The following is a 144,179-nucleotide window of genomic DNA, read 5'->3' on the forward strand; positions in this document are numbered from 1 at the left end:
ACAGAAAACCAATAATTAAAATCCACAAATATGGATTTTATTGTAATTCTTAATTTACAATGCAAGGGAATGGCAGGCTGAAGACAACATGGCTACCGAGTAGAGGTTGCTAAGGGGGAAAGCTCAGTCTAACAGATGTAAGCAAGCATTAGTAGGCAATCCTATGTCAATGAGGGTAAGGATAGTGAATCCCAAGTTTACATAGCAAATGAGCACAGTCAGTGGAGTGTAGGAGTAGGATAAGGGGAGTATCAGAGTAGAAGATAGGTGACATCATGAGGGGGGTATGTATGAAAGAAGTGAAGCTCATTGGAGCAGAGTGGCATGTGTTTGCTGTCAGTTACTCATCACTGGAAGAGGTGTGTCAACAGGTACCCTAGCTAAAGGCAAGAAATTGAAGGTGTATGCCGTGGATAACACTAAAGTTTCTTGTTGAAGTGCTTGCAACGTGTTTGCGTGCGGGTATGCATCTGTATATCAGAGTAAGACTGTGTGCGCGCGTGTGCGCCTGTGTGCGCGCATTTAAGCTGGAGTAAGCATGTCTAAGGTTGTTGAAATGTGAAGCGTGTATGCACTTGTGTTCGCGCGTTTTAGCAAGAATAAGCAAGTTTTAGTCCGTGTAAGCATGTGTGTGCGCGTGTGAGCTGGTGTGAGCGTATTTGCGCTTGTGTGCGTGGTGCTGCCCCCCCTGAGGAAACAGAAAGGGAAAAGGAAGCACAACAAATAGTAGGAAGTTAACCAGGGAGTACTAGCAGAGCTAGCAGGTGAAAACAATCAGAATCAGGCAATTACACAGGCAGTACACTAGCCCAGCCCAGCCCAGCACTTAAAACTCTGCAAACAACTTTCCACCATGTTTTCTTCAGAGACACTGCAACACTGCAGTAAAGTAAGAGAATTGAAATCTTAAAAAGCTTTACTGAGACAAAAATGTTAGGGGCTGCCATTGCTGTTATAAGGCGACATATGCAACATGCTGAGGATGGTGACAGTGCAAATGCTGCTGGACAACCCACAGTGAGGAGACGGAGAAGAGTGTACAGGCCCAGGGTAACCTATCAGGGGCTACATGAGCTGGAGATAGTGGAGCGCTACAGAGTGGAGAAAGACCTCATGCAGCAAATTGTTGAACTGTGCAGGCCACGCCTCACACACAGAACCAACAGAGGGGAACCCATCCCAGTGGAAACCAAGGTATGTGTTGGCCTAAGAATATTAGCAACAGGTACCTTCCAGAGACCAACTGGTGATATGATGGGGATATCACAGGCATCAGCATCCAGGGTACTGCACCAGTTCCTGGATGCCATGTCAACACATGTCGGTGATCATGTATATTTCCCCAATTCCCATGAGGTATTGGCCAGCAATATGTGTCTCTTCCAGCAAATAGCGGAATACCCTGAGGTAGTGGGTGCAATAGACTGCATGCACATATGCATCAAAGCACCAGCCGGTGAGTGGGGTAGGGTCTACATTAACTGCAAGGGCTTTCCCTCCATCAACTGCCAGGTCATGTGTGATGCCCAGGGCATAATACTGAATGTGTGTGCTGGCTGCCCTGGAAGCTACCCTGACTCCCATATCTGTCATCTGACACAGCTGTACCAGACATTTGCCAATGGGGACATCCCTCATGGTCACCTAGTGGGGGATGCTGGCTATGCACTGGAGCCGTCGCTGATGACACCCATCAGAAACGCACACACACCTGAGCAGGAACGCCATAATGAGGCACACGCACAAACATGAAATGTAATCGAGCATGTGTTTGGGCTGCTCAAGTCACGGTTCCGGTGCCTAGACACATCTGGTGGAGCCTTGCAGTACTCACCAACTACATGTACCCAAATTGTCATGGTATATGCTATGCTACATAATATGATCCTGCGAAAATAGCTGCGGCAGGAGCAGTATAGGCCCGGGCCAAACAGCCCTCCACCATTGCCAAGGCCATCACAGGCAGAGCATGACTCGGAGGAGGAACAACCTGAGCCTGCCCCAGTAGGCAGAAGGAGGCATGCCCAGTATGCTTTGGCCTTGGCAAAGAGGCAATGCATAACACATACACTGGCTCAGTAGGAACCCTGGAAATGATACCTCTCTCTCTGACTCGCACATATAGTAAAAGGGATGCCTAACTTGACACTACCTGTTTTCAAACATGTATAGGGAGTGTAGTATGTGCATCCGACATAGGCAGCCCTGCAGCACCACCTGAGGCTTGATTGACATATGTTAAGCAATATAAAGCAGTGCTGAATAGCTTTTACCACAATTTAGTATATGTAAACAAAATTGCACACACTAACTAGCACAACTTTGGTCAATGTTGAGCAATATTGGGCAACGTTCAGCAATGTTGGTTAATGTTGAGCAATGTTGGACAAGCTTGGTCAAAGTTGGGCAAAAGCAGGTAAACATGCTCATATTTGCTCTACTGGCCGTTAAGCAGTCTGGTCTGCTCAGTATGAAAATATAAAGCAGTGCCAGGCCTCGAACCAAGAACACTGTGCATTATGGTCATAGTACTGAACCACTAAACCATGACAGCATTTCACTGGTCAGCCTGTATGAAGAAATATTGATACGTCTATGCAAAGTATCTCATGGAAACCCTGCAGGCACAGCATAATCCCTGTCGAGTTATGACACAAAGGTGAGCCCTGCAGTAAAAATAGAACCTGATTTTCAACACACATATAGTATAAATGTTAATATTGGTCACATATCAGTAAAACAACAGTATGTGCATTGTACACTTCAGCTATCTGTGTGGCAAATACATATATGTACATGTGACCTCAGTTCATAGGTGTGAAGCCTGCTTTCTACATGAATACCTCTGTTACCATTGACAGTTTGTGCTGCTGCTTCTCAGACCTTAGGTCACATATGTATGTTTGTGATAAGGCCAGCTACTGTAATCTGTGGCCTAGGTCATCTGTGTCACACACACCCATGACAGTTTCTATAGAATAGTGTGAGTGCGGGTTCATGCCTGGGGTATATTTCAGACATGTTCAAACACAACAAAGTCTGTCAATAATGGGCATCATTATAGGTGTACAACAACTTTTTGGATATGCATACAGACCCCTTATTGCTTATATGATACACCGAGGGACATCAGAATACCTTTGGAAATGTGAATACCAAAGGACAGATGACATAACGTGGCTGTATGTACACATCGGTACCCCTGCTACATGATGTGGGCTACTACCTATGTGGTACTGTCAGGAAACTATGTTTTGTAAATGTGGATGACTATGCTATAGTTGGCTTATAGCTTTACAGCATGGGCTGGTCAACAGGTATCTGTCTGTATGATACCCTTGTGGAGGATAGGTGTCTCATCCGGAGAATGCATTGTAGGCCACTGTATGCATTACCAGATGTGGACGGACATATCCCTAGTGTGTTTGCTTGTATCTAGGACGGCTACATGCCAAACAGGAGCGGTCTCAGGAACGGGTGTCGGTCAATACCACTGGTTACTGGTATAGTATAGTACTGGAAGGATCCAAATGCTACTGTGTATCCTACATCTGTGTGTCAGTTGTCAAGACATCATCTAACGATTGGTTAAAGTCAGGCTGTTGAGGTTATGTATACTACCAGAATGCAGACCAATAACCGATATTAACAGTATCACCCACAGCATAGTGTCAAACCATGTCATACACACAAGTGTACCCAAGTTATAATATATGTGTAGTAAAATGCATACTGGCCTCCAATAGGAAATATGAAGTGGTAACATTGTGTAATACAGGGCATGTTACCCTTCCCATGTGTCCACTATGCACGTACATGCAGACAGTGCACCTCCACCATGTTCACATATGTACACCTGCAAATCTGTACTGCACACATCACACATGTACCGTCCACTCACCAACACATGCTGCCAGTACCACACACATCAGCCAAGTGGCACATGGGCGGACAATACATTTGTGGAATTAACACCGGTGTAAAGAATACTACATTGATAATCATAGCTTTAATGCATCATGCCTGCTCAGATATACCTACGAGGATATCATTACACTTTACTGTTGACAAAATGCTAACATTGCTACACTGCTATTAGGTAACCCTGTGCATCAGCACCATGTTAGCCTGTTCCTGCATCAATGTCACAGATGACAGGAGGTGGCACAGTTTCATCATATGCACAGGGTGTGTTGTTGGTTTGCCAGAGCCCGACAATGACCCATCCAAACGACATGTATGTGTGTGTGTGTGTGTGTGTGTGTGTGTGTGTGTGTGTGTGTGTGTGTGTGAGGGACAACAGTACAGCATGGGTCAATGTTGATGTAATGTGTGTGTGTATGTGTTAGCCTTAGGTGTTTGGTTTATGTGTGTGTGTCTGCATGCACAGAGTTCCACCATGAAGCTGCCAAATATGGGAGGTTGTGGGACAGCCACAGACTGTACATGCACACATGCCCACATGAACACATGAGCACATGCACACATGCACACATGCACACATGAACACGAACACATGCACACATGAACACATGAGTACATGAACACATGATCACATGCACACATGCACACATGCACACATGCACACATGCACACATGCACACATGCACACACGCACACATGCACACAAATATACTACTCAGTCAAGTTGACACACACACACACATACACACACACACACACACACACACACACACACACACACACACACACACACACACACACACACACACACACACACACACACACACACACACACACACACACTCACCAACAGCAATACAGAACATACTCATTAGTGGTTGATGGTGGAGTACAGTATCACAAGCCAAAGAGTCCTATCACACGTGTCAGCATGCAGGATGTGTGTTGCACAACAGCATGCAGTGCGAGTGTAGAGAGTCCTTTTTGATAACAGTATGCATGTCTTTGATGCATGTGTGTTGTTCAATGATTGGCCTCACCCTGGAACACAATGTGTACATGGACACAACATTGCTGTGCAAGTATAAAATGCTTTCCAATGTCCTGTGCACCATCACTCATAGGTATACATACCATGGCCGGATGCACACAACTGTCAGGTGTATAGCAATGAATGCTATGTGTAGTACTGTAGTTACTGTAACTGGATGTAGTGTAGTACCATGAGCCATCATCAGGCAGCATCATGTGGTCACTCAAGGCCACTAATGTATGCCACACTGGCAACTATCTTGCTGTACCTGACCTGCACCACTTTGGCTACATTAACCATTTCACAGGCAGTTGTTACATGGGTTTGTAAGGTGTTCAATAGGGAGCATTGCCTAACATGAATGTGTTGTGTGTTGAAGCATGTCGCACCACCCCATGATAGGCCTCTACCCCTCAGGTATAGTATGTGTGCTGTGTTGATGACATTTGGGATACTGGAGTCTGACCTTACAGCAGGTGTCTACATACGCCATGTGTATCATATTAACACTTACTGCGTATGACAAAGTGGTGTATGTTGTGTGCATGTGTATTGACTCTGCCTATACAATGTCCACTACAGTGTACCACAATTGGTTGGAATGCTCTGTGTATTGCATGTGTTTGAGGCAGTTACTCATGTTACTGGGATGTGCATAGTCCCACAGAGAACATGCAGAGCATGCATTATGTGTAGGTGTTTTACATGTGTATATGGCCTACAACTCTCCTATGACATGCACATGTTATATGCTATATTAAATGTAGAACACTCACCAGCATGGGTCTGCTGTCTTGCTATCACACCAGAGGGACCTACAAGGATATGAGACAGTTTGTCAGTGTCAACAACTATGGCATTGCTGCTGTGAGTTTGCAATTTTACAGTAGTACAACAGGTGACAGTCACAGGCAAACAGATTATGTACCAAATTATCAGTATTGCATGATACCAGGCTCCACATCTTCTAAATACACAGTACACATCTGATAAATGCATGTTCTAACAATCGAGCTAACAGTAGTCTACAGATATGCCATGTTACCTGCACGCTCTGAGTCGACGTGTTGGGTGACTCCGGCCTCCATGATGACACATGTCTGTTGTATTGGTTGGCCAGGAGCCACCACGCTGAGGAGCAGCTCTTCCACTCTGGTGAGGGGTGGATGTGTTGCTGCACCACCACCTGTGGCAAGCTGTTGTGTGTGGACATCGGAGACATGCTTCTGGACATGTCTGATTAAATCACTGCAGTGATGGCGTACCTGCTCATAAGTCTGGTTATGCATGCCTACATCATTCACCTGATGGACAACATCCTGCCACAGTGCAGTGCGCCCATGCTGGTCCTGGCTGGTTCTGGAGAACAGCAGGTTGTGATGTTGTATTAGGGCATCTAGGATGACTTCCTCCTCTTCAGGGGAGTATGCGGGTTTTCGATTGTGAGACATGTCCCTGGAAGACAATAAAACAATAATTGTGAGCAAGTCATGTGGCACACTTAACATTCTAAAGTACAGACATCAATGAAATGCCACATATAGCAACCTATTGGCTGTCAGTAGATACACACTTTTAATACCACATATCACTGCTCAGCCCACAACTGCCTGGCAGTGCCTGGCACATACTATATACTAAACCATGTTCTGCACAGTAACATAGTGAAACCAGTATGTCAGACTATACAACAGTACATGGCACACTGTATGTGACATAATGCACCACCTAGCCACAGGAGGTATATATCAAGCTAATGGATGGAGAATTATGTCATCCATTGCAATGAATGTAAAGTACAGTTACAGTATTACCAGTATACCACAGTAGTCATTGATGCCAAACCCCTGCCTAACATATGTGCATAGTTGTTGATATAGGTAGCATACTGCTGTAGTAGACTATACATGTTCCTAGATACACACATATACCCTGTAACACAAATATTATTGAGGGCATGGTACAGGTATAATCGCACACATCAGACATACATACAACACACAAATGTATGCCAACCCAGATGAGCTTTACCTGTGTACCATACAGTACTGTGTGTCACTACTTACAAAACCTTATGCCTGAGGTATGTAATCTGTGAGCACTACAGGGATGACACAAAACAGTGTTTCCAAACAATGTGAACATACACCATACTGTTCTGTTTAGGCCTACAGCTTCAGGTAGTACTACAGTTCATATGGGAGTTGGATTCACCAGCAGTACCACTCACTAAGCATACATGTATTGCTTTAGCCTACAATGGGACACCACAGTCGACAACAAGGGACTATGTCACACCGTATGCCATACTACTTTTTCTGCCTAGCAATAGCATACACATCTTTTCTGTGATCACAGCTAGGACACAAACTACCATGACAGAAACAATGTCACACTAAGCTATCACACCTTTACAGACCTTGCACACATTCACCAACACATTCACCATCACACTCAGTCAACCTCACATGGCAATTATTGCACTGTACATGTGTGTGTGTGTGCTTCGTGTCATGGGTAGATAATACGCTATTGGTCCTAGGGCCTACAGCAGCCTAGCCATATGCTACCCTGGTTTTTGACACACATGTAATTTCATTTCAGGTGATTCCCGGGGTGTATTTCCTATCTCCCAAACAATAATCAGGAGTATTTATGACAACTGCTAATGAGGAGCTTTGTTTGCTATTGATAGGTGGTTTGTTCCAGAGTATGGCATGTCTCTGAGTTAGGACTCTATCCCTCCAGCATGTGCTGTTTAGTGTGCTGACAAGGTGTAGGGCCCTGGAGCATGCATCTGGGAGGGATTGTAATATGTTTACGTAGAGGATGTCCAACAGCTAGGGGTGTGACATAGCTCAGTATGCTAGGCAGAGGTTACATCTGGGTAGGCGGTATGCAACACGGAGTAGCTGTGGTCTTGTGAGTCGGTCTGCATAGGGCATCTGTTTGAGGCCAGTATTACTCTTTGTGAGGTATGTCTGCGGCCTTTCCAGTTGCTGTAGTTGGCATTGTACTCTCTAATGGGTTTTAAGTATGATACGTAGAGGGGAACACTGACCTCTATTTCCCTAGATGACACACCTTTTGTGATGACGTGTACCACGTAGACAGAGTACATGACCAGTGTGACAATGTGATTATCAAAGGGGAGGCTACTGTCCACTTGTGTCCCATGTTCCCTTATTACACCTTCGGTGTTAGGTAGACTACCAGCTATGTGGTAGTTAATGGGTACAGTGTTCTGGCAAGAAGGGATGGCATTGCAGTGTCAACACTGAGCTTCAGTCCATACCTTGGTCACCAGGCACCTGTCGCTGTATGTATGCCCAATGTCTCTCTCCCTCTATCTATATATATATCTGCATATCTATATATATATGTCTATATATCTATATATATCTATATATATCTGTATATATCTGTATATATCTGTATTATATCTATATATATCTACATATATATATATATATATATATATATATATATACATATATATATCTGTATATATCTGTATATATCTATATATATCTATATTATATCTATATATATTTACATATATATATATATATATATATATATATATATATATATATATATATATATATATATATATATATACACACACATACATACACACATACATATAAACATCCATTGCTGCACATATATAGTCCACTATTCATGGTGGGAATAGCACTTATGTGACAGTTGTGAGATATACAGTTATGTAATAATATTGCAAAGTATTGTGCAGACTGCATTGAAGGTGTCCTCTATCCATGTAGCTTTAGCAGGCCTCACTGGCTACAACACTGCATAAATGACAGAGCATACCCACAGCATGTCATATACCAGCACTGCATGCTATTGTCTTTTCCACACACTACAACCTACATAGACATATGCACATAACAACCTTCTACAACGTATATATGTACATCCTTCAGAAACAGTTGCAGTATGTCCCTTGCCCTATGCACATGTACAGATACATAGAGATACATACTGCTGCCACATATGGATGATTCACAGTATGATGAGTACTCTTCATAAACATCTACTACATGCCAGCAAATACATATGTGTTACATACCTTTTGTTTGTATTGCTGTCTTCAGATTGTTTTTAAAGGTTATGTTTTTTTTCCTTTTGCTTTTCTCAGTCTGTTACTCTTTATATATGTCTCTGTCTCTATCTCTATCTATCTATCTCTGTCTCTATCTCTCTCTCTCTCTCTCTTGCTGCAATGAGATTATTGCATGTGTAGACAGCAGGTACAGTCTGCTTTTCTAGGTATCTGCACATGTGCATGTGATGGCCTCTGCACCAATTGGTGCCCACCATTCAGTAATTGCATGCAGCCTGCTGTGTGGTAATTGCACTACTCACTGTCTTAGCAGCCCACTGCTATAAAATGCTAGGTTAGGTAGGCGTAGCCCTTTCAGCTTTCCAAAGTGGGGCCCATGCTTGTTTTCTGTGGACACCGTTGTGTCAGTCAGGTGGTTGGTATACTTCTTATCTCTGAAGCTAGTGTTGTAGCCAGTGATTTGCATGTTGTACTCAAACCTGAATGTTGCTGCTTGTAGTACACACTTGTCAGTGTAGACTTTTACTCACCCGTCCACATGCTTACACAAGATACATGAGAGTGTATGTACTTTCTTTTCTAATTAGACAATTAACTGCCATACAAAAGTAGTTATTGCAATGTGTTCCTCTGGCACATGAACTATTTGTGAACTACTGTACTGTAAATATTAATTACCTCACCTCTGAACAGTTTGTTTTTATTTGTGTTGACATTAGCATGGGCTGCTAAAGACAACTGGACACATTTCAGTACTGAGTATGCCTACCTACATCCTTGGTAGAGCCTGAATACACAGGTATATTGTTCTTTTGGGTAGGGGTGCAGAAGTACAGAGAGCATTATATATTATTGTGTGATGTTTATCTTGCTGAACATACAGGGTTGCTGTGTACCTGTTAGTCTAACAAGGCAAGTAGTCTGTCTGCATAGCTCCCACTTGTGGACATATCCAGATGGTAGCCAGAGGTTGGCCTATTATTCTTTGTCTGTGCAGCACACCAGTCTTTTCTGCACTGGAACAGTGGCATTGTCACAGTTGGTTGCTAACAGTACATGGCTACATCCTTTGATATTTCTGTGTTGTACTCCTACATAAGTGTATGCTTGTGGGACTCGTTCCACAGCTATTTGCAGAGTGTGTAACAGCAGACAAGCTGTAATGCCTGTGTGTTTCTGCCACTGCCAGGCCTCTGATACACTCAGGTATATATTTAAACAGCCTCAGGGAAAGGTACATTTAAGCGGGGTACACCTGTAATATATTACAGATATTAAATTTAGACTGTGAGGGAATCAGGGCATATGTTTTAATACACCTTTTCTGACGTGCATGCAGTGTGTACTATTACTTATTGACATTATTCATTAAGTGTAATTCCCCACTGTTCGGCCTACCGTCAGTACTTTTCAGAGGGATTCTGAGGGACAAAGCTAACATTTGTTTAGGAATCAGGGACATCCCTGAAAAGCAGTCACAGATGGGAAGTATTGCCTCTGCCCTATTCAAATATGCCAGTGTTTATCCTGCTCTGATACTGTGTGGGGTTTGTAAAGTGCTACTGTAACATTATTTCCTGCTAGAATGGCTGGTTCTCTTTTCACAGTCATGTCATGCAATTCCACAACAACTGCTGGTAAAGATCCACAGAACAAGATTTGTGTTATGACATTCCTATTTTCCCTTTACATTCACTCATTGTAATGCATGATACATTTATTACAGCACCACCTTGTTGTAAATCTACTGTGGCCTAGGGGTACTTTGTGCAGTCTAGTGTGTCTGGGGTTCGAGACTGACAGAGGTGTTTTACTTTGCTGCTCAGCAGAACAAGGGCCCTGCCATGCAGAGTGACTAAGGCACTTTTAAGAAGTTGTAAGCGGGTTTGTGTGGGTTTGCTCGATGCTTATCTCAGCTCAGCGCACACATGCGCACACTCGCTCAAACCCACAAACTATTGCTTAAAAGTGCTTACTCCCACTAACCCCCATGCTAATTTCTTTGAAAGAAAAGAAAACGAGGCGATAGGAAAGTGGTGAAAAAGGGGGCACAAAGAGGGAAAGACAGTAGGAAAACAAGCTCAGGATATGCAGGACGAGTGTAGGGAAGGTCCATAGCTGCTCATTTCTTTACCAGCAACAGCTGTGCATATGCAATAAATTTGGAGTGACATTTGAAACCTTCCACTCCTGGGAGAGGGGTGAGGACAATAAAGTACGTTGTAATGCCAATTATAATTATCAGTTTACATGTCCAGCGGACATGTGTGCGAAATGGTCAGCTATGTATGGGGCGTAATTTTTTTGTGGGTACAGATTGCCCTTTTTTTTTTTTTTTTTTCAGGTGAGAGTGGAAAGTGAGGTAGAGGAAGTAGATATATTTGAGGAGGTAGGTTGGGGAGGTAAACAGACAAGACAAGCAAGACACATACAGGGGTGGAATTTGACACATGGGGTGGGTGAGCACAATTGACAGGGAAGGTTGTTTGGAAATCGCAAGCCCATGAGCCCACAGATGGTAACAGTGGAACTGAGATCCCCACCCATGGGCAGTCACCACTGCACCATCACAGCCCCGAGGGTGGCTGTGCTGGGGGCTGCGTAGGATGTGCAGGCTCAACCGTGAGACACGCCACTGTCACCTTGAGCTGGTGTAGGGGATCAGCGACGAACGCTGGATCTCTCTACACACCACAACCCAGACCCTTCGAAGGGTGACAGGTGGCCCTTCTCCGCCCATGCTTGCACGGGTGGGATGAGCCCCATCCTCTGCAGCGCTTTCACCCGAAGGTGGCACAGGACCAACGGACCCGGGCTGGGCACCGGACCTGCTGGTGCCAGGTGCACTCGCCAGCTGAGGAGGGACAGGTGGGTCCACTGGGACCAGCCTTCCCATATGTTCTGTGATTAGGTGTGTTTAATTACAACATAAACAACAGCATTCCAAATTAGTTGTAACAGCATGCAGTAATATCCCCATTAACCCAACACACCAAGGTTCCAACAGTTGAACAGCAAGCATAACACATGCATATATTGAACGACAGTGGACATTCCAACAGCATGCAGGGATGATTGGTGGCAACAGGCCACCATGATTGTGGTGTTTGAACAGGGCACATGCATCAAAGTGAATGCAGATATTTATAGAATAGGACATATGTCCCAACAAATGTTTTGAGATTACACATACCCATTGAGGTGTGGAATTGCATTGTTTATGCACATACAGTAGGGTGTAGAAAGAAACCTCAATTAATATCTTATAAGTACTTTTAGTCTAAACTACATTCCTACTGACAGCAGGTGTATACCCCCTACATGTATTATTACACTTGCCAACATACATTAGGTTGTGTAATGGGTTTGGCAAGTTCATTATATACCTGACCTATATCTGACATACTAACTGTCCAAGATGCAGATGTTACTGCTACATAGTTATTGATTTTATTTATATTTCTTTATCTACATATCTGGATGTGTTCACATGACATTTTCAGTTAAATTTGTACAGAACCCTACATTTCGTGTAGCACACTCACATTTCTGGGGAACAAATTGACAAGCTACTCATGTGCCAGATTTACTTATGCATGCCAGCCATTAACTGACTTTTGAGGACTGTATATATGCTTCACAGTTACTGGCACTTCCATCAACCACTTTAGATGGGACTGCCCAACTGTGGGTTGCCAGCACTTATTAAAACAGTACTATTTGTATAATGCAAGGGTACAACAACATTTCAAAGTAAGTGACACAGACACACTCCAGGTTTTATACCTTTATTAATTACATTACACACTTTTCCACAGGCTCTCTCCTTTATTTGATATTACAGTGCATATGGAAGACATATTCAAGACATATTATACCTTTATTAATAGGTTAGAACACTCTTTTTCAGGCTCACTCACTTATTTTATATGACAGTACATGCAGAGATATTATTCCGGACATATTTTACCTTTCTTAATGGGTTACCACACTCTTTTTCTGGCTCTCTGACTTATTTTATATAACAGCACATGCAGATGAATTATTCAGGGCATTTTATGGCTGTATTATTGGGCTACAACACTTTCTTTCAGGCTCTCTCACCTATTTTATATAACAATACATGCAGAATAATTACTAACCTGCCTGGTGGTGCAGCCTTAGCAGCCTATCTGCATAGACTTGCTGATTCGCAGCATGGACACCTGCAGCTGTGAAGTAAATGAAGGGATATTGAGACATACCTATCCATTATATAGAATAAATTAGCATGTCTTACATACTGCATTCCATGGCTACCTACTCAGTAGTGGGGCATCTTCATCCCACGGGCCTCCTGTATCCATTGGTTCAGTAGGTCCTGCTTCTGTCTCTTCAGGTCTGCATGGTGGTGATGGACCTGCTCACCAGTCCGAGGAACACCTGTGACACTGGTGAGGTCATGAGCTAACCGGTTTCAAGCCTCTACTTTGTACTCCTTACCTTGGAACTGGCCCTGCAGGAGTCTTGACTCATGATGGTGGACAATGAGCCAAACCATGTATTTTGACTCCTCGATGCCCCAGCGTTGCGCTCGAAAGTGTGTACCCTCTCCAGCACCAGCCATTCTAACTGCAGATGGGAGCTACAATCAGTTGTGGTGAGTATTCCCGCCTATGGGGCTTAAATATGCCGCATTTCCTGCACTTTTTTGTGATTGGCCATTTTTGAAAATTCTCGGCTGTCTGCAGACATGCTTAGCAATGGTTAATCTACCATTTATAAGTATATGTATGTTAACAGTGGCGGTTTATCCTAAGCTGTCATGGCTTAGGGTTCAGTACTTTGATTATGGTGCACAGTGTCCCGGGTTTGAACCTTGTCATTGCTTTTTATTTTACTACTGTCCAGACAGGCTAGGGGGTGTGGCTGTGTTTAGGCAACTTTGCTCTACATTGCTCCATGTTGCCCTACGGTGCGCTGATTGGCACGGCGCGCACCTCCACGCAAACCGATTACACTGGGTAAAGCGCTATTTAGCTATGGGCAACTCTATTGCACTGGGTGAAGCACTGCTTAACTATGGGCAACTATATTGTGCTGGCTAAAGTGCTACTTAACTACGGGCAACTATATTGCGCTGGGTAAAGCGTTGCTTAACTGCGAGCAATTATATGTTAGGATCCTTTATAAAAATACATTTTGTTCACTGATACATAGGCCATTTCAATGCTTTTTAGTAAAATTTTAATCATATATGTCAGGAATTATTTCATATACTAATTTAAAACATAAAATAGGAAGGGGAGTGCTGGCACTCGAACCGTGAATGCCTCCTCTTTGTGCATAGGCTCTATCACTATGCTATTGCTATTTGGCATAATTTGCATAAACATTCCTTATTATGCTCTTCCATGTCGAGATTGCTAACTGCAGCTAAGCAATGGGCACACCCGCGCACACACGCGCAAATATGGGCATGTATATCGGGAATTAGAAAAAAAATTTACAGTTTTACTTTTTATAACTGTGCTGGGGGTTTACAATGTCAGGGAGTGTGGTGTTGGGTACATGGACATTTGAGCGGACTCGCTCTTGTGTGTTGACATTTTACAGTTCAGACACTTGCAGGGGTGTGGACCTTTGGACTGCTCAGCAGTCGGACATGCCCCTTGCTTTCCTGCATGGTCCATGTTAGACTTGGAGTGGAGTCAGCATGCCCTCATGAATATTCATGGCACACTGACGTCATACCGTTCAATTGCAGTCTCCGAGTAAGACTTATTTAGTCTTACACGGAGGATTCATGAATCCGGGGGATGGTCATAACACTGAAATAGTACATAGCTGCACAGCAAAAAAGGCAAGAAGGAGGAACAAAGTATTTTGAGTAAGTAAGGATAGATGAGAGGTAGAAACAAAAGGAGAAGAAATAGGGGGGGGCAGAGTATTATGAGAAAGTAGGATAGAAGAGAGGCAGGAAAGAATAGGGAGTAGAAATTAGGTGGTATGGTGCCAAGGGCAGGATTTTGAATTCAAGAAGTAATTTTTAACTTCAGCCTTGAAAGAGTCAGTGCAGTTAATACTGCGGATGTCTGGAGGAAGCCTATTCCTGGCTAGGGACACTGAGTTTTTGTAGTGGAGTTTGCCAATAGTTTTGTTTGGTTTATAAATAGCAAGTAAGTTCTGGTCAGAGCTACGAAGTGAACGAGAAGGGATGTAAGAGGATACTAAAGAAGAAAGAGATGGACAGACAGAGGGCTTGTCTAGCAAGGAATGTGTAAGCTGCAGCTGGGAAAGAAGCAGGAGCTGTGGGAATTCAAGCCATTGAAGTTTTTCCCAGGGCAAGGCAATGATGAGTTCTATCAGGTTGGCTACAGGCAAATCTGTCTATATTATTATAGGTCTGTTGAAGCTTGGAAAATAGGGATGACTGGAGATGGATCAGAATTGGAGAGGCATAAAGAGGGCATGGAAGGAGGAAGGCCTGAGCTAGAGTGGGTTTGGAATTGGGAGCTAGGAATGTTTTATTTTTATAAAGAATACACAATTTCTGGTTGTTTTTTTTTTTTTTTTTGATACAGTGTTTCACATGTAAGTCGAATTTTAGCTGGTTGTCAATTAAAGCACCAAGTAATTTGGTGTGTGGTTCTGCTTTGATTAAGGTGTTGTCACCATGATGGGATGGTAAAATTGGATTTGTGGTGGAAGAGAGATCTGGGAAGGAATAATAGGAGTTTAGTCTTTTTGGGGTTGAGAATAAGTTGTGGTCAGTAAGCCATTTTTCCACAGATGAGAAAGTGTTTTAGGTGATAGAAAAAAGGCTGAAGATGTTGGAGCAAGAGGTAAGTGTTGAGTCATTGGAGTATTGAATGAGGGAAGAGATGGTACAGGCGGAGTATAGTTGATTAGTAAAAATGTTGAAGAGGAGAGGACAAGGATAGAGCCTTGAGGGACACCAGTTTGGATAAGTAGGAAAGGGGAACAGGTGCATTGCCATTGCACAGACTGGAGCCTGCTTTAGATATAGCTAGTGAACCACTGGATAGAGGAAGGGGATAGGTTAAGAGCAGTTAGTTTAGCAGTTAGCTTGGGATAAGAGACAGTTTCAAGAGCCTTGGAGAGGTCGAGAAAGAGGGAAGATACAAGAAGATTTTTGTCTATGGCTTCAGCTACATTGTGGGAGAAGGATAGAATGGCAGTGGTGGTGCTATGATTGGGTCTGAAGCCATGCTGGTGTAGGGATGAGAAGATTTTTGTCAATTAGATGTTTCAGAACCTGTTTGTGAATACATTTTTCAAGGATTTTAGACAGTGGGCAGAGAATGGCGATGGGTCTGTAATTAGATGGGTCTGTGAAGTTACCTCCTTTGTGTAGTGGTATGGTGAAGAAGGATTTCCAAATGTTGAAGACAGTGGCTTCTTTGATTAATCTATTGATGAGGATTGAGCCACAATAGGCTATAGAGTGGGCTGCAATTTTAAGGAAGTGGGAAGGAAGGTTGTCAGAGGAGGGAGAGCATGGTTTGAGTTTTAGTAAAAGGGGCTTTATGTAAGCAGTGGGGACAGGGTTGAGAATTAAAGGGGTAGTGTTGGTACTGGTGTACTGGTGTAGTGCGTGAAGTGTGAGGAGTGTTTTGACTTTGGCAGGTTTGGGTTAATTTTTGAGTTGATTCAATAAAGTGGGTATTAAGTGAGGTGGCAGTTTCTTGGGGAGATTTATTGGGGAAGGGATTGGGGGTGGTAGGTTGACCAGGGTGTAGACTTTTATTCATGGTGTGCCAGAATTGTTTTGGTTTAGACCTATGTGTAAACTGTGCATCATAATATAATTTTTTCTTATCATTATTGATTAGTTTTTTTGAAAGGTTTCAAGGTTCTTCATATTTTTGGAGAATAGTTGCAGATTTGGATTTTAGCCATTGTTTCCAGTAACTGTCTCTCTGTTTCATGAGAGTTAGGGTGTCTCTAGAGAGCCAAGAAGAGAGAGTAGGATAATTTGATCCTAACTTTTTGTAGGGGAGCTAAGGAGTCAAGTATATCCAGAAAAGTGTGATTAAATTGTAGAACTGCATCATTAAGGGGAAGGTATTTCAGGTAGGACAAGTTAATGGCAGAAAGCATGTCATTGAAGTCTTCAGTATTAAATGAAGAAAGATTGGGCTTTTCTCTAATATGGTGGGAGCTGGGTAGTTGAGGGGAGTGCCCTATGATTTGAGTAGGGAGGTGATCACTTAGGGAGTTGGGTAGGGTTCTGGGGCATTGATATAGGGTAGGCTCAGAGGTAAGAATCCAGTCTAAAGTGGAGTAGGTTTTGTTTTTATTGTTAAAATGGGTAGAAGTTCATATAAGTTGATGGAAACCGTGAAGGTTAATATGGTGGAAGGGGGAGGTGGTAGATAGTTTTTGCCAGTCAATATTTACATTGCCAAGTAGTAAGGTCTCATAGGAGATATGTAGAGAAATCCAAGATAGGATAGATTCAAGGATAGGAATGTTGTTTCCAGGTGGTATGTATATAGCTACGATGGCAAATTTCTTGTGGGGGTTCAGGTGATAGTTGAAAAAGCAGCTCAGCAAGGTGAAAGTTAGGGTGTGATAAAGGTAGGGGGGATAGGTTGAGGAGGTCAGAGTACATAATTGCAATTCCTTCACCTTTTTTGGAGTTCTGTCTAGGCGGTAAATATTGTAGTGGGGGGGGGGGTAAGATTTCAGTATCAGAGGTGTGTGGTTTTAACCAGATTTCAGACAGGGCTATGATATATGGGGAATACTGAGTGATCCAGGAGTGTAGCTCTGTGATTTTGTTAGAAAGATTATGTATGTTTATTGCACAAATATTGAGATGTTTAGCCAGTTAATGTTAGTGGTGGGTGGGATCATAGGGCCAGGATTTGGGTGGATGTTTCTGTCAGGTAGTAGGTTGTTAGACAGAGGGTTTGGTTTAGTATAGTATGGATAGAGATAATTGGGTTTATATTTAGGTTTGTGGGAAGATGATTAGTTAGGGAATATTCTGAGTCTGTAAAACTGAGAAAAGGATGTGTTGAAAAGAGAAGGGTAAATTGGGAAAGATAAGGAGGGTTCCTTGGAGAGTAGAGGATAAGATAGGGTAGGAGCTGGATGAGGTTGATTAAGGTTAGTATGAAAGGATGTGAGGAATGTAAGGTATATTAGTAGGATAGCAGAGATGAAGGGGGGTGAAGTGTGAGTGTGAGCCATGAGTACTGGAAGGTTAAAGATGTGTGGTGGTAGGAGTGTGAAATGAGGAGTGGGTTGGACCAGCACCTAGCATCAGCACTTGCAGAAAACAATCAGTAAAAGATAGGAGAAAGAAGAGAAAAGCACTGTGGGAAAGTTATCTTTTACTGAATAAGCTGAGAATACTCAGGAGTGGAGCGTTCTGTGAAAAGCACAAACAATGCCCACAGATAGGGTCCACAGAATTAATGAAGAGAGGAGAGATAACTTCCTTGGAGAGCAGAGGATAAGACAGGGCAGGGGATGGATGAAATTGATTAAGGTTAGTATGAAAGGATGTGAGGAATGTAAGCTTCTATAGCTGAACACACTGTCCCCTCTCTCTGGAAAATGTCTTACATTGTCCCCCTACACAAAGGTGGATCCTCAACACAACTTAGCAATTATTGCCCCATAGCTATACTATCTCCCCTATCAAAAATCTTAGAAAAATGTGTACACACCCAACTACTGAATCATCTTCTTCAATATAACTTGCTAGCAAATTCCCAACATGGATTTTGGCCAAATCAGAGTACCACCTCTGCCCTTATATCCTTCACTGACCATGTCAACCAACAAAGAAATCTCGGTAACTTAGCATATGTTGCCTTCCTAGACCTGTCAATGGCATTTGACATGGTATCCCACTGCAAATTCTCTCTCTGAGCTCAGTCTGGATTACTCCTCTCTACAGGGGTTTAAAATTATCTCTCCATCTGGCAACAAGCTGTTAAATGGCATGACTCTCTCTCCCCTCTCCTCCTAGTGAGACAAGGTGTTCCGAAGGATCCATTCTTGGTCCCTTACTATTTTCCATCTTTACCAATAACATCCCCTTGGCTACCCAACAAACTAATATAGTATAGTATGCTGATGACACCACCCTTATTTGCTCAGCCCCCTCTCTACAATTACTCCAAGACAGAACCGAGGAAGCCTTCACTACTATAGAAAATGGCTAAATTCCTCCCAACCCATACTAAATCCATCTAAGACCCAACTCATGATCTTCCACCCATCCAAAACTTTCACTCATACCTCACCATTCTCAATAACATCCTCCAACAATACCCTTATCACACCAGCAGCTCAAGCCAAGCTACTAGGTGTAAATATTGACCAAAACCTAAAATTCGACAAACATATAGCACTAACAATTACCAAAGTTCATAAAAAACTAGGTTCAGTCTACCGCTGCAAGAGCTTCCTCACACAGGAATCCTGAATCACCATCTCTCATACCCATCTACTCTCAGTCTTACTATACGTTTCTAACTAACCTAAACAAATCTGACCTTCTGAAACTATCTACCTGCTACAATAAAATCTCAAAATTTGCAACCAATGCTAAGTTTCTTTCTCATCACTGCCTCTCCCTAAGACAACTAGGATGGTTAGAACTCCCAAACCTACTAAAATACAACTCAACCAAATAAAATACCTGCACTCTCTGGTCTGCTCACCTTCCATAATACTGCATGTCAACTAAGATCTTCCAATACCGCCCTAATGACTGTTAACAATTGCTTACATAGCTCAGGCCAATCTCTTTATTCATATGTAGTTGCTAAGGCCTAGAACTCTCTACACACGACATTAGATGTCTAAATAGTAAACATACTTTCAAATCCCTACTAAAAGATCTCCTATTCAAAACTTGGATATGTTCCTGTACAGAACCAGACTAATTTCACCTGTTCCTGACTTTCAACATCCCTAGATCACATGTGTACTGTGTGGTTTCACTCAGTGCATAGTACTGTGAACCAGGTGTTTAGGCCACCTTTATAGTTATTGTTTCTATTTTATGACCCTGTTTGTTTATGGAAACTTCTTTTTGAATTTATGTTCAAGCAATTATATATTTGTTGTATAATATCTTGTTTAATTGTTTCTCAATATTCTAACCACTGTATGCTGCATCAATTGTAAAACTCAGATTTTTACTCCTTTTATATGTTTTATGCTCTTTTGTACCAAATAGCTATGTTTATACATTTTTTATTATTTTTTATAATTTTTTATTATGTATTAGGAGCTTTACTCCCTGGGCCTCTCTGAAAATGGTCACCTTGTGTCTAGTCGGATTAACCCGATAAACAAATGGAAAATAAAAATAAATAAAATAACTTGTTTCCTGGCTCTCAGTGTTTTAAAAACAGCTATTGTCTCTGAGTAGCCTTATCTGTAGGAAAGTTAAGAATAATAAGAGGCTGACATTTATAGTTGGCTAAGTTAAGTGGGGGGGGGTGGGCAAGTTCCTAGCTGCCATACCACACAGGGTGACCCAAAAACACATTGCCATAGTAGTGTATTTAGCCAGAGTAAATTTTTAAGTTGTTTAATGGACAAATATAGGCCGAGAAAGCCAAACCTCATTAGTTGTGGACATGCATGTTTCGGCCTTGTTATGGCCTGATCAGCACAGCACAAGTGGACTGTTTGCAAGAGGTTTGAGGGGTCACTCGGTGGAAATTCTAGTTTGTATAGAATTTTCTCTTAGTTTTTACTGACTGTTTTTTCTGTGTGACCTTTTCACTCATTGTTTTATTCCATGATAATTTGGAAAGAGTCATCATTATGGTAAGAAGTCATTATTCTCACCTATTATGTATGTCAGCTTTTTTAAATATCTAATTCCAGCTTTTGTGATACATGCACCCATTGATGTTTGACAGGTTAATCTTTTGTACAGATTTTTCTTATCATCAACATTGGAACCTATGCCATGTTTTACAACTTTTTGTTTTTAATGAAAACTGTCAAACAGGAAACCAAAAAAAAAACCCCTGAACACCCCCAAAACTTAATACAAACACACATAACTATGCAAATCTTTAAGTACTAACATTTAACCCTCCTAATAGGAACATTTGTATCAAACAGATAGCTGCTGACACAGGCTCTGATTAACCTGAAACTGAGATTATCCATCCTAAAATGAATGTTATTTCCTGTGCTTCTTCTTATACTAACTGATGTCTGTTCTTTTGCTATCTTCATTCCCCCTTCCCCAGATGTGAAAACTGCTTGCATGCCTTTAGAAATCATTAACTTTTAGGCATTAAGAAAATGGTGTTCTGCCTTTTCTTGCCCTATAATAATAATTTTGCCTCCATGGAAAAGTAAGAGAAGAAAGATAAAGGAAGTCCTCTGTTGCAGCCTGAAAGACAGGCTGAAATATTTATTGCTAAAGAAAAACTTAATTTTATTTAGTGTTTTCATATTTACTTGTTTCCACTTAAACTTTGTTATGAGACTAAGCAGAGGGTATTAATGTAGACATTCACCTATAAAGAAGTAAGAGAAAACATATCAGCTCTACATATATTATGATCTCTGTACTTTTACACCAACCTCAATAAATCAAGATTATAGCATATTGACTTAAATATGCTTTTGCCTAGCTTTTCTTCTCTTTTTGCACTGTAATGCCTACATTTCTTAATTCCAGAAAAGATGAAAGAAAGAAAGAAAGAAGGAAAGAGAAGAGAAGGGGAGAACAGACACCTGTTTACTTTAGTAAATTTATCACAAGCAAAAACAACTAAAATACTTTATTATAATCTATCTAGTTTATATTGTGAAAAATTTCAATGAAAAAGTAGTTTTACTTACAGTTACCTTTTTCCTTCCTTCTCCCCTTCCCTCCCCTCAGAGTTATTCCCGACATTAATGATATGAAGTGAGGCAAAAGTCTTTCATTTCACTAGTAACCACACAAGCCACATTAAAACACAAACAACCAACCGAAATGCAGAATACACTTCTGTGTTCCACAAGCATACTGTGCTGAGACGTTAAATTTCAATCCACATAAAAAACTTAAAATATACTTTACAAATTAAAAAACTAAAAGTAATACAAAATAAAATTTATTGAACTTAGTGCTTTTATCTGTAGCATAACATGGACTTCATCAGAGATAGTAAACCACAATACATTCATTAAAATAGTTAATACAAACCACAAAACATCTAATGAGTAATTTGTATAAATTAAAGAGCTGTTTAAGCTGACCCTCTTAAAAATAAATGAATAATGTATTTAAAATCCTTAATAACCATTGTTGTAAATAAAGACCCCAGTAATTCTACTCAGCCAATATAATAAATAACATTCTTAAGGGAAATTTAAAAATATATCAATTAAACTTGCAGTATCTGCCCTATGTTTCCACACACTATGCAGTGATATAGCATTGTTTAATCCTGGCCACTTTGTAGCATTTGAACGCAACTGCCACATTAATTCTTTTTGTTCCAGGATTGTTTCACAATCCCCACCTCTATCTGACATGTTCACCCTATCAATTACAAAACATATAGATTTTTTAAAATGTGAACAGATGCATGAGTATTTATACAATGCATTATTCTCTTTACCTTTTTAATATCATAAATATAGATTCTTCTTTTCAAAGTTTGAATTGTCTTCCCTGTATAGAAGGCAGGCCAAGACATGCAGTTGGCAAGATAAACTATCATCTTGCAATTACAGCTGCATCTACCTGGATAATTTAAAGTTTTTGCAAATCCATCTGTTATAACATATAGTCCATTAATATATATATACAAAATTTATAACAGCCTCATTTCATCATTTTGGAGTGTATACCATTTACTGGCCTACTATGATTGTACTCTGATATAGTCTTAATGTTTTTTTCCTTTTTATAAGTAATTTTGGGATTCATTCCTAAGCTTTCCTTAGAATCTAAGGGGAATATAACTTCCCATGTGTCCTTTAAAATAGCTGTCACTTAAGAAGCTTCCCTACTCCGTGACCATTGCCTCCATTTGTTTAATTTACATTATCTTTTTTATCTCTATTCAGTCGAAGTTGTAACTTAACATTGTTGTTAATGTGTTCACTAAGAATAGGGTCAAGTTTTTTAGCCCTTCCTCTTATAATTTCTTCCTTAATTTTTAATAATAAAGACATTAGGTAGTCTTTATCTTGGAACATCTGTAGTAGTTTCTCTAGTTCTGCAAAATGTTTCATCCTCTGGAAAAACGCGGACCATCTGACCTTTTACTATATTTTTCTTTTGATATTGGGGGTGGCAGCTGTTGCAATGTAACAAGGAATTTGAATATGTTTCCTTACGATAAATGTTAGAAGGATATTTTCTTTTTTGAATGTGCTTCTAAATGGTAGTATCTAAATAATGAATCTTTTCAATGTCATATGTATAAATAAAATTCAAAACAGAACTTGAACTGTTTAAATAATCAGCAAACTCAATAAAAGATGTACTATCATTATTCCAAAACATTAAATTATAATCCGGGAATCTAAAATAATGTAACACATTGTGAAATAGAGGGGAATTAAATCATTTTTCATGTTCCCATTTAGCTAATACTAGGTTACCATATGTTGGAGCACACCTAACTCCATCACAACACCAGTTGATGGATGGAAATACTCTCCTTCAAAATATATATAGTTCCATAAGACCAATTCTAAGAATTCTTGGATGATTAACGTATCTCTATGGAAACATGTTACTGTCTTTTAATAACTCATTTTGAAAATGTTATAAACCTTCCTCATAGGGTATAACAAAGTATAAATTAACTATATCTATTGCGGCAAATAAAATGTTTTCTCTGAATGGAATCCCATTCAATATTTCTAACAAATGCCAGGAATCTCTTAAGATTTGACTTTCTTTTTCTTCTAACCTTTTACCATAAAAGTCAACATACAATGCCAAGGGTTCTGTTTTTTATCTACTAGCTGCCAGAGTGGGTCTCAGAGGTGGATCATGGATATTTTTATGGCTTTTTTGTATGCCAAAATTGCTGGAATTACCAGTTTTGTGACTTTAATAATCTCAAATGTCTCACCGGTAATAATATCTTGACACAATAGATCAAATAAATTTAGATCTAAGTTTGTATATGACATATTTATCTCAATTTTAGAGACACGGGCATGTGTTAATGTGTCATTCCATATTTCCAGTGTTTTTACTAGAATAAATCCAATAGTCCATGATCACTACTATACCTCCTTTGTTGGGCTTCATCACCCTGATATTTTTGTTCCCTTTACCTTGTTTTAATAGCTCTACCTCAACTAAAGCACTGCTGGGGATTTCCTGCTGCCTGAGGAAAGTAAACCTATATTTTTGTCTGTGATAGATCTGTTTTCTGTTTTACCTCCTCCATTTTGTTTCCTGTTTTAAGAAATCTGCTTGGTCTAATGTTTTTGCTCTGAGTGGGACAGACTTAAATTATCTAGGCTACATATTTCACATCTGTTTTCATTTGTTAATTGTCACTTAAGTGATTGTTAAATACACAGTGATTTTTGACCCTTTGTCTTTTGCTGAAAAGATTTGAAGCTTGCAGAAATTAAAACACTGCTGGAGATTCTTTAGTTGTGGTTCCCACCCACCTCCCCTTTGTTGATCTGTTTGTTAAATCTGGAGACTTTAAGCTGCCAACCCCTACTGTAAATTGAGTTTGATAAGCTCCTCACTTTCTATACTACTGTTGATCTATTGAATTATTTATTTCCCTTTCCGTTTACTTATATTGAAAAAATGCATTTTGCCTCTCGTAAGTTCTACAGATTTACTTGATCTGAATTCATTATCTACATAGCTGCTGGTAAACACTTGTTTTTACATCAAGAGGTCAGTGGATATTCCATCTAGTGCACTGGGAGGTAGCCTGGTCTGTTTAGATTGATGAAACATTTGAGATTTCTGCATGTAGTTTATCTTGTTTTTAGTGCCTTTATAAATTCTGTACAATTGAGTGGCTCTTGGCTTATTTATACAAAGCAAAGTACTTTTATTAAATAATCACACTTTTATAAGTTGTTTAAAGTGCATTGCTGTGTCTGTATCTTTAAGTTTGTTTGTGGTAGCATTTTGTATCTTCTAAGTTGTTTTTTGGTAGCATTTCACTCGGGACATTCCTTTATTATGCTTTTGCATTGGGAGGACTGGGATGGTTTGTATGGTGGTGGTAGGTGTTTGCCTTGTCTGTCTGAGTTGGGAAACACACAAAAGGGCACTACATATTTTTTTCACTTCTCTTATATACTGTGTCTGTACTTCAGCAGTTTCATAAAATGTACTGTCTGCTGCTACTTTAAGTTGTTAATTGCACTGTTTTACATTATATCTGTTAGTTGTAGGCCTGTTGTAGGTAGTCTGTGTGGTCTTGTTACACATGGGCTCTGAACCAGCTAGTCTACATTAAGAAGGTATCTTTCTGCATCTTGTGGCAGAACTGTGCTGATCTACTACATTTAATTGTTTTACTGCATTAACTGGTGCCTTTTTGACATTTTTTTTCTGTATGTGCCTGCTTTATTATCTGCACTTATTTTGCACTGTAATATTGCTTAGCATAGACTAGATCCAGACTTGCTGAATCTAGCCTGCTTTTTATACACTTGATGTCATATCCAGCCATTTTACATTAAGTAGGGCTTCTCTGCACCCTTGTGGCAGGAGAGTGTGTATATAGCCCTGACTGAGCTGGGGATTGCCGGAGAAATGATCATTGTATGATTTCTATTGGCAGACTAGTTTAAAACTGTTTAATTTCACCTGTATATAAGCCTCATGTTTGCATGTAGCTGTGGACAGAATAACAGGGGTTAGCAATGCCCTGTATAGTAGCAGACTCCTAGAAACTATTTGTCAGTTAAACCCTTTCAAGCATCCCTCCTGCACTGCAGGCAACTCAGCTGAGCACTGAGCAACATCACCACACTCCTTCACCACTAATCCTCAACAGACTAAGACCCCTTGCTTAGTTAGTTGACTTAGTCCTACAAAAAGCTAATCCAACTTGGCCATTTCCCAACTAGTACTTACAGTTTGACCTGCTACAATGGACAGCCAGTATCCCAACAGTTCACCAGCTAGTCTAACTAACATGGGCATCCTAGTTCAATGTAGTAATTGCCTCATGTATACTGGCAACCACTTGCTCCTAAAGGAAACAGAGTATGAGAGATGTAAATATACCATGAAGCTGGAATCAATCCTCTCATGTAACAGTAAACAAGACATTAAGCAGATTGTCAGCACAAACACACTTTTCCTCTCACACAAGATGAGGTCAAGTCACATAGACCCACCTATGTGGAGGTACTCACTAAGAGCCTACCAAAGGAGCAGAGACTTCCCAAGTACATACAGATCACCCATACTGGAACACGAACAGACCCCACTTCACATAGCAACACATATACAAGTGTCTTAACAAATAAACCCCTAAGGCAAAACATCACAAAACCTAATGTCCTAGTCATAGACAATTTCATAGTAAGACACACACATGTCCCCCTCACCAGGCTGGAAAAGAAAAAAATCATGGTTAGATGCCTGTCAGGTGCCAGGATCCATCAAATCACACATGCAATCAAGTCACTCAACAAAAATTACCATTATGACTCTATCATAGTACATGTTGGAGTGAATGACTTGAGACATACCTCTCTGGACTATATGAGGAGAGACATGACTGAACTCTCAAATTATGTGTCCCAGGCAGGTATGTTCATAGCACTAAGTAGCATTATGACTTTACCCAGGATGATGCTACAATACAGACAAAAAATGATTGACTTCAACAATTGGCTTAGCTTCTGGTGTCAATCCAAGGGGATGCATTATCTGTCAACCTGGGGAGACATGGTTGACAAACCGTACTGCTTTACCAGAGATGGTCTTTATCTGTCTCCTCTAGGTTTTTGGATATTGGCAAAGATACTTGCTTCCCCATAGTAGCTTTTTGGGAAATGTCAAAACAAAAAAATTCCCATTGTAAAGAAATCCACTGAAGACAACCTCAAGGTTATGTTGCTTAATGCTAGGAGCCTCAACAGAAAACTGCACTCCCTGGAAGCACTCCTCAACTTGGAAGATGCTGATGTCTGTGCAGTCACTGAGACTTGCTTCAAGGCTGCAGGGAGCACCCCAGCCATACAAGGCTACAATGCCTTCTACACATTCAGACCCCAAAATGAGCATGAAAGAACCAAAGGTGGAGGTGTATCCATCTTCATTAAATCCAAATACACCTCAAGACTGGTTAAGCAGTTCAACTCTCTAAAGCTACAACAGGTACAATTAAATGTAGGTAAAACACCCTACCACATCATTGCTAGCTACAAACAGCCAGACACTTTGGTCATGGGAGAGTTCAACTATTCTTTCATAGATTGGACAACATACATGAGCAGAAATGTGATTGCCCTGAGCTTCCTGGAATGTGTTAATTCAAATGCTCTGGAACAGCTAGTCTGTAAGTCTGCAAGTCTACAAGGGGCTTGAATGTCCTGGTCCTGGTACTCACCAACATGGGGGGTTCACTGCAGTACCCCCCTGTGTGTTGACCTCCCTGGTGAGGTCAGACCATAAATCTGTCTTGTTTGAAGTAAGGGTCAGACTGGACACCCCACGGGAGCAAACAAACTGAAACATTTCTCCAAAGCAAACTTTAGCCTAGTAATTGATGGGATAAAAAGTTTCAAATCCCCTCTTGAAACAGCCAACAATGACTCCTATGCAGAGGAGTACACAAATACCCTGTATAGACATTTAGACAACTGTATAGACTCAGCTGTACCTGTCAGGATCAAAACCAGGTCCTCTCGAAGAAACAGGCTACCTGGTGGACTGCAAGTATAAATAGGTTACATAACAAAAGGAAGAAACTGCTGTCCAAGAACAAGAGGGAAATTACTCACCAGAGGAAGAATACCCTCCACAACTTGAACAAGCAAATCAGATATCTTGTAAAGTCCTATAAAACCAATTATGAGGCTAAATTAGGATCTGTAGCTAAAGACAGTCATAACGCTTTCTTTAGCTATGTCTGAAATCTTAAAGGGAATGCCCAGCTATTTGCCGAACTGACCGTGGATGATACTACTCACACTGAACACGAAGAAATTGTCAACCTGTTGGTGGACAGATATGGCACAATTTTTACCCTCCCCCCCGTCCCCACCAGACACACCCCAAAGCATCTCTGTCACAGTGCACTACTTAGCATCTTCAAAGAGCAGGTAATATCTGCCCTCTCCAAGGCCAAAAACAAGCCTCTATGGGACCAGATGACATTTCAGGCTGAACAATCTAAAACAAGACCTAGTAGAATCGCTTGGCACTCTCTTCAACCATAGCCTGAGCACTGTCTTTGTTCCAGCAGAGTGGAGAACAGCAACAGAAATTCCCTTACACAAAGGGAGTCCATCAGCCAACCCTGGGACCTATAGACCCAGAAGCCTAACCAGCCTTTAGCCTAACCAGCCGTATCTGCAAGACCATGGAAAAAATCCTCATGGACCTTATCAATAAGGACATAGATGATCTCCAAACTCTAGACCCGACCCAGTGTGACTTCATTAAGGACAGGTATTGCTTATTAAGTGAGGTGGAGTTCTTTGAGAATGTCACCAAAGCCCTGGATGAGGGCAAAGCAGTATATACCACTTTTCGTGACATAACCAAGGCCTTCGACACAATCCTCCACTCAGGTATCATTGAGAAACTGTCCCAGCTGGTGATTAACCCATGTATCACTAGATGGATAGCAAACTGGCTGACTGACTTTTTTTATAGGTTCATAGGTAGGTACTAGGCTATTGGCCCAAGGGCCTATGTAAGCCTAGCCAACAAGGTTCCCTGGCTTATGCCACCCAAGAAAGTTATTTTCCTGTGCCACTGTCGAGCAGAGACAGAGAAGTGATCCCCAGGGTGTATTTCCTATTTCTCATCCACTCATCAAGATTTTGATGAAAGCATATTGCCAAAATTGGGGATTCCACCTCCACCAGTAGACCAGGTACCAGTCGTGTACCACAGGGATCTGTGCTGGGCCCTCTACTATTTGGAATCTACTTCTCAGATGTTCAGGAGAAAGTAGAAGGCCTGTGGCTTACCACGTTCACAGATGACTGCAAACTAGATGCAGTCATTGAGTCCCCAATGATGTTAACATATTACAAAATGGGCTAACACAGAGTAATGATTGGTGCCAGAGTCATGGTCTAGAACTAAATGCAAAAAAGTGCATCATTCCCTTTTGGCAAAGAAGTGGCCCTGGAAAAAATCCATTATAGATTGCACCCCCCTAATCTCAAACACAGTGGTGAGAAACTTGGTAATATAGGTTGACAGCAACTTTGATCACCATGTCTCCACAGTGGTACGGAAAGCCTTCTATGTTGCACATCTCATGGGGGACTGAGGATGTTATAACTCTTCTATGGTCAACTCTCATTAAACCATTAATTGAGTACAATGCTACCTTTTGTATGTACCTCACCAGACACCTGAAAAACTGGAGAGACCACAGAGGTTACTAACCAAGAAAATTGAGGACCTCCAAAACATGACCTACATAGAAAGATTGAAGGACCTGTCTCTGTAATCTATATCCTGCAGGATGCTGAGAAGTGACCTGTGCCTGGCCTACAGAGCAATCTCTGACCCTGCCCTAATTGAAATGCTGCATGTTTGCAAATCAAATGGGACAAGAGTCACTCATTCCAGGGATCTCAACCTAGCCTGTGACATTAACAGAACATGTTGGAGAGACAGATATGTCTCCCAGAGATTGCTGCTCCTCTGGAATAAACTCCCACTTCACATGAAGCAGAGATCCTCAATGACCCTATTTAAGTGCAACCTTAACAATTGGATTGGAGACTACAAATTCACCCCAGGGTTTCACCTATGTCCATTATATACAGGGGCAATTAGTGCAAATCACTGATTCACTCTGCTTACAATGACCATCTAACGATGGTCAACTAGGGAACAAGGGTAGTACATGACTAGGCTTGTTAAGGCCGTATGGCCATTAGCCTAGTAACCTCCTATGAACCTATACAGATAAATTATCTGTATAGGAGTGCGGTTTAGTTAGCATTGCTCTAACCTGATTCTCACACACTGTTTCAAACACAGAAACCATTCGATTAGATGGTGGCAAAAACTTTCTTTTCCTTTTCAGTTTCATTTGGTAATTCATATTTTCACCATTCCCAAAAAACATTTTCAAATTCAGTTGCCTAATTTATAGTTTAAACTGAATCAGAAGTTTCACTTTATCTTGTCTAAAATTTGGAATAAAAGTAAAACCTTTCTTATAAAGTGAAATGTGTTTTCCTCAATCTCAATTTGCCTAAAATTAAATGTTTCTCCTTAATTTCAATTTGCCCAAAATTAAATACTTTAAAACCACCATCAATAATAATCTAATTTAAATAATTTGTCCCGCCATTTATAGATAGTTCACAATCTTGTCCCCATCCAGTTTTTTTTTTTGTCTTTTTGACTTTTCCTGGTTAGGGGTCGCCACAGCGGAACTCCGGTCTGCTAATGATTGGCAGTAGATTTTTTATGGTGCTGAGTTGCCAGCCTGATGCCCAACCTTCAACGAAGTCACGCCCATTCACACATGTCTTTCGAATGCCACTCGACCATGGGGAGGACATGCAGACTCCAGACAGAAGGCACTCCAGCCGAGAATTGAACAGGAGAACCTCTTGCTGTCTTTTCTCCATCCAGTATATTCTATTATACTCTTCTTTTCTGGTCCAACATGGATAGTTGAAACCATTCATATGTTGGTTTAACGATTGTAGACCCTGGTTTAATAGTCTCTGGGATCATCTCTGCATATTTTGGTCTAGAAAACTTCACTGGCCAACTCTAAATCACACATTTCTGTGGTTATATTCTCTCTATTACTTACAACCCTTTGGTTATTGTAAGTTCTCAAAATGTTATTAATCATTTGAGCCACTGGTTTAGGGTAAGATCTTCTTTCCTCGTATGTCTGTAATTATTAATTATTTTTGTTTCTTTTCCTTATTTTTTATCACCATATTGTCCACCTGAGTAAAAAATAGCTTCATAGTAGTCTCGCTTATAGGAAATAAATATCAGGTCATTCTCAATACTACTACTAATTGTATAAATTTCTTCCTTTAAAAAATACATTTTACGCTCATTGTCAGCTATAGTAAGTTTCATAATATCCATACCTGTTCGGTAGAAAAGGTCTAATAATTTTCGATGTAACACTGAATTCTCCACTAGACCTACTGGAAATATCCAGTACCTCAAACCTATTGGGACTTGTTTGGCTCTTATACATTCTTTAAAAAAATATTGTCCGCCTGTTTTGTCTTTCAGTTCTAGACAAGTTTAACAAAATCAAAAAAGTTCACTCTTTCCACTTATACTGGCTGTATAAAGCTGTATACACTTATACAGACATATTGCACAAATGCGGTTGAGGATTTGCAGTCTCACATGTATTCACTAATTTCTATGTTGCTAGTCTTCCTGTTAATCTTCATTTCCCAGATCCAGAGTCTGGTTACATTTCACAGTGCTCCTGATTCTTCTTGCCAGCTCCTGTACTTTTCTCTGTCTCTCAAGCATTTTCCTTTGGAACAATGGAAAAGGTTTAACTGGCAAAAGTCTCTCCATGTACTTTATTATCTGAGGAATAAGAAGCAGAGTCCCCTTCTGTTTGACAGCTCACTTTTTGTTGGACAAACTTTTGTGTTTCTTCCTTAGCCTGTTCTGCATCAACGAACAACTTTGGTCCCCCAGGAAAAAAATATTCTGAAGACAGCTAGATACAGCAGCTTGACTCTCACAACTACTTCTCAACATTCCTTGCTTGACTGTCACAACTACATCTCAACATTCCTTGCTTGACTGTCACAACTACATCTCAACATTCCTTGATTACTGAAATAAATTGTTTTCTCTTCTGCCTGATGTACCATTGAGTAATCATTTTCCGCAAATACTCTACTGCATCCATTTTTTAATACTTTGCCCTTTTACCAGAGTTTTGTCAGGATGAACTCCTTCTGCTGGTAGGTTTGAATTTTTACTAATATATTTACTAATACAGATCATGGCTGCTTTCTCATGGCCAGATTTGGAGGATACACAGTGTGTGCTCTTTCAATTAACAAATCCTGCTGTTCAATACCAGTCTGGTTGCTTATTTGCACCTTCATAAATTTAATGCAGTCTGTTCCTTCCAGCTTCTCTGGTATAGCATAAAATATCAGTTTTTCCCTACGTGCTCTAATTCTACTATTTTCTGAAACATCTCTTCTTGAGCAGTCTCATACTTGGCCAGCCTTTTCTTTATCAGCCTCTGAGTTTTGCAGTTTTATCAGCTCATCTGAATATCTCTGTAAAGCTTCTTCAGTTTTTCCTCTCGTTTGTTATATTTGCCAAAATAGTCCTTCAGTGTTTATTTTAATGATCTCTAAGCACATTTAACTTGTTTTTTCCTCTAGATTATTGGAAGCCATGTCTTGCATCAAAGCTGCAGCTTGAACTACTTTTTGTTGAATAGCTGCAATATTCTTCATAGTCAGTATTTTCTCTTCACCTTTTCTAGTTGATTTTCTTTCAGGCTCTCTTAGTTTTTTCATTGCAGGCATCCAGGCAGTGTACTTACTAGCCAGTAAGTGAATTTTACTCAAACTGACAGCATATCTGGCTGCAGTTTCTCAGTTTCTCTTTTCACACTGGGAGACTTGAAGTCAAACTGTTGATCAATGTGCAGCCATCTTGGATGTCAACCCTGGGCTTATTCTTATATCAGTACTAAGTTGGGTCAATAGTTTTTTTTTTTTTGGAAGTTAGGAACAGAAACAACAAATGAATGCTCTGAATACTTTAAAAGACATAATTAGCATTCTGTATAAAGTTAAAGCTTTGTGCTCCCTCAGCATAGATGGTATAAGTTATTTATTTTATTTATTTATTTATTTATTTATTTATTTATTGCAGTTGGTTTACCAGGATAGTCCATTGGGCCATTAAAGAACCCGTTTTCAATGGAGTCCTGGGGAGAAAAGCTCCAAAAAAGAAAATCAATTTACAAAAACATTGACTGTAAATATATAGGTACATACTATAAAAGAACATAAGCAAAACATAAGCAAAAACATAAATGTACTTAACATTTGTCAGTGACAATCTTGGTACAGGCTAACGAAGGAATAAAAGCAAAACATAAAAGCATTTTAATGAACGAGCATAGTAGATGAATAGAGTAGAATGTTAGTACAGGGGTAGAGTTGGTTATGTGGGGTGGGTACAAGAGCATTCCCATTGAGATTCTAGGTGTAAGAAAAAGTGATTTCTTGAAGGTGGAGTGGTTAGAGGTAGTGCGGATGTTTGGAGGTAGGGAATTCCAAGGCTGAAGGAGGTTTTGCCTGGGGATGATTTGGTTTGTGGACCTCTAGAAGATTTTGATTATTAGACCTTAGAACTCTATTTGGATGGTGCATTTTAAAGGCAGAGGAGAGGAGGGACAGTTGGAGGGTTTAGAATAAGCATGTGGGCTAGAGTTAGTTGAGTATAAGCAAGATAGTTGGGAAGTTCTAACCATTTTAGTTTATGGAGGGAGAGACAGTGGTGAGTGGAAGACTTATGGGTGGTAGCGAATCTAGCTATTTTGTTATAGCAAGAGGTGAGCTGTTTTCTTAGAGCACTGAATATTAATAAGTGGGGCACCATAGAGGAATGAGGAAGGAAAGAGCTATTGATTTTTTTAGTGGTAGGTGTGAGGTAGGCATTTTGTCTATATAGCATACCAAGTTTTTGGTGTGTTTTTTTTTTATGTTCTTTTGTAGGTGGGAACTAAATTTTAGTTGGTTGTCAATGTGGACCCCAAGAAGTTTGGTCTCTGACACTATTTCAAGAGGAGAGTTATTTTGACTGGTAACTAAGAGTGAGTTTATGTTGGGGGGAGGGAGTTTGGAGGGAGTAAATAACATTAATTTGGTCTTTGTGCCATTGAGAGCTAGATGATTGCAAAGCATCCATTGCTCAGTAGAAGAGAAGGCGTCTTGAGTAAGTTTTTGTAGGATGGAGATAGAAGAGGCGGAGCAGATGATAGTGGAGTCATCTGCATATTGGATAATGCTAGATAAAGGGATAGATTTGTGGAAGTCATTAATAAAGATGTTGAATAGAAGAGGGCCCAATATAGAGCCTTGTGGGACTCCGGTGGGGGTGCTTAGGAAGGAGGAAGTTGCATTTTTCCATTTTACAGCTTGATTTCTGTCTGATAGATAACTAGAGAACCAGTTCAGAGAGGAGGAGGATAGGTAGAGTTTGGAGAGTTTAGTTAAGAGCAGGCTGTGAGAGATAGTATCGAAGGCTTTGGAAAGATCAAGGAGTAAGGTGGAAACAATTTGTCCAGAGTCTCAGGCTTTATTTACTATTTCAAGGAAAGAGAGAAGGGCAGTCATGGTACTATGATTAGGTCTGAAGCCATGCTGCGTGGGGGTTATGAGGTTGTTATCTAGGAGATGAGGAAGGAGTTGGATTTACACATTTCTCAAGGATTTTTGAAATGGGGACAGGATGGCTATGGGTCTAAAATTGGTAGTGTTATTATTGTTACCTCCTTTGTGTAATGGTATAATAAAGGCTTGTTTCCAAATTTGGGGAACTGTGCCTTTCTAGTAGGAGCGGTTGATTAGGATGCTAATAGGGTAGGCCAGACTCAGCAATGTTAAGAAAGTAAGAAGGGATATTATCAGGGGCATTGGTACATGGTTTATTTCTGGAGGAGTTTCTTAATAGTAGTTGTAGGAATGGGATTTAAAGTGAAGATAGTGCAGTCGGGTGGTGTTGAATTTTGGGGTTGTATGGGTGAGGATAGAATTTGTGTGGAAGAGGAGGTAGAGAATTAGTGGATTGGGAGGAGGTAGAGAATGGAGGTTAGTTTTGAAATAGAGTCAATAAAGAAGGAGTTAAATTGTGTGGCTAAATCTAGTTCTGGAGCATTTGGATCAGGGGTAGGAGTATCTGGTTTGCTGGGGTGGAGGAGAGTGAGATTCCTTTCCAGAATTTTTGAGGGTTGCTTTTTTTTGGTTTGGAGTGTGGAGAAATAGTTTTGTCGATCAGAATAGATAAGTTTTTAGCTTTATTGCGGAGCAGTTTGTATTCATTGAGGAGTGGGTTGTCTTGTGTTTTGGTTTTGTCTCATGAGAGATAGAGTAGTTTTAGATAGCCAAGGTGCTGATTTAGTTTTATTCTCTTAGTCTGTAGGGGCTTGAGAGTCAAGTAATTTTAGGAATGTGGAGTTGAAGTATGAGACTGCATTGTCTAGAGGTAATGTTTTAGACAAGCCCAGTTTACTGCATTAAGTGAGTTTGAAAAAGTTATAGGGTTAAAGTTTGTTGAAAGTCGGTGGGTAAAGGGTCGGGAAGGATGCCACTTTAAGTTGATCAGTTGTGAGAAATGGTAGAGGTTGATATTGAGCTTGGATAAGGGCCCAGTTAATGTTTCGTCTCCTAGGATTATGGTTTCATTACTAATGTTACTGGATAGCCAAGAAAGGATAAGTTCAAGTGTAGGAATATTGTCACCTGGAGGGATATAGAGGAAGCTATACATATTTGTTTGTGGTTATTGATATGAGATATGGTAAGGAGAAGTTCAGTTGTTGAAGTGTGGGATAGGTTTGTTGTAAACTACTAGGAAGAGGAATATATAAGGTTTTTGAGAGGTCTGTCTTTTCTTATGATTGAGTAGTTTGGGGAACTATTCAGAGTCCTTAATATGTGGTTTCAACCAGGTTTCAGAAATAGTTAAAAGTCAGGTTTGTTGTGTAAAAGCCAGACATGAAGGTTGGGGACTTTCTTAATGATACTTTGTGAGTTTAAGGAAGTGAATAGTAAAGATTTAGTTGTGGTGGTTATATTGGCAGGGGCCTGGGTTGGGATGGATGTCACCTGATAAGAGTACTGATCAGGTGTTGTATGTGTAATAGTTTAGGTTAATGGACAGCAGGGTTGTGAGATTGGGGTTTATTGTAAAATGTAGGATTTGCTAGTTCCTATAGGAATTGGGAATGTGTGATGGGGATAAGTTTGAAAAAAAGAAGAAGGTTGTCTGAGTGATAAAGATAGGAAGAAATGGGGAGTAAGATTGTAGTGGAGGTTAATTGTGGTGGTTAGTTATATGAAAGGAATGGGAGTTGGAGCAAAGTAGGCTGGGAGAGAAGGTAAGCAAGATAAGGAGAGAGAAGCACAGTGAAAGGAAGATGGGGGTATCTAGAGAGCATGTTGTGAAAGGTGACAGTAGGGCAGTGAAAGGATATTGGTGTTGGTGTAAGGGAGATAGAGTTATATAGAGAGTATATGATATATTAGAAAGTATTGGATATAGAGGTGTGGTCTAGAAGAGGGAAAGGAGTAGGATTGGTTAATTAGTTGAAGAAAGTTAGTTTTGGAAAAGAAGGAAGGTGTGTTCAGAGGACTGAGTACTGATTGGAGTAGAATGGAAGTGGGAGTGGTATGTTGGAGGGATAAATGTAGATGTGAAGAGCAGAAGAGGAGTGAGAGACTATCAGAGAGCAATATAAGTAAGTGTAAGTAGTAGAAGGTGATGTGGAGTGGGTCTGGACAAAGTGTAAGGAGTGGGCTAAAGGTATGGATGAGGGTAGTTATGGTCAGTTCTATTCTGGCACAAGGAGGTTGTGAGTTAAGCCCTAAGCTCAGAAAGAATGGAGGGGGTGTTCACTAGTGGAGTATGCAGGAATGCAAGGTTCACCAGTGTAATACCTGGGTAATGGGATGGAAGGAGAAGGAGTAATGATAGCAAGAGCAGTGAGAGGTATGGAAGATGGAGGAGTATAGTAGAGTGGGGTTTGGCTGCTGGCAATCCTGACAGGATATACTGCTACTGCTAGGAGAGCAAGAGTACAGTAGTACTGGCTTAGCAGATGTACGTACTTTATGTTCTTATAAGTCTTTTGGGTTTTACTTGTCTTCAAAGGGAGCTGTGGCGGCAGAGTATTCCTTCTAGTTAGGTTCAAAATATCCACCCAGGCAAGAACAGGGGGAAAGATTCAGGCGCAAAGGCTGGAGGAGAAAAGATGGAGAACAAAACACAGTTAGTAACATTTAAAATGCATTTATCTACAATAACTGTATCTACTACTATAGCTATGTAGGAAGGAGGCTATTAAGTGTATGTTACACTGGTGTATATGTACAATTTGGGAAGGCAGTTGATTAGCGAAAAACATTTATATACAGTCGCTAACTGCTAACAGCTAACATACAGCCATTGAACCAAAGTGGTGAAAACATCCCATAATAATGACTAAACAGCCTTCTGACAATTGGTAAAAGCAGTCACAAGTGTAACAAATATTTTACAAGTCAGTCGATATCAAATACTTAACAAAACAGCTTTTAAGAAAGGATAAAGCCTCTAGTAGAGTTTACTATGCAGCCTTAGGACTAACCATATTCAAGGGAGCAGAGATAGCGTTTCGCCTGGGAAGGCGATATATTATAAATATTTGACTTCTTAGCAAAAGAAGATATTTGTAAAAGCTTTGAATGAATGATTAGAACATGGAGTACAGTGAGTGAAATTGTGGAAAGGTACATGAAGTTAGTTTAGAAATAGGAAGGTGTTAAAGATGTGTTGGATAATACGAGACCATCTGTAATTGTGATAATCTGATTTTAATGAGTGTCAAGCAGTATAGAGTTAGTAAACACATACTGTCTTGTTGCCAGAGGTTTATGGTATCCAGGAATGAAAGACTCAAGCCTTGTTGTTGCATTTGAAAGAGATTGTTGATAACATAGTTAATTTTAAGTCTGCAGCCTGGTTATTAACTTATGACACTTTTTTACCCCATCAAGTAGGACTTCAATTTATTTCATGAGGCTATTTTGGAATGCACCACCCTTAACAACACATTAGTCAATTTTGTTATGGAGGTAATGGAAATAATTTTGCAAAACAACTTTATTGCCTCTGAAGGTGAATATTACAGACAGACTAAAGGCATAGCTATGGGGGTGAGTTGCACCCCCTAATACGCCAATTTGGTGATGTGGTCCTAAGAAAGTAAATATATTTTTACAACTAAATTTATGGAACAATGGGATGTTTACTTCTGCTATTTGGATGATGTCTTCATCCTTAAGAAGATTAATAGATATGAGAGGGATGAATTTACTGCTTACATCAACAGTGTTTCTCTTTTTTTAAGTACATATATATATATATATATATATATATATATATATATATATATATATATATATATATATATATATATATATATATATATATATATATATACTTTTAGGAAGTAAAGATTTTAAAACAGTTACCTGGACTTTCACAGTAGTTACCCAAAACACACTAAAAGAATATCTTCAAAGAACAATTAGTCTTAGCTGCAAGAACTTGCTCTAATTGTTTTAATTTTAAAATTGAAGTGAGTGACTTAATGCAGATGTTTCAAGAAAGGGGTTACCCACAAGATCTTGTACTTAGAATAAGTGAAGAAGTACTTGATGGGTGTGTGACAAGATTTAAACCACTTTTAGATAAAGAAGCACCAATATTTCATTCTTCAAGTTACAACACTGGATTTAGTGTAAAATCACATACCCACAGCATGGTGGTCCCTTTTGATGGATGTTCCAAGGACATAAAACAGATTTTAACAAAAAAAGTGGGTTATTTTCAAAAGGAACTGAGATATTTTAGAGACTCTATGCCTAACACTCCATTTGTTTATGAAACTGGTAAAAATTTTAAATTTCTATTTCAATATGTGAAATCTAATACTCTTCTTAACTATAAAGATACCACTCGATGTGGTGCATATAGACAGTGTAGCTTTATCTTGGAAGGAACTGGTGTTATTTTATGAAATGTACCTTTTAAGATTTATTTTAAGGAAGGTAATTTTGCCACTGTGAGTATAATTTATATAGCTATTTCTCAAAGGTGCAATTATTTTTATGTAGGTAAGACAGAAAGGCAGCTAAGGAAATGGATTTATGAACATCTGTATGCCATTTCCAAAGATAATGTGAACAACATCCCTTTTAAGCATACCCAGACCTGCTCAGGGAACATTAATTTTTGATTTGGGATTATTGACATCATTCCAAGAAACCCGAGAGGAGGCCGGTGGGAGCTGGAAATAGAAAGATGAGAATTACTATGACAGTTTAAATTAAATGCAACTGTCCCCCCTAGGTCTCAATGAAAAACTATCCATTCTTTTTATACTTAAATTGAAAGCACAGGAATTATAGGTAATAGATAACTAAATGGATAGACAGTGGCACAACTGATATTCCTTTTGTTTATTTTCATTTTTACTTTTTCTGACTTTCACTATTTGATGGGAATTTTAATTTGGACTGTTTTTTATAAAAGAGGCTGTTTTTATTGCATGCATATAACTGCTTTTATGACTATTTTTTGCTGAAGTGTTTACCTTTTATGTGGTACAAGTTTTTAATAGGATACAATTTATTTTCCAATGATTTTTAGTGTGTAAGTTGACCTTTAATTCAATGAAATTTTAATTAATGAGATTTTAGTACATCACAATTTGATAATTAAGTTTTTATTGTGTCTATTTAAAGCCGATAGGGTCATTGATTTTATGGTTCTGAAGAAGTCCCAGCTTATTAGGGATGAAAGCACTTGACCTTTCTTTGATTTGTGTTGTAATCATTTTTTTTAACATCTACAACTCCTGTATTACTCTGGTAGTGACTCCACTTTAGGATTTTTGGATTTAACACATTTCCTGCTGTGTGCTTCATTGGAGTGTTGCCTTTGGTTGTTTTTGATTCTATTCAGGCAGCATAATTCACACTGTATTACTTTTATTAACATAGTAGATGCCGCCGTGGTGCAGCGGTAGCGTTGTTGCCTCACAGCAAGAGGTTCGCCCATTCGATTCTCAGCTGGAGTGCGGGGAGTGCCTTCTGTGTGGAGTCTGCATGTCCTCCCTGTGGTTGGGTGGCGTTCAAAAGACATGCGTAAATGGGCGTGCCTTTGTTGAAGGTTGGACGTCGAGCTGGCACCTCGGCGTTCATGAAAATCTACTGCCAATCATTAGCGGACCGGAGTTCCGCTGTGGCAACCCCTAACCGGGAAAAGCCAAAAGACAACAACAATTACTTTTATTAACATACGACATAGAAAAAAGTTCTGAAGACTTATGAACTAGATTCTAAATTACAGTGTTTGATCAACTCTATTAGTTCTCTTTCTATATTAAAAATAATGATTATTGGCTGGATTAGTACCTCTGTCGTTGTTAAATGAGGAGGTATACAAGGAAGTCCATTTAGCAGCATTACCCTTTACTTTTCTAATTAATGCAGCTATTTCAACTGAGTCACATTTGAGTCCTTCTTTTCTATGGGAAGCTTTATCCTATTATGTTGTCTTATGCTGATGATGTAATACTTGTGGCCAAAATGAGTTGATCTTAAAACACATTTTATTTCTTCTGTGACAGATACGCTTCCCTTTTTATGGTTAAACCTGAATGCTTCTAAATGTAAAAGGTTGTGGTCAGTTACCTGTGTTGACAATATTCATTTTACCTCCATAGGTCTAGACATTCAGGGTATATGTTTTGGGACTAAAGAATACATTCTGCATTGCTGGTCCAGACTGCTTGACTGCATTTCTAAGTTATGCTTATCCTGGAGTACCTCTATGTTGATGTTCTGTAAGAAGGTATATTTACAATATACTATTGTGTTGGGCAGATTGCCTTATTTTGGGGAGTATAAATACTTGCTTGCTAAATAAGGACACCAAGATATTATGTATCTTTGTCTATTCTATTTGGGGGTCAGGACTGAATCCTGTTAGAAAAGGTGTTTCTATAATAAAATACAAAACTGTGCACTGGGAACCTATTAATCCAGTTGTATATTTATGTTCTCTTAATTTATTTCAGAGTTTAAAATTGGCTAATGAGACTCAGAAGTCATATCTGGATCTTTTGTATATATCTATATCTATATCTATATCTATATCTATATATATATATATATATATATATATATATATATATATATGATATATATATATATGTGTGTGTGTGTGTGTGTGTGTGTGTGTGTGTGTGTGTGTGTGGGGTCTACATCAGTAGACAGAAATAACATATTACCAACTTTTAGAAAACCGACACCAGAAGACCACAGTTTCACATGAGTGAAACTTCACATTACCATTGTTGAGAACACCGAACATTTGAAATGCTGACAGTCTAAGATGAGAGGAACAAGAAACTCACTCATTACCACATGGTAGTGCGATCTCGGAGTTGGTATACTTAATCTGCAGGGGATTTGGGGTGCAGTCCCCCAAGGAGGGGTGCAGGGGGAGTGCAGCCCCCCTGCATCAACGTTGTATTTGGAATTCAGTAGTTTTTACTGAATTTAAGAATTTTTACTGAATATTCATGTTGGTGCTATAGTTACCATCATGAATACTGAGTGGGATTTTGTTTAGGTTTTGCGTTTTGGTTAGTGGGCAGGTGAATTGAAAATGTATTTCTTCTGTTGTTTATAATTGCTTATAAATTATATATTTTATTATATGTTATTAATATTGTCTTAACTTTCTGAAATGATTTCCTGTTATTGCTGGAGCTTCTTGCAAGGTTCTGTTAAATTATGTTTTACCAAGTATGCATTTTTAAAGATACAGTGTACTATTTTAAGGGAAGAGTTTAGAGCTGTGCATTCCATACAGTTGATGTCTTACACAGTCGGGTAAATGAAATTCAGTTATTTGCAGTTTCAGTGTTTAAAATTTTCGATGATGTGGTCTCGGTTTTTTAAAAGTTGGTGATGTGGTATTATAGGTTTGTGAAGTAGATCCATATATATATATATATATATATATATATATATATATATATATATATATACACCCACACACACATATATTTTGTGTGTGTATGTGTGTGTGTGTCTGAAAACATATGAACACCTTAAGTACATCATGGACTACAGCAACTTTTATAATTACTGTCTTATATCAATCCTTAGGAAAACATTTTCATGCTGGGGAAGAAAGCGAGAACGTGTAGACAACACTTTCCATGTGTGGGAACAGTTTAATTCTTTATGAAGATTATTGGTATATAAATTGTATTTTAAACCTGACATGAAATATAAATGGTTTGATGAGTGTCTGTACTTTATGTCAAAAGGAAGAGACTATGCAGCATGCTTTTTTTGATTGTGTAAAGGGTTGATTATTTTGGTCCACCATGGCCTCTGCAATGAAGGTACATTTCTTTTTGAACATTTCTGTGAAAAACACAGTATTTGGGCTAAATGAATGCATCTGAACAGATTAAATTGATGTTCACAGGAAATGCATGTGTGTGTTATGGTTTATTTAAAAGGGGACAACTAAACAAAATGTATTCAATAAAACTGGGGAAAAAGATACTCTTAAAAGGTTGAAAAATTGGAGCAGATGATTTATCATTATATATTAATGTGTAAGAATTTCTTGATATTTGTCCCCTTGCTGATAGAGATTTTTTTCTGTATTGTTGTATTTTTGTAATTAAGATCCCCCTACTTTTTCTGATAATTAATATAAGATTATTTATGTCCACCTGAACAACCCCAGCCCAGCAGACGGGAACTTGGTTTAACATCTCATCCAAAGGAAAGCACACTCAGGAATGCAGAACTCACCACTGCACAGCAGTGTCAGCAATTAGAAAATGAATCCAGTTGCCTACAGTGGCAATAAAACCAACAACCTGTTGATTTTCTAATATGTTTGCTTTCAGTGCTATTCTTATAAAATCATCATCTTCTTTCCGCTGTTCCCGTTAGTGTTCGCCACAGCAGATCACCTGTTTCCATTTCTCCCTGTCCTCTGCATTTTGCTCTGTCACACCAACCACCTGTATGTCCTCTCTCACCACATCCATAAACCTTATCTTAGGCCTTCCTCTTTTCCTGTTACCTGGTAGCTTCATCCTTAGCATCTTTTTCCCAATATACTCAGCATCCCTCCTCAGCACATGTCCAAACCAATGTAATCTTGCCTCTCTGGCTTTGTCTCCAAACCTTCCAACCTGGGCTGACCCTCTAATATACTTATTCCTAATCCTGTCCACCCTCGTCACACCCAGTGCAAATCTTAACATCTTTAATTCTGCCACATCCAGCTCAAACTCCTACCTTTTTGTCAATGCCACTGTCTCCAACCCATATAACATAGCTGGTCTCACTACCCTCTTGTAGACCTTCCCTTTCACTCTTACAGGTACTCGCCTGTCACAAATCACTCCTGACACTCTTCTCCACCCACTCCATCCTGCCTGTACTCTCTTCTTCACCTCTCTTCCACACTCACCGTTACTCTGAACTATTGACCCTAAGTATTTAAACTCATCCACCTTCGCCACCTCTACTCCTTGCATCCTCATCATTCCTCTATCCTCCCTCTCATTCACACACATATATTCTGTCTTAGTCCTGCTGACCTTCATTCCTCTTCTCTCTAGAGCATATCTCCATCTCTCCAGGGTCTCCTCCACCTGTTCCCTACTCTCACTACAGATCACAATGTCATCTGCAAACATCATAGTCCACTGGGACTCCTGTCTGATCTCGTCTGTCAACCTGTCCATCACCATTGCAAATAAGAAAGGGCTCAGAGCTGATCCTTGATGTAGCCCCACCTCCACCTTAAATGCATCCGTCACTCCCACCGCAGACCTCACCTCTGTCACACTACCCTCGTACATATCCTGTACCACTCTTATATACTTCTCTGACACTCATACAATACCAAAACTCCTCTCTAGGCACCCTGTCATATGCTTTCTATAAGTCTACAAAAACACAATGCAACTCCTTCTGACATTCTCTGTACTTCTCCATCAACACCCTCAGAGCAAACATCGCATCTGTAGTGCTCTTTCCTGGCATGAAACCATACTGCTGATCATTAATCATTACCTCCCTTATTAACCTAGCTTCCACCACTCTTTCCCATAACTTCATGCTGTGACTGATCAATTTAATCCCTCTGTAGTTACTACAGTTCTACACATCACCCTTATTCTTAAAAATCGGTACCAAAACACTTTTTTCCATTCCTCAGGCATCCTCTCACTTTCCAAGATTTCATTAAACAATCTGGTTAAAAACTCCACTGCCATTTCACCTAAACAGCTCCATGCTTCTACAGGTATGTCATCTGGGCCAACAGCCTTTCCATTCTTCATTCTCTTCATAGCTATCCTTACTTCCTCCTTGCTAATCCATTGTATTTCATGATTCACTATTCCTACATCATCCAACCTTCTCTCCCTTTCATTCTCTTCATTTATCAACCCCTCAAAGTACTCTTTCTATCTCCTCAACACACTCTCCTAGCTTGTGAGTATGTTTCCCTCATTATCCTTTATCACCTTTACCTGCTGCACATCTTTCCTAGCTCAGTCCCTCTGTCTAGCCAATCGGTACAGGTCCTTTTCTCCCTCCTTAGTGTCCAACCTTTCATACAACTCTTCATATGCCTTATCCTTAGCCTTCGCCACCTCTCTCTTTGCCATGCACCTCATCTACTTATACTCCTGTCTACTTTTTTCATCTCTCTGACAATCCCACTTCTTCTTTGCCAGCCTCTTTGTCTGTATACTCTCCTGTACTTCCTCATTCCACCACCATGTCTCCTTGTCGTCCTTCCCCTGTCCAGATGTGATACCAAGCACCTTTCTAGCCGTCGCCCTTACTAGCTCTGCTGTAGTTACCCAGCTATTTGGTAACTCTTCACTGCCACCCAGTGCCTGTCTTAACTCATCCCTGAACTCCTCTCACAATTATCCTTTTTCAATTTCCACCATTTGATCCTTGGTGCTATTCTTATAAAATAATGATTGTATAAGAATAATGGAAGTAATAATATAATCCTTCATTAAAAAAAAATCTCCATGACCTTTGGTTCTTTTTTTTTTCTATATTTTTCATGATATGGCTTAGTTATGCAGTTCTGTCCAGTAATACATCTTGTGTTTTTAAAACAATTTCTTATTACGTGGATTTAATTACATATGCTGCTACCCCTGATCATGTTTTATAATCATGACCAGAATATTTCTTTATACAAATTGACTATTTATGCAAATAAAGTCTTGGTGATAGTAATGAAGGCTATCTAAAATTGTTTGAGTCCATATAAGGATATCCTGAAAAGATCCAATGGGAGGGTCAACCAGGTATTAATTTTGCATATCATAAGTGGTTAGAATTTTTCACAAATACTTTTAGGAACCATTCACCTTTGGCATCTATTCATGTGAAAAATTTCTTCTCTTTATATTTTTCTCCACATAGTTTACTGTTGGTGGGATAAAAAATAGTAACTTTTTTAATATAACATGTATTGTCAACCAGTTACAAATACATATATGTCATTCATAGATAAACAGTCTCAAGAATAAACTAAAACAGAAAGTAAAAAATAACAACAGTCTCAAGAATAAACTAAAACAGAAAGTAAAAAATAACAATCATATGTTAAACCAACTCAACCAGAAATCTGGAGTACCTGATACTGTAAACAGTTTAAGTTATTTGGACAAAGGCCATTTACATCATCCTTTTCATAGTTTACAGTACTATCCATTTAACTAAACCTCTCAACAGTATAAACCAGTGCAGTTTGGGGGAATCAGTTTATGTCTCATTCCATAGGTTGGTACGTAGACAATTATACCACCGGGCCTACAATTTCCACTTATTGATCATCCTCAGTTTGACCTTCTGATTTCAATATGTGTTTCTGTAAAAGAAAAACTTCAAAGACCAATGCACGTCAGGTTCAAGCAAGGCACCCTTTATTACTTGCAACAAGGAGACAAAGCATGTAGGTACAAGGTTTGTCTGATTTTCTGGAGATCAGTATGTTATTCTTATACAGTTCTCTTCATGTCACACAGAAAATGTTACTAAATCTACTGCTGATGTAGTCAGACACAGCTTTCTGTATGTTACACAGAAAATGTTACCAGACTCATTGCTGACATGGTCAGATTATTGCTGTCTTGCAAAAATATTTGAGAAAAACAACCTGGCCTTGGGCTTATTTTAGCCCTCCTTGGTTCTTCAATTCTTCAATTGTACAGTTCTAATACATGTGTTACATTTTGCCTAAGTTTAAGATACATTTCTAGCTTTGGTACAGGTAATGCTGACTATGGTTTAAGCTTTCAAAGATCTATTGTTTTCTTTATCAAGGCTTCTAGCAGCTGCACATTTTCACATGGCATAAGCAGAATAAAATGTCTCTTATCAAGTTTCTGGTAGCTGCACATATTTTCATGGCATAAGCAAAATGAAGTGTCTCTTATTAAAGTTTCTAGTAGCTGTGCAGATTCATACAACATGAACAGAATAAATGTATTAACCCTTTTAAGCCTTTAATGTACTAAGCATGCATATTGCTATTATGCATTTTTCTAACATTTCCCCCCTTTTAATACTTTATTCTACTTTCAAAACAAGCATAAACAGTTTTTCTTCCCTTAACCTCTTCCTACTCAGGATTTGCAGTTAGAGAGTCATTCAGTTTAAGCTCATGAAAGCATTTTTCAGTTTTTTAGTAATTCTTCGAGTTCAGCTTCCTGGTACAAAGTTTCTGAGGCTGAAATGTCTACAAAATTTTTAACTAGTCCTTTTATGCAGGGGATGCAGCAGCACCCACACACCATCAGTAGGGCTATCCCTACACAGATGGCAATTAGAATGTTCATTAGGATGCTGCCCCAACCCCCAAACCATTTCTGAAAAAAGTCTGTCAATGGATTTGGTCCCGGTTTGGTCATGGCTGACACCTGCTGAATTACCGTAAGATGGTTGTCTATCTTGTGTCTGTAGTCAGGAATGTATGAACAGCACTCCTCCTGGATTAAAGTACACATACCTCCTTTCGCCGCTAGGGTGAAGTCAAGAGCCATGCGATTTTGAAGTAGCACTGTTCTCATGGCAGTCAGTTCATCGGTTACCAATTTTAGGGCAGAAAAGGTTGCATTACTCATTATTTTGAGAAGTTTAGACAATTTTCTCAGTCCCCAGATTGATTTTGTTGCTCCATATGCTGGTAGTACGCCTGCCCACGATATGACGGTATCACTCAGATCCATGTGCGACAGTCCATTGTTATTCCCAGGGCCTAAGTCATGATGATATTTCCAGGGTGCATTGATTTGTCCCACTGGATTGACAGGCTTTTTGATGTCTTGGACATTTCGAATTTTCCCTTGAGGTAAAACTGCCGTGTGTCGTATGGCCGGAACCAGGTACCCCAAAAAACAACTACCGGACCAGTTTTCGGGTAGCCATTTATATGCTTTTCTTCTGCATATAAAGTAACAATCTTCCACTTTAGTAGTAACTTTACTATAAACATACCCTTGTCCTGCATGAAACATTTTTCTGTCGATTATGGACAGTTGTTTGTAGAGGACAGCATCATGTTTTACTTCTTCAATTGTCCTATGCATTAGTTCAACAAATGAATCATAGCTCGTGTTGCAATAGGATCCGATGTTATTAGATTTAGTGTAGCATCTATAAGGAACTGTTACATTCCAATAGCTCTATCCTACCTTGACTGTATCATTCTTATAAAAACACATGGTTCCCTTCTGACGAATAGACAAGTGCAATGCTACTTTATCTTTTGATGTGACATTTGATGTATCAGGAATTAGGTTTTCCCAGGTCTTATTAGCCCATAGGGGAACTGAAGTTAGCAGTAACCCCCCATATGCTGTCCATATGCTGTTGGTAGAGCTGTGCAGACCCAGCAATTCGAAACATTAAAAGTTTCAGCATACACATATTTGATTGCCTGGTAGGTATTGAAGTTCGGGTGCCATTCTGCATGCTTATTTAATTCTACTTGCGTGGCTGAGAAAAGAAATGGCCACAATAAAAAGATTATTGTTACCAATACAGTCAACAGGATGGTCATGTAATACTTCTGTGGAAACGGTTGTTCTGCATTTCCGTTTTCTCCGGTTCTTCCAAGTAGGTGTATTTGGATCTTACTTGATTCTGTCATCTCACTTAGGACACGTAATCTTACTCTCTGCCCTATAGGACCTTTAGCACCAATGATTGCTTCACTGGGTTTGAGACGGATCAGTTCCTATTGATCTGACCCTCCTTTGTAGCTAGACTTTTGTGCTTAAGGTCCCGATGGAGAGGTAAGGTCTTTGTCCAACTTGAAGTTTTTTACCAGCTTGCAGTGCGTCAGGTGTATCCATGAAGCTCGTTCTGCTATCTTGACTGCAGTAGGTGTCAAAAAAAGCACCTGGTAGGGACCTTCCCACCTCGGTGATGCCCAGTTCTTTTGCTTCACGATTTTAATCCATACCCAGTCTCCTGGCATCACTGTCACTTCCGATGTTTCAGTTTGTTTTTGGTTTGAAACAGAATTAGACTGCAACAGATGTTTAGAACACAACAACTTTTTCATATATTCAGCTAGTGTAAAATCAGCTTCCTGGTCTGATGACATGAGAAGTTTCCACTGGGGTGTATAATAAGCCCTTCCAAACAGTTTTTCAAAAGGAGTCACTCCTTTTGTTGTAGGGACAGTTCTCATGTTCAACAGTGCCAGGGGTAAACAGTACAACCAAGTTTTTCGTGTCTCAGTTATTAATTTCCTCAGTTTGCTTTTCAGTATACCATTATGCCTTTCAACCAACCCTGCAGACTGTGGATGATATGCACAATGATTTTTTAAAGAAATACCAAAATACTTACTCAACTGCTGTATGATTTGATTTACAAAGTGTGTACCATTGTCACTGTAGATTCTTTCCGGAAATGCCGAACCTAGGAATAATTTCCTTGACAAGTACTTTTGCCACTGTAGCTGCATCTGGATTTTTGGTTGGAAAGGCTTCCACCCACCTGGAAAATATATCTATAATGACAAGGCAATACTTCTTATTCTAACATTTGTTCAATTCTATGAAATCCATACAGATAGTGTGAAACGGATATGGTGGTGTGGGAAAACTCCCTTGCTTGGGCTTTATCGCCCCCTGTGCATGATGTTTGTTACAAATCTGACACATTAAACAAAATTTTTTAGAGTAGTTTATAAATCCGTACGTTGTGAACACCTGGTTCACCAGCTGTATCATCCCCCCTGTTGAGACATGGCATTGCCCATGGCTCAACAATGCCACATAGCGGAATAATTTAGAAGGTAGTATTGGTTTCCCTTCTTTAGAGATGTACAGCCCCTTTTCGAGGACTGCTCCTCATTTCATCCATCGCTGTTTTTCAGCTTGCGTAGTGAGTGTCTGTATTGTTTTTAACATGTCTAGATTCAAAGTTTCAGAGGGTTGTAATTCCTCATTTAAAAGAAATACTTCTGTGGCTGCTTGTTTCGCAGCTGTATCAGCTCTTGCATTACCTTTCGAAATCCTATCTTATTGCTTGGTGTGAGCTGTACATTTGCAAATGGCCACTTTCTGAGGAACTGAATAGATTCTAAAAGATCTAAAATAAACTGTGCATGATTTATAAGTTTGCCAGTAGATGTTATCATTCCCCGGTTTTTCCACTGTTGTGCAAACACATGTACAGTGGAGAAAGTGTACTGGCTATCAGTAAAAATGTTTACACATTTACCCTTTGCTAAGGTACATGCCCATGTTAGGGCAATCAGTTCTACTGCTTGTGCAGATAAATTATGCTGTAAGGATTTTGCTTCTATAACCTCAGTATTAGACTACTGCATATCCTACTAGGTTCTGTCCTGCAGGACCTCTCTTGCATGAGCCATCCACGTAGTATGTCACCTCGGCATCAACCAAGGGAACATCTGTGAGGTCTTTTCTAGGTAATGTCTTTTGCTCGATTACCTGCAGGCAGTGGTGCGGTGTGCCGTCTGCAGGAGTTGGGAGCAGAGTAGAAGGGTTCAAAGTCATGCATCGTTCAATTGTCATATGAGGTTGGCTCAACAATATAGTCATGCAGGAAAGATGCCTAGCAGGGGAAAGATATGCCACCTTTTCTTGTAGTAAAATGATCGCGACTGCATGGGGTACCCTCAAAGTGAGAGGGTGGAACAAGACTACTGAGGCTGAAGCCTGTACTGCCATTGCTGCTGTGACTACTGCTTGTACACAGTGGGGTAAGGACCATGCCACTAGGTCCAGTTGTGATGAATAGTAAGCAATGGGGCATTGCTTATCCCCATGCTGTTGTGTTAGTACTGATGTCATATAACCCTGCTTGCAATCTACAGTCTGGAAAAAACATTTATGATAGTTTGGCAATCCCAGAACTAGTGAGGACGCTATTAATTGCTTTAGTTTACAAAAGGCAGATTTTGCCTCTGGTGTCCATTGTAACAAATCCTGCACTGCCATAGGTGTCTTATATATAAGGTCAGTTAAAGGTGCAGATTCCAAGGCCTAGTTTGGAATCCAGCTTCAACAAAAATTAGTTGTACCCAGGAAGGACATAATTTCCTTCTTGGTAGTGGGTTTTGGTGCTTGCAAAATTGCTACTTTTCTGTCCTCATCTAATGTTCTACCTTCCTTGGATATTACATATCCTAGGTATTTAACCTGTTTTTTCCAGAGCTGCAGTTTGTCTTTGTTTACCTTATGTCCCTCAGCGGCTAAAAATCGTAGAAGTGCTATGGTATCTTCCCTACAATCCTGCAGGGTGGGGCTGCCAACAAAATGTCATCAACATAAAGTAAAACCTGACTACCTTTTGGTGGGTTGAATCCTGCCAAGTTGCTTGCCATTTCTTGTGAGAATATCATTGGACTTTCACAATATCCCTGTGGTAGGCATGTATATGTGTATCTTTTTCCCTGAAATGTAAATGCAAACCAATACTGGCTATCAGGGTGTATCGGTATTGAAAAGAATGCGTTGCTAATGTCTACTACAGAAAAATACTTTTGTTGAGGTTTTAAGTCGTTTAACAAGGTGTGTGGATCTGGCACTATGGGTGCCCTTGGTATTACTGCGTCATTTACTGCTTGCAAATCGTGGACCATACAACATTCTCCATTGGCTTTTTTAACTGGAAATAAGGGTGTGTTACATGGTGAATCTGGAGATTCTACTAGTACCCCTCCTTAAAGTAATGCTGCTATAATAGGCTTTATCCCTGCCTCTGCATCTTTTCTTAAGGGATACTGTCTCTTTTGTGGTCTAAATGCTGACTTTGGTGTGATACTAACTGGCCCTGCTGTATGAATGAGTCCTTCATATGATTTTCCTGTCGACCAGAGAGTCTTTGGTATATCTTGCAAGGCGTTTTCTTCCTCCTTTAGTAGGAGTGTCCATCAGCTGTCTTCATAAGAATATAAGTGCACAGCTGGGTTGGTCTGAGTTACCCAATTCAATTTTTGCACTTGTATTCCCTGCCCTGACAGTTCCGGTTCTGTTTGTTTCTCCCATCTCGTGGCTTTCTCCCCTAGGTCTGCCCATTTTATATTCTTGTTTCTGGTTAAGCTAACATGTGGTAATCGATTAGATTTATAAAGTGTACAAAATTCCTGGGGCAGTGAACAGCTGGCTACACTATTTCTTTCTGCATCCCAGTACAGATTTCGCAGTACCAATCTGTTTGTACGATTTTTAAATAATTCTTTTTCATATTCCTTATCAGGTCCTGGTGTGTTACAAAAATACATGGTACAGTGCAACAAGTGTTGCTTATCAATGTCAAGGGAGGGAAACTTGCTGATGGCTACGTTCATCAGTTCCTTGGTCACAGTCCCTGGACCAGTCATAACCAAGTCCTGGCTGTAGCAATAAAACATTTCACCCTCTGATTGCACCACAAAAGTGTTAGTTTGTTGCTGTGCTTCCATACCCTGCATAGTTGGGACTACTGCTATACCAAATAACTGCATGAGATCTCTTCCCAAGAGATTAACTGGGCATTTTGCAGAAACTACAATTTTGCTTTTCTGTGTCAATCCTGAAACTGGATCAGTTATTGCAATGTCACGGGAGAGGGGCTCCCAATACAGCTGTCCATTAGCTGCTTTGACCAGTATGTAATCAGGTGACTCTGAGTTTTCTGGTAATTTGGAGGGGTGTATCAGGATCCGTGATGCCCCTGAATCACACAAAAATTTGACCACCCTCCCTTCTACCAAGAGTGTAACTTCTGGTTTTGTGTCTGCTAAACAGAGATCCAAGCTCAATAAAGCTAGGTCTAATATTTCATCTTCTTCATTGTCGCTAACTTCCTGGACTTCCTCTACTCCCTCTTTCACATTCTCATTTGTCCTTTCTCTACTAGCCCCTTCTCGTGATTCCTGACTATCATATAGTCAGTCCTCACCTTCCTTGTCTTCCATTGTTGCCTTCTTATTTTTCTTGCAATCCCTTGCCAAATGTCCCTTTTTACCACATTTAAAACATTCTTCCCTTTTTCACACCCTTCAAAGTCCTCTGATCGCTGATCAGACTGCTTGTTTCCCTGTGCATTTTTCTTGCCCTTTTTCCCAGACTGTACTACATAGACTTCTGCTCCGTCTTCTACAGAAAATACTTGAGCCTTCTTTTTCTTTTTGCTATTAAAATGCCTTTCGGCATGCCTAGCATATTCAAGTAATGATTGTAACCTGCTTGTACGATGGTCTACCATGTGTTTCGTAATGAAACTGCTTATAGGTGTACTGCTGCCTTTTAAAAATGCATTCTTTAACTGCTGTTCATATGGGGAATCTTGTGTTTGATCTTTGGGAACCTGCATTCCACAGTGGTTATTAAAACATTCTAGCAACCTGGCATAGTATCGGTCAATTGTTTCACCTTCTTGTTGGATGCATTGATTAATGCAAGTCAAGTCTGCTCTAGGTCTCCATTTTTCAGAGATGCAGTCTGTAAGACCTTTTACTCTAGTGTCTAACTCTGCACTGCTATGTGGGAGGGGTCTTTGTGCAGCGTCACGAGAATTCCAGTTGCCACAAATCATGTACCAAGCTGGCCCTACAATCTGTCTAACTACCTTTTCTATTTCTTCACAATTTTAGTTATAACTTAACCTCATTCCTTGTAAGTCTTCTGAGAATTTTCTAAAATTAATCTTTGGATGGGGAATTCCCTCAGTGGCTTTCCAGATATCTTCCGGAGTCCAAGGTCTATATACTAGAATGGTTGGGTCCTGATTGTCCTGACCTGCCTGAGGATTGGGTGCCTCTATAAGCGGGCATATTTCTTCCTCTTCTCCTGTAGATTGTGAATTCTTAACTATTTGCCATAACTCGATACCTTCCTCTGAATTACTTGCCTTTGTTCGGGACCTGGTCCCGATGGGATCTCTGATCTTAGTTAGTTTCAGTTTTACAATGTCTCTGTCTCCAGAGACCACAGGATATAGTGGGGGTGGACTAACCTGTTTACTTACTTCATATTCTGGTAAGGGAGGTGGAGGTGCTGATGCTATTACTAAGTTGTTACCCTCCCTATCTAAAAACATTGCTTTTGAATCTTTGTTCTTCTGGTCCCTACGGTTTACTTCCTCCAGCCACCTGTGTACCTGAGGAATTCCTAACCATCGTTGCTTTTTTACCTGACCCTTAGAATAATTTTTGAGTTGTTTGATAAGTTTGATAAGTGAGGATTTTTCTAATTTTCCGTCGAATTCATACTTATTAATCCATTTTGAAAAATATCTAATATTATCGGCGCTCTGCGACTGCATAAATTTTGTGTCTTCCGTTAACGGCGGGTTTTGGGGTGTTTTTGTGCAATTATTACCCATTTTGTTTTACCTTTCAATTGTTACGTAACTTCTCTAGTTTTAACGTGTACCACGGATTTTGTTATAGTCTCTTCAGAATGACTACCTAAAGTCTACTACTCTGTTTCACACTGTTTGACAAGACAATACCTTTTTTTATCCCTGACTGTAAGAAAAATACAATCTTACAAAAAGCAATACATATCCAGTCCCTGATCCTGAAACAGAAAAAAGTAGATTCACCTTACCTGAGCCCACGTGATTGATCACCGATTCACGGAAAACCCGTCCTTCAGTCACAGATCAGAAAGTGGCTGGCCTCTTTTGATGACAATTCAGTCGGAGGACTTTGCATATAAGAAGAACCGATTTGGTTTCTTCCCCGTACGGTTTCAGCCACCTGGCTGTCTGATCCGAGGTGAAGAGAGGGTTCCGGTCCGAAGGACCAATCTGTAAAAGAAAAACTTCAAAGACCAATGCACATCAGGTTCAAGCAAGGCACCCTTTATTACTTGCAGCAAGGAGACAAAGCATGTAGGTACAAGTTTGCCTGATTTTCTGGAGATCAGTATGTTATTCTTAAACAGTTCTCTTCATGTCACACAGAAAATGTTACTAAATCTACTGCTGACGTCAGACACAGCTTTCTGTATGTTACACAGAAAATGTTACCAGACTTATTGCTGACATGGCCAGATTATTGTCTTGCAAAGACATTTGAGAAAAACAACCTGGCCTTGGGCTTATTTTAGCCCTCCTTGGTTCTTCAATTCTTCAGTTGTACAGTTCTAATACATGTGTTACATTTTGTCTAGATTCGAGGTATATTTCTAGCTTTGGTACAAGTAATGCTGACTATGGTTTAAGCTTTCGAACATCAATTGTTTTCTTTATCAAGGCTTCTAGCAGCTGCACATTTTCAAATGGCATAAGCAGGATAAAATGTCTCTTATCATGTTTCTGGTAGCTGCACATATTTTCATGGCATAAGCAAAATGAAGTGTCTCATTAAAGTTTCTAGTAGCTGTACAGATTCATACAATATGAACAGAATAAATGTATTAACCCTTTTAAGCCTTTAATGCACTAAGCATGCATATTGCTATTATGCATTTTTCTAACAGTTTCTATATCTCTAAGTTCAGACAGTAAATCTTTAAAGACAGATACCACAGGAGAACCTGTCTTCTTCCATGAAATAGTAATCACTTTTTAGCTGTTATCATAAACAAATTCAAGAGACTGTTGTTATTAGCTCATATCATTTTATCTGGGTCACATGCTAGAAGAAAGATGGAGTAAATAACTGGATTAGACTAGACCAAATCTTGTCAGAAACCACTTGTACTTCTTTGTTGAGCCCCTTCAACTCTGGCACTTCCCAAAAATGTGCATCCATGTAGCAGCCAATTAACCTCCAACCGACTGAAGCAGTGGCTAGAAACATACAAAACTGAAATGGTGTATTAAATTACATAAATAAGCACTGCTAACCAAAAGAGTGGCACCTATGAGACTTTGTAGTATACCTTGGGATAGCAGGAATATTATACCAAGAGTCTAATGATAACATCATCCCCATTTCCCTCTCCCATATCAGTTTGTATTTGTGAGTCACTTGGGCTGTAGGCCCTATTAGAAACCTGTAGAACTTGGATATCAATCCCATTGCCTTATTTAAACCCTGTCTTGACTGAATACACAATTGAATGAAAGTGGCCAATCCCCTTTTGGAACCTAATTTGGAGTAGCCAAATTTTATTTACTAATTTCTCCAGCTAGCATGTGTTTATATATCCTCTGACTGAAATTTATCATTCAGCCCCAACCAAACAACCAAGCCTAAGACTACCATCCATTCATTTCTCCAATTTTTGGATGGATCTTCAATTTAATTTTCACTCTATAATGAGCAAAGCCCCAAATATTTCTGTTAATTAATGGGCCAATGTCCTGAATCCAATTGTTAGTATTGATAGTTTCAAAAACACACTTTGTATCACCAACCTCTTATACTATAAGAAGTGGTTTGTCTCTGCTTGACCTGGTATCTCTGCTTAACTCATTCACTCCAATGGAGCTCAGGAAGTTTGCACTGTAACTTCCAATGGGCATAGCCTAAGCCTTTTGACAGAATCAAATTATGTCCTCACATTTCAAACAAATGTTCATATCTCTTCAACAATAGGGGTTATGAAAGAAGTATAAATGGCAAAACCTTCAGCATAAACTATTTTTATAGTGGCAGTATTCTTTAGGTTCTATTTCCTAAACTGAATTTTATGTCATACTAAACACAGTAACTATTACATTTGTAATATTTTGTAAATAACTTACAATATCTCAGCAACCACTCAAGTTACACACATACTGTCAGCAGCATTTTATTTATATTTTATTTATCTAGCTGAGAGCTTTCATATGAGACTATGGAGTTTTGTCTGTGTAACCTAATTGTTGAAATATTTAGATAAATGTGGAAATTATATCTATATAAATTAATATCATAAAAACAACAGTTAATATCTCTTTACCTGCACTAGACAGAGGCCATATATTAATGTAGTTGAGTTTGACATTTTGTAAGCTTTAAGATGAAATATTTTAAAACCTTGTACATAGCATGATTTGGAGTTATTGATGCAAATATGAACAAGCAATATTTGACGCCTAGAGGTGAGAGTTAACTGCAGATGCACATGGAGGCATCACTCGGATGTAATGAATTAATTGAGATCTGTACTTGTTTGTGGGCCCACCCACCTGATATACCATAATCTGCATCCGTGTGGATTGACAGAAAGGACTACATATCCCCTGTATCAGTTTAAGCCAAGAGGATTGAATGTATAAGTCAAAAACTGGGACAAGATCACAATTATGTTCTGTCAATGACAGTAGGGACCAAAGGGGCCAGACTCTGTCCCACCCATTGGAAAGAAGAGGAGTTAGATTTAACAAAAATCCTTGAGTAGCATACAGCAGTATTTGGAAGAAGGTACCAGTTTATGTTTTTGTTAGAAATCATTTTTGAGTGTACTCCAAAACTAGAGATAATTCCTTACTTTGTGCGTAATAGCAGTGAGTGTGCAATGCAATGATTTTTTCCAAGGACCGAACCAGAATACCCCCACCTCCAAGTATGCCATATGGTTTGGGCTTTTTACCTAGATAAGATATAGTTAATTCTAATTACTTCTGTCTTAGAAGTATTAGTTTTGTACCCTGTGACTTTACCAAGTATCTTTAAGGTTGCAGATACACTGCCTAATTCATTTCCTGGGTCATCTAGGTATAATAACAGGTCATCCATGTAAAGTGACAGTCTATCATTGATGTTTGCCAGTTGAAAGTCTGTATACAAGAATTCTCTCAACATAACTGCCAATGTCTCCAGATATATTGAAAATACTATTGGGGAAAGGGGGCAGTCCTGCCTAATTCCTCTTTGTAACTCTGTTATCAGGGACAGGTCACTGACCAATTTTCATTTTATCCACTGAATCAGTGTATAAAGTCTTAAATAGTGAAACTGTACCCATATATTTTCTAACGTTTTAAATAGAAATGTCCATTTGTCTCTCTATGAAAGACTTTTGCTTCATCCAGACTAGCCAACAACATTCATCTCCCTGTCTGGATGCATTATCTAAAGGTGATATCTTTAGTAGGCAGTCAAAAGCCATTCACCAAGCAACAAACCCTGCTTGGTCAATATGAATTAAATTATTTAAACTATGCATTATCCTTCTTTCAGATATTTTATAATTATGGTTTGGAGAGTCAGCCACCAACAACTGTCCATCCTCAGCCACTTGGACTAGTCAGATAGTTATGGATTGTACCTCCCCCACCCCAAGGACTACTGCAGAATAAATAAAGCATGCAGCCCTGCAAAAGCTTACAGACTTCTCTTTTTACTCAGTATAGTAGTGGACTGCACCCCCCACCCCAAATACTACAGTAGAATACAACATCCAACCCTGCAAAAGCTTACAGACTTGTCTTTTCACTCAGTATAGAAGTGGACTACAGCCTCCCACCCCAAATATTATAGCAGAATAATTACAGCATCCACCCCTGCAAAAGCAAACAGACTTGTCCTTTCACTTAGTATAGTCATGGACTGCACCCTCTACCCCAAGACCTACAACAGAATAAATACAGCATCCAGCCTGGCAAAGCTTACAGACTTTTTTTTTTTACTTAGTTTAGTTGTGGACTTCCCCCCAGGACTACAGCAGAATAGATACAGCATGCAGCACTGCAAAAGCTTACAGATTTCTCTTTTTACTCAGTATAGTAGTGGACTGCAGCACCCCCACCCCAAAGACTATAGCAGAATAATTACAACATACAGTCCTGCAAAAGCTTACATATTTGTCTTTTACTCATTATAGCCATGGACTGCAACCCCCACCCCAACTACTACAGCAGAATAAATACAGCATCCAGCCTGGCAAAAGCTTACAGATGTTCTTTTACTCAGTGTAAGGGGAATTTACTTGTTCATTCTGTTATTCTAGTTGTGCTGTACTGAAAATGGTAGCTGGTTTAATGTGTATTCTCTGCTTGGCCAGTACTTAGTGGTCTGATGTTTGGTTGTTTTTAATGGAATCCAAAATAGCCCCCACTGCACCTTAATCTTTCCCCTCCCCTTCCTTTTCTAATTAGTGAGCTATACATTGCTCTTGCTGGCAGCCTGCACTTTCTTAATTGCTCTTCCCAACTACTGCTTTTGTGACTCTCCCTCTTTGTCTGTATATATTGGTTTGCTTCTTCCATTATCCATCTCCTTTAGTTTTCACTGGTGACTAATAAACAAACAACTTCTACTTTGAGCATTAAAGTAGCTAAGAAAAAGTTATTTTCTCATTTTTCCAAACTTTCTTTTTCCTAATTACCAATCTCACACTTTGGTAGTTCACATTCTCATTACACAATTAAAGCTCTTTTTTCACCTCAGTAGTTTAGTACAATTATATTGCCTGTTCCTGTATAACTTACAGGCTTACAGATATTTTTTTCACCCATGGTGGCTGTACCACCTTCTCAGCTCACTCTTTTCATCCTTTCTAGTCTCAGGCTCACTTCACTCCCTTACCCCATATTCCCACCCAGCCTCACTTCACCTAAACTTATACCAACCTATCCTGACCCACTACAACAAAACAACCAATCAAATTTACTTAGACATCCAACAGGCTTAACTGTTCTACTTACAAACTCATATCACATGCCCACCTAACTCACTTCTACCAATCTTCTCCATGAAACTCCAACAGAGATAGCATATAACTTCCAGCCAGATAACTCTATCTTCCCCTAATTTATGTCAAGTATGCTACTCCTCCAGTCTGTTCTTAGAATAATAGTAAACATACTCACCAATGCCACATCCTATCATAGTCCCCTTCCCTCTTCACTCTATTTTCCTCAACTCTGTACGCCTAAACAACAAACACCCACCATCTACAGCATTGTACACAGTGTCTACCCATTAGGATCACAAGCCCTCTTCAATTATAGCTACATCATAGAGAACTATCAGAGCCATATATAAATATTGTACCTAAAAGATAAATATAAAAAATGGTACAACTTATCTCACCACACTTCCACTCTCTCACTCTGTGGAATCATCCACCCAAACCTTGCACCATCTCTTCAAAACAACCAAACCCCATCTTACCAATCCGCTCCCAACACATAACCCACTAATCCTAACCACAGCCTACTATTCATGCATCTACAACAAAATTCCAGATCTCCATGCATGCATTACAGCATACAACCCAGGCATTCTAATCATCACTGAAACTTGTCTCAAGCCAAACACTAAAGATGAAGAAATTCTTCCCCCAGGTTCAATATAATAAGAAATAACAGAGTACACAAAAAGCTGGTTGTAATACTTTTTAAAACCCATACTAAACATCACCAGATAACCACTGAGTCAGCCAAACTATTCCAAGAGAAATCTCTATTACCCTCCTACACCTGAACAAGTGCAAAACTATTTGCATTGCTGCCATATATATTGGCCCCCAGGCAGCAACACTCCCATTCTTGAAGACATCCTTCAATGGTTTATCACTAATGTAAATAAACTATTATACTTGTGGATGTGAATATAGACTATTTACTTGTAAACACTGACACCTTGCTCTCTCTATCTATTAACCTATTCAATTTCCCTCAAGAAATCACCTCAAACACAGCAATAGGTACTCTCTATTTAGAATGGCTCCTTACCACCTCACCCTCAAAAATAAGCATCTTTGTCTCTCAGACAGCATCAGTAACCATCTCCACACATATCATAAGACAAACTAATCATACTCACAAACATACAGTATTAAAACTATTATGTAGGCTTTCATCTTTTAACAAAGACACCTTTATAAAGTACCTCTCCTAATGCAACTGGAATACTATAAAAAAACTGCCACTAGAAGATGCTGTTTACTATTTCAATAACAAATTCATGAACATACTGAATGAGTTAGCTCTCAAAATAACAAAAAGAACCAAAAGCAACACTACTCCATGGCTCAACAAAAAAATTAAACAACTCATGCTAAACTGAGACGAAGCCTGGAAGGCATGGAATAAAAATACAACATCATAAAAGTGGCAAATGTTTAGACAACTTAGAAAATGATGTAAACAATAGGTCAAACTAGACAAAATTGCATTCTTTCACTTCAAGGCAAACATCACTACAATCCCAAGCAATTATGGACAACTATACAAATGTTACTATACCCTAATCAAACCACCATTTAATCTTCTATAACAAACAACAACACAGACCCCAAAGCCAGCCAATTCAACATACACTTCATTCAATCTGTTCTCTCTCTATTAGAATCTAATCCACCCTCCCATCACTCCATCTCCACCAACACCACTCCACATTACCCCTCTCTTTTCTTTCCACTAAATACTTACCCTAGCTATCAAAAATTACCTTTAGAAACTGAAACTCACTGCACCAGCCGCTGACAAACTCCCACACTGACGTCCTGGCATGTCCCATCTGAATACTAATAAATAGATCTATCACAGAAGACTGTATTCCACTATCTGGAAAAAATCTCATATTATACCACTTCACAAAGGTGGATCAGCCACAGACCTCTCCAACTACAGCCCAATTGTGATTCTCTCCCCTCTGTACAAAATATATATACACTGCCAACCCCTAAATTATCATAAACAGCAAACTACTCTCCCCCATACAATATGGCTTTTGACCACACCACAGCACAACAACAGCTCTGCTAAGTTTCTCAGAAGCCATTAATACCAGCAGAATTAATGATAACCTAATATCCTCCTTGTTCCTGGATCTGTAAAAAGCATTTGACACTATCTCACCAACTCCTAATCAATGAGCTATCTTTCCTATCACTGTCTCATTCAACTCTTAATTGGTTCTGTAGCTATCTCTCCAACAGACAACAGGCTATGGAATTGAAGCAGGACCTATCCCCCTTCCTCCCTGTTTACATCAGTGTACCACAAGGGACAATTCTAGACCCAGTACTTTTCAATATTTTCACAAACAACAAGCACAAAGCCAGCAAACCTGCCACCTTAGTACAATATGCCGATAAAGCCACCATCATCTGCTCAGCTTTAACCTTCTATTCATAGGTTCATAGGTAGGTACTAGGCTATTGGCCCTAGGGCCTATATAAGCCTAGCCAAAAAGGTACCCTGGCTTTCACCACCCAAGAAAATTGTTTTCCTGTGCCCCTGTTGAGCAGAGCCACAGAAGTGATCCCCTGGGTGAATTTCCTATCTCTCATCCAGTCATCAAGCTAATGAGGAGCTTTGTTTGATATAGATAGGTAGTTTGTTCCAGAGTATGGGAAGTCTCTGGGACAGGAATTTATCCCTCCAGCATGTTCTGTTTATTGCTGTGACAAGGTTTAGGTCCCGAGAGCGTGTAGCTCAGAGGGATTGGGATTTCTTTAAGTGGAGCATGTCCAACAGCTCTGGGTTTGTCATAGCTTTGTATATTAGGCAGAGATCACCTCTGAGTAGGCGATATGCGATGGAGTAAAGCTGGAATTTTTTGAGACGGTCTGTGTAGGGCATCTGTTTGAGGCCAGTAATCCTCTTTGTGAGGTATTTCTGAGGCCTTCCCAGTTGTTGTAGATGTCTTGAGAGGTATATACCAAAAGGGGCACTGTATTCTATAATGGGTCTAATGAGTGATGAGTAGAGGGGAACAATGACCTCTTGTTTTCCAGGATGAGAAACTTTTTGTGATGAGGTGTGCCATGTAGAAAGATTTCCTGACTACTGTGGTGATGTGATTATCAAAGGAGAGAGTACTGTCCACCTGTGTCCCAAGGTCTCTTATCAAACTTTCAGTGTTAAGTAGACTACCACCTATGTGGTAGCTCATGGGTACAGAGTTTTTACCAAAGGGGATGACAATGCACTTTTTGGCATTGAGCTTGAGGCCATGGCTTTGACACCAGGCATCTGTCTCAGTGAGGCCCTTTTTTAGGATGTCCACATCATTAGAAGTTTCGATTATGGCTCCTAATTTGCAGTCATCTGCGAACTTCATTAGGCAAATAGCTTCTGTGTTAGCCTGTACTTCAGAGAAGTAGATGCCAAACAGGAGAGGACCCAGGACTGAACCCTGTGGTATTCCACTTGTCACTGGTCTGAAGTCGGATTTGGAGTCTGCTAGTTTCACAGTGTGGGTTCTATCAGTGAGCCAGTTGGCAACCCATCTTGTGACATAGGGATTTATACATAGTTTAATGAGTTTATCTATAATTCCAGAGTGGGGGATGGTGTTTAAAGCCTTGGCGAGATCTAGATAGGCTGTGTTAACCACTTTACCCTCGTCTACGGCTTTGGTGGCCGCTTCAAATAAGTCTATTAGGTTTAGGAGACATGATCTGCCTTTTACAAACCTGAACTGGGTGGGATCCAGAGTTTGGAGATTACCAATGTCATTGTTTATAAGTTCCACGATGATACATTCCATAGCCTTGCAGACAAGGCACGTCGGGCTAATGGGGCGGTAGTTCCTGGGGTCCGTGGTGGCTCCCCCCTTTATGGACGGGGATGACCATCACTGTGCACCATTCAGTGGGCACAAAGCCTGAGGTAAGGCTATGACTGAATGTGGTATTTAGGTGGGGTGCCAGTTTGTTCTGTAGTTCGTGTAGAATGCAGCCTGGGATGTTGTCAGGTCCCATGGATGCTGTGTTCTTGGCTTTGGAGAGTGTGGTTTTTACCTGTGCAGCCGTGATTACAGGAACTTTGCATTCTTCCGGTATAGAGATGGACCTTTTAGGAGGTGAGATGGGGGTAAAATTAGCACTGATCCTATCTGCCATTGAGATTCTTGACATAGCTATAGAATGCTTTGTGGTTGTCTTTAGAATCAGTGGCGATTTTGTTTTTGTAACTAGCTTTGGAGGATTTTATGAGGGATCTCAGCTTCTTACTGAAGCTGACCAGGGAGTTCCTCTAATCATGGGATTTTAATTTTTTGCAACAGCTTCTTTCTTCTGTTGTAGAGTTTGTTTATGGCAGGGAACCACCAGATTGGCTTCCTTTTTTGGAGGATAGCATCTTGGTTCTGTTAGGGATTGCACGATCCATGCACTCGTGTAAGTGCTTATAAAGTACATTTGTGTAGGATTCAGCAGTCGTACCTCTATTGTGCATCTGCATGGGTGTCATGAAGTTTGCCACTTTTGTCTTAAGAAGTGTGTAGTTGGCTATGGAAAATTTTTTTACGGTGGTTTCCCTAATGGGGGGTGGGGGTGGGATGTGGATGGCTAGGGTGATTAGCTTGTGGTCGGATCTGACCAATGAGGAACTGACCTCTGGTGTGGAACACCTGTTGCCCATGTTGGTAATGACCAGGTATAGGATATTGCTGCCCCTGGTGGGGGTGTGCATAAGTTGATCCAAGGTGTTGGAATTTATGAATTCCAGAAAACGTTGAGCAAAAGAGTTGGTACATGAGTAGTTTTCCCAGTTAATGGTGGGGTAGTTGAAATTGCCCATTATTAGGGTGTTAGGTTGTACCCTAATATTTTCTAGTGTATCAAGAAATGAGGAGTGGGAATGCTGGGGCATGGTGGGGATCTGTAGCAAGCTACAATTTGGATTGCGGTCTTGCCCAGAGTTAGTTGCACTTGGATAATCTCGGATGCATTATGCTGAGCAACTAGCCTGTAGGTGTGGATATCTTTAATGAAGCATCTATATCATATTATTGTATGATGTAAATAGCGAATTTCATCATACCAATAATATCGAAACAACAAAACATCGAATAAATGGAACAGCGAATTTTTTCCCAGGGAAAAATTTGCTTCTCCGTAAAAAAAAAAATAAACTTAAACACAAATTTAAGTGGGGGGCTTTGCTCCCCACCCCCCATGTGGAGGGCTATGACCCCCCACACCCTCTACTTAAATATACCAACTCTGAGATTGCACCATAGTGGAGGAAATGGCAAAGTCCCGAAGACGGCCCACCGATTTTTTTTCCCAGGGAAAAAATTTGATGTTCCGTGACTTCGCTATTTTTCCATTTCAACATTATCGGATAGACTAAATAGCATTTGCTATTTAGTCCATTCGATACTGTCATATAGACCCTTTAATGAATATGGACACGCCTCCACGTTTAGTCTTTCGGTCCAGGTTCGGTGGCCGAAAGGTGTGGTATGAATTATAGCCTGGTAATACAGGGGTGCTCTCTGGAGCCTTGAACCAGGTCTCTGTCACTGCACAAATGTTGATGTTCTCCATTTTAAGGAGTGCCTTGAGTGAGTGCATTTTGAGGTTTAGACTTCTAGCATTGAATAGCATTACCCTCAGATTTTGCTTGCCTGTACCTGTTATGGTGGTGAATTTGTCATTTGAACCTTGCCTAAAAAAGGCACTATAGGGGTGGCAAGAGCCTTAGCCAGTATCCGGAATCCCAAGGGTGACAGGTGCAGGCCATCTCTGGCAAAGCATCGTGGTCTGCCAATCATGTCATCCCAGGTAGACAGATATTGGATCCCCTTAAAATAACACCAGAAGCTTAGCCAATTGTTGAAGTCAATCATTTTGTCCTTGTACTGTGGTATCATTCTGGGTGATGGCAGGATGCTACTCAGGGCTAGGGTCATACCTGCCTGGGCTACAAGATTGGAAAGCTCCTCCATGTCTCTTTTCATGTAGTCCAGGGAGGTACGTCTCAGGTCATTCACACCAACATGGACAATGACAGAGTCATATTTGTAATTGTGGAGTGACCTGAGTGTGTGCGTTATGCGGCAGATCCTGGCACCCGACAGGCAGCTGACAGTAACTTTCTCCTTGTTTAGCCTGGTGAGCGGAACATCAGTGTGTCTGACTATAGAGCCACCTATGACTAGAGTGTTGGGTACGTTGTTATGTCTTATCGGATGTGATTGAGTGGCACACTGAGTTTGTGGGCTATGTGTCTTTTGGGTTGTGTTGGGGGGTGGAGGTTGCTTGCGCTTCTGCTTTGGAGATCTCTGTTGCTTGAGCAGATTTTTATTGAGAGCCTCCGTGAATGTAGGTGTGTGTTTTGTGTTGCTATGTGTGTGTTTTGGTGGTGTAGGTTTTGAGGGACTATGTGATGAGTGTGGTGTGGTGCAAGTGTTTACCTTCTCCTCTTGACTGTCTAGTCCAGTCTTAGGTGAAGAGAGCTTTGCTTCCAGTTTGGCTATATAAGTGCATCTCTCACAGGCTGTAGTGTTGGGTGGTAGGAGGAGAGGATTATCTGTGTACATGAGGCAATTGCCGCATTGCCCCAAGATACCCAGACTCATCAGGTAGACAGGAGAAAACATTGGGAGCTGACCCTTAGACATGCCTGGATAGGTGATTATTTATAAAGTACTAAAAACTGTTTTCCTCTAGACAAGTGAGGAAAGTTGAGTGCTGTAGTAATTTATAGCTTATTTGGTGCTTACAATGTGTTTTGAACAAGTGCTGAACTCAAAGAAACAGATTTGATTACTAAAACTAAAACTGGCTAGTTCTAAGGGAAAATTTGAAGAGCATACTTTATGGCACCCGGAATACTTTAACCCTAGCTAAGCGGCGATGCATAAAGTGTTTTTTTTTTTAGATAAGCTACCTAGTGCTTACCACTCCCACTGATAAGCTAGAAGACTTCCCTCCAACAAAGAAAGGCTTGGGGTCTCAGAAACCTACCAACAGTCCTGCATATAGAAAATCTGTATCTGGACTAGACTACTTACAGGAAAGGCAGGAAACAAGCTTAGAAATTTTTTTTTTGGTAAAGTGGAAAGGGAGAAAGGAGGAACAGAAGATAATTCCAGGTTAAGAAACAAAGTGGGTTGGCCTTCTCAAATGTTCTCCCAGTATTAGGTAGAATGAGTTAATGACACTAGACTGGGAGGAGTGTCCCAGATCAAATTTACAGTAGGGCTGGGCAGCTGCAAAGCCACTAATTATAAGAACAGGATACCAACAGAGAGGGTGGGAAACAAAAATTGAACAAACAAACCCAAACAGATGCTTAACAATTGTAGAAAACTTGTAGTTAATACCTCACACACAGTGAAACTAGTTGGAAAATTATGCAGCAGACAATAAAAGTGCTATAAATACCTCATAAAAATAAGCAAAAAACAGAATACTTAATATTATATATCACAGATCTGTTTGCTCAGTGCCCTTCCTCTGATTAGCTCAGTGGGGAGTGGCAGAAACACACACAAGTTAACTTCTTAAGTAACAAAGTTGAAACCTGAAACAGCTTTATAAAAAGCTTGAAAGAACAATGAGGTGCTTACTCCAAGCCATAGTCCAGGTAACCCCAATCAGCCAATGACCATAAACACTTCACTCTCACCAAAATGCTATATGCTTTGGCTAAACTAAGATGGCCTGGAACATGTGCACAGACACACAACCTCTACCAACAAACAACTAGGTCCAAAACACAAGCCTGAATACGGACAATGCTACAACTTCCCACACTACTTAGGTAGAAAAAAATGCAGAAATGTTTAAACAGATAAAGGAGTAAGGAGACTCCAGAGAATGCTTTTAACTGCAAACAATTAAGTTATATGATACACTCCTTGGCAGGAAATCAGAACAAACAAACCCAAACAGATTCTTAACAATTATAGAAAATTTCTAGTTAATACCTCACACACAGTGAAACTAGCTAGAAAAGTATGCAGCAGACAATAAAAGTGCTATAAATAACTCGTAAAAATAAGCAAAAAACAGGATACTTAATGTTTTATATCACAGATCAGTTTGCTCAGTGCCCTTCCTCCGATTAGCTCAGTGTGAAATGGCAAAAACACTCACAAGTTAACTTCTTAAGTAACAAAGTTGAAACCTGAAACAACAACAAAAAAAAAACTCGAAAGAACCAATGAGGTGCTTACTCCAAGCCGTAGTCCAGGTAACCCCAATCAGCCAATGATCATAAACACTTCACTCTCACTGAAATGCTATACTGGCTTTGGCTAAACTAAGATAACCTGGAACATGTGCTCAGACATACAGCCTCTACCAACAAACATCTAGGCCCAAAACACAAGCCTGAATATGGACAATGCTACAAATACTCACACTACTTAGGTAGAAAAAACTGCAGAAATGTTTAAACAGATAAAGGAGTAAGGAGACTCTAGAGAATGCTTTTAACTGCAAACAATTAAGTTATATGGTACACTCCTTGGCAGGAAATCAGAACAAACAAACCCAAACAGATGCTTAATAATTGTAGAAAATTTCTAGTTAATACCTCACACACACTTCAACAAATGACTCAAGACTCCTTCACTTCCATAGAATCATGGTTAAACAATCAGCTAATCTTAAATAGCAAAACAAACAAAATGAATGCTTTTCATGCCCAAATCTTTTTCAAAAACCAGTACATACTTTAATATTACCTTAACAAACAATGCTACCTTAGACACTCTACCAAATGCCAAACTACTAGGAGTCATAATAGACAATAACCAAAAATCAGACCGGCATACTGCCCAGACTATCAAGAAAACTTACCAAAAACTGGACTTCCTCTACTGAAACATACCTTACTTCACACACCTCAGGAAAATCCTTAGCATCATCCTACCTTCTTCCCTCCCTTCTCTATGCATCACCTATAATAACCAAGATTCAAGCCACCCTACTAAATAAATTAGAGGCATGCTTTATGAAAACAGGAAAATTTACAGCTAATTCATCCTACTGTATGCAACACTGCTTAATACTAAAGAAGCTTAACTAGCTAGAACTACCTAATCACTTTACATTCACTCAACTTCAAATTTCCCATAAAATAATGCACAAGCCACATACACCATCATCATCACCATCATCATAATCATCTCCCTTTTTCCCATTTTCTACATGGGGTCGGGGTGTCGTGTTAACTGTTGCCATCTCTCTTTCGATTCAGTGCCACACTCCTGCCTTCTTCAACAAACACCTCTGACTATTGCAGGTCTTCTTTCACACAATCCATCCACCTCGTTGATGGATGCCCTAGCTTCTTCTTCTTCATGCTTTCTTCCTGCCTGTCCCAATTCTTCTTTCCCAGACAGCTTCTGCTTTTCTGCACATATGCCTGAACCACCATAATCTGTTCTCTTTGACCTTTTCTGCAATTGGAGCTACTTTGGCTTCTGCTCTTATGTCAGCATTTCTTCTATGGCCCACAGTGTCCATCCACTTGTCTCATGCACTTCATCACCATTCACCTCTAGCTTTCTAAACTCTTCTGCCTTTACTACCCAGGTTTCTGTACCACATAGTAGTACTAGTTGCACCACTGCTTTGTAAACCTTACTTTTCAGCTGAATCATTGGGTCCTTGTAGATAACATGCACTAATTCTACCAATGTTTCTGTGACTTTGAACCACCCACCACAGGACTATCCAAATCATCTTTCTTGGGACTTTGTCATATGGTTTCTCCAAGTCTAGGAATGCCCATTTTAACTCATCTCTAGTTTCTTCTCAACTGTCTCACTGCAAACATTGGGTCAGTTGTGCTGCATCCTGATCTGAATCCAAACTGCTCATCTCCCATCTTACTTTCTACTACTCTGCATATTTGTATATCAATCCCTTTTCCAGAACTTTCATGCAATGTGACAGGAGTCTGATATCGCTGTACTGCCCACAGTTGTGAATGTCCCCTTTGTTCTTGAACACTGGCACTAGTATTCTTATTCTTCAGCTATCTAGGATATGCTTTTCTCTCCACACTGCTATGAGGAACCTCAGGAGCCGTTTCTCTCCTATCACCCAGCATCTCTGTCATATCTGCTGTCACCTCATCTAAGCCTGCTGCTTTCCCTGACTTCATTTTACTTAACTGCTGTTCTTATTTCTTGTATGGGGGCTGCTCCTCTTCTCGCAATTTTCTTATTTCAGAAGCTGCTGGAAGTACTCCCTACATCTACAATTGATGCACCATGGACTGGTAAGCAGGATGTTGCTGGCATCCCTTATAAAGGGAGTCTGACTATCTTCTTTATCTTTCTGTTTTTGCCTTGTAACACAACATAGTTTCTTTGTGACATCTACTGAATTACTTTCTAGAAACTGGTAGAATGCCTCTGATGCCTTGTTCTTTGATGGTGCAACTCCTTTCTTAGCTTCTTTGCTAGTGAACCAGTATTTCTTCCTAGCCTGGTCCATCTTTTTTATCTCTCACTTTTTTCTGAACTCCTTCTTTCTTTTGATGACTTCTAGGACTTCAGCATTCCACCACCAGCTTTCCTTATGTGCCTTATTTCCATACCTGGCTCAGCCACATATCTTTTCTGTAGTCTTTACATATGCTGTTTTGGGGCTCTAAAATTCTTCTTCACCTCCATTTACTTCCTCTTCTTTATAAGGTGCTAGAGTCCCAAGTAATGCCTTGAATCGTGTGCTTTTTCTCTAGTCAGCTTCCAGATCTTCAGCCAGGTCATTGTCAACTTTAGAGCTTTCTCTGACCACTGCTTGCATCTGATTGTGGCAACCAGTAGTTTATGCTGTGGGCCATTTGATTCATTGGTGGTTCTACCCCCAGTGCCCTTTCCTTAATATGAGGAAGTCTACCTGAGTTGCATGTTAGCCACTTTTGTATGTGATCTTGTGACTGTCTTTCTTTTTGAACTGTGTGTTGGCTACCATCAAACCATTTTCCAGAGAGAAGTGTATAATGGTCTGTCCTTCACTATTCCCAGGCAGTCCTTATATCCTGTTCTGTCTGTCCCAGTGTGTGTATTCAAGTCACCTGTTATCAACACCAATTTATGTTGCCCTGCTTTTGTCTATTCGGTCCTGCAAATGCTGTCTGAATGAAATATTTTCCTCACTATCATAACCCTGCTGTGGTGTATAGGCTGAGATTATGAATACTGCCCATCATTAGGGTTTCAGTGTGGTTGCCATGAGCCTGTCACTAATTCTGATGACATCCCTCACTGTCTTCTGAAACCTCTCTCTTTCTCACCACAATTCCCAGAACATTTCTAGCTCCTCCTGAGTAGTAGAATCTGAATCCCAAGCCAAGTGGCTTTTCTACACTGCCCTTTTACCATGTCTCCTGGATACAGAGGATGTCCAGCCTCCTCCTTACCATTATGTCATCCACTTCCAACCTGCATCCTGTCAGTGAACCTATGCTGAGTGTAGAATCCTTAGTTCATGTTTGGCAGCTTGATTGGCTTTACATCTAGCTATCTCTCAACAGAGCTATCCCAGGTATCCCAAGCTGGGCAACTGGAGTCTGCTGGGCTTACTAACCCAGGGTTGCTGGGTTTTATGACTATCACACATTTGCCAAAAGGGGCACATACAACCCTCCCACTGTTAGCATGCGTCCCTAGCATAGGTCAGAGTAGGCTGGGTCCTCAACCCACTTATCACTGGCAAATACCAATGCCCAATTTTGGCAACATTACTCAACATGACTGAACCACCTAGACCCATATTTTTTACATGGTCATGTGGCAGCCCTGCCACAGTGTGCAGTCTATGATCCATGCTTTCCTATCATGAAGATAGTGTGCACCACACTAAATGCCCAAAGTGGTTGGTTTATATAACTCTTTCCCTATAGGGCAGTCTGTGCTACTGCCAACTGCTCCATTCTTTCATGAGTTTGAGACTGAAACGCTCAGTATGTTTTTGGGAGGTGGGAGGAATTCCACAAAGACACAGGAAGAACATGTAAACAGGCACTGGCCAGAAGTCAAGATCAAACTTGTACTTTGTGAGGTGAAGATATTAACCATTATGCCAAGTGCTCTTTGGTAAGACATGTCCTTCTCTAGAAAACATTGTCAAGCACAACTCCTCACCACGTTGCCTTCACTCAGCTAATCAGAGCCTACTAATAACTTCCAAATTGTGAAATACAGCTGCAGGCTCACTATACTCATCCTGTGTCACCAGACAGTGGAAGTCCTATGTGTCCCACTAAAAAAGGGCAGCCATGCATCTAGCTTTAAACACAATCTAAAACAGCACCTACACTCCTGGCTCTGCTCTTGTTCACATTATGACTAACTTCCTCTCTCTCAGTTTCTGGATTATCACCAACCTCTAACTCTGCAGCTCTCCTATCTTATTCTTTAATTAATGTTAATAAATCCTCTCTACATTTATAACTATATACTGCAACTTCATCACTCCTATGTAAAGGAAATTTGTATATTGCTGAAAATGTAAATGCAACCTGTTTATTATTCTATAACATTCCTACAGAAGTCAAATTATATTAACTTCTGACTTGATTGTATTACCCATTGCATGATTCTCAAACCCCATTTCTACTGTTAAGAAACTGGAAGTCTTTTTCTCTCTACATTTTTTGTAATTTTTTTTAACTTTAATGGAACTTTTCTTCCCAGGCCTCTGCTGAAAATGGGCCTCAGTATCCAGTCAGACCATCCCACTAAACAAAAGTCAATAATTAAATAAATTTGGTTTAAAACTGAGATTGTTCTGTAAAAGCTGACTTGCAGAAACTCCTTCCAAGGTGTGACAGTGTGAGGTATTGCCAGCTATACCTGGAGAAGCAGGGCAGTGGATGTGTAACATATGCCAGCATAGTTAGCTGGAGTTTTGTAAAGACTTAGATGGCATTTGTATATCATACTGATTCGTACATGTGCTTGTGTTGAAAATGTATTTGTAAAGCTGCTTGTGTTAAAAATGTACCAACAGTGGCTCCTGCTGGATGGAAAAGAAATATACTTCTATGTCAGAAAATATTGTAACTGTTGAAATGAATATATTGTAACAGAAGATACTGAAAGAGAAGAGGTTAATCTCAGTCCAGCAGAATTTGAAAAATAGTTTGAAGTTAAATTACCTGGTTTAGGCAATAAAGATTGTATCTTACAGTTCTGATTGCAGCCAGAGACAAAATGTCTGTGAAAAACAGGACAAGAAATCCTGCTGTACTGTCCTTAGTGGTGCACTGAGTGCTACCCTGGAAGGATGGAAGTGTTGAAATGGTTTTGTAGCTTCCAGATGGTATAACACATCTCAGCAAAGCTCTGTGTGTGTGGCAACACCTGTGTGTTAGATTCTGGTTCAGTTTGCAGTAAAGGGGGATAGTATGGGAACCAGAAGTCAGCTGACCAGAAGTATGTGACATCATTCTATAATCCAGAACTAAAATAATGTTTTAATACTAAATCAGACAGAAGCCTCAGAGCAGTCTGTTTTTGAAACCTGACAAAGAAGGAAGGACTGTTCAACTACTTCATATTGCCTTGCTTTAGTAAGAAACCAGGGAATAGTAATTCTTTAGATCAGTCAGGAAAATATAGTGAGATTAGTTAAGTACTGTTTTTCTGTATCTGTGTGAATCTATCCATCTGAGTTATTTTTAATATTTCCTGTGATTGAAACTCTGGTGTTTATTGTAAATAGATATTTAGTATTTTCATGTTCTTTTTTATTTATTATTAAATATATTTAAACTTTTCATTGTGGCTGGTCTTTTAGAGAGTATTTTAACCTTTGAGAGTACACTGTGGACATTCCTGAAAGCCTTGCTGCATTGATCAAACACTACCGTTTATGTTAGTATTCATTTTACTCAGTATAATTGAGTACTCTTGTAAGAGCCTTAAACTAGTTGGCTAGTGGCAGTATAACTGCCTTATAGTCTGGGCAAAGGTAGCAGAGATAGTAAATCTGTACCAGCCTTTCCCAGGTGTGTATGTGTGAGTGTGTGTGTGTGTGTGTGTGTGTGTGTGTGTGTGTGTGTGTGTGTGTGTGTGTGTGTGTGTGTGTGTGTGTGTGTGTGTGTGGGTATGAAAATCAAATCTCAAAGAGTGTGTGTGTGTCAGCTACTTGAAGCAGAGACACAGATCACTGGTTTCACAGATAGGCTGATGGAGGACTTGACTTGGAACACTCGGCTGAGGACTGAACTCTACAGCTGTGCCAGTGGGGAGTCTTATGGGGGCTTGGGGAGAGAGAGAGAGAGAGAGAAAGAAATCCGACCCTCAGACTGGGTGATCTTAGGGGAAATTGTGCTTGGTGCAGAGAAATGCATCTGGAAATACTGTTTGTATCTATTTTTGTTCCAAGTAAACATCCCTCATTGGTGTCAGTGGTGAGGGTTCAGGCTGCTTCATGACTGGACCAGAGCAGGGATGTCACATATGGTTTCAGAATCTAGGCGATTTTCTGTTTCCAGGATGGGGGTGTTTTCTTAAACTGCATAATGTTATTAGCTAATTGGTGAAAAAATGCCTAAAAACTTTTCCCCACCCAGGCTATAAAGGTCTAGCCCATCTAGGATAGGTGTCTTATCTCTTGAAAGCATATTGACTGCCCAAATTATTTCCTTCCTAGAAAATGGATGTTACAGAGTATGCCCATCATCCTCACTCAATGTGGGAAGGATCATAACTTCCAGATGTTTCATTTCATCCATGCCAGCTGTACCTACATCTGCTATCTGGGCATAGATCTGCTGATACTAAGCTGTATCTACACCCAGATTTTCATGAGGCATCCCACAAGTCTCCCCATTTACTGGAGTTTTAATCCTATTTATAGCTTTGTCTGCCTCCCTTTGTCTTAGCTTCAGAACTAAGAATCTCTGATTAGAAAGTGTGAATTCCAATATCCTGACTTTGAGTATATTTTCAGTAAAAGTGCATTTTATACTGCTTTGCCCCGGTATTATAGAAAATTGTGCGTCCAGTCAACAAAACACACTCCACCTACCAAACATGAATGCAGACTGTCACGAACTCTACCAAAGATGAAAAAACAGGCAGTTCAGCAGCAATACTGAAAAAATTGATATGCCAATAATCACATTATTATGCACTGTCCTCAGATTCATATGTAATTCCTAAAATCTACTATGAGCAGTATTTTTATCTACTGTATTTCTCCAAACTCTTCACCATAAAAATATTGGATCCTTTACATTGTCCAATATTCAAGGTATATCTAGATTTGACTCACAAAAAGATTCAGTGTATGAGCTAAGGATAGCCCAAATTTCTATCAATGCCTGGTTGCCAACATATTGCCAGATTTGCTCTCCACATCTGAGACATAGGTGTGGATCTAGTCTCCACTCTAAGCATCAGTGAAGCTTAATCTGAGAGAGCAATTGAGAGGCTATCCATTCGCTCAATCATATATCCATGCTGTTCAGTAATAAAAATGTTGTCTGTTTTGAGATATGAGTTATAACTGAGTGTACCCAGGTGCTTGGGAGTCCATCTGACCATGTACATCCACCATTCCCATATTTGATACAAACTTCTTCAATAATTTGTCCAGGGCTGGGTCTGCCATCATCCTAAGCCCTGATTAGACGTCTCCTTCCTTATAATTATGTTCCAGTCCCTGGTCCATGTTACCAGACCTTTTGCTTGACTGTCCATTCCTGCAACATAAACAGTTCTTAGACCATCAAGCCAACCTTTTAACATAAGAAATCTCCCCCATCTATCTGAGTACACCTCCAAAATGGTCATATTGAGTGATATTTTACTGAGAATCACCACCCTTCATCTTCTGTCACCAGGGTGTGGAGCAAACCAACAATATCTAAATCCTTTCCTATCCAACTTTAAGTGCTCACAGTTATTTAAATGCATTGCCTGCAGTGCTAAAATATTGGGCTATAGTTTATTGAAATAACTTAACAACCTAACCCTTTTAATTTAACAGTATTTTAACCATCTATGATCCAAAAAAACTCATCTGACCGGCATAACCTAATACAATCCAGAGAGGATGCATGTGGGAGTCAAGTGTCCTTCCCTTGGACATGGATTGAGTCCCCATAGTATCTCTATTAATTATTGTTCTCACATATTGGTAGAGATGTTGAGCTTTACAAATAGTTTTAATCAGTAATTACATCTAAATTCTTTAGCCTTAATGTTACTATAAACATCTAATATAGGGGAGCCTGCAGAAACACACTATTGCTAAAATACAAACTATAAGTATTTACAGAAATCTACTTAGGAGGAGGTATAATACTTCCTTTCAGACAGAGGCTGCTATCTGTAGTCACTGCCATAAAAGGGGTGTTGAACCTGTAAAACAGAGTTTTATAAATATAGGTATACCCCCATTTCCTTACGACATGAAAACTCATTATATGCCAGCTGACAGATTGAAACAGAGATTATGTTGATGTAGAGAATGTAACGCTGTGAAAGTCCACTTCCACACCTGTTGGTGATCAAATCCATGTGTTTACTCAGCAAGACTACTTAATCCAAACAAACAGAAACAGAGAGTATATTGATGTAGAGAATGTAACCCTCTAAGAGTCCAATTCCACACCTGTTGGTGATCAAATCCATGTGTTTCTCCAGCAATTCAACTTAATCCAGACAAACTCCCTGTTACAAGTATTCCAGCTGTATGAATGTTGGACAGGCCCACCTGATATTTCTAGCATGATATGTGTGAAGTATATCACAATGCAAGCAACTTGTGAGACATAACATATACTATCATCAGTATACCAAGTGACTCATTAATTAATGAAATCTTAATTAAATAAAGGTTAACCTCAATACATTTTTGTTGAAAAAAAAGTTACAGAAAAAGTAGGAATAGAATGTTTTGGTGCAAATATGCCTGTCTTAAATGCTGACCAATGGTGTTGAAGCAAGGCTAAGAACAAACACTTGAAAAGAGCAACAGAATGAAAAAGTGAAGGTTGTTATTCCATCTAACTTGCATGAAGAGACCAGGTACAGTCCCTTTCAAATGTTTTCACCATAAGTAAACATCCTTGCGGGAGGTGTACATCTTCATCTCCTACATTGCCACTGGCTGCTATTAAGACATTTTTGCATCCATAGTCACTTCTTCTAATTCAGCAGTCTTCTTCTGAACATAGGAAAGGGTTCCAGCTGCAACTGCTTCATCCAGATAGAGAGTTTTTAGAAGATGTCAGTTCAAGCTTTCAGTGTTTCTATACTGTGTCTTTATTTATTTACTACTTTTGTTTACTGGGAAAGTCTGACTTGGCACAGGGTCCATTTTCAGCATAGGCTTGGGGAGAAAGGCTCCATTGCATAAATTTATGCATATGACAATAAAAAAATCACAGTAATATAAGACAGTAATTACAGTATTATTCCATAGTGAAACTAGAGAACATTTCAAATGTAATAAATAACAAGTATAAGAACAGGATGCAGTCTGTTACACTTTATTTTTATAAGAGTGTACTGTGATGCTTAAGAGCCAAAGCATGAAAATGTAATAGGATAGAATGACTTGAACAGTTGTAGGGAAAGGAAGATATGGAAGGGTAAAGATAGAGTGTACGTGAAAAATGAAAAAGAAAGGCAGAAAATAAATAGAGTTAGTGGGAGAATGAGTAGGGGGCCGAGGTGGACTTTTAATTGCAGAGACGTCAAGCACAATCTAGGTGCAACACAACAGCAGATTCAGGAGTTGAGTGAGTGAGGCTTTAGCTGTATTTTGCAGGACTTTAAGGAGTAGTCTTGCTTTAGTGTTAAATGGATGAATTTCCAGTTTTTGTATACATGGAGCTGCCAACAGAGCTGCTAGGCCTAGTTATATGTAGTAATATATTTAGAAGAGCATAGCGGCCTAGAAGCACTGTATATCTGTACTATGTTGTCAGGAGATGGAAAGTCACGTGGTCTGTAGATTAGGTTGTGGATATGAGGAAGCTGCCCGTATGGCAGAAGGTGGGATCATTTCTAAGCACTGAAGGTCTCTGAGGGCCATACAATGATAGAATCTATGGGGGAGATTGGTAACAAATTTTGTTACCTTGTTGTAACATTTGCTCAGGTTTGTTTAGCTGAGTTAGTTGGATGTTAGTGAGATAGGCGTGGGTAGAGGCAATATGTTTTCTTATTGTTTCATACAAATAGGTTTTTCCATTATAAAAAGTGCTTAGTTTTGGATGAATTTTTCACTATATGTTGAATGTACGAGTTAAATTGTAGGTCATGGTTATGTAAATTCTAAGAAATTTAGTATGTGATAAGCTTAATTTTGGTATTGTTAGAAGATGTAAAAAAAAAAACAAAAAAACAAACTGTAGAAATCACAAAAAATGGCCAGAGTGCAAGCAAAACTCTTATTTAATGAAATACAGTGAAGCGCTTTTCGTTTGTAGGGCGGGCTTATAAAATGCTATTTAAGAAGTTCAGTTGTGGTTTAACACTGTTTTAGTCTGATTAAGTTTGTTATTTTACAAACGAAAAGCGCTTCACTCCATTTCATTAAATAAGAGTTTTGCTTGCACTCTGGCTATTTATTTGTTAGAAGATGTAACAGTGAAGCAGGATTTAATTTTTTTACTGCAAGATATTTTGGAATGAAAAAAAGTAGTTTGCATTTGTTAGGGTTAAGGAATAGCTGAGAGCTGTCAACCAAATTGATTTTGAAGTGAAAGATTCAAGGGTCACTTTTTGTAGGCTATCAAGTCATTTGCTGAGCAGATAACAATAGAGCCACCTGCACAGTGGCATAAGGTGGCATTTTTACAAATCATGTTCAGATCATTAACAGCGATTGTAAATAGAATAGGCCACAGGATTTAGACTTGTGAGACACCAACAGGAAGAATGAGAAAATAGATGTCAGTTAGCCATTTCACTGTTTGGAATCTATTAGTGAGGTAGCTACAGAACCAGAATAGAAAAGAGTTGTTGAGATATAGGTTAGAGAGTTTTTGTGAATGGAATGAGAGACAGTGGCAAAAGCTTTGGATCGACCAGGTAAAAGGACTGATACTACGTTGCCTTCATTACTTTTTGTGTTGATGGTGTTAGTAATCTTAGGGAGGATGGTAGATGTGCTGTTGTAGGTGCAGAAGCTAAGCAGTGAAGGAGACAGGAAAGTATTCTGTGGGATATAACTTAGTAGTTGGCTCTAAATGCACTTATTGAATATTTTTGATAGGGGGAGAGGATGGTAATGCACCCATCATTAATAAGCTTGGTTGAGTGGCTATCTTTTTGGATGGGGAGAATGTAACATTTTTCCATAGGACAGGAGCATATGATTTTTTGATAGAATGATTTATTAGAATTGAGATTGGATAGGCTGCTGTCTCAGCTGCTATTTTTAAGTATTCATCTGGTAGCTTGTCAGGTGCTAGGGAGGGGCATTTTAATTTAAGTAGTAGTATTGTGATGATAATGGTAAGGGCAGGCTGGAAAGGGAAACTATGGGAAGGGCTAGTAAGTTGAGTTATGGTCTGGGTATTGTTTTGAGAATAGCTTTTGACTAAGGTGGAGATTAATTAATTAAAATTAAATGTTTTAGAAATGTTTGCTGAGGTGTTTCAGGATTTAAGTATAGATGAAGGTTGTGTAGAACTGCCATGATGAAGCAGCTGATGAAGACCAGTATATTTTGGAGTTCTTGGTTTTTGTTTTGGAAGTTTGCATATTTTTTTTTGCATAATTAAATTTTTTTGAAGGTTTGACGGCGTTCTGTTTATGGGCCATGTTTTCCAGGCTGTAACTTTCATAATATGTGGGGGTGGGGTGGAGTGGAGATAGTGTGTGTTTTAACTTTTTTTCTAAGTGGAACCAGTTCTTTAAAGATGTTTAGAAATATGGAATTAAACAGAGATACAGCAACATCTAGTGATAGGTGTTTAGGTTATTCCAGTTATAGCTACATCCAGTTTAGTATTCCATTTCAAAATTTTACGTGGCATGGAGGTAAGGATTCAATCAGCTGTGGTTGCTTTGTTGTTCATATTGTTAAAGAGAGTGGGAGTGGTGATTAGTTATGTAAGTCCATATAGGTTTATGATATAGGTTGAGATGTTACAACAGATTGAGGGCCAGTCAGTACTGAAGTTACCTAATACCAATTTTTCTTGGGAGTTGTTGGATGAGACTCAGCAGAAGAAGTCTGCTGCAGTGCTATGACTGTCCCCAGGAAAAAGGTAGGCTCCTATAATGTACCAGGATTTGTGCTGATCAAGTGTGAGGACAGACATGAGGATTTCAGCATTGTCAAATTGAGGAGGGTTTTCAGGTAACTGGGTGAGATGAAGTGTGTTTGTATAAACTATTGCAACTCCGCCAGTCCTTTTGTGTTTTCTGTCATTCCTGGGTATATTATAATCAGGAGCAAGTATTTCATTATCTTTACTTTTTTCAGGTAGGTCTTAACTATCCATGCTGTATCTGGTGAGTGCAAGATGAGACAGACATATAATTCTGGTAACTTGTTATAGATACTTCTAATGTTTATGTATACAATATGTAGAGAGGAGGGGACAGTGGTGTAATGAGCAGGAGAATGGGGCGGGCAGAGGAAGTCTGGTAACTTGTTATAGATACTTCTAATGTTTATGTATACAATATGTAGAGAGGAGGGGACAGTGGTGTAATGAGTAGGAGAATGGGGCGGGCAGAGGAAGTCTGGTAACTTGTTATACATACTTTTAATGTTTATGTATACAATATGTAGAGAGGAGGGGGCAGTGGTGTAATGAGTAGGAGAATGGGGCGGGCAGAGGAAGTCTGGTAACTTGTTATACATACTTCTAATGTTTATGTATACAATATGTAGAGAGGAGGGGACAGTGGTGTAATGAGTAGGAGAATGGGGCGGGCAGAGGAAGTCTGGTAACTTGTTATACATACTTTTAATGTTTATGTATACAATATGTAGAGAGGAGGGGGCAGTGGTGTAATGAGTAGGAGAATGGGGCGGGCAGAGGAAGTCTGGTAACTTGTTATACATACTTCTAATGTTTATGTATACAATATGTAGAGAGGAGGGGACAGTGGTGTAATGAGTATAGATACTTCTAATGTTTATGTATACAATATGTAGAGAGGAGGGGACAGTGGTGTAATGAGTAGGAGAATGGGGCGGGCAGAGGAAGTCTGGTAACTTGTTATACATACTTCTAATGTTTATGTATACAATATGTAGAGAGGAGGGGACAGTGGTGTAATGAGTATAGATACTTCTAATGTTTATGTATACAATATGTAGAGAGGAGGGGACAGTGGTGTAATGAGTATGGATACTTCTAATGTTTATGTATACAATATGTAGAGAGGAGGGGACAGTGGTGTAATGAGCAGGAGAATGGGGCGGGCAGAGGAAGTATGCTGGGATATTTGGGTGGAAGCATTTGACCCAGAGGTTAGGGTGAGTGCCACTGCTATGTTTTGGGTTTCAGGAAATGTGGAGACTATTGGGTAACCATTTGATTTAGGTTTTATTTTTCAGATTGAGTTTGTAGATTATAGGTTTGTGATAGAGTATGTTATGTATGATAAAGTCTATAGCACTGGGGGAGTGAATGAGGTGGGAGCTTTTACAGTTGTGCCCTAGCTAGAGATTGTTAGTATTGGTTGGGATGTACAGGGTGGAGGCTGTGAATGGCTTAATAGAATATATGGCTGAAAGGCTGCTAAGTGGGTAAGACTTAGGAGAACAGGAAGAGTAAACATTTGTGAATATAGTAACATAGAGGGAATAATGTCTATGGAGTACAAGTGAAAAGGTTTTTGGACACCTTTGTAGTTTTGATGTAGTAGAGAGGTTGGGAGATGAGCAGCTAGGGGTTATAAGTTTGGCACTAGATGATGACCGAGTCTACAACAAAATAATATGAGGTAATGGGTAGTCTGATGAGGACAGAGAAGACTGCTATTAATGACAAGTTTAAGGTAAAGTACAGAAGACCAGTGCATGTAGAGAGAGTAAATTTAGATTAGGTATAGGGAAGAATAAGTATGGGGAGAGATAATAGAGTGATATGGTTAAGGTGATGAGAGAGTTTTAAGCTAGATATGTGGGAGAATAAATGTGGAAGGGTGTGAGAGGGAGTCAATGGCTGGAGATTCAAGTGAAGTATATGGTTAAATATAAGTGACAGTGGGCAAGCAGAGAGGTAAGGATTAAGTAAGGTGACAGTGTAAGTTCAACTGAAGTATAGGATTAAATATAAGTGACAGTGTACGAGCAGAGAGGCAAGGATTATGTAGGGTGACAGTGTAAGTTCAAGTGTAGTATAGGGTTAAATATAAGTGACAGTGTACAAGCAGAGAGGTAAGGATTATGTAGGGTGATAGTGTAAGTATGCTTGTAGTAGAGTTAGGAGATGCACTAAAGGATGAGGGATGAATCATCTGATATTTTAGTTTCTATGCACCAGTAATTTATATGTGGGGTAGATAAGGGTGTGGAGTAGTGTTGATGAGGTCAATCTGTAGTATAGTGAAATGTGCAAGGGGTTAACAAGAATGATAGCAATGTGGTGAAGTGTGCTGAACAGAATATTCAGATGCTAAGATATTTATGTGTAAGAGATAGCGAAAGAGGTTGTGTTTTAGTTAAGTGATAATATAAGAGTTGCTGCTAGAGGGTTGATTAGCTAAAGACTGTCAAATGGAGGCTTTGCCAAGGAGGACTATGGATGATGTGATGGAGGTATAGAAAGACAGGGGGGTGTGGGGGGTGTGGTGCAGTCTGTTAACTTTGTTATAGAGAAGAAAAATATAGAAGAGGACAGACCAGACTGGTTTGCAACATTACCAGATGCATCACTATTTCAAGCCATAAGATTATGTGTAATCAGATAAGTAAACTAAGACATGCAATATTGTTGAAGTATAAATCAAATTAGGTTGTTTTTTTTCACATGGCTTGGGTTGTTAAGCTCTACTTTGGTTTACTTGCATTTATAATGGGTGTGATGCTTAAATATATTTATCAGTCACTGGCAAAGGTGAGGTATCTGTGTAGATCATTAGAAGCAAAAGAACAGGGTTAAGGAATATGCAGCGAAAATAGTAAAGGTAGTCTAGTAATTAATGTAATTAGTATAAAAGAGTAATGGAAGACAGAAGTGGTTGACTTCCCTTTATCCTATAATGTCTTCTCAGCAATTTTAATAATAAAGCTAAGAGACAGAACTAAGGCTAGAGAAGAGGTGCTTTAAACCAAAGAAATAACATTTAGCTACATTGAGCACCTGTACAAACTCTAGATATCGTGCCAAAAAAAATTACAAACCATAGACTTGCATTGACATGCAGCTTCTACTGTAATTCTAGCAAGACAGCGCATAATAAGAAAACAATGCCAGCATATATAATGAATACGGTGCAGTTCATAGATGTTCTTCTGTTGTATGATTTAGTCAGCAATTACCAAACATATAAAAAAAAATTGTGAAAAGAGGAGTGAGGTATGAACTTAAATACAGGCTAACATAATATAGCACAGCTAATAAGCTGGATAATAGATTGTGGAAATATGCATGGAAAAAACAATACAGTCATGATTATTTAAGGAAACTGCAGGAATCATGGAAGTAAAGACACAAGTTTTACAAATGCCTGAGAGTTGCATAGGGCATCTGTTTTTTTTGTGGCTGAAATGGTTTCTTTGGACTTTAAAAAGTAATGTAAGAAGCATTAAATCACAATACCTTGCAAGTATACATAATAAACTGCTAAAGCCTCTTGCCTCTTATTCAAGCAGTAAAAGCAACAAAACTCGCAAGTGTGCTAAAATATGCTACTACAAATAATGGGGGCAATTCAGTAAAGCTTACATGATTTTTTTTTCATGTAGGCATTGCGCCACAATGCCTACATGGACACGAACATTTTTAGATTAAGTAAGCACTGCTTAGGGTCACACAGATGTGTAAACATGGAAACTTCCGTGGCATGCAAATGGCCTCACAAGGAAGTGAATCAAATGCAAATGAGGCAGGTAGAGCGATCCAGTATGCAGAAATGCATCTGTTCAGACTCAGTGTCAGTGTTCGTACTGTACACGGAAAACGTCCGAATATAGAAGTCTAGACAGACAAAAGGAGGTGAAAAACTGTAGAAATGTGGACATAAATCCCCTGAAAATGTAAGACCAAATACCCTTATGAGCAAAACTATTAGTCTGTATGTCAGAAAGATTAAAGGGAATAAGTTAAAGTAATACATTTTTAAAAAAATAATCTCGGCATGTTTGCACTACTCGCCACAGTGCACAAACATGCTTAATAGAAAATTTTAAAAAAATTAGGAAAAAAGAGAATTTTATAGTATGTGACAGAAATGTATGATATGAGCTTGCATTGCATCCCTACAATGGTGCATTGCTGCTGTTGCTAAGGTGATAGGGCTATGAAGAGTGCAGTTTCTAGGCTGTCAGCACAGATGAGTATGCAAATGACGTGGGGTTATTGAATAGCAGAAAGGAGTAATGTGTCTGCATATCCCCTCCTTGTAGGGTCTTACACCATGTTGATGTTTACACAGGATGTGGCTGACATCAGGGTGGTGTTTCTTCTTTCTTCTAAGCTCTTTTAAGCTTAGGGGCACATGATTGCACACCACACCACCTGGCTGAGTGTGTTCTTAAAACCGGATTTATTCAATTAAACATTTTGACCTTTGTATAAACTATGCTGCCTGAGGTGTCATGCACTGAAATAGGGCCATTAAATGATTTTAATTATATTGTAGGCAGGCAGAATTTATCATAGTTAGCCAATCATACATTCTGGACCTACAGCAGAGCTGTATAAAGTATGCATACACCCTACATTCTGATTTTCTCACAGTACTCTGGACCATTGGAGTACAGACTTGGGAATTTTAACTGAGATAATGCAAGGGGCTGCTGCAAGTCTGCTACATCTGTATTTGCTGGATGCTGAAGTCAATGCTGCTGGTGCTGGTGACAGTAGCCCTAGGCAGAGAAGGAGAAGAGTGTTCAGGCCCAGGGTAACCTTCCAGGAGCTACATGAGCTGGAGATTGTAGAGCACTACAGGGTGGTCAGGGACATACTACAAGAACTCACACAGCTCTGCTGCCCTCAGCTCAGACCCAGAGCCAACTTAGGGGAACCCATCCCAGTGGAAACAAAGGTATGTGTAGCCCTTAGGATACTAGCTACAGGTATTTTCAAATGACGAACTGGGGATGTGAAGGGGTTCTCACAGTCATCTTCATTCAGGAAATTCCACCAGTTTCTGGAAGCCATGCTACCACATGCCAGTGAGCACATATATTTTCCTTTCACCGTTAAGGGGAGGGCCAGCAATACACAACACTTCTATCATGTAGTACTGGGTGCCATAGATTGCACTCATGTGCACATCAGGGCTCCACCCGGTGAAGAGGGTAGAATCTACTTCAATGGCAAGGGGTACCACTCCATCAACTGCCAGGTCATGTGCAATGCCCAGAGGATTATTCTGAATGTGTGTGCTGGCAGTCCTGGTAGTTATCATGACTCCCATATCTGACATGCATCACAGCTGCACCAGATGTTTGCTAAGGGGAATATCCCACATGGCCATTTAATGGGGGATGCTGGCTGAAACTGTGGATGATGACACCCATCAGAAATGCACACACACCCATGGAAGAATGCCATAAAGAGGCACATGCACAAACTAGGAACATCATAGAGCATGTATTTGGGCTTCTGAAGTCACGGTTTCAGTGCCTCGATATATCTGGTGGAGCCCTGCAGTACTCTCCAGCCACATGTGCACATATGTTTACAGTATGTACTATGCTACACAGTCTGATCCTGTGGAAACAGCTGCAGGATCAGCACAGGGATGGTTTACACAGCTCCCCACCAGTACCTATGTCACCATAGCCACAGTCACAGGAGTGCTTGGAGGAGGAACCCACTGGTGATATCCCTGTAGGCAGACATAGGCATGCTCAGTACACCCTGGCTTTGGCTAAGAGACAACACATAGCATATTCACTGACAACCTAGGGACCTAGGGTCTAACACCTTACTCTTATTCACATACATATATTAAAATTGATGCCAGGCAACCCACACAACCTGTACCTATCCATGTATTGGCTGTGTACTGCTTGCATCAGACAGAGTCAGCCTTGAACTACAGTTCTGTCAAATGATGCATTTGCAAGGTAAGTCTGTAAACCACATAGTACTTGTAAGGATTAGTATGATATGGTTTGGTGTGTAATGGATCTGCTACATTTATGCAAGTAAATATGGTGGACTATTTGGGCAAAATAACATCCATCATGGGACTATAGATACCCAATCCACTATCATGTGTCCTTTAGTAGTCACTAGGCCTCATGCATGGAATATTCACTATATGAATCAAGGGAGATATTAAACAGATGGGGTTCATAGGTTCATAGGTGTGTACTAGGCTAATGGCCCTGGAGCCTTTACAAGTCTAGCCCATAGGATTGCCCTGGCATCATGCCACCTGACCTTAGTTCCCAGTGCCTCTGTCGAGTAGAGCCACTGGAGTGATCCCCAGGGTGAATTTTCTATTTCCCATCCACTCATCAAGATTTCTCTTGAAGAGGGCCAATGAGGTGCTCTGTTTGACATGTATGGGAAGTCTATTCCATAGCATGGGCAGTCTCTGGGTTATGAACTTGTCCCTCCAGCACGTTCTTTTGATTGTGGTAATGAGGTTGAGGTCTCTGGAGTGTGTGGTGCAGAGGTATTAGGATTTCTTTAAATGTAGCATTTCTAACAGAGCTGGGTCAGAAATTGCTTTGTAAATCAAGCAGAGATTGCCTCTAAGTAGGCGATATGAGACAGAGAATAGTTGGAGTTTTTTGAGTCTGTCCATATAGGACAAGTGTTTAAGGCCTAGGATCCTCTTTGTGAGGTACTTTTTGCTGCCTCTCCAGTTGTTGCAGGTGTCTAGTGAGGTACATGCCGATGATTGGCCTAATGAAGGAAGAGTAGAGGGAGACAATGACCTCTTTCTTCCTGGATGCAAAACCCTTAGTAATGAGATGTGGCACACAGAAGGACTATCTGACCACAGTGGCAATGTGGTGGTCAAAAGAGAGGTTGCTGTCAATCTGTGTTCCCAGATCTCTTATAATGCCTTCTGTGTTCAGTGGACTACCATCAATGTGGTAATTCATGGGAAATGGGTTTTTCCCAAAGGGGATGATGACAAATTTTTTGGCATTGAGCTTAAGGCCATGGTTCTGACACCAGTTGTTGGTCTCAGTGAGGCCCATCTGTAGGATGTCAACATCACTTGGGGAGTTAATAATGGTTCCCGACTTACAATTGTCTGCAAACGTTGTCAGCCAGTGTCCCTTCGCGTTGGCCTGCACTTCTGAGAAGTAGATGCCAAACAGGAGAGGACCTAGGACTGATCCCCGTGGGACTCCACTCGTGACTGGTCAGCAGTCTGAATTGAAGTCAGCTACTTTCACACTGTGAGTTCTATCTGTGAGCCAGTTTGTAACCCACCTAGTGATATAGGTGTTGATGCCTAGCTTACTGAGTTTTTCTATGATTCTTGAATGGGGAATGGTGTCAAAGGCCTTGGCCAGATCAAGGTAGGCTGTATGAACCACCTTGCCTTCATCCACAGCTCTGGTGACTGACTCAAAGAAGTTGACCAAGTTTAGCAGGCATGATCTACCCTTCACAAAACCAGACTGTGTGGGTTCCAGAGTTTGGAGATTCCCTATATCCATGTTTATTAGGTGCATGATGATGCGTTTCATAGCCTTGCATATCAGACTTGTCAGGCTAATGGGGCGATAGTTCCCAGGGTCTGTAGTCATTCCACCTTTGTGGAGAGGGATGACAATAGCAGTGTGCCATTCGGTAGGGACAAAGCCTAAGGTGAGGCTGTGATTAAACAGGGCACACAGGTGAGGTTACATTATATCTGGCTACTGTGTATCCCAGGAGAACATGCGGTGTTGTTCCCCAACCCCCCCACACAGCAGTGTTCCCATATAACTGCTGTAACAGTAACTCATCAATGGTATATCAGCAGTGCAGGCAATCTCAGGGCAGTAACATAGAAATTGATCATACATTGTATGTCTCACTTACAGGAATAACAATGTAAATATTGATGCTGTTGATTGTGTGATGAATAACTGCTCTCTGGGTGGCAGCTTGTGTGGCTCAGTAGACTAGAAAAGTTAGCAGGGGTGATGACATTGATGGTTCTAATCTGGAAGTATCCACATCTTTTGGATATGGGGTTGTATTATGTTGTTTTTTTTTAACAGACTGTCAGTCTGTGTGTGTTGTAACATTATTAACCTCTGTCACATATTAATTACATCAGACAGCTGAAGAATGCCGTGGACAATTTGAGTGAAGTGCAGCACTGCAGACACAGGGACAGATGTCATTGTCTGTAATACACAAAATCCAGAACTGGAGTACAGGTAGGTGTAGCCTGGAAGTACTGACAATCCCAGTGGGCATGCTCAGTGCAGTTCTGTTGCCCCTTGCCCAAAATGACCCATTATGTATAGCTATGTCTATACATACATGCATATATGTATACATATCTGTCTGTCACTGTCTCTCTCTCTCACATAGATGGTATCTCTCTCTCTCTATGCATATATATATATATATATATATATATATATAGATATATATATATGTATACACATAGAGATATTCCTATATATAGCTATATATAAAAACATACACCTCAGGTTTCTCCCCATATATCTACGTAACACACATATATATATATATATATATATATATATATATATATATATATATATATATATATATATATATAGACATATATATATATATATATATATATATATATATATATATATATACACACACACACACACACATATATATATATATATATATATATATATATATATATATATATATATAGATAGATATATATCATACATGCACACACAGCCACATTTCTATATACATCCCTGCTATATACATAAATATGTTTGTGGATGTCTTTATTGTTCTACATACCCTGAAAATGGATAGTAAAACTTCACTATCACACATCTATAATGTTGACCAAAGGATCCAAAGTAAAGGCTCAGCAGTACATAATGCATTACATACAGACCCTTAGAATGATACCACACACTATGGCAATTATTGAAGTCTCTCATTTTCTGTGTGTATTGAGCCATCATCCTAGGTGAGGGTCAAATGCAGATGAAAGCTATGGCATACCCGCTAGAGACACAGAGTGTGTAAGCTCAGTCATGTGTCTGCATACAGTCCAGTAATGTATGCCATTAGTTGTACACACCTGCAGGATGTCATCGTTATATCACTTGATATTCCTTGAGTTGTGGCAATGTGTGGTATGGCATATCTTATCAACGCAAAGACAGCTAACTGTAATGTTTCTCATATGTAGCCTGGTGACACAGACATAAATCATTGTGTTTCAAGATGTACTCACCTATGAATAATAGGTTTGCTTTTGTGTTGTGCCTCAGTTGTGTGACCGATGAGACAGTAGTGCATGCAATATTATGTCTACTGTACTTTCCAGAGTTAGGATTTCCTGAGGTGTCTGTTTGGGAATGTATCTAGTAAGGAGATACACGCATGCAGGTGTATGTGATGCAGGTGTGGGTGATGCATGATGTGAGCTGTGCATGTTGGCAAAATACTCATTGCCATATGTACTGACTGCTGTGTGAGACACCATGGAATCAAGGTTTGAAGTACATTCACATCTGTCACATGTTATATTTGTGTGGCATAGAAGTAGAGGGGTGGGGACACTTTCCACATCTCATCAGCAGTCATTGATAGTGCCATTAGCAATACAGTCATGCTTGCTTGCACTTCACAGCATGCCATCATTAGGCAGAGTCATGACAGATGGTGAAATGTAACATATCACCTATACGTAGGTCACCTAAGGTAACCTAGCACCTGACAGTGTACCATACAATGCTTTGCCAGCCATGTGGACCTTGGATTGACCATAACTTTGTCATTAGGCATGGTCCCAATACCATACCTACAAATGTGACACTGTGCAAGTCCTGCAAAGTTAGGGCCATGCTTCCACACCCTTGGGGTTGACAGCCTGAAACACAGTGTTTATAGGCACACCTTACAGGGAAGATGTGGATGCCTGTGCATGTTCAACCTTGCTGACATTACGTTGGCCATGCAAGCATTCAGTGTCTGCCATGCAACCACATAGCAAACTGATTGTTGTGTTGTTGTGTGACATGATGTGTGAACACAGACATGTGTTTCGGGTACATAACTGTACAATAGAACATACCTAGGACATGTGGCAGGTGGACACACTTTGGCCAAAGGTGGCCAGTCCTCTGCAATAGGCCTCACAGCCATGTCATGCAGACATCCACCATTAATCTGTTGAAGGGCAGGATGCATGAACTGCTGTGAAATTGTCAGCTAAGATGGATCACCACTGCTGTGCTGCTTGTTTCAGCAAGCCTGGACATGTATGTCACTGGACATTGCACATTATATCGTGATGCTGCAGATTTGCTCCTAATCAACATCTGGTCATTTCCCTAGTGAAGTACTACCAACGCTGGTACAGACGGCATAATACATGCAAAAGTCAACTGATTTCTCAGGTTCCTAATCAAGGCATCTACCTGGAGGCAAGATATGTGAAGCCTACAGAGCCTTTCATGATGTGGGACAACCATTTGGATGAACTAACAAGCTGCACCCTGCTACTCATCATGAGTTTCCTAGTAGCATTGTATGACAGAAAAAGTATCGGAGCATGGTATCCCATTATAGAGTGGTTGTGGTGAGACCAGCAGTAGTAGTAGCCAGGCACCAGCAATTCAGGGGAGTCCCCTGCTTTCCGCATTCCTGACAATATAAATATGTCCTTGCAGTACACAACACTTGTGCAGTGTCCAACAGCAGTGTACATATTACTCTTCCCTCCATTGTTTGTTTGTGCCCTGTACAGACACCTTGGATGACTCTTTTCTTGGATCATGATGGAAGTAACTGCAATACGTAGTTGCACAGAGGACAACTAGCATGCAGTGCCAAGCAGTGTCCCCAGATCTCTCAGTTGTCTGATATGTAAAGCCATGAAAGGAATTAGCATGGATATGATCAGTAACAATGTCATACACCTACTGACACTGGATCAAACACATATTGTTTTGCTCAAGGGCAGATCATGCCTATCTACCCTAACTGGTGGACCTAATTGAGTTTTACAGCATGCAATGGATGATGGAAAAATGACTCACTCCACCTACCATGGCCTGACAAGGTGTTTGACAATATTAGGTCAGCAGGCCTTGCTGGAAACTGTGCAGGTTATTTACAGAGTGGTATGTCAGCTGGTGGATAGCCAAGTATCTGATAGTCATAATCTGGGAAGATGGCATTGGGTAGTCCTACTGTACAGTGATGCCAGTTACCAGTGGACTTCTCTCAGACATCATTAACAGAGTACCACTTTTAGCCATTCCCTTCTCTGCCATCATGGCCACTGTCAGTGACCAATGACTGACTACATTAGAGGTGATTGCATATTAGGAGCTGTCACAGAATCCCACACAGAACCAACAGTTATCCAGGATGACCTGAGACACACATTCAGTTGTTGTCAGTGCCACTGACAAATAGTAAATGTCAAGGACTGCATAATGCTATCTTTCTGAAAGTCATCCACTCCTGGAAAATATAGCAGTGTCTTCACACCACACACAGTTAAGCCATTACTGATGGACTTATGGACACATAGAGTAATAAAGCATTTGACTTTCACTGGTCGATAAGATGTGGGGATCCATTCAATTTTTACAACCTATAGAGAAAGATATGGCATGTAAATCCCAGACTGTCATTGTTATACTGCATTTGGCACTCATCACACCTATCATTTAGTGCAATTGCACCTTTGCTATGTCATTACACAGGTATATCTTACAAATGTAGCAGCCACACAGGTTCCATGGTAAACTAATACACATTACAGATAACATGTCTGATGCAGTCTGTGTCAAAAGCGTACATGTATAGTCTGTCTACTACATGTTTTGGAGGGGATGTGTATGGCTGCCATACAGGGAGGTGTCAGATCCCACTGTGTACCTCCTGCTTATCCAAGACAGAACTAACACATATATTACCTGTTCTACACACCCACACCATTACTGTGGTATAAATAGTACATGATAGAGAGACAGGTATGTAACTCATTCCTAATACTGCCTGGAATTTACATGCCATACCTAATACATAATGTCCTGACAATACTGTCACATCTATCGGTGTTGTCACACCTACAAAGTATAGGTATAACTCGAAAGTGTGTACAGTCTGAAAATATCTGTGCAGTTGGCAATCATGCCAACAGTACAGCAATCCAGCCAGCAGGCCTGGGATGACATTTTATGGAATACATTGCAGTAAATGTACATCTGTAGCAAAACAGTGTTGTGCTTACCAGGAGCAAGACCACAGCCTTGTCTGATTCCTGAGGGAACTGTGACAAGTTGAGGGATAGGTAATGTAAACACCACTGCATGTTGCACTGTAAGGGGTGATACGTTATATAATATCTCACATTTGCAGTAGTTTCTTTGTTAATTGATATGTTGGTCACAATCTGTGCATGAGATTCAAACTGCAGTTAAACCCCCCCCAAAGAACAAACACCTGACACCCACGTAAAAGTATCTACACCCTGACACACTGAATGCTACAGTACTCCATTGTTGATCAAACTAAGCCTACCTGGACCCTCCTCTGATGTGGAAACTGTGGTACCCACATCCACGATACATGATGTGATGGATGCCTGGGAACTGCTGTGTGTTCCTAGATTTGCCAGGAATTCCACAGTGGCTGAAAGTGTTTTTTCTCCTGCAGGCCCTCCACCTGTGACATCATGATCCCCAGTTATATCTGCTGCTCTTCTGTGTGCAGCATTAATCATATCCATGGCAATGTGTTGAACCTGCTCATATGTCTTGTTCTGGTGACCTGTGGCGTTCACATCATGGACAAGGTCAGCCCACAGTGCTGCATGCTGTTCCGTGTTGTGCCTCCTCCTGGACAGTAGGTGTTCATGATGTTGACGGAGGCCTTCCAGGATGATATAGTTCTCAGCATCCACGAAAGGGAGATGCCATCTGGCATACATGTTTCCTGAATGACAATAAAATGAGAACACGTCAGGATCACATACATGGAAGTACACTATGTAGAGATACAGCAAGAACAGAATGGCTGGCATTATCCACTGTTTGATCACACATGTCATATTCCACAGTGTGCAAACATACTAACCGTGTGGGTAGAACTCAGATACTAGCAATAGTCAGCTATTCCCATGTGTGCCATGACAGATACTGCTGTATGATCACACACCCAACACAGGAGTCCATTGTAGTGTGTTCCCTAGGGGAACCCCCCCCCCCGTGATAATATGTCAAAACAACAGCGCCAAACAAATAGCAGTGTGGTATTAAAACCACTATACAGGGACATTTCCATGAGAACAGTGTGCCACATTCCCAAAAAACATTCCACCCTTGATGTACTGTACATCCTCTGTAGGTGTAACAAATCTGGAGACCAAGGACATGTCATCACTACAGTTCTAAGACAGGCTTAATGCTGTAATTCCCATTCCTTCTATATATATTCACACATATGCATCATTTTGTAAACAAAAAGGTTATATACCTGATAGAATATAGTACTCCTCTGTTGATATGTGCATATATATAAAGTGTTTGGCAATGCATTTACTGTCTGAAGAAATTCTCATACAAACTGGTTCCCCTAGTCAGCTGTTTTTAACATAGTTCTCATTACCAGGTGATTGGCTCTTAACCAATCTGTGGTTCTGAAATGCTAATTGCAGCCAAAACAGCTGATTTGCAGCATAATTAGCCAATGACATGCAACTTCTGAACAAGATATAAGGCCTTCATGTAGATTAAAAGCCCTTTCTGATATGTTGCACTGGACATTCCTGGGGTCAAGATACTACACCATTGCAGAGGTTATGTCTATAGTAGCTACTTTTACATACAAATGTGTGTGTGCTATAAGCTGCAGCTTATGCTGCAGGCAATAGGCTTAGGCAGACAGTGTGAATACTTTGCAGGACAACAAGCTGTAAGAGTAACTGTGGGAGCTGTGGCAGCCTTGTTGTAGAGGCAGGGCCAGAGTGAGGGTACCCATTCCACTGCAAGTTAAGGCATGTGTTTAAGGTAAGTATGGTAGGCAATGGTATCACTAACAGAGTACTAGGCAACATGTTTGTTGTGTCCTTGAGCAACATAGGGGGCAATTATAACATTATGTCAACCATTTAGGCAACTGTCAGGCCATGTGTTATATTATGATAGCCATTTGGAATGTGTGTGCTTGCAGTCCTTGTTACTAGCAGGACCTCCATATGTGTATGCTAGTTGTACAGCTGTGCTAATCTGTTATATCATTATGAAATGATTGTGTGCTGCACTCTGATATTAATGGGCCTCATTTCCATTACCTGAGTAATCTGCAGGCCTGTGATTTCCATCAGTGAAAAGCAGGCATTTTATTTGAAATGCATTGTGCGTATAAAGAGTGAATGACTCAGTCATTCATTGATGGATTCACAATAATGTAATGTAAATTCTACACACAACTGGATTTGAACCCAGGGTTATGTGTGGCAAAAGTTACTGTTTACAAAGGATTTAACAGACTGAGCTACTGAGTCACTGTTAAAGCTTGTGTATTTGTGAAGGTATACATGCACACATGCAGTCTGTTTCATACCTCCATTATATCCATTATTATGTGCCTGGCTTTATTGGGATGTATTTATCCACCAGAGTCTCAGTTGAACATGTATTTTGCCATTAATGTTTTATCAGGTGTACTTGTACATGTTGCTGTTAAAGGTGCCTATTTACCTGGTATTAGAGACCTCAGTTACATCTATTAGTGTTTGTCTGGCTTTCTAGTGGTGTAGTCCTGTACCAGACTGGAAATGACACTTCCAGTTTTTCCATTACTTTTTCAGCAAGTTTGCATGATGCCATGTGATGCGCAGCTGTGCTTACACATGCTTAATTATGGTAACTTGCAATTACTATGTTTTGCTTAAACCAGCTGTTTTAATTAACAGCTGTGTGGCACGGCAGGTTAATGCAGTGGTCTGCAGGTGCAGTAGTTTCGGGTTTGAAATAGGGGACAGGTGGTTATTTTGTATGTGTTTATTATCATTTAAAACACACATATCAATATAGCTCCATTTAGCTTAGATTAGAGTTGCTATGTGATGTGCTGCATCATGCAGCATTTTGCAAAAAATCTTTAAAGAAAAGAAAAAAGGGGAGACAGGACAGTGGTGAAATGGGGTGCAAGCAGGGGGGAAACATAGTGAAAGGCAAGTAGGTATGTGCAGGAAGGGTGTAGGGAAGAACCATAGCTATCCATTTCTTGTACAGCAACAAGTGTGCACTTTGACAGAATTTGTAGATGAATTTGGACTGTCACCCCCAGAGAGGGGTAAGGACAACATAACTGCATTGTCAAGCCAATTGGACCAAATTATGTGTGTCTGGTAGACACTTGTGTGAAATGGAGAGCTACATATGCATGATTTATTTTCTTTTGGGACAGATGCCCATTTTTTTTTAAAGTGAGAGTGGAATGTTGGGGAAGGGACATAGGTATGTGTGGGTGAGGTAAGCTAGGAAGGTGAGGAAGCTTTTGCAGCCAGACATGACAGACAAGAAGGCAGACGGGGTGGTGTGTGACACAAGAGGGGGATGAACACCTTGGATGGGGAGGGTGTTGTGGAATCCCAGTCTCATGTACCTCCACAAGGTAGCAGCATGACTCAAGTTCCCACCCATGGGAATGTCGGCACTGCTTCTTTCCTGCCCCTTGGGTGTCAGTGGTGGAAGCCAGACTCCAGGGTTAGCCTACCTCACCAGGGTGGCCAGTGTGCTCTCCATCCAGTGCAGGCAGCATCCAAAGCCACAGCCCTGCTTTACACTTTATTGTTATTGCTCCTTAGAATCTATGAAGTACACACATGATATCTGCCCAGAAAGTGGGCTACCTTACCCATATACCTTGTTCCTGGAGTAGGAGGAAAAGAGAGCATTATGTGAGTAAAAGTGGGTTGCAGACAGCCCTGAACTGTACTGTGGGTTGTGCAATACATATATCAGGCAATTACATTTGCATTCTTTATTTATTTTAGTTTTACAGTTGACTGCAGCAACATTAGAACAGACATGCTGTGAATACAGCCCTACTGTACTTATTACAATACATTAATTATCAGAGCACAATCCTGCTTTACACCATTTTGATTATTGTTATTTGTATCGTTTATTGATTATTGCACTACAGTTATCAGAAAATATCTGTACTTACCACACTCATGGTGCATCCTGGCCAGATGCCCGGCATGAGAGTAGACATTGCAAGCCCATTCAACTTCTGCTGTTGGAAGGTAAGCACACCATTATGCATACCAGTTTTGCACAGATTCAGCCATGTACAGACCTAGTCTCTTGGACCCTGGTGTCCAAGGTTCCCCTCTTCCTTTGCTTCAGGTCATCATAGTGGTGATGACACTGCTCAACAGTGTGGGGGATACCAGTAGAACTGGTAAGATCCCTGGCCAACTGATCCCAGGCTTCAGCTTTACATTCTGAGCCCTGGTAATCACCCCACAACAGCCAGGGTTCACAGGTTCTGACCAGGAGTCCAACAAACACTCTGGACTACTGCACACCCCACCTCTCTGCCCGAAAGCATGCTGTCTCACCAACACCATCAGGTATATCAAAATGTTAATAAGACTCCAACAAATACTGTAAAATTCCTGCCTATTGCCTTTAATATAGGCTGTTTTTTCCTCCCTTAGACGTCATACTGCAACATTCAAAAAACTGCCTCATTGCTTAGCATTGCACAAACCCGCTTAGCATCATGCAAACTCGAACAACCGTGTTTTGGTGAAGCTCAGTAATGTGCAAACAGGAGTAGCCATTAACCATATTTAAGCAGTGCTTAGCACCACACAGCTTTTTCAAATGTAGTAAATTTGTTTTTACATTAAACTGCCCTTTCGGTCACCTCACACATTTCCACAGCAATAAATGTAAAAAGGTATAACTGCTGGAGACGTTTTTTATTTTTATATGTCTGGCAGGTTTTGAAAATGGTGCTGAGAATATTATTATGGTTTATCCTGCCATGGGAAGAAGTTATGTGTGCTACAGACACAGAAAGAGTAATGTGAGCACATTTCTGCCTCCACCTTGCACCAGGTGATCTACTAGAAACAATCTATGGAGGATTTTAATAGCTAAATGAATAGACTTCAGTGGAATAACATACAGTTGGGAAAAGGAGAGGGTGTGTTGTAGTCTATTAACTCAGTTATAAAGAAGAGAAATAGAGAAGAAGACAGACCAAGTTGGATTGCAAGGTTATAGCATGCCTCACTATTTCTTTGTTAAACTAAGCTAAGTTGCAAACTGTGTAATAGTGATAGCCTTTTGGGTGTAAGTTGGCAATTTTTTAAAGAAAGATTTGGAGGTGATCACTCATAGAGTATGGGAGGGTATCAGAGGAGATAATTTTAGTTGGGTTAGATGTGAGGGCCTTGTTTAGAACAGAAGCTGTACTGGAGCATTTACGGCATCATGCTGTACAGGTGATGAGTTGTGTTCATTTGATCTGATTTACGATGAGGTAGGATTAGGAATGGAAATAGATGGCCAGTCAATATTTACATCACCTCTAATGATGGTTTCTTTGTTGGTATTGGTGGATATCCAAGATAAGAAGCTCCTCCAAAGCTGTGTTGTTAGTATTGAAGGGCAGCGAGAGTGTCATTGGGATAGTAAAGTGAGCCTAAGCAATAGTGAGGGTGAATGTTGTTGGTAGTAGGGGTTTCCCATCTCAAACTATTCCTGGCTCCATAAAGTCTGCTCTTCAAATTTTCCCTTAGACCTATCCAGTTTGTTTAGTTTTAGCACTCAAATCTGTTTTTTTTTTAGCTCAGCACTTGTTCAGAACTTGTTGTAAGCACTAAATAAGCTACAAATTACTACAGCACTCAACTTTCCTCACTTGTCTAGAGGAAAACAATTTTTAGTAGTTAATAAATAAGCACCTATCCAGGCATGTCTAAGGGTCAGCTCCTGATGTTTTCTCCTGTCTTAATGATGAATCTGGGCATCTTAGGGCAATGCAGCAATTGCCTCATGCACACAGACAACCCTCTCCTCCGAACACCCAACACTACAACCTGTGAAAGATGCACTTATATAGACAAACTGGAAGCAAAGCTCTCTTCACCCAAGACTGGACTAGACAGTCAAGAGGAGAAGGTAAACACTTGCACCACACCGCACTCATCACATAGTCCCTCAAAACCTATACCACCAAAACACACACATAGCAACACAAAACACAAACCTACATTCACAGAGGCTCTCAATAAAAATCTGCTCAAGCAACAGAGACCTCCAAAGCAGAAACGCATGCAACCTCCACCCCCTCAACACAACCAAAATGACACATAGCCCACAAACTCAGTGTGCCACTAAACCACAGCCCATAAGGCATAACAACGTACCCAACACTCTAGTTATAGGTGACTCTATATTCAGGCATACTGATGCTCCACTCACCAGGCTAAACAAGGAGAAAGTTACTGTCAACTGCCTGTCAGGTCCCAGGATCTGCCACATAATGCATGCACTCAGGTCACTTCACAACAAGTACAAATATGACTCTGTCATTGTCCATGTTGGTGTGAATGACCTGAGACGTACCTTCCTGGACTACATGAAAAGAGACATCGAGGAGCTCTCCAATCTTGTAGCCCAGGCAGGCATGACCCTAGCCCTGAGTAGCATCCTGCCATCACCCAGAATGCTACCACAGAACAAGGGCAAAATGATTGACTTCAACAATTGACTAAGCTTCTGGTGTCATTCTAAGGGGATCCAGTATCTGTCTGTCTGGGATGACATGATCGACAGACCACAATGCTTTGCCAGAGATGGCCTGCACCTGTCGCCCTTGGGATTCCAGATACTGGCTAAGGATCTTGCCACCCCTATAGTGCCTTTTTTAGGCAAGGTTCAAATGACAAATTCACCACCATAACAGGTACAAGCAAGCAAAATCTGAGGGTTGTTGTTGTTTGTCTTTCGGCTTTTCACAGTTAGGGGTCGCCACAGCGGAACTCCGGTCCGCTAATGATTGGCAGTAGACTTTCACAAATGCCAAGGTGGCAGCTCGACATTCAACCTTCAACGAAGGCACGCCCATTTATGCATGTCTTTCGAACTCCCACCCAACTGCAGGGAGGACATGCAGACTCCACACAGAAGGCACTCCCCGCACTCCAGCCAAGAATCGAACGGGAGAACCTCTTGCTGTGAGGCAACAATGCTACCGCTGCATCACCACGGATATCAAGCAAAATCTGAGGGTAATGCTACTCAATAGTACAAGTCTAAACCTCAAAATGCATTCACTCAAGGCACTCCTTAAAATGGAGAACATCGACATCTGTGCAGTGACAGAGATCCGGTTCAAGGCTCCAGAGAGCACCCCTGCATTACTAGGCTATAACTCATAGCACACCTTTCGGCCAACTAACCTGGACCGAAACACTAAAGGTGGAGGCATGTCCATATTCATTATGGATACCCACACATCCAGGCTAGTTGCTCAGCATAATGCATACAAGAGTATCCAAGTGCAACTAACTCTGGGCAAGACCACAGTACAAATTGTAACTTGCTACAGATTCCCCCACCATGCCCCAGGATTCCCACTCCTCATTTCTTGATACACTGGAAAATATTAGGGTACAACCCAACACCCTAATAATGGACAATTTCAACTACCCCACCATTTACTGAGAAAAATACTCAGGTACCAACTCTTTTGCTCAATGTTTTCTGGAATTCATAAATTCCAATGCCTTGGATCAACTTATCCACACCCCAACCAGGGGCAGCAATATCCTAGACCTAGTTATTACCAACATGAGTGACCAGTGTTCCACACCAGAGGTCAATTGCTCATTGGTCAGATCTGAACACAAGCTAATCAACCTAGACATACACATCCCTCTCCCTATCCTCCATTAGGGAAACCACCGTAAAAAAGTTCTCCAAAGCCAACTTCACGCTTCTTAAGACAGAAGTGGCAAACTTCACAAAACCCATGCAGATGGACAATAGAGTTATGACTGCTGAATCCTACACAAATGCACTTTTTAAGCACTTACACGACTGCATGGATCATGCTATCCCTAACAGAACCAAGATGCTATCCTCCAAAAAAAAGAAGCGAATCTGGTGGTCCCCTGCCATAAACAAACTCTACAACAGAAGAAAGAAACTGTTGCAAAAAAGAGAAAAATCCCATGACTGGAAGAACTCCCTGTTCAGCCTCAGTAAGAAGTTGAGATCCCTCATAAAATCCTCCAAAGCTAGTTATGAAAAAAAAAAAATTGCCACTGATTCTAACGGCAACCACAAAGCATTCTATAGCTATAACAAGAATCTCAATGGCAATACTCAGATCTGCTCTGAGTTACAACACAATGGCACTAAATATACAGAATCAACTGATATTGCCAACATCTTAGCAGATATGTTCAGTGCTAACTTTACCCCCCTTCACCCATTCACCTCGGGGATCACCTCTGTGGCTCTGCTCGTCAGTGGCACAGGAAAATAATTTTCTTGGGTGGCAAAAGCCAGGGTACCTTTTTGGCTGGGCTTGTATAGGCCCCAGGGCCGATAGCCTAGTACCTACCTATGAACCTATGAACCCCCTAAAGGGCCCATCTCTATACCAGAAGAATGCAAAGTTCCAGTAATCACGGCTGCACAGGTAAAAAACACACTCTCCAAAGCCAAGAACACAGTATCCATGGGACCTGACAACATCCCAGGCTGCATTCTACATGAACTACAGAATGAACTGGCACCCCACCTAAACACCATGTTCAATCATAGCCTCACCTCAGGCTTTGTACCCACTGAATGGAGCACAGCGACGGTTATTACACTCCACAAAGGGGGAGCCACCACGGACCCCGGGAATTACTGCTCCATTAGCCTAATGAGCTAGGTCTGCAAGGCCATGGAACGTGTCATCATGGAACTTATAAACAAAGAGATGGGTCTATATTAGAATGTTGAAATTTCATTATTTTGAACGTTCTAACATCAACCCCTATTCAGCGAACGCTATTTTCAGTGCTGTGGTGGAAAGTTACGGTCGGGTTCAGGTAAGTGTGTGATTGGGCATGGGTTAGGTGAGTTAGGGTTAGGGTGAGAGGGAGGTATGTGCGCGATTGTGTGGACGTGAGGGTTAGGGCACGGGTAAGGTGAGTGTGTGATAGTGACGGACCTTAGGGTTAGGGTTTGAGTTAAGGTAAGTGGATAGTTAGTGGTGTTTGTACAGTTTAGTGTAGGGATAGCTGCATGATTTTGGGTGTATGTGTGTGGATTGCTGTTTGTTTGGTGTGCTTGTGTTGTGTGTATGTGTTTTGGAACAGCAAATTTTTTTTCCCTGGGAAAATATTCGCTGCTCTGAATGTTCGATGTTGTCAGCATTCGTTGAATAGGGGTCGATGTTAGAACATTCGAAATAATGAAATTTCGATGTTCTAATATAGACCCCAAAGACATTGGTAATCTCCAAACTCTAGACCCCACCCAGTTCAGGTTTGTAAAAGGCAGATCATGTCTCCTAAACATGATTGACTTCTTTGAAGCAGTCAGCAAAGCTGTAGATGAGGGTAAGGTGGTTCACACAGCCTATCTAGATCTCGCCTAGGCTTTTGACACCATCCCCCACTCTGAAAATATAGATAAACTCACTAAACTAGGTATAAATACATATGTCACAAGATGGGTTACCAACTGGCTCACTAACAGAACCCACACTGTGAAAGTAGTAGACTCCAAATCCGTTTTCAGACCAGTGACAAGTGGAGTAGCACAGGGTTCAGTCCTGGGTCCTCTCCTGTTTGGTATCTACTTTTCTGAAGTACAGGCTAACACATAAGGTCTTTGGCTAACAAAGTTTGCAGATGACTGCAAACTAGGAGCCATAATTGAAACTCCTAATGATGTGGACATCCTACAAAAGGGCCTCACTGAGACAGATGCCTGGTGTCAAAGCCATGGCCTCAAGCTCAATGCCAAAAAGTGCATTGTCATCCCCTTTGGTAAAAACTCTGTACCCATGAGCTATCACATAGGTGGTAGTCTACTTAACACCGAAAGTTTGATAAGAGACCTTGGGACACAGATGGACAGTAGTCTCTCCTTTGATAATCACATCGCCACAGCAGTCTGAAAATCCTTCTACGTGGCACACCTCATCACAAAAGGTTTCTCATCCAGGAAAAAAAGAGTTAATTGTTTCCCTCTACTCATCACTCATTAGACCCATTATAGAGTACAATGCCCCTTTTGGTATGTTCCTCACAAGACATCTACTACAACTGGAAAGGCCACAGGAATACCTCACAAAGAGGATTACCGGCCTCAAACAGATGCCCTATGCAGACCTTCTCAGAAAACTCCATCTGTAGTCCATCACATATCGCCTGCTCAGAGGCGATCTCTTCCTAACATACAAAGCTATGTCAAACCCAGAGCTGTTGGATATGCTCCAGTTAAAGAAATCCCTATCCCTCTGAGCTACATGCTCTAGGGACCTAAACCCTGTCACCACAATAAACAGAACATGCTGGAGGGATAGATTCCTGTCCCAGAGACTTATCTATATCAAACAAAGCTCCTGAAAAATCTTGCCAATTGGATGGGAAATAGGAAATTCACCCCCTGGGATCACCTCTGTGGCTCTGCTCGACAGGGGCACAGGAAATAATTTTCTTGGGTGACGAAAGCCAGGGTACCTTTTTGGCTAGGCTTGTACATTCCCTAGGGCTGATAGCCTAGTACCTACCTATGAACCTAAAAACAGACTCTCACTACCCAGAAACAAACTGATATGGTATGGTACTGTATCAAACTTGGACAGTTTTCAAAGTATAGGTAAGATCTTAGATTTTGGTCATAATTTATTTGTTCATTAGTTGTCAGTAAATTATCTTCAGGGCATGGAAAAGAAGGGAAAAAGAAAAACCAACACAGATAAGTAGAATAGAGCTGACTAGAAAGAAAAGAGAGATAATTACTAATGCAATAACTGGAAAGAGCAATTCAATTTAGGAAGTGCAGGCTGCCAGGTAGAGCAAGGTGTACCTTATTTTTTACAGAGGGGAGGGTGAGGGAATCTGACACTGCAAAAGAGCTAATAGCACATTCCTAAGCACACAGGCAGAGTGAGAGAGAGAGAGAGAGAGAGACATTACTATGTACAATTCAGGCAGAGAGACAGAGACATTAAACTTTTACAAAAACTACTATGAAGAAAGTGTGGCTGAGATAAAATAAATGTAAAAGTAAATTCCACTTACATTGAGCTAATATTTAGGTCACCAAAATCTTGCAGGGCTGCTTGTTTTAGTCATTTTTACTCTGATAAGCTTGCTAGTGAAAATTTGCTTACAGGCACCTACTACTCAGTAGTGTCTTGGGGCGGGGGAGGCAGTCCATGACAATATTCAGTTAACATTTAGGTCAGTAAGATCTTGCAGTGTAGCTTGTTTTAGTTGTGATATAGCTATATCTATATCTGTATGTATATTTATATCTATTGTTACAAAAACATGCATCTGGAACATTTCTCTCCTAGCCTCCTCTGAAAATTGGCTTTGTTCCAAATCAGACTTTCCCGATAAACAAATGTCAAATAAATACATAAATATATCCATTTACTCCTGTATTGATAGAGATATATAGATAAAAAAATATGCAAATGACTGTGTATATAAGTGACCTTGTTGATGTATCTACTATTGACTGTTCAAGTGACTCTACATTACTCAGAATGGATTATTATTAGGATATTGTTCTGAATAGATTGAACACAATGCAAATTATTCTGTTATGCATATGTAACAAATAAGGATACTATGAAATCTCTAAGTCTTTTGAACTGAAATACAACTGTATTACTGCCTCATGGCCCAGACCATATCTGAAAACGATCCTCAGACCAGCCCACTTGTACAGTTAATACAGACACACACATGTATGTTTATATATATATATATATATATATATATATATATATATATATATATATATATATATATAATGGTTCCCTTTCAGAAGCCTGAAACAATATAAGCTTGAAAATCAAAATCCTGAAACCAAAAGCCTGAAAATTTAAAATCCGAAAACCCAAAATCCTGAAACTCAAAATCCTGAAAACACAAATAATGCTAATATGTCACTATAAAGACACTAATATATACCAACTGACCCTGATCCTAACCCTAACCCTAAGGTCCGTCAATATCGCACACTCACCTGACCCAGCCTAACCCTAACTCACTTAAACCGCCTAACCCCAATATTTGTCACTATTGCATACATGCCTAACCTGCCTAACCCTAACTCACTTAAACCACCCCTAACCCTAACATAAAACTAACAAGACACTCACCTGAACCCAACGCATGACCTAACACCACAGGGCTAACAATAGCAAAGCCACAATGACGTCAGTATGTCCATTTTGTGTTTTCAGGATTTTGAGTTTCAGGATTTTGGGTTTTCGGGATTTTGAATTTTCAGGCTTTTGGTTTCAGGATTTTGATTTTCAAGCTTATAGTGTTTCAGGCTTCTGATAGGGAACCATATATAATATATAATATAATATATATATATATGTGTGTGTGTGTGTGTGTGTGTGTGTGTATACACATACACACACACACACACACATATATATATATATATATATATATATATATATATATATATATATATATATATTAGAATAAAAGTCCAAAATGAAGTGCCACGACCGCCACAGTTAAAATCAAGTAGACTAAAAACCAGAGCAGTACCAGGCAAAGGTGCAATAACCAAACCAAGAAATAAAAAAAACACCAAAGAATGCATTTTGACTACACTAAAAACTACTTATTGGAGTCCTCCTGGTGCATTTTTTGGTGTTTTTGTATTTCTAAAATCAAGTTGACTTTTTTATCACCATTGATAATAAAGTCTACTTGATTTTAGCTGTGGCGGTCATGATACTTCATTTTGGACTTTTATTCTACTACATATTTGAGTATTTGACCTTAGCGACCTTCGTCTTAATTTTGTTGTGGTCCTATATATATATATATATATATATATATATATATATATATATATATATATATATATATATATATACGGATCACCTTTATAGCATCAAAATCGCGTTTCGCCGACACACTAATCACCGACACCAAAAGGCCGACAACAAAAAATACCGCCAACGCAAAACACCGAAAACCATTACACCAACACACTACACGTAAACAACACAGTACACTACATAACATATCCACTATCCCTAACCCAAACCCTAACCCTAAGGTCCGACACTACCGCACACTTACCCTACCTGCACCCTAACCCTAACTCACTTACCCACCCCTAACCCAAAGATCCGACACTACCGCACACTCACCCTACCTGCACCCTAACCCTAACTCACTTACCCACCCCTAACCCCAAGATCCGACACTACCGCACTCACCCTACCTGCACCTAACCCTAACTCACTTAACCCACCCCTAAACCCACAGTCCCTCACTATCGCACACACCCTACCTGCACCCTAACCCTAACTCACTTAACCCACTCCTAAACCCACAGTCCTCACTATCGCACACTTACCTGTCCGCTCCCTAACACTAAATCCCTCACTCGATCGCACACTTACCAAGTCCGTCGGGTTCTCACCTTGTCGGTCATCTGCGTTGTCGGTGTTTTCATCCGTGGATTCGTGTCTAAACGCGTTGTCGGGCATCTGAAGGTGACCCATATATATATATATATATATATATATATATATATATATATATATATATATATATATATATATATATACATACATACATACATAGGTTTACTGTTGTATTTTCAAAACTTCAATGGTTGACCAGTCACAATGTCGACCTGAAATGCCAAATAAGGATCATAGAAAAAGTGGCCATGTCGAAAATGAATACACTGACACCTGTAGTTTGATGTATTCGACATAGCAGGAGGTGACGTCAGTCACCCATGCCATGTACCCTAGCATACAGTTGCACTTTACAGAGAACAGTACATTTACTTCACTGTTTTGCAGGGGGTCAAGCAAATTATATATACCAACTCTGTGATTGCACTCCACTGACAAAATGGGTTAATTTCCTTTTCCTCACTGAACCGCAATCTTCACTCACAAGTCTGAACTCAAATAATTGAAGTAAACTACGCATTCACTGTAGCATATTCAATGTTATTTGGTTTGGCATTCTGCCTCCTGGAAAACTGCCTTTTGACTAACCCATTCCTGACCAAATGCCATTCAAAAATACAATAGTAAACCTATAGATGTGTATATTCTTACTATGCATTGGTAGCATTTCTAATACAACTATCTTCTCCAACTCTTAGCTGGACATGCTGTTTTCTAATACATACATTGTTCTGCAGACCTTAGGACACCAGCCATATTGATGATGTGTTAGGACAGCTGATTCCAGGACAGTAACTTTATAACTGCTGCATCATAAGGATAGAACAGCCTATCTTTAAAATGTCTGTGGTCATAATCCAGCATCACTAGTATTTCCTCTGTACCCTCTGCTCTTAATCTTCTCTTAACACTGACAACACAGTTTTCTGCCTCCATATCTATTCCATAGGAATCTAACATTTGATTGAAGACTCTTTTTGTGAAGGGTAAGAAAGGCCAGTACATTTCATCCAACCTGAATTGATTGGACATTATTGGCTTCTCTGTGTGCTAGAACAGCATGGACTGTGGAATTTGTCTTTTCCTGACTGCAGTGTGATCTTGGAGTTGGTACATATTAGTAGCAAAGAGTGCAGTGGATGCAGGGATCTTGCCACTTTTTTATTTTATTTTTTTTTACTTTTTCAGTAATCTGAATTTCAATAATTTAATATTAGTGATTTCAGGTCTGGTGCCTTGGATTGTCAATTTTTTGTCATAATTTTCTACTCCATAGCCACAAAAACAATAAGGCAGCCACTTCATATGTGACAGCACTTTGCTTGAATTCTTTTTTCAACCCTGCATAACCTGCACTGTTAATTGCATTGCTTCTGCTTGCACAGTTATATACTGCTTGCCATTCATTTACATTGCTTATGAATGTGCCCGGGTATGTGCTGCTGCAGGGCACTTGTGCAGAGAACGAACTAATTAGTTCAGAAACTTTCAGCTCACATAAACTACATTAATTATTCATTGAGAAACTCATTATGAAAATGAATTCAAAACTGGCTGGCATAATGTCTATCTACACAGTTGTTCCTAGGTTAGGTAATGAAGTACCTGTGTGATTTTCAAATCTAGAATCATACAGAGCTTGACTAAGGTATTTTTTTAAGCAGTACATTATATAAATACATAATATGCTTGCTAGTATTTAGTGTGTGTTGTTTGTGTTGCTGATTGCACAGTAAGAAATGGCTGCACATAGCATATGCCTCCAGTACATTTTTTTGCTTGTTGAATAGTACACATTTTATGTGATAGCTAACATTTTGATATGAAAGTACAGCTGGCTGCATTCCTTGTTAACTGTATACTACATGGAATGTAGTGATGTATTCCCTGTGCCACTTCTGTTTTGCAGATTGACTTGTATTAAGTGAAGAAGAGATAGAGGGAAAGGCAGAAGTATTTCTCTACTTCTGAGAATGCAGTCTTGCAGGCCCTGTGGGGATTGGGTTTATGTTAGTGGGCAAAGGTGGCCCCACCCTGGAAGAAACCGAAAAGATGTCTATGGGTTTGCTGTCAGAGATGTATGCAGTTATTCACAGTATAGATGGTGGCTTGTACTTTTATTTATTTGGTGTCTCTGTATGGTTTAGTTTGTAGGGCAAGTACTTGAATTTTTTATGTTAGAATGTCTTATTTCTTTGTGTTTGGGGTTTTTCTGAGCATTTGGAGGCAGAGATTGATTTGTGTGATCTGTTTGTGTGACTCCTTGGTGATTTGTTTTGTGTGTAGTAATGGAAGAGCTGCATGGGAAGTACATGGTTTTGTGCTGCTATTTTTTTTCTTTGTTCTTTGAAGTGCGAGGTATTGTCCTCCTAATAAAAAAAAAGTTGCTTGTTTTACATCTTAACCGTTACCTTAGAAGAGATTTTCAGTAAGAAGTATTTTATTTACCTTTACTTGGCCTTGCAGATCTGGCTAGTTATGCTAGTTACGCTGATGGGCCTATATTTTCCTGGATCAGTGGACGCTCCACCTTTGTGCAAAGGGATGACAGTAGCTGTACTCCACTCGGCTGGGATGAAGCCAGTACTCAGGCTATGGTAGAATAGGGTTTCTAATGGTGCTGCAAGTTCCTGCCTGAGTTCATGTAGGATGCAACCTAGGATATTGGGTCCCATGGAGGCTGTATTTTTTTGCTTTTGAGAGGGCAGTGATGACTTGGTCCCTAGAGATAAGGGGAGGGGGGCAGGTACTGTGAATGTCCTGTTTTACTGATGGGGGGACAGAGGAGTGAAGTTTTCATTGAACTTGTCTGCCAGCAGGCTGGCTAGATCTACAGGGTGTGTGTGTGTGGTGTCCTTGACCACTAGTTCTGAGCAGATCTGGGTGCTTCCCTTGAGATTGTAGACATATATGAAGAAAGCCTTATGATTGTCTTTAGTAGATGTGGCCAGTTTGGACTCAAAGTTTGCTTTGGAGGATTTCACTAGTGCTCTTATTTGCTTGTTCAATGTTAAGGAGAGATTGCTTCCAATTAGACACATGATCCTTCTTGGTTCTAGACAGCAATTATTTTCCTTTTATTATAGAGTTTATTTACTGTAGATGCCCACCAGACAGGTTTACTCTTCCTTGAGGAGTATGATTTCATCCTGTCTGGTATTCCTGATTCCATGCAGCTATATAAATGCTCATATAATACTTTGGTGGAAGTTTAGACATATGTGCCAGTTTCTGTGGATGGGGAGGGAGCTGTGAAGCTGTTTATACCTTCCCCTCAAGAGGTTGTAATCAGCTTTGGAGAAGTTTTTTTGTTTGACCCTAGCTGGGGGGGGGGTCGGGGGAGATGGTGACTTCAAAAGTGGCTGCTTTGTGGTCAGATCTTACAAGGGATGATGACACTGTAGGGATGCTGCAGTGGTTACTCATATTGGTTAATACCAAGTCCAAGATATTTTCACCTCTTGTGAGGGTATCAACCAACTGGTCCAAGGCATTTGCATTGATGAAATAAAGGAATCTCTGGGCATTTGTGTTTTGGCATGAGTATTTCTTCCAATCTATGGTTGGATAGTTAAAGTCACCCAGGATCATGGTAAAGGGTTGAATCTTGATAGATTCGAAGAGGTCCAGATAGGTGGAGTGGACATCTTGAATCAGAGTTGGAGGTCTGTAGCTAGCTATGATTTGAATAGGGGTCTTGTCAATTGTTAACTGCACCTGGAGTATTTCCTGTGCATCATACTGTCTGACCAGCCTAGAGGTGTGTATGTCTTTTATATATATTGCAACTCCACCTCCTTTTGTTTTCCTGCCCAAGGTTTGGGGTCTACATGTATGATAGGATGAGTAAAATGGTATGGCTGGGGTGCTCTCCACGGCTTTGCATCAGGTTTCTGTGACTGCAGAAATGTCAGCATCTTTCAGGGTTAAGAATGCTTGCAATGAGTGCAGCTTCATGTTTAGACTCCTAGCGTTTAGCAGCATGACCTTTAATTTGCATTTTGCTGACATTTTCATGTTGGTAGTTTTGACCTCATGGCATTGCCTAAAAAGGCACTATGGGGGAGGCAAGAGCCTTTACCAGGAGCCTGATACCCAAGGGAGGCAGATTCAGGCCATCTCGGGCAAAACATTGTGGCTTGTCAGTCATGTCATCCCAGGCTGTCAGGTACTGGATCCCCTTTGAATGACACCAGAAACTAAGCCAATTGTTAAAGTCAATGATTTTCTGTTTGTATTGAGGCATCATTTTGGGTGACAGTAGAATGCTGCATAAGGCTAAGGACATAACTCCCTGGGACACATACTCAGTAAGCTTGATCATGTCTCTCTTCATAGAGTTCAGGGAGGTATGTGTCAAGTCATTCACTCCAACATGGACTATGACAGAGTCATAACAGTACCTGTTGAGAGACTTTTGTGCATTGGTGATATGACGGATTCTGGCACCCGACAAACAACTAACCGTGACTTTATCGTTATCTAGCATGGTGTAGTGTCTCACAATGGAGTCTCCTATGACTAATATTTTTGATTTATGTTTAGGCCTTAGTGGCTGTGAGACACAGGTATGTAGACTATGTGTGGTGTGTGGTGTGGTGGGCAGTGGAGTTTGCATGCGTTTATGCCTCGGAGGTCTCTTTTGTTTGGGTATGCTTTTGTTGAGGGCCTCCACATATGTGGGAGTGTTTTGTGTAGGTGTGGGTGGTGTTTGAGGTGTGATGCTTGTGTTGTCAACCTTCTCAGTGCCAGATATACTGGTTTGTGGGGGAGAGAGCAATGGCACTATGTGCTTGATGCATTTGCATTTCTCACAAATTGAGTTCCTAGGTGCTAGTCGTAGTGGGTTGTCCGTGTACATGAGGCAGTTGCTACCCTGTCTCAGGATGCCCATGTTGACCAGACTGGCAGGACAAAATGCAGTAAATTGTCTATCCATATTTGTCAGAAACTGAAGGAGCTAAGAGGGTAAAGGGAGGAAGGTCTACGAGTAGTACTACTAGATGATAACACAAGTGCTACTAAGGGAAAACTTGTAGCTAGAATACCTCAAAAAGGGTTAAAAATGTGCAGCTGAAGCTCTGGATGCCACCGACCTGTATCTAGACTATGCTACTCAATTTTAAGGTTAAGAACTCAGTAAGAAAAAACTCACAATGAAGCACAGTTTAATCACTTAGAGTCAAACGAATAGAAATTGCAATATGAAAAAATACAGTTAAACAACAATGAAATGCAGTAAAATGCAGTTAAATGGTAATGAATTGCAGCAGATAGCAGTGAAATATAGTTAATCTGTAGATTGTTTTGAAACAGTAGCCCACAAATCCCAGCAGTAACAGACAGCACAAATAAAGCAGCTATTCAGCAGAATATTGTCATCAATTTAGTGAGGCTACCAACAAGCAATAATAAATATGGTAAACTAAAAGCAGTTGAACTCCTAAGCACAAGCAGAAAAATGAACTAGAAAGAGGTACAATTTTTTTTTTAGTAGAAAGTGAAGAGACAGAAGATAATGAGATAATTCAAGGTTCAGAAGCTAAAGGGGGTGGACCTTTACTAAATTCTCACTATAAACATTAGAATGAGCTGATGTAATGCAACTGTCCAGTATCAACTTTATAGAAGAGGCGGGCAACTCAAAGTCACCAGGACTTAAGACCACCAGAACAGCTGGGTGGGTGGGTGGAACAAAAAAAAAGCAGTTGCACAGATTACACAGGTATACAGTAAAACAGAAGTACAGAAACAGTTGAAAATAAGGACTTATCTTTTTCCAATATCACAGCAGAGCACTTCGGCTTTGAACAGCTTGAGCAAAAAGTACTACTGGTTTAAAACACTGGCTATTAAAGGCAGAGAAACAGAAACCAGCCCAATTATCCAATCAAAAATAATAGCGTTGCAGGAATGTTTTTAGCTAGATCAAACCAGACTGATTCTTTCTGCCACAAAGAAAACAGCTAGGCCTCTCTAGACAAAAAATTTCACTACAAGCTCAAAAGGTCACAAACAGTAATAGATATTCAGCTCTAACAGACAAAAAAGGAGACTAAAAATAGTTGCACAGATTACACAGATATACAGTAAAACAGACATGCAGGAACATTACCTACTTAAGATATTCTCCATTAATTGAATTTTAATTTGTAGAGCTCAACACAATATAGTTTGTTAGTTATTTTGGTTAGTCTGATGGATCTTCTGTTCATCTATTGGACCAGGATTGTTGATAATTACATGTCTATTGGACTAGGAATTTTGATAATTCCATGTTTAATTGTAAAGTTTCATATTTATGTTGTAATAAGGTTGTATTCATTATTCTTGTTATGTTTATCATTTTTTTATTAGGCTTGAATTTCTATTTTACATTTCCTAGTAATAAATAGTCTTATATTATTCATGACAATTATTTACTTATGCATTTTTGTCATATTTTGTGATGGGGAGAGTTTTTGGTTTCTAGCAGTTATATTTGATAATGTTAAAAATGTACTTATATTTATATGGATTTAACTTTATTATCTTTAAACATTAGTGGTCTAAATAATCCAAGGAAAAGATCAAACATATTACGATATCTAAAGTATAATAATATCCAACTGGGTTTTCTTCAAGAAACTCATTTCAAAACACCTGAAAAGGATATTTGGAATCATGGTAACTTTATAACCCTTGCACATTCTTATAAAACTAAGAGAAGAAGAGTTATGATAATTTGGTAAAAAACATTGTTATTCCCCAAATAATCTATAAATATGAAGATTGGGAAGGGCTTTTCATACTTGTAATCTTCAAATTTAATAAGAGAATATGGAATTTTCTCACTATCTGTTAGTTTCCAGGTATGGGGAAACATTGCAAAAAATCTAGATCTTATAACTAATACCTATAAAGGTAACTTAATACTGGGAGGAAATTTCAGTTGTACTTTGGAAAACTCTGACACTACTAATAAAAGCATATTAAGATTTACTCCCACAACAAACTTTTTTTAAAAATGGATTGACTCTCTCAATGTACTTGACACAGTCAAAATGAAGGATACCAAATCTTTACTCCTTTCTCATTGGGACCATAAATATAGTACTCAAACAATAATAGACAGAGTTTTGACTTCCCACGATTTGAGTACAAAAAAAATACATTTTATTATAACTCTGTGTCCTATATCTGATCATGATGCCTTTGTTTTTAATCTCCAGGCTGACTTTAAAAGATTGTCCATTTCAACTAGAATTCTGGCTTATATAACTAAAGTCAAAGATTTCAAACAATGGTTAATATCAGAGTTATTTTTTTTTCTTGAAACAGATATAACTTCAGAGGTTAATATAGTTAAGATTTGGGACTCCTTAAAAGCTTACATTTATGGTAGAATTCTTACTTGGTATAAGAATAAAATTACAGAATGAGATTCAGAACTACAAAATATCAAATCCCAACTTCTAACAGCTAAATCCAAACTTTCCAAAAATAATAACTCTAATGAAAAAAAAAAAAAACTAAACAAGCAATACCTTGACATTATAACTCATAAATCAAATTTGGTAATGGAAAGATTAAAAATGAATTCATACTCTTAATCACCTAAACATATGCATAATTTATCAGTGAGGGTTAACATACATTCAAAAAACAATAATATAGTTAAAATAAGACATGAAGGCACTAAGGAAAATCTTTCAGATATTTGGGGCTATTCTTGATGCCTTTAAATATCATTATACTCTTCATACAAAATTGGTAACCCAGATATTAACTGTTCCAAATTAACCTAGAATCTGTTAATATTAAGAAAATTTCCAGAAGAATTAAGAATGAAAATTCAAACACAAATCTCATATAAAGAAATTACAGATAAAAATTAAAAAAATAAAAACAAGTAAACCTCCAGGAATAGATAGTCTAGTAATAGAAGTTTACAAACATTTTCCTTCCTCTATCATGTCCATTTTTCATCAAACCTTAACTGAAATTCAATCTCGAGGAAATAATCCTCCTTTTTGGAGATATGTTTTAATCACACTTATTTTAAAAGAAAATAAAGACCCTCAATTTTGTAGCTGTTACAGACCCATCTCTCTTCTAAATAATGATTATACGATTTTCATGTCCATCATTATAGATAGAATAAAAGAATACTTAACTCATATACTCAATCATGATCAAACAAGTTTTATGCATAATAGATATACTCATGATGATATTAGAATAATATCAACTCTTACTGGTTTAAATATTGAAAAGGCATTTGACTCCTTAGATTGGGATTATTTATTTAAGTTTTAAATTAATTTGACTTTCACCTTTCTTTTATTTCTCTTTTAAAAATATCTATAACTGTCTATAGCTTATGTTAAACTAGGTGCTTTTACTTTGGACTCCATTCTTCTAACCAAAGGTGCCAAACAAGGTTGCTCTTTAACTCCAATCCTATTTGATCTTGCTATTGAAATCTTTGCTATCCTTATACAAAATAATCCAGAGATTAATGGTCTTGATGTATATAATCAATATTCTTCCAAAATTATGTTATTTGCAGATGACGTTTTACTAAGACTACCTAATTCAAGAGTAACATTTTCAGAATTGGCATCTTTAATAAATTTGTTTCATTTTATCTTGGGTCTTAGGTTTAATCAAACAAAATCTAAATATATGATTTTAAACAAAAAGAAAGTACAAATTTGTAAAAATCACATTATTGGAAAATGAACAGATTCCCTTGATTATCTGGATATACTTCTCTTTAGTTCTGTAGCTGAGATAAGAACAGCTAATTATAATAATATTATTAAAATAATTATGAGCATCACCTATAAATGGAATAAACTTTTCATCTCCTTTGAAGATAGACTTCAATTAATAAAAATGATTCTTCTACCCAAAATATTATATATAGCTCAATACTTATCTTATTAATGATATAAATAAAATTGTTATGGTTTCCTTAATGAAATAGAATAGCTTTTCTTCATCACATCAGACCATTGGATCAGAGAGGGATTAATTTTCTGGATACTGAGGCCTATACTAAACTCTCAATATTTGAAATCATCTTGAACTGGACAGATCCAAATTATTTTCTAACTAGAAATTTTTACATTTAACAGTTTTACAAAATGATAATATTTCAGTTAACTTCTCCTTGAAAATCAGTCTAATAAATTCTGGCACTTTCTTTGTTATATCACACAATATAATACTTCTAAGCTTATAAAATGTAATTTTATAAATTCTGTATTTAATCATTTTAAAAATGTTATTCTAGCGAATGTTGATACTGAAATCTGGCTTGATGCTTTAATTCCTTTTGGTATTACCAAAACGTATTCTGACAACATCCATAAGAACACATTTAGTTCTTGGGAAACTAAAACAACTTTAGATGTTGGCAACAATGTATTAAAGAACTTAGAGTCAAAGAAATGTATAAACTTATAAACACATTTTGTTTTGGACCCTAATGATTAGTTAATGATCCAAAGTACAATATTTCATTCCCATGATCTTTGTAGAACTCATAGCAGCTCATTTTTTTAAATTCCTAAACTGATAAACTATTTATATGAAATTATTTATAATAAATCTCAAATAGGTAATCTAACTTTAAAATTATATAAAATGTTAATAATATACAAGACCAAACCACAAGTTAAATATTGGAATCATATTACTATGGGTCAATGTTCTTGTCTGTCCTATGAAAATAAATTTCAAATTTTACCTTCAGTCAAATTTACATCTTGGTCATAGTATTGGAGGATATTTAATTGGACGTTCTTGCATACAGCATTTCTAACTCCAAATAGGCAAGCTAAATTTGGTAAAACTAGTAATATGTCCTGTTGGAGATGCGGGGAAGAATGTAAAGCTAATTGGTTACATATATTTTATAATTGCTCTGTGCAAAAACAATGTTTGTGTGATTTAGATAATTTGTTTTAAAAATTATATTTCTGACTCATTTTCAGTATCAAAATCTTTAATTTTATTTAATATTAATGACAGCCCTGATTTGAATAAGGATAACTTATCTCTACTTTGGACCATAATTGTGGTAGCAAGGAAAAGTATAACCAGAAAATGAAATTCTACCGAGGCACTACTTTTTGAAGACTATTTTGTCCTTTTCAAAAGAAAAAGCTCACAAGGAAACCAAAGTTAAAGAACTTAGGATTTATCCTAAACCTTCTGTCAACAATATTTGGAAGAAAGTGATTTCTCTTGTTTACATTCTTCAGTTGGACTCTGACTCTCCATAATGGGAACTAGAAGTTGTTTATTTGTTTCTTCATTTATTTATCTAGGAATGTAATACTTTAATTTTTTCAGGCCTTTGTATATATTGTAAATAGATTATTTTGGTTAAAAATGTTATTAGCTGTTGGATTATTATAATGTATTTATTAATTACCATTAACAAAAATATTGTTTTACTAAAAACAAGAGATGTGCAGTTGATGGCTGCAGCATGCATTTGGTGGCTATGGCAGGACTGTCTTACTGTTTTGCTGATGGGTTACTGATGAGATATACCATACCTGTAAATAGGCATAGCTCATTACTGTAAAATGGAAGACTATAAGTGTGGGAGTGGCATTTTCTAGGTAGCTGCCTAAGACAGAAGCTTTTTTCTTTAGATTTGATTATGAATTATTATTCACAAATCATAAAGGTGATGACTGGAGATCTTAAGCCTCTAGAACTGAATAGTTGGGTCAGTATAACATGTTTAACATATGAATATACAGATTATTGAAGACCAGTTCCTTATCATGTGTCCTGTCCATGTTGCTTGCTTTGTAGGCACCTCAGGACTACAGGCTGGGGGTATATAGCCAGGTATGGCTTCATAGCTGTATATCTCAGAGATTCTTAGGGACCCATCACTGTATGCAACTATTTCACAGGGTAATTTGGAATAGGCCATTATATTGTACTGTTACTATTGGTATTAACTCACCACATATGTTGCTGATCAGGATGCTTCTAAATCTTCAAGTTTTTATTGTAGTTAACTTTAATGTGTTTCTTCACTGTTACACTATCAGACTGTATCTGAAATGGATCCATTTTGGATTGGTCCACTACCACAGTCAAAAACATAAATGATTAAATACATTCCACTGGCAGGACTCTGGGTGTATGGTTAATGTGGACAGCTCATGAGTGTCTGATGATGTCTTAAATTGGTGACAGCTATTAGCAATGTTGATACATTACAAGAAGTCAGGACAGTCATAAAAGAATGGGGAGACAAAGGCTCAAAAATAGAGACATCTTTTAAATATTGCTGTCATAAATATAGAATGCTGCCAGAATAACAGGAGTTTTGCTAGCATGCAATTTATGAAAGTTAAGAAGTCTGAAACTCAAAATCTACATCATTATTTAGTGGCCACAATCCTCAGTAATTTTATGAGGAACAGACCAAATCATGAGGCAAAAATTTGGACACTCTGCAAAATTCTGGACAGTTGAAAGGTATACAGGGTATTGGGAATCATCCACAGAAGTGTCTGACAATGACAATGTGACAGAGGTACAGAACACGCAGGTGACTATCTACCCAGGTTCCTCTGAGGAGTATACACCAGCAGTTGCTACATCTTAGTAGCATAGTTTCCCATTATGAGAATGTGTAGAATTAGACATCATCACAGAATCAGATGTGGGAATATGATCCTTTCAACCATGACCTTGAGTTAATACACACCTCTGAATCACTATCCTCATGCCAGAAAAATAGGGGACCATGTAGGTAATGAGCAGATGGAGAGGATTGTCTTTCAAGACCAAGCTACTGTTACATACGCCATCCATATCATCTACCAAGGCGAGCACCATGCACAAACATGGCATGGACCTGCTTTATTAAGGCCAAAAGCACTCATCTATTTAATATCTTTTATTTTTCAATAAAAAAGTATTGATTGGTAAACAAGTTATAATTGCTATATAGATATATGCTATAAGTGTGCTTAATTCCTTTAAAGTCTTAACTGAACTTGTCTTCAGTTTGTAGTTCTATTTTCCTGATTTTAAGTCTCAGCCAGGAACTTCCTTGCTCACTAAGTAACTGCATTCACAGCATTTTAATGTTTTTCCTAATAGGTAGGAGATTGTTTTATCTCCTAAGGCTTAAAAACTATTGCACCTCAATAAAGGGTCACACATATAGTACTTTAAACCATCAGAAAGATGACTAAGGTGCTTCAGAACAAAAGTTGTATTTCAGTTGAGTGCTTTCATCTGTTACAAGAACTAGACTTCATCAGAACAACATCAGTTAATTACACTTCCCTTATATACCCTCACCAATCAATCATTCACATTTCATTACACCATTACATTTAAAAACACATTGCCTAAACTTTAATATAAAATAGTTAAAATGTTGTATAGTGTTTGTTTAAAAATACAAATATATAACTATCTAAATAAATTAATATAATAATTAAATTTAATTTTTATTAAAAGCAACCATGCCTTTTAATTTTTAATATACTCAGTATACTAGTGCATCCATTTAAACCTGGAAAAACAGTGGCATTTAGCCTCAACTGCCAACATAACTCACATGCCTCCAACTGTTCTGGTGTCACCCTGCCCTGTACATCATTAGCTACTTGTTGAATCACTAAAAATTGAAACTTATGACCGCTATATCTCTCAATGTGTCTACTTAGTGCATTTGTTTTCACCATTTTAGCAGTGTCAGATGTATGTTCATCTATTCTGGTTTTAAAACCCCCTAGCGGTTTTAACCAGATAAAAGGCAGGACAGTGGAAACACTTAGCTAACTATACTATATTCCTGGAACAACAATTGTAATGTGAGTGAATGCGTATTTTGAAACCGTTCAACACAAACAAATGGTTAGTTTCAAGTAAATATTTGCATTGATTGTACCTCCTACATTTAAAATTACCTTTTTTAAGGTTCGATTGGATGTCCTTCACTTGACCTTACCCTCTTTCCAAAAGGTTTTTAAGGTTAAGATCTCTTTTAAATGTGAAGGCAGGTGTATCTCCAAACCTATCTAACAAGTCCTGATCAGAGGTCAACAAAGCCCAAATTTTCTTAATTATTGCACATACATCCACAGTGTCTCTATTATATGTGCATATAAAAGAAAATCTACTATTAATGTTTTAGAGGTTGCACTATTTGTTATAATCACAGGAACTGTACTATCTAACTCTATCCTTTTTAAGATCGGTAAATACATTTTGCTGTTCCTTTTCTCAACAATTTCATTTTTTATTTTAATTAATAGGGGTTTTGGGTAGTCCCTATTTAAAAACATACCCACTATAAATTCAATTTCTTGCAAAAAGTCAGAGTCTCTTGTTACCATTCTAGCTGCCCTCACCAATTGGCCTTTTACTATAGCGCTTTTTCGGTGTGGTGGATGGGAGCTAGAATAGTCCAAATATGAATTTGAAAATGTGGGTTTTCTAAAAATTTTTGAAACCAACATTCTAGATTCATTGTCAAGTGAAATCTCCACATCCAAATAATGTATGAACTCTGCACTAAATTGATGTGTGAAATTCAAGAACCCAACAGAGTTGTTAGTGTAGTGAAAAAAATTCTTCTAGTTGGGATAGATTACCCTGCCAAATAAAAAAGATGTCGTCCAAAAATCTTGTATATTTAGATATATACTTGTCATGTACACTTTCAAAGACCATATTGGATTCCCAGTAAGACATGACCAAATTGGCAAAGGTGGGGCACATGCCGCCACCAAAGCCACACTTACCTTTTACCTAAAAAATTGGCCTTCGCAAAAAATGAAATTGTTGTCTAAAACTACCTCCATTAAGGTTACTAAAGTGTTCACCTTATGTCCTTCAAATCTGTTAGAGACTACCAACTGTCTTTCAACTATTCTAAGTCCATCACATGTGGAATAATGCTAAAAAGATTACACATATCCATAGTTACAAAATAGAACTCCTCACTTAAATCTGTAGTGTTAAGATTGGACAAAAAATGCCAAGAGTCCCTACATATGTAGTCAAAAGTTTGTAACGCTACTTTAAACTGTTCATCCAAAAATGTAGACATAAAAAAAGTTTTTGATCTCTTGAAATCAACAATGGGTTTAAAAGGTAGATTTCCTAGTGACTTGTCAATCTTCAGTACACCGAATATACTTCCAATAACTGGATATTAATTTTTCATGTAGTTACATTCATCCAGTATAATATTGCCCTGATATAACTTATCTTCCAACAACATATCAATTTTGTGGTGAGCAATATTAATTTCATTTCTAGACATTTCTTCATATGTACCATCTGTAAGTATACCATTCATAGCACACACACATAGTCAACCATATTCATCATTACCATCCCATTACCTTTATCGGACTTCATAAACTGTACATTTTTATCACTCAAAATATCTTCCAATAATCTCTAATCTTCAGAGGTGAGATTATCAAAGCCCTGTTTTTGACTACTTACTTTACCCAAATGCTGTCTCAAGTCCAATTCACAAATTTTGTCAAAAGTAATTAGTTTGTTATGTAATGGGGCGCTAAAAATACTAGGCCTTTTAATGGCCGTACCTTTTCACCTCTTCATATCTACTTGGTTATTGTAGTAGAAACCTAAATTTAGTTTACACAAATACAGCTTGAAGTCAATGAGTACATCTACTAAATTGCCTCTTCTTGATGGCACAAAAGTAAATCCTTTTGATAAAACATTCACATGTGCAGGCCGAATCATTTTGCTAGAAAAGTTAAATACTTTAAAATCCCCCGTGATTTCAATATGATATCAGGAAGCATGTCATTCAGTTCACCATTACTACTGTCTAAATTCATGTGTTCATTAACAAAAATGTCTAATAAGTCAGTTTCCACATCAATAGAATCAAAGTTTTGTTCAATGTTCCAAGTATTTAAATCCTTATATTTATTGGCAGCTATTAAATTTTCTTCACCCAGTACAAAATGTACTGTAAAAACAGAATTTTCAGTAACAACATTTTGTTCATTGTTCCAAATATTTTCTTTACTATTTGATCTGTTTATAACAACTGAACCTTCTTCCCCAGGTATAGAATACACTGAAATCTCACAATTATTATTCAACCCACTCCCCAAGTCACTTTGCGGTCCTAAAATGTTGTCTACATCACTCACGAATACTGGAAACTCACATTCTTTTAGAAAAACATTTGTTTGAGGCAAAACATCACAGTTACCTGAAAAAGAGGTTCCTAAAATCCCCTGCAGTTGTTGAAACTGCCATTCCATCCCTTGGGGCGTGCTCCCTGAGCCTGGTATCTGTCCCCATAGCTTGTTTCTTGGTATCCATTGTTCCTGGGACATTGAGAGGAAAAATAATCTTGTTGCACATTATTTTGCAGCCGTTATGAATGCCGAACTTCAGGCACTACTGGAGAGGACTGCTGATGTAACCTCCCATCTTGCGTCACTTTGGTTTCTGAAAAACTCAAATTCTGATTGGTGGAATGTCTCTGGTTACCCGGGGCAACAATCAGCTTTGGATACGCCTCCCCCTTGCTGTATTCGTCTAAGTCCCTCTGTAGTTTCTTACATTTATGAGAAAAAAATATTCATGCAAGCATTTTCAACCTGTTTAAAAAGCTCTATCAAAAGAAGCTTTTAGTTGTGGAAACAACAGGTTATTAGTAATGCATTGAATGTGTTCTTCTAGTATCACTGCTAACTTGTTGATCTTAATGTTATTGTATTTCACCATTAACCTAGCACATCCAAACCTGTTAAGTTAAACAAACTCTCCAGTTCTTTTGTTAGTTGAAGAATTAGATAAACTACACACTATCACACACATATGTGTGTGTATGTGTGTGTATGTATATATATATATATATATATATATATATATATATATATATATATATGACTATATTAAATACCTAACATTGCAAATGTCAAGTGTCTTTGTATCAAATATTGACATTGTATAACATCTACAAAGTGTAAATGTCAAATGTTTAACGATCAACAGTTTTATAAGCATCAGTTGTAAATGTCAATATTTCAGTGGTAGCAACCTCTGCAACTGCTGTTACAACCATAATAATTGCAAAAATAATGTTAAAAAAATATTTAACTCACATTTGTTAGTGTAGCAGATGTCATAGTGATTGTAGTTTAGTTGTAGTGTTAAAAGGGGTTGGAAGGGTGGCCTAATGGTTAAGGTTTGCCTCACAAACACAAAGTGCAGGGTTTGAGTCTCACAAGGGATAACTGACTAGGCTTAAAACAAATGACTTGCAAGAGCAGTTAGCCTAGTAATGATCTATCTATGAGCCTAAATATTGCTAGAGGGTGGAAGTCTAGAGCTGTTCATTGTAATCAGGGGTGGAAGGAAGACTACTATAGTAGACCCTGAATATTTATGGCTACAATATTTAGGCTAATAATCTGAACTAAATTAGATGGTGTCTAATCTAGCAATACTTATTAATTACTAGGTTTCCTTTGTTACAATCTAATCATTCAGAATCATCTAACCAGTCATCGTACAGAGTTCATCGAAATTCTTATTTGGCAACACTGTATGCTATTTTGAAAAGAACATTAAGAAACAAAAAACGTAGTACATACATACATAAGACTGCACTTTATAGCATGAGCGCAGAAAAGGTGAAGTATATAACTTTGGCAGTCTCCCGGGAGCTGCTCATTAGCATTCTGTTACTCAGTGTTTCCTGTCAAGCATAAGGTGAGTGGTTCAAGAATTGTTCCAAACTGGAAAAATGTTTAAGATTATATAAATCGTGATACCTTTCAACATTAAAATTGCTATTCAATTATTTATTTAACTGAGAGTAAGTCTCAGTTAAGACGTAGTAGTCTATGTTCAGGCCCTTACCTTTCTCCCTATGTGTGTTTTGCTATGAGGGAATGACAGCACAAGGTTTACTCATGGCTTGCTGATGAGGTTGAGTCTCCTACCTGTGGCTGAGTCTTTTGGCCTTTTCTGGCTCTTATCATTGCTCTTGATGTTTTTTTCCTGATATTGTACAGAGTTGCCAATTAGGACTTTCAGCAAACTCTGTACGATGATTGGTTACACGATTTTGTATGATTCGATTGTAATGCAGGGATCCTAATGAGTACACTTGCACTTCATATACATACCCTATAGAAACAATATCTCAACTATTGTCAAACTCTCTCTCACATGTATATATATATATATATATATATATATATATATATATATATATATATATATATATATTGCCTAAGACCCAGGCCTAAGCATAAAAAGACACCACTGAATCAGCACACCTTCCAAGCCACAAAATGCATTAAAAAAACAAAATTATAACTAGTAACATAATTACTTTGATTTCTTAAGGTTGTAAATGTGTCAGATGATATATGGCTACCCCTTCACTTTTCATTGATTTGCTTGATCCAAAGACATTCTACCTGATGTATCAAATGCTGTGATAATGGAAGAAAATCATGCAAGATTTCCTAGTAAGTCAAAATGGAGTTCAGAAATAGACTGTGGAATCATGTAGTGGTAGGAGATATTGTAACACTAAATACATAGGTTCATAGGTTCATAGGTAGGTACTAGGCTATCTGCCTGAGGGCATTTATAAGTCTAGCCAGAGTGTGTCGGCTTTTGCAGCTCCATTGATTAATTAACTGATCCTCTGTCAAGCAGCGCCAATGAAGTGATCCCAGGGGTGTATTTTCTGTTACCCATCCACTCGTCAAGGTTTCTCTTGAAGAGGGTTAGTGAGCGGTTCTGTCTGATGTAGTTTGGAATTTTTTTCCAAAGCATGGGGAGTCTCTGTGACAGGAATCTATCCCTCCAGCATGTTCTATTTATTGTTGTGGTGAGGTTTAGCTCAATAGAGTGTGTGGCTTGCAGTGACTTGGATTTCTTTAGGTGGAGCATGTCCATCAATTCTGAGTTGGACATGGCTTTGTATGTCAGGCAGAGATCACCTCTGAGTAAGCAATATGCCACTGAGTACAGCCAGAGCTTTTTCATTCAGGCTGCATAGGACATATGTTTGAGGTCAGTAATCCTCTTGATGAGGTACTTTTGTGGTCTTTCCAGCTGTTGGAAGTGTCTTTTGAGGTACATCCCAAATGGGGCATTGTACTCTATGATGGGTCTAATGAGTGACGAGTAGAGGGGCACTATAACCTCTTTATTTCTAGATGTGAACCCTTTAGTAATTAGATGGGTCACATAGAAGGATTTCCTAACTACTTTGGCAATATGATTGTCAAAGGAGAGATTACTATCTACCTGGGTCCCCAGATCTCTTCTCATTTTTTGGCATTTAGCTTGAGGCCATGACTTTGACACCGGGTGTCCGTCTCAGTAAAGCCCTTTTGGAGGATGTCCATGTCAGCCAGAGAGTCAATTATGACTCCCAGTTTGCAGTCATCGGTGAACTTGGTTAGCCATAGTCCTCCTGTGTTTTCCTGTACTTCTGAGAAGTATATGCAGAACAGTAGGGGTCCCAGGACCGAGCCTTGTGGGACACCACTTGTGACTGGTTTAGAGTCGGACCTGGAGCCCGCTATTCTGTGCGCCATTCTATGGGCACATAGCCTGTGGAGAGGCTGAGGTTGAACAGAGTGTTTAGGTGGGGGGTTAGTTTGTTCTGTAGTTCATGCAAGATGCAGCCTGGGACACCACCTGGTCCCATTGACACCGTGTTTTTGGCTTTTGAAAGGGCTGTTTTCACCTATGCGTCTGTGATTTTTGGGACACTACACTTTTCCGGTATTGTTGTGGGCCCTTTTGGAGGTGAGAGGGGGGTAAAGTTTGCACTAAATCTATCTGCCAGGATGTTGGCAATATCAATAGGTTCAGCATATTTTGTGCTATTTTGCACTAGTTCAGTGCATATCTGCGAGTTGCCACTTAGATTCTTAACATAGCTAAAGAAGGCTTTGTGGTTATCTTTTGAATCCTTGGCTATTTCCAGCTAGACTAGCCCGGTCAACAAATGTAAAATAAATAAAAATAAAAATATTTTTCTTTCAAAGTTAGCCTTCAATGATTTCATGAGGGACCTTAGTTTCTTACTGATACTAATCAGGGATGTCTTTCCTTTTTGGGATTTGCTTTTTTTCTGATCTAGTTTCCTCCTTCTATTGTATAGCCTGTTTATGGCAGGGGTCCACCAAACTGGTTTCCTTCTCTTAGAGGAGTGAGTCTTGGTTTTGCTAGGGATGGCACGATCCATGCATCCTTGCAGGTGCTCATAGAGTGCATTTGTAAAGGTTTCTGCATCTTGGGCAGTGTCATCCTTTAGCGTGGGGGGTGTGAAACTTACCACCTCTGTCTTAAGTAAGGTGAAGTTTGCTTTAGAAAAATATTTTACTGTGGTTTCCTTAGTTGGGAGTGGTGTTGAGGTGTGGACATCCAGAGTGATTAGTTTATGGTCTGATCTAACCAGTGACGGGTTGACCTTTGGTGTGGAACACCTGTCACCCATGTTGGTGATGACCAGGTCCAATATGTTTTCACCCCTGGTAGGGGAGCTTACCAGCTGATCCAGGGCATTTGAGTTGATGAATTCCAGGAAGCACTGTGCCTGGGAGTTTGTACTCGAGTAGTTTTCCCAGTGAATGGTAGGGTAATTGAAATCGCCCAATATCAGGGTGTTCGGTAGGACCTTCATGTTTTCCAGTGTCTCCAGAAAGGTGTAGTGATGGTCCTGGGTCATGGAGGGTGATCTGTAGCAGGCCACAATTTGCAATGCAGATTTGCCGATGTTAGTTGCACATGGATGATCTCAGAGGTATCATGCTGCGCCACTAACCTGGAGGTGTAGGTATCCTTGATGAATATGGATACACCCCCTCCTTTTGTGTTTTGGTCCGCGTTCTGTGGCTGAAACGTGTGGTATGAGTTGTAGCCCGGTAGTGCTGGGGTGCTCTCTGGAGCCTTGAACCAGGTTTCAGTTACTGTATAGATGTCGACGTTCTCCATACTGAGGAGTGCTTTGAGCACGTGCATTTTGAGATTTAAACTCCTGGCGTTGAGTAGCATAACCCTCAGTTTTTTTGTTAATTGTGCTGCTTATGGAGGTGGGTTTGACTTTTGAGCCTTGCATAAAAAAGGCACTATGGAGGCAGCAAAAGCCTTGGCCAGTATTCGAAAGCCTAGGCATGACAGGTGCAAGCCATCTCTTGTGAAGCAAAGCGGCTTGTCGAGCATGTCGTCCCAGGCTGACAGACACTGGATCCCCTTTGAATGACACCAGAAGCTTAGCCAGTTGTTGAAATTATTCATTTTTTCTTTATACTGAGGTATCATTCTTGGTGAGGGCAAGATGCTACTCAGGGTCAGGGTCATACCAGCCTGGACTACATGATCAGAGAGCTCTTCCATGTCTTTTTTTATGTAGTCCAGGGAGGTACGTCTCAGGTCATTCACACCAACATGAACAATGACAGAGTTATATTTGTACTTGCTCTGGAGTGACTTCAGTGCTTGTGTTATGTGGTGGATTCTGGCTCCTGACAGGCAGCTGACAGTAACCATCTGCTTGTCCAGCCTAGTGAGTTGAATGTCAGTATGCCTGACTATAGAGTCACCTACTACTAGTGTGTTAGGTATGTTATTTCACCTTAAGGGCTGTGATTGTGCGGCACACTGATTTTGTGTTTTATGTGTTCTCTGGTTTGTGACGGGAGGTGCAGGTTGTTTGGGTGTCTGCTTTGGAGGTCTCTGATGCTTTTGCAGGTCTTTATTTAGAGCCTCCAAGTATGATTTTGTGTATTTATGTGTATTTTCTGCCAGTGCTGTTTTAGTAGGTCTGTGTGCAGCTGGAGGTGTGGTGCAAGTGTTAACCTTCTCCTCTTGACTGTCTGTTCCAGTCTTGGGTGGAGACAGCTTACCTTCCAGTTTGGCTGTATAATTGCATCTCTCGCATATGTTAGTGTTTTGTGGTAGGAGGAGGGTGTTGTCTGTGTACATGAGGCAGTTGTAACATTGCCTCAGGATACCCAGATTCACCAGCTGGACTGGAGAATACACCTGAAATTGCCCTTTGTTCATGCCTGAATAGTAAGGTGAGCTGCTTAGTCGCTTGGTTGGTGAGGGTGAATAAAAAGCCTTGCCCTGCTGGGCAATCAGTGTCAGGGTATATTAGTGTTTGCTATTAGGTATGAGCAAGTGCTGGGCTGTAGGATGCTTTTTGAGTGCTTAGGTTGAGAGTTAGACTAGTTTCAAGGGAAAAACTGAAGAGGAGACTTAGTGGAGCAGGGAAAAGTTTAACCTTAGCTAACCAGTGTTGCCTGGTGTGCAAAACCGTGCAAATGTAGTTTTTATAGTAGGGAAATGAAAGAGATAGAATTTAGCTCAAAATGGCCAATAAACTACTAACTTCTGGGCTGGAACCACTCCTCCAGAGACATATAGGTTGCTCAAAGCTCCCCTCTCTCACAGGTGAACAGAGAAGCTTCCTTCTATCCAAGCACGTTATGGGCAACTCAGAAACTAGCATCACAGCCGTAAATTCAGCACTAGCCTGAAAACTGGACTATACTAGCTTAGAAAGACGGGAAACAAGGCTTTTTTTTTGGTTTTGTTTTTTTGAAAAGATGAGGCAAAACAGTAAAAAATGCACTTAAAACAGCTTTAAACAACTACAAACGATCAGAAAAGGCTATCGCACTTTAGTGTGTAGCCTATAACAGTTAAACAAATTATTTAAACAAAAAACTTTTTAAAAGTGCAGGCAGTCAAATAAGTACAATATGTGAAAAAAACAAGCTTTTAAATCACAATAAATGCTGGAAAATCTGTGTTTAGGCGGAAAACAGTTAAGTACAAGAAAGTACAGAAAACTGATACTTAATAACGCCAAAGTCTCTCTTCTAAGCTAGAAGACTTGTATCAGTTTAAGTTTTTCTAGTGCTACCCAGTAGGTTAGTTACAGGAGAGATGGGAAACAAGTGCAGATGTGGTCTTTTAAACCAGAAAGTTGAAAGAGATGGACAAACTGTCCAAATGGTCAATAAACTACAATTTCTGGGCCAAGAACCTCTCCTCTCATGGTAGATAGGCTACCTAGTGCTTACCACTCCCACTGATAAGCTAGAAGGCTTTCCTCCAAAACAGAAAGGCTTGCAGGGCTCAGATGCTTACCAACAGTCCTGGATACAGCAACTCTGTATCTGGACTAGGCTAGTTACAGGAAAGGTGGAAAACAAGCGCAAGTGCGGCATTTAAACCAGAACATTGAAAGAGATGGAAAAAACTGCCCAAACGGCCAGTAGCTACAATTTCTGGGCCAGAAACCACTCCTCTTGTGGTAGATAGGCTACCTAATACTTACCACTCCCACTGATAAGCTAGAAGGCTTCCCTCCAACACAGAAAGTCTTGGGGAACTCAGAAGCTTACAAAGAGTCCTGGATACAGTAAATATGTACTTGGACTAGACTAGTTACAGGAAAGGCGGGGAGTACAAATGCAAGCTTTTAAGCAAGCAAGTTGAAAGAGATGGAAAACTGCCCAAACAGCCAAATAAACTACAATGTCTGGGCCAATACTCACTCTTCCCGTGGAGGATAAGCTACCTAGTGCTTACCACTCCCACTGATAAGCTAGAAGGCTTCCCTCCAACACAGAAAGGCTTGGGGGGCTCAGAAGCTTACTAACAATCCTGGATACAGCAACTCCGTGACCGGACTAGGCTAGTTATAGGAAAGGTGGGAAACAGGTGTAAGTGTGGCTTTCAAAACCAGAAAGTTGAAAGAGATGGAAAAAAAACTGCTCAAACAGCCAATAAATACAATTTCTGGGCCAGAGACCGCTCCTCTTGTGGTAGATAGGCTACCTGATGCTTACCACTCCCACTGATAAGCTGGAAGGCTTCCCTCCAACACGGAAAGGCAAATCTTTACCTGGACTAGACTAGTAAGAGGAAAGGCAGGAAACAAGTGCAAACACAGGCTTTTAAATCAGAAGGTTGAAAGAGATGGAAAAGCTTCCCAAATGGCCAATAAACTATAATTTCTGGGCCAGAAACCACTCCAGTGCAATTCAAAAAATAAAATATAAAAAGACATATAGATATAAGCTATTAACAAAAGGGAATGTAGTTCAATACATAATACTAAAAATGTAACCTCACTTGAAAAAAAGCATGTTTAATCTTAAAGGCAACAAAATAACAATCATACCTCTCAACTATCCAGACTTTTGTAAGAATGTCCAGATTTTTGCCTCACCTGTTTGGTCTGTTCCTTATAAAATTTGTGTTTTTTCTGGTAAATCATTGTGGACTGAAGCCACTAAATAATGATAGACATTTGAATGTCAGACTATATATATCATTCAGAACATGCATGCTAGCACATCACCTTTTATACTAGCAACTTTCTAAGTTTATAAGAGCATGGCAATATTTAAAATTTGTCCCTATTTTTGGGGCTTTGTCACCCCATTATTTTTGGCTTTGTCCAGATTTCTTGTGCTAAGAATTTGAGAGGTATGGTAACAATGGAAAGGTCAGATGTCAAGACTTCAAGAAATAACATTGCTTTTGTCTTCTTTAAATCATTTTATTTTGAATATGTTGAACATTATGAGAAATGAAAACTATAGATAAGGAAATAAAATCTTGACATTTGGGGGAAGTTAATCCTAACATGCAATTTTTAGTGAATATTGATAGTTCTCTTAATATAGAGGCTGTCATGTATCCCTCTTGATTTTGCATAATTCATTATTTTTCTTAGTTACTTGCAGACTGCTGCAAGTTTGTGTGTGTGTGTGTGATCTTTGAAGTTAAAGCTGTTAATGTAAGGCATTTTTATGCCCCCCCCGCCCGCCCCCCCCCCCCCGTTTTTAACATTAAACAAGCACTCTGCCACCTCAGCCTTGAGACTTCTGCAAGTTTGATAACAAAAACATTTGGACTAAATCTTTGCATTCAGAGGAGTATATTTTACATGCATTTATAAGTGTACTTATCTTACCATTTAAATCAGTTTTGTATTTTTTTTTTGCTCTTTATCTGAAGTTAAAGCAATTAGTAAGGCATTTTTACAGTCTGCATTGCTTTCTGGTTTCTCTCCTGGGCCTAGGTGTTTTTCTGGGTTACATTCCCTGCCACCCTCCCTATTCCTGTGTTGGTTTTATACCTGGAATCTTTTGAGCTTCCTACCCCTACTATATAGCTGGCCCTAGAAGTTACTCACAGTTTTTTTCCACTCTGCTTGTCTTAGAGATTACTGACAGAAGAAACTTGAAAGGCCCTCCCAGTGTAATTTCAAATTGCTTTGAAGTGTGTGTGTTCCTCATTACTGGATTGTCTGATTTTGAATCACCTTGCAATTACTTGTAGCTAGTTGTTAGATTTGTTGCTGGTACCTTTTCACTTGTGGCTAATTAAAGTGTGTTTTCACATTAAAAAGACTTTGACTGCAATTGTAGTGGGAGTAGAAAGGTAGCCTGGTCTTTCCGAGTTAGGAAACACACAGTGGGGCTTAAAGAGAGAATTACATGTTGTAGTTAGTTAATACTTTCTAACATTTGGACAACCAATGTGTGTTTTTACATAAAGAAGACTGGGACTGCTGCTGTTCTAATGGCAGTAGTAAAGTACCCTTGTCAGTACAAGTTGGAAAAAAATTCCTGGTTCAACTACATTGATTTTACAAGTTGGAAAATGCACAGAGAGGCTTAAATTGAGAATTACTTATTGTAGCTAGTTATTTGATTTGTTTATGATACCTTTTCACTTTTTTCTATCTAAACTGTGTTTATACCTTCAAAAGGCTGGAATTGCTATTCTAGTGGAAGTAGAAAAGTAGTCTGGTCTGCCAAAGTTAGGAAACATGCAAGTGAGCTTAAATTGACAATTACTTGTAGCTAGCTAACATCATATTTGGCTAACCAAAGTATGTTTTTACATTAAGAAGATTAGGACTGCTATTCTAGGGCAGTAGTAATGTAGCCTGGCCAGTCCGAGCTGGAAAACACACAGGAAGGCTTAAACTGAGATTGTTTTATTAGCAAGAAGGCTTTTTAGGGACTTAGTTTGATGTTAATCTGCACTTGACAGCTACATTTACTGTGCTTGTACATTAAAAAGTTACAGAATCATCCATCTTGTGGGAAAAGATGGGTTGGGAGGCACAACAGGGAGCTTAAAGTGTTGTCAGTTATAGGCTTGAGGCCACAAAAGTTAGTTTTTTGCTTTATCTGCCTGCTGCAAATAAGATGCCTTGTTCATCACCCAGTGGCAGTTAGCAGTACCCTGTGTAGCAGCAAACCTATAAAGCTAGTACTTAGGACTTTAACTATAACACAGAAAGGCTTTGCATGGAGCTAATCATAGAGCAGTTAGATGTGTCATACAGCACTAAGATCATAACACTATCTAACATCTAGCCTTCACCCTTGACACCACTTAGGTGACCCCTGTAAAACCAAGACCATAAACCATAATAGCCAACCCTCCTAACAATTCCAATAAACAATTAAGCAATTTCCTAATGTCCCTGTGGCCAGCTTGGTGGATATGCACATCCAAAGACAATATAGCAATTGTCTCATACTCAGATAACCCTTTAATCCTTAAAGAAATGGACACAGTAAGAGATGTACATATATAACTTCCTTGGAGGCAAAAATATTGCTTACAAACAGGGTTGTCAAAAACACACACAGACTACATCCTTCACACATAATGCATGGACTTTCTTATGATGAGGTACTTAAAAGAAACCTCTTCAAACCTCAAAAGCCTCCTAAGCCATCAAACTGCAACAAATACCCTCAGTAATCACTAAAGCACACACCGAAAGCAACACCTAACACTGCACATAAGCCTACACCCAACGATCCCCAAGAACAAGGCAAGCAAACACTTTACCTGGTACTTTTGTCATAGTGGGTTCTATTGTATGACACACAGATACTCCTCTTACCAGGCTGGACAAGTAGAATATAGCAGTTGGTTGCCTATCTGGAGCTAAGATCTGCAATATCATGCACACACTCAAGTCACTGCACCACAGGTACCAAAATAATTCTATCATAGCCCATGTGGGTGTAAATGACCTGTGGCATACCTAACTGGACTACGTGAAAAGAAACATTATGGATCTCTTTGAATGTGTGTCATAGACAGGTACATGCCTTGCAATGAGCAGTATTCTACCTTCAGCAAGGATGATGCCACAGAACGAACAGAATATGACTGATTTTAATAACTGGCTTAGTTTCTGGTGTCACACCATGGGAATCCAGTATCTATCAACATGGGAGGACATGGCTAGCAGACCACTTTGCTTTGCCAAGGATGGTCTGCACCTGTCCCTCCCTGGGCTTTTGGATATTGGTTACAACTTTATGCCTTCCCTTACAGCCTTTTTTTAGGCAATGTCAAAATGACACAGTTATCAACATAGCAAGAAAGGAAAAAAAAAACTCAATGTAACCTTAAGATATTCCTGCTCAATGCTAGGAGGCTAAAGAAGAATCTCTGCACCCTACAAACTGTCCTCACTCTGGAAAATGTAGACAACTGTGCTGTTGCAGAGACTTGGTTTAAAGCCACAGAAAGTACTCCGACAGTGGAAGGCTACAGTGCCTTCTACATATTTAGACCAACAGAAGCAGAGAGAGGGGCTAAAGGTGGAGGTGTCTCAATCTACATTAGCAGCAAATACAACTTTAGGTTGGTTAATAGGATGAAGCCCTGAAGTTTACTCACATCCATGTCTCCATAGACAAGGTTCCCTACCATGTACTGGCCAGTACAGGCCACAAAGCTCACAACTCTTACCTAGACCTACTAGAGGAGCTCACCATCCAACCAAATACCCTATTCATGGCAGAATTTAGGTAACCCTCTGTAGGCTGGGAAATATGCACTGCCTTTCATTCACGGGCATATTTCCTGGACTTTATCATCACAAACATCCTGGATCAGATAGTGCTATCCAACCTAGTACTCACAAACATGGGAGAGTTTTGCACCCCCCCCCCCCATATCACATTCCCATTGGCAAAGCTGGACCACAAAGCTGTCTCCCTTAAAATAAAAATCAACCTGAAAAACCCAACTAAACCTGTAACAGCTGGGAACTATACTAAAGTAAGCTACATCCTATTAAGTGATGGTTTGTCTAAATTCATGGCTCCCTCAAACACAGAGAACACAGTTACCAGTGCAGAATTATTTACAGAAACCTTGTGCAAACATATAAATGACTGCATTGAGGCTGCCGTACCACCATAATTAAGCCAAAATCTAACACCAAAAACAAATCACACTGGTGGAATCCTTACTTTAACAGGCTATATAACAAAAGAAAAATGTCATGGCCAAAATCAGAAAGAGCAACTCTCATAGAGACAAGAGCTCTCTGATTCAACTAAACAGGAAACTAAGAGGTCTAATAAAGTCCACTAAGGCCAATTACAATGTCAGGATAGCATCTCAGGCTAAGGACAATCACAAGGCCTTCTTCATGTCATGGAATGTCAGGAATCTTAAAGGTTATACTCAGCATTGTACTTAACTGATGATAAATGCCATTAACCTTCTGTGACCAGGGTAGCATAGCAAATCTAATAGCTGATAAATTTAACTTTACCTTCCCTCTATGAAATCCCTTCTACCATATACTCACCAGTGGATATGTATGATTTAATTGAAACTCACATTGTCAAATCTCTCTTTGTTGAACACTTTTTAATCAAACTCTGAAATCAGTGAACAGACTTTTAACTGAAGTTTTTCCCAGGGTAAACCAACAGTTGGCCACCATATGGAATTTGCCCTTTTCTCCACTGAAGTGTGATCTCAGAGTTGGTATATTTAGTTATGGGGGTGTGGAGGGTGTAGCCCCCCACATTGGGGGTGTGGGGGTGAAGCCCCCACCTGGACAGGTTAGAAGTTTTTTTTGATTTTTTCCGTAGTCACTAGGGTGGCCTACTGTTTTTTTGCCCTGGGAAACAGTTCAATTAAAAGTCCATTCACTGATTTGTGAGTTTCATTAAAAGGTGTTCGAGAAAGAGGGGATCGACAATGTGAGTTTTGATTAAATGATATAGACCCCTCCACATCTATCAACAAGTAGCACATCCTGGAGGTGCTCGCTAAGGCCAAAAACACTGCCTCAATGTTCCCTCCTAAATAGCCTAAAACATGACCTGTCAGGACCTCTTCAGGCACTTTTCGACAACAACCTCACAACAGGTTACAAGCCAGATGAATAGTGGGCTGCAATGGTCATCCCTTTTCAAAAGGGTTTCATAAGGCTAGACCATCAACTGACCCCAGGAACTAAAACCCATCAATCTGACAAGTCTAATAGGTAAAGCCATAGAGCAAATTATAATGGAAATGATCAACAAGGACATTGGCAACCTACATTCAATAGACCTATCCCAGCTGACTTTGTTAATGGATGGTCTTGGCCTACATAACCTGGTAGACTTCTTCAAGAGGGTCACCATGGCTATGGATGAGGAGAAATGGTGCATACTGTCTACCTTGACCTGGCCAATGCGTTCAATACAATACCCCCACTCAGGTATTGTTGACAAACTCTCAGAACTCGGAATAAATCCCTACATAACTCACTGTAATGCCAGCTGGCTCATAGATAGGACCCAAGAAGTCATGATCGATAAGACCACCACCATCAAGAGACCAGTCACCAGTGGAGTACATCAGATGTCCATGCTAGGCCCACTGCTGTTTGGTATCTACTTCTCAGAAGTCAAGGCTAATGTCGAAAGCCTCTGATTCACTGAGTTTGCAGATCACTGTAAATTTGGACCTATCATAAATTCCCCCATAACACCAACATCCTACAAGGGGTCTAACACAAACAAATGGCTGGTGTGAAAGCCACAGATTAAAACTCATTGCAAAGAAATGCATTACAGTACCCTTTAGGAAAGAATCCATCCAAGTTAATTACCTCATCAATAAAACACCCCTAAGAGTTGATCTGAGAGTTAGGGTTCTGGGAACATATGTAGACAGTAATCTGACTAACATGTACCTAAGCTAGTAAGAAAATCATTCTATGTCACCTAACTTATAAGCAAAGTATGGCATCCAAATCTAAGGAAATATTAGTACCGCTTTACTCAGACCTTAAAAGAGCCATCACTGAGTATATCTGTTATGTACTTAGCCAGGCACTTGCAACAGTTAGAATACTCTCAAAGGTTCCTCACCAAGAGAATCCAAGGTATGAATACCCTGTCCTACACAGATCACCTTAAGGTCCTATTTCTGTACTCATTGTCCTACAAGTTCCTGAGAGGCGATCTATGCCTAGCATATAAGGTGTCCTCTCATCCAGCTCTGATGGATTTCTTGCAAATCTCCAAAACAAACAGCACTGGAAACACCAGATCTAAGGACCTAATCTTTGTCTGCAACATAAATAGAACCTGCTGGAGGGACCTTTATATATCTCAAAGGATCCCTACACTATGGAATAAGCTCCCCATCTATGTGAAGTAGTGTTCATCCCTGGCCCTTTTCAAAAGTAACCTTGATAATTAGATGGGAAATTACAAATTCACATCCTGCCTGGCCCGCATGTCTAATGAATAGAGGTCAACAATAAGTAATTTAATCCCCAACTAATATAGCCCCATATAACTCTTAGCTGCACTTTACTAACATACCCCACCATATAGGTGATCAAGGAAATCAGGGACAAATCTCAGTTGAATTGCATAGGTATGCTTGTAATGGTACTTTGATATGTAGAATCCTTCACACTGGTCTGTCTCTCAGGACATATTAATAACCATAAAGCTAAACTAATCTCTAAGGAACACACAGGATGACTCCATTACTACATAAGGACTCTCAGTATGGAATAAGCTACCAAGTCAGGCAACATCTCAAGCAAAGTTGGCAGTGCCATGATTGCTCCCCAGGCTGGTGAAAGCAGATAACGTATACATAATAAATCTAGAGTACTTGATAATAGTTTTCAATCTTACTCACAAACACTGGCTAATCTACAATGTATGTACTGTACCTGTGTACTATGTATGTATGTATTCTACCTATGTTCAAAATTTCAGCTGCACACCACAAATCTATTAATTACCTTTATTTTTAAAATTAATATTTTTTTGTTTGTTCTCTCCACTGTAACTGTTTATGTGCCGCATACCACTGTAAAAACATTCCTTGTAATTTGTGTGTATACTGATCATGTCTAAATAACTAAATGCGGCTGTAATTGTTCTTTGTGGAGCTTTTCTTCCTGGGCCTCTGCTGAAAAAGGGCCTTTTCGGCTTAATCAGACACCCCCGGTTAACAAATGTAAAATAAAAATAAATAAATAAAAGTGAAGTCAGGAACAATTCTAAAATGCAAGCCTTCAATCAGACCTGAAAGAACACTTATGAGAAAAAAATGCCCTATATAAGTGCTTCTGTGCTACTGGCTAAAACGCTAATTAATGATATTTTTTCCTAATTTAGCTTATGCACTGCTCTTTCTTATGATGTATGTGTTTTACTTGCTTTAGATGTCTCTACTGATACTGTTTAACAATCCTTATCTTGTAGTATTTGTGTTTCCAATATTTGTTATACTTGCTTAAAATCTGATTGCACTATGTAACAACCATATTCTTGTTATATCTGTACCTTATACCCAGGTTGTGACTGAAAATTTTTCATATGAGTACATACACACATTATAAGAAGGTGCTGTTGTATTTTTTATGTAAATCTGGTTGAATTTTTTTTGATGATATTGTTGCTACAGAACTCCTTGTAATTTTGTTGTTATAATTTTGCTGCTGCTGAATTTCTATGGGAAATGTAGTAGTTTTTCATGACTAAGGGATGTGTTTATGTATAATGTGTACTGGTCACTTTAAAAGTGGGAGTATAGACAAATTTTGAAACACAATTGTTTAATTGTTTAGTATATTTAAACTTTAGAATTTGATATGTTGATATCCCTTAAAGGCAAAATGCTGAGGTACCAGGATTAAAGTTGTTTGGTACTCCTGATCCTATTTTGCTCTTTTCAGTTTAGGAAGTAATTGCAAATCAGAGAAACATTCTCATATATATTGCATGTTTTTCTAAAATTATATTTCTTGATCTTGACCTAAATTTAAAATTTTGTACTAAAAAATGCAAAACCTTGAGGTTGAACAATTAGCTGGGTAAATGATTCAAGTTATTTAACATTTTATTTATTTATTATTTATTTAACATTTGTTTACTGGGAAAGTCCAACTGGGTCAAAGAACTCATTTTCAGTGGTGGTTCAGGGAGAAAAGCTCCACAAATAGAAACACATAACAGTAAAGAGATTTTACAGTTGTTGCATATGTACAGTATAATATAATATACATTATTAGTAACAAGAACAAAAAGAGAAGGATTGTAGTCTAACAAAAATCTGCAAAACAGTTAAGGTACTAGAAATACTATGCTGATAATGTAATGGCACATATTACAGAGAGTTTTATGTTTGAGAAGGCTTTTAGCTGCACTAGTCAGGAGTAGTACATGTACAAAGCCAAGAATCAGCAAGAAAGTTTTTGAGCAGATGTTTATATAATTAGTGGTGGTTCTAATGTGAGATGGAAGTAAATTCCAATGCTTTGCTGCATAGTGAGCATATAAGGAGTCTCCGGCAGTGTTTATGGATTTGGTTACCTGTAGCAAGCAAGTATTAGTTGATCGAAGTGAATGGCTGGTTGAATAGGTTTGGAGAATGTTTTCTAGTGCAGGTGTTTTGTCAGCCTGATACAATATCTTGTGAGCCAAAATTAACTGATTGTACAAAAGAAGTTGTGGGAGTTCTAGCCATGACAATTTTTTTCAATCTGTCACAGCGGTGTATATGATTTGGGAATCAGAAGCAAATTTGGCTATTTTATTGTAAAATTGCTCAAGTTTCTTTAGATCTGTTTTTTTGAGATTGATAAGGATTGGGGAAGCATAGAGGAGTTCTGCCTATCCTAGAGGTGCTGGTTAGATATTTTTTGTTCCAGTACAAAATACCCATGTTTTGTGAAGTTTCTTAATAGTTAGTGAGACATGAAGGTCAAATCTTAGGTTAGACGTGTCCAACCTGTGGCCGGCGGGCCGCATGCAGCCCTCAGAGCACTTCCATGCGGCCCTCAACCTCTATTATTTTGCGCCGAACAATCAATTTGTGTGTGTGTGTTCTCACTGAAGAGGGACTCATGTATGGATTTGCCCCTGTTGCCTTTGAAAGGGACAGCAATTACCTGTGTTAATAGGTAAGTACGGAAAAGTTCTGAAAGCAGAACTGTGTGCGTGAAAGTAGAACAGTGTGTCTGTGTATGTGTGTATATGTGTGCATGACAGAGAGAGGCGCATGCACAAAGAGGCTAACAATGATCAGTCTACCTACGGAACACAAACAAGTTAGCTCACAAATATATCATACATTAAGAGTACACTTTCATTAAATTGCGGCTTTCCTGACAGGGAGAGTGTTGTACTGACCATGAACTCATACCTCTTAACTGTATGGATTTTCAAAGAATGTCTGGATTTTTGCCTCATCTTCCAATTTGTGTCTTTTGCTTAGGAAATAAAAGTAGTCATCCAAGGTAATGCAGTTCCAGGGAGTAAGAATGAGACAGCAGCCTAGGGCTAATGGGTCAGTAGTGGACTGACTATGTGGGACTGTAGCATATAAAGTTGCATTATTTTTTTCAGACAAACAAAAAAGCACCTAGTACTGTTTTTTCATTGGTGGGTTCTAAGTAGTGGTAGATTGGACAACAGTAAGCATAGCTTTGGTGGATCATCAATACTAGCAAATCAAGTGGGCACAATGTCATTTTTTAAATGTTCGGGATTTTAGTGTGTATGTGTGTGCTTATGTGTTGGGAGTGTTGCAACAGTAGATGATTATTAAAGACAGAGACTTACGGACTGTGGAGAATATGTTTCTTTGTTTCAAAACCTAATACTTGGGTATGCATGCCGGAAGTAGATTTTTTAAGACATAGCTTCTTGCCATTTACAGTGGATGGATATTTACATTTAATGGACAATGTATTAGCGTGGGCCTGTGGGGTTCTGAAGGATGCCAAGTCTACCACTGCCAATGTCTTGTAAAGTGACCTGGAAATGGATATTGGGATGTTACTGAAAAAATATAGTAAGTGGGCTTAGAAATATAGTTTAATTAAACAAAGTGTACTTTCAATTTACAGGTCATAATTTATTTTATTTCAGGTAGTCCAGATACTGGTAGATTGTACACCATTAGACTTAATTAGGGAGAGCTGTCATTCTGGGGAAACAAGCAGCCCTAGTTTTAATGAAAGCTCTGTGGTTGCTTGCAGGTAGGAAGTTGCAGGATGTTGATGCAATGTGTTTTATTTATTACTTTTAATGCATTTGTCATTTCAAAGCATGGTTTTCTTTGATGCAAAAGAAGGCAGGACTGAATGAGCCATATAATGTTTAACTGACAATGATGGGATAGAAACATTATAAGTGATGTATAATGCAGCTACAGTTGTTTCAATGGTGTCTGTGATGCATAACTATTTTTGGGCCTGTGTCCCATTTTTATTTTTCGCTTTGTCTAGATTTCTTGCTCTAAGGTTGAGAGGTATGGTTCCATACTAAATCAGAAGTTGTATTTACCTTGGAAGACTTTTCGGCATAATTATGAAAAACAGAGCCTTTTTCATATCTCTGCTTATTTCCAATATAAACTGCCATGTAGCCTTGCAAATAAACTTCTTATTAAGCTACTTTACTTCTTTTGGAATTGACAGGTATGATTCATCTGTTTGGACATAAGCACAGAGTGCTAATGTGACTTTGATTTCTTGGAGCAGTCTGTGGTTTACATAATCACAATAACATTTCTGTGTTTCTGGGTGTGTAATCAGTTTAACAGTTTTAAAGATGTTTTCCAAAAATAAATAAATATATAATAAATAAATAATCCTCTTTACACTTTGAGCTATTGACAAAGTCTGGGAATTAGTTTTTTTCAAAAGTGAAGGTTAGCATTACAGCTCAGTAAACTGTCAGTCTGTGAGTAACTTCTGCACAAATTAAAATGTCTGAATGTCAAATGGCTTTAGATTGGAGGGACGTTTATTTTTATTTATTTTATTTTATTTTACATTTGTTTACCGGGAAAGTCCAGCTGGACACAGGTCCATTTTCAGTGGAGGCCCGGGGAGAAAAGCTCCAAAAATAACACAAAACAATATAATACAATACATGAGAGAGAGAGACAGCAAATCATGGATGTAGTGCTCATACAGTATGGCAGAGATTACATCTCGTAACAGTGAGAATCATTGAGGTACAGAATAAACTTAAAAACATTTTTTTTACAGTTATAATTACAGCAAGGCAAATATCAATGAGTTACGTTTTTAGGAGAAAGCTGTCTGTACATAGCTGAAGCTCTGAAACAATCTTTTGGTATGGATTAACCTGGGGATTGACACAAGTTATATATGTTTACACCAGTATGTAGCATTATAGTTTATGGTTTTCTTATGGATTTACTTTTTGCCGAGCAGTTGTTTGTTGATTTATTGATGGTCCTTTTGGTGGTGGGAAATTACATGGATGAATCCATCTCTATTATGAATTTTTTTTCAGATATTTTGACATCCAGACAATTTCATTCAGTGAGTGGGTGTCATGTGATAGGGTTGCCTATTTTACAAGTAGGGGCTTTTTGTGTGTGTGTGTGTGTGTGTGTGTGTGTGTGTGTGTGTGTGTGTGTGTGTGTGTGTGTGTGTGTGTAAGAGAGAGATTTAATATGTATACTGAATATAATTTTGCAAATGGAATTCTTACTTAAACATGCCCCTCTTCTTAGGCAACTAGACTTGAGTAACCAATATTAGATCTTAGCCATCCAGCTGGGAAAGGTTAGTATGTGGATTTTCCATCTGGTTTGATGAGGGCTATGCTACTTACCCAAGGACTACATTTATGGCTATCTATCCAGCCATCGTGTTGCTGAACTGCATTGTTTGATAATGAGAGGAGCTTTTTACAGAAGTAGAAGGTTTTTGTGTCAATAACCTGTCCATAAAAAGTGGCTTGTTTATGTTGCAGTGAAAGCTGTGGTCTTTGTAGTGAGCGTTTTAAGTATAACCAGTATTTCTGAGGTAGAGGAAGTCTCTTAAGGCAGGATCTTTCTTAGCCTGGAAAGCAAGCCAATGATGAAATTTATAGGGGCCAGTGAGAGACAGAGGAAAGCAAGAAGCTTTTTAGTCTGTTTGGATAACTAAGTGAACTTAGTCCTTTAACCTTTTTTGTCAGAAATGGTTGTAGTCTTTCTTTTGGCAGGGTGTTTTGCTGAGGCACATGCCTAAAAGGGCATTGCAGTCAATAATGGCTCTTGTAAAGGAAGAATACAGGGATGTTATGACCTCCTTGTCCCTGGATGAGATACCCTTACTAATGAAGTGGGCCATGTAAAAAGCTTTCCTTACAATGGAGACAACGTGGTGGTCAAAAGTCAGGTTTCTATCAACCTGGGTACCCAAGTACCATACGACTTATTGCGTGCTTATAACATTGTTATTAATGTGATAATTTGTGGGGACATCACTCTCCTCAAAGGGGATGATGATGTATTTTTTGGCATTTAGCTTGAGGCCATATTTCTGGCACCAGTTATTTGTTTGGGTGAGACCCTCTTGTAACTTATTCAGAATTGTTTTATTAAGTCAGTAATGTGAATTCTTTACTTTATTGCAAATCTGTTGGGTTATTTTTGTGAATTATAGTATTGTAGGACTACTGATGTTGACATTTTATGTAGTTGGACTGCTGGAATGGTTTTCCCAGTGAGAAATGCTAGTGCTGTAGTGAATATCTGTTTATTTGTAAAAAAAAAAAAAAAAACATATATATATATATATATATATATATATATATATATATATATATATATATATATATATATATATATATATATATATTTATATATATATATATATATATATATATATATATATATATATATATATATATATATATATATATATATATATATATATATATATTTATATATTAACTCAGATGTTAGAGTTAACTGTTAGATTAAAGAATTAGAATTAGAATGAGAATTAGAATTTTAAGGCAAATATTAGGCATTTAGTACATTTATTCATTGTTCAAATGCATCTACAGTACAGCCAGGAGGTCGACTGTGGTCTTCCGAAGCAACGAAAGAGTTAACTATATGATATATTTTATATGCGGCCCCAAGAACATTTCTGTTCACTCAATGTGACCCCAGCAAGCCAAAAGGTTGGACACCCCTGTCTTAGGGTAATGTCAAGGGTGATACCCAGCAGTTTAGTTTGTGTGTCAGGAGTAATTATAATGTTGTTACTAGCAGTGGTAAAAAAGTGGTAGTGGAGGAGGCTCTGGAGGGTTGGAAGAGCATGAGTTTGGTTTTACTTGGGTTGAGTATAAACTGTGATTCTGATAGTTAAGATTCTATCTGAGAGAATAATTTTTGTGTGATTTGCTGGAGTTGTGGAAGTGTTGGAGCATGGCAAATAAGGGTAGTGTCATCAGCATACTGGGTTAAGGTTATTAGTGAGCTGGCAGTGTTTACATCATTAGTGAAAATACTGAATAGAAGTGAGACAAGAATTGAACCCTGTGGTACTCCAAGTGAGACTGGGAGAAGGGTGGATAGATTATGTTGCCATATTACTGCTTGTTGGCATTCATTTAGGTAATTTTGGAACCCCAGGACAGCAGATGGATGTAGGTATAGGTTAGAGAGGATATTTAACAGACAGTTTATGGTGTGAGGGCATATAGAAGGCTTTAGACAAGTCTAAAAAGACTGCAGAGATGAAGTTTCCCTCATTGCAGAGTTTCTAGATGGTATTGGAAAAGTTAAGGAGTGCAGTAATGGTGCTGTGTTGGGGTCTGAAACCATGCTGAGACCTAGCAAGGAGGTTATTGGAAATGAGGTGGTGAAGGAGTTGAGCATGAATACATCTTTCAAGTATTTTAGATAGAGGGGATAAAATGCCACTAGGTCTGTATTTAGTAAGCTAATTAGTAAGCTCTGTTGAGTTACCACCCTTGTGTATGGGGATAAGAACTGATACAGGGTAGGATATGGCTTCAGCTGCTATTTTTAAATATTCTGCAGGTAATGATCAGCTGCAACAGTGGTAGGTTTGTTTCTTTAGCAGCTTTTCAATAGTTTTTGTGGGTATAGGTTGGAAGGAGAAAGATGTACCATTGGGGTTAGGGGATTTGGGAGGGGTAGGTGATTTGGGGTACTTGTTATTGATTAAAGTCAGTATACTTTCTGTAAAGAACTTGTTAAATTTTTCAGCAATGGGACTAGAGGGATTAGGAATACTAGGGGAAGGAGTTGTTATTTGGCCTGGGTGAAGGATGGATTTAATTGTACTCCAGATTTTTTTGTGGTTATGCTGATACTTTAATTCTAGGTTATTGTAGTAGTTCTTCTTGTCAAGGTTAATATGATGTTTAGCTTTATTTGTAAGTTGTTGAAATGCAAGTTGATTAGTATATGTTTTACAGGAATACCATAATTGCGACATCTCATATTTCCTTAAGGAGGGTCCTTGTGTCCTTGGTGAACTATGGTGTATATTTCGATTTGCAGCTAATTGTTCTTGGGGAAGCTAATCTATTAAAAATGTTAAGAAAGGTATTATTGAAATATTCTACTGCTGTATCAAGGGAAATGTGTCTCAAGATGTTCCAATTACACATTTTTAGGGTATCAAGGGAAATGTGTCTCAAGATGTTCCAATTACACATTTTTAGGGTATGTATAAATTCTAGGGAGCAAAGGTTTTTCCTACTACATATTTGGCGAATCATGTTATGCTTGAAGTGATAAGCATATTTCCTTAGTATGTAGGTAGGCATATGATCACTAAGACTATTAGACAGACAGCCACACTGTTGATAGAGGTTAGGTTTATTAGTCAACATCCAGTCTAGTGTAGACTGTTTGATTATTTTTTATCTATTCTAGTAGGTCCGTGATTACGTTGGGTGAAACCAAATAGATTTATGAAGTTTTTAGGGGTAGCTGAATTACAGGAGGACTAGTCAACATTAAAGTCACCCATAATGATAGTTTCATGTTTTATGGCGTTGGATATGGTTTGTAGGATATGCTTAATAATGGGAAGATTATTGCCAGGTGGGATGTAGATGACAATAATGGTAATGAATTTATTTTGGTTAAGCAGGAGCCCGGTTGAGAAGATATCTATACTGCCTAGGACAGATATGTTGAAATTCACTGGTACTAGTAAGAGATTAGTCTTGTACATTATTGCCACACCTCCACCTTTTCTTTCCTTCCTGTCCACCCTAAATAGGCTGTATCCAGTTGGGCTTATTTCACTGTCAAATATATGTGGTTTAAGCCAAGTCTCAGTGAAGGCAGCTATGTCAGGGGAGTAGTGGGGTAATGTAGCATGGAGTTCTTGGACTTTGTTTACAATGCGTCTAAGGTTTACATTAATGAGTAATATGTTGGAGCCTTTATGGGAAAGATTAAGTAGGTTTTGAACTTGCTGGGGTGCTATAGGAGTGCTGTTTAGTCCAGGATTAGGATGAATATCACCATTAATTATGAGCCTGGAAGCAACAGTATCTAGGACTTGTAGTAGTTTGGATATATATATATATATATATATATATATATATATATATATATATATATATATATATGTTGTTTAAAGAGAGATGGTTTGGAGTTAAGATTTAGAGAAATTAGTTTATGGATGGGTAGATTGTTTTTTGAAACATGATAGTTGGTGGGAGTGGAAAATGGATGGTCTTGGACAGTGTTAATTGAGTAGAAGTACCTTTAAGAGTTACTTAAATTAAATTTTCATTTCAGTTGGCATTGAGGTTAACCATTGCTCTAACATTCTTTCATCTTATTTGAGTCACTTTGTTTACTTCCGTTTAACTTCCTTCCCTTTTCTCTAATGTATATTGCATGAATTTTATGCAGAGATCCATCTGAAAGTTAAAT

The sequence above is a fragment of the Protopterus annectens genome, chromosome 5.part0 (assembly GCF_019279795.1).
Source record: "Protopterus annectens isolate FY-2018-M chromosome 5.part0, PAN1.0, whole genome shotgun sequence".
In the NCBI taxonomy this organism is placed as follows: Eukaryota; Metazoa; Chordata; order Ceratodontiformes; family Protopteridae; genus Protopterus; species Protopterus annectens.